The sequence below is a fragment of the Cygnus olor genome, chromosome 22 (assembly GCF_009769625.2).
Source record: "Cygnus olor isolate bCygOlo1 chromosome 22, bCygOlo1.pri.v2, whole genome shotgun sequence".
NCBI classification, from domain to species: Eukaryota; Metazoa; Chordata; class Aves; order Anseriformes; family Anatidae; genus Cygnus; species Cygnus olor.
In genome coordinates, this window is record NC_049190.1 from 6,688,805 (window position 1) to 6,828,976 (window position 140,172).

Here is a 140,172-nt window from a genome sequence, read left to right on the forward strand (position 1 = left end):
GGTTTTTGCTGTTTGTCGCTCCGTGCGTTTGAGCGACCCGGTTCTCCTGGGCTGGGAGGTGAAGAACAGGAGGGTCCTTCGCGCCTGCGAGCACGGCAGTTTTGCACATTTGGTTTCTCTGGGAAGCATTTGGCAGCGGTAGATGCCACAGAAGCCTTGTGCAGGCAGAAATTAAGAAATCATCCACGTGATAGTTTCTGCAAATACTGTTTCAATCTGTGCTCTGTAAATGTCCACTTAGCTGGGAGTAGCCAAAATACCAGGTTTGGGACTAGGAAAGGAGGTCCCTGGGAGTTATTTCTCTCCGCAGGCTCCGCAGTGCTTCAGGCTGGATTTCCAGTGATGGCACTTAGACACACATGCTGCTGCTTTTTTTTTTTTTTTTTTTTTAATGGTAAGGATGCTGCAAACTTCCTTGTAAGCTGACCTCTTCTGCAAGTTTTCTGGCATCAGTGCATTGAGGCAATAAGGGCTGAATCCCGTGGCTGTGTCCTCTCACTGTTATACTAATTTTTACTACCAGGATTTTTGGGAGAAATTAGAGCAGCTGTTCCCGGCCTCCCATTTCATCCATAAACAAAATGCCCCAGAACAGCACATTTTGGTGTTTGGGCTGCGAATGCTGAGGGGACAGCAAGAGCCTGGGGCTGCTGTAGGACAGGGGCAACCGGAGCAAAGCAGGAGCTGCGCAAAGCGGAGATGGGAGCAAACCAAGGGGGAAATCAGGTCCTTGTGGGTGATTTTGGGCTGCAGAGCTGAGGCTCGTGCCCAGATCCCAGAGCTGCCATGTGCTGGCTGGGCTGGGGGATGCGAGAGGGGCTGGGACCCGGTGCTTCACCCCGCTGCTGGGGCTGCTGGCTGGGGCTCAGCCGAGCAGGAGCTCAGGAAGGCAGCGTGGTGGGGACGTGTGCTGGAGCAGAGAGCATTTCCAGCCTGGAGCCCTCTCCTGGAGGAAAAGGCAGCTCTGCAGGACGGGTGCATCCTCCTGCATCCAGGGGCTGGGGGTGGCACTGGGAGCGTGGGGGTCCCAGCCGGGCTGAGAGTCTCGGGCAGGCCAGGAGGAAGGAGGCAGAGCTGTTCGGAGCAGAGTGGGTAATTTAACCCCAAGTTTTAGGAATGAGCCCACTGCAACCTGTGTTTCTGCCTCGTCCCTTTCTCTGCCCAGTCGGGAGAGCGCTCGCCTGCTCTCCGAGCCCTGGCAGCCCCCTGTCTGTGTACAGCATCCCCGGAGAGCCCCTGCCCTCTGGTAGTGCCTGGGTTAAAGCCGCCTGGGGGGTGATGCAGGATGGGACCATCCACCTCCAGCAGAGGAAGAGGCTGACCCAGGGGCTCCCAGTGCTGCCCGAGTGCTCTCCCCACTACGGGTCTGCGTATAAGTGGAGATTGCTCCAGCCTTTATGATTTTAAAAGGAAGCAGCCACTACCCTGGCTTCTTTTGGCATGCCTGGTACCAGGAGCACACGGTGAGGGTTTTGGGGCACAGCAGGCTCTGCCTGTGGCAGCAGGGGAGCCTGGTGGCTGGATCCTGCCCATGCTTGGGGGTGAGGCAGACACCCAAAAGCACGGCGGTGCCTTGGGGTGTGCGCGGGAGCAGGAAACCCAGAGGTGCCCAGGGGACCTTGGAGGAAATAGCAGTTTCTGGCATCAGGCACTGCCAGGCTGAGCTGAGGTTAGGGGCTCGGCGCCCGGGCTGTTGCTGGATAAACCTTGCCCAGATCGCGCCCTGAATGCCTTTTTTCTTAGCCCCTCTGCAAGAATAACGCCCACCTCACGGGGACTCGGTGGGGCCGGCTGAGCCCCGCATAGCACACCGAAACCCCGGGACAGCTTAGCAGAAGCCCCCAGCACAGCAGCAGCCGTGCAGACCCAGCAGCCACCGCCGAGGCCGGGCACCCCGTGGTGGGCTCGCGGCGTGACATCTGCCAGAGGTGGTGGCCCTTCCTGGCTGGCGGTGGCGGCCGGAGCGTGAGCGGCGTGGAGCTCGCCTTTCCCACCGCCCTGGATGCGGGGCTGACCACTCCCCCTCCCTTTGAATAGGCGGCCCTGCCGCAAACACTATGGTATTTCCATCCTCTCCAGCTCCAGCGCAGAGGATAGCACCAGGTAGCTGGGGAGAGATCGGAGACAAGTGTGGGAAGCCGTGGAGGACATAAGCTTTTTCCCTGGTCTTCCAGATAAGTAGTAAGTGGCGGTGGGGAGAGAGTCGCTTTAAACTCTGCTGTGGGCTGTAGGTACCTGTGTTCATTTTCAGGCTACATCTAAGATTCGTTTTGCCGGTGATTTACTTTTTCTCTCTCCATTCCCAGTTTCACCCAGTAACTGATTCATGTGTTTGCTAATGGTACCGCAGGGTCTTATAAGTGTCTGAGCTGATGCTTCCCTTAAAAAATCCTTTTTGTTTTTATAGAGAGAGTACATAAAGTTTATATGCATGTTTTGGAGAATGCTATTGTGTTCCTCATCTAGGCAGAAGGCTGCGCCTTGGCATTATTACAGTGGATTGCATTTGCAGTTCCTCCTATTTTTTGAGTTAGGTTTTTGTTTTCTGGGTGGTGGTTTGTTGGTTTTCGCTGCGAGGAGGGGGAGAAGCGAGGTGCCCGGGCTCAGATGCTCGCTCGGCTCACTGCAGCCAGTGCAGCCGGGGGCACAGACACACGGATGGAGAGCGGACAGGCTGACGTTCACCCCTCAGATGGGGCTCGTTTCTGTCTAGGGAGATGCTATAGGGGGTTCGCTGCTGCAGTTCTGCGTGTTTTCAATAGCAATGGCATCCCCCAAAGGGCAGAAAATGCCACAGGTGCCAGTGTTTGCGTTCGGTAGGAGCTGGAGTCAGGAGCCCTGAGTGTGGCAGCTGTGGGGATTTGCGGCTGCGCCGCTGCGGTTCCTGGGGAAGGGCACAATCCTGCACCCCTCGCCCAGCCACAAGGAGCCAGCAGGAGCCGCGAGTCCCTGAGACACGCACCCAAGGCCTTCCCCCTTCCCTTTAGCCTCTAAATCCTCGCTTTGCATGTGGCCACTCGCTCGGTACTGCAGTTACCATCAACTTCCCATCCTGTGCTGTCAACTGACACCTTTGGGGGCTGTGGGCTGGGTCCGGAGCTGTTTCCTGGTTGCAGCCTCATTCATGCTGCCTCTAATCCGGCTGTGTTTTGGAGCTCGCCCCTGCCTGTCCTGTAAACAATTTTCTGGCAAGCCAGATATTTGCACCTCGGGCAGCAGGGAATGACTGCTCTCATCCAGTGGTTGTGAGGTTTTTGGAAGATTGCAGAGCGTTTTGTGCACCCGGCATTAGGACCTGTGCGTGTCCCCAGCCCTCAGCTTCACCACTGGGCTTTCGGGGTACCACGCACGTCTCCAAACCAGAAAACGCCCCTGCGCTGTTGTCACTTTTTTACATCGGGCAATGTACAGAGAAACTGGTTTCTCTTTTCTAACTTTCTACAGCTGTTTGAATACTTAATGCTTAGCATTTTCAAAACACCAGCAGATTTGGGCAGTCTGGTCCCAAACAGGGAGTCTGGAGCAAAACACCAAAGAACAGCTGGGCCTTTGATCCCACAGGGCAGTTTGGGCTCTGTGACATGGGCAGTGCATGTTCCTTGTGGGGCCAGATCCTTTCCCAGGGTAGGGGAACCCCTTGCAGAACAGCGAGAAACATGTCCTGTTCTTTCCCCATTTGCTTTGCCCCACCTGGGGATCTGGCCCATGACGCTGTGCTGTAAGTCTGTTATTTCACAGAGGGAAATACATGAGTGAAATAACAGATGACCTAATTAACCCCTCCACCCACTCACATCTTCCTGCTGCTGCAGATAGCTGCTCTGATCCAGGAGCAGCAGTGTGATTATTGGCAACCGCCTCCCTGCTTTAGCATCCCACCCAAACCCCCTCCTCGGCACCACCTGCAGGTGTCACTTCGCTATAGATTTGGTGATGCTGTCGATGGTGGCATTACTCTAGCTAAATTACAATATAGAAGCTTAGTAGTAGATGAATGATCAGGGTAAAGGAGAAGTCTAAAGAAGAAAGCAGCTCACGCCCAAGCGCAGAGAACGAGGGGGTGTGTGTGTGCCTATGAGACTGATCTGAACCACAACCGTGCTGGCGCTGCCTTGTCAGCAGCCATCCTGCCCAGCTAGGGTTTGTCTGGCCAAGTAGGCAGGCTGCCGAGGCACCACCAAATCTCCTTCAGGTCTGGCACTTACCGAGAAAAGCAAAGGCACGGCGTTAGCACAGCGAGTGATGTGCAGACAGGCAGCCCCCCAGCCCACGAGCTGCACCAGACCCAGACCCAGACCCAGCACCGACAAACTTCTTAGGGCAGCGCCAACCCCGCTGCAGTCACTGCTACAAAGTTAAGGCAGAGGCTTAGGGGCACAGATACTCAGCCTCTCACCCTTACTTTCTCTGTATGAGCTTGGGCAAGTCCTTTAATCTCTGTATTTACTGAAGGTGCAGGAAAGCAATTAATATATTGCTCTATTTACTATAGCAACATTATTTCCCACCCTGCCTGGCTTGCCTTCAGTAAATGAAGTATTATCTTTGAGGACGCTGCAAAGTTTCTAAATTAGAATAAATGCAGGAGCCCCTGATATGAAGCAGAGACAGGAGGTGGCCGATCTGTTAAAAAGCATGTTTTGTAAATAGCTGGCAGCAAGAGAAACATGCTCATTTCTATTGCTTGTATCCCTGCACCAGGGATGCTCCTTTTATTTTAAGCTGGTGCCAGGGTTTGATGAATTGAACGAGCTTTTTAACATGCCAACAGATCAACAAACACTATTCCCCGAGGACTGAATTGGCAGGCCGCCTGGAAAGTGTTAGGGTTTCAAGGGTTAAAACCTTGCGGAAGAATGTCATTTCCATGAGCTATTTTCCCCACCCCCTCAAAGATGATAAATTATTACTTGATGAAAAAATAAAATGGCTATCACTAAGCAACTTTGGGGCAGTGAGCTGCCAGCGCAGCAGCCCGTGGAGGATGGGCAAGTCGGAGGTGCTCCTTTGCATTTTTAAAGTCTTCACTCCCGTTCTTGAAACTAGAAATATTTTGATGGGGTTACTAATGCTGCCCTTTCCTCCTGACTCCCCATCTAATCCCAAGGAAAGGGAATCTTGTTGGTTTACTGGGATGGAAAAAAGCACCCAAATACCGATTTGCAGCTGTCCCAGTCATGCTGCCCTTCAGTGAGACCTCTGCTGGGCTGCCAGCCTGGGGATGAAGGATGTGGCGTGGGCAGAAGTCTAGCATGGGCTGACAGCTCGGAAACTGGGGAGCACTCTGAGCCATGGGGTCTTACAGAACACAGGGAGACCAGTGCACAGGGTGCTAAACTGGGAAACAGAGATGGGAGTCTTGTCTCTGCCACAGGAAAGTCACCGTGGTCTCACTCGGCTTCCCTTTCCCCATCCTTCAAACAATGTAATACTTAGACACTACAAGGGAATCTTGTAAAGGGTCTTCAGGTATCCAACAGATACAGTTCACCTTTGCTTTATGTACCTTTTGAACTTTTCCCTAATTTCACAAGGGTGTGCATTTAACCAGGAGGACAAATCATTTTTCCCTTTTTTAAACTAAGCTTGGTAATTTGTTTTAAATACATCTCATGTAAAAGAGGAGGGAAGGATGTTGAAATGAAATTAAAACTTTAATTCGGTTTAGAAATGACCCAAGAGTCTAATAGCTTCGGCTGGTAGCTGATCAAGCCCCAGAATAAATGCTGCTTTTCCCACACATGTTTTCACAATAAGACAGGAATAATAAGAGCAAACAATAAGACTGAAGTCAAGCTGTTAAGTCATTAAGGATTTTACCAAATGGCTCTGATTCCCCTCTATTTATTACCAGTCTGCAGCGAGCTGTGGACCTTGATTATCTGATTATCTCAGTGTAAATCTGCAGTGATTTCCTTAATTTTGGCCAAGTTACCTGACACAAAGAACGTTATCATTTAATTCAGTTCAGCTGCAAGCTCCTGAGTGGTCATTAAAGCTATCTAATGGCATCCAAGGGGAGGAGAGGAACTATTTAGGCTCTTATTAGAGAAAGCTCAAGAGAAGAAAAATATGGCTTGAACATCAGGGAAACTTGCTGACAGTGAGAGATGTATTGGGCTGTGAAGTAGTTTCCTATGGGAAGTGGTGGAAGTTCTGTTAAAATTAGCCTGGACAAAGCACTCCTGAGCTCCCTTTCTGCTTTTGTCTTGCCTCCTGTTGCTGGCTTTGCCCACCTAATTTTCCAGAGCACAATTTGTCTGCTGCCTGCATGGACTCTGCTCACCTGCCTTTTCCTAGCAGGGCTTGTCTTCCAGCTCTCTTTCACTGTCTAAAAATCTGCATCAGGCTGGTGTGTGCGTGTGACTGAATTTAACTTGCGTTTGGACTGGAGCTGCCTTAAACTGCCAGGGGTGGAGGTGCGACCGACTGCTGAATTTGCACTGTATTTCTGCCCCCCCAAATTGTTCTTTCTAGCAGTAAACTTGCCTTGAGCACAGTGTGCAGGGGTAGAGAAACAGAAGAGTAAGCTCTCCTTGGAAATTTATTGGAGGCACCGGACTCTGTCTAGAGATGATAACTCCTTTTTTGCAGCGCGGGGCTCAGGAGGGAGCTGCTGGTACTGTATTGCAGTTCTGTAGCGATCTTATTAATATTCTTTATTGCATGAAGCCTTGTCCTGGGTGTCAGGAGGGGTTAGTGCTTCTCCAGTGACTGAAGCGTGTACTGCTCTGAGCATCGATGTGTGGTACTTTGCTGGAAGGTTCAACTGGCAATACTATCTTGAAAAAAAACACGAACAACATTCAGTGAGGCATGAAAACAGTTTATGAGAACCGGTGTGACTTAGGTGACTTGATCAAAGGAGAAAAACAAAGCCAAGCCCCAACTGCCTACTGCACAAGCTGCAAAGCAGGAAAAAGAGCTGCTCGTGGGTACTGCTGGTTCAGTGCCGTAACTCCTTGCTCTCAGGTGTGTGTGCTATTGAAGTAGGTTGATTGGGCTGAAGATTTCTCTGTCTCCCTTCGTTTGCCAGTGTCTGTCATGTTTTGATGCAAGCAGTTTGGTAGCACTAGTCCAAGCCACAGAGCATAAGGGAGATCAGTCATTTCTAGGTGAGATGGTTATGCTCATTTAAGGCTACGAGCAGGGGACAGGCATGTGACTGAATGGGACGAGGTGACTTTCCCTTCGTTAGCTGAGTCACAGAAACGGGCTCCATGCACCTTCTTTGTTTTCTCCAGCTGCAATGAGATTAAGCAAACATGTTTTAACGCCTAGTTAGAGCAGGCTGGGAGGGTGTGCTCAGATGCTAAGATTAGTTAAGGCTTCTCAGCCACAGTAACTTGCAATATGTGTGCTTTCAGGTTTGCTCGAAGTGCAAAGAGAAACGGGGCTGTTGTTCTTTCACCACATTGGTAGTTTTCAGCTTTGAGAATTAAAAAGAGAAGTAAAAAAAAAAACACAACTGGTGTTAGAGCAAAAGTTAGTAATAATAAGCAGGAAATGATGATGATAATTTAATACGCATACACATGCAGGTGTTTCACATTTGGCCATTAGTCACACCGCGTGGTGGGAGACTCTATCTGCAGTCCCTGTTTGCTGAAGCAGTGAGTGAGGCACAGTGGAGGCAGGCTCTGCCCTTGGCTTTGATGTTTGCTGGCCCGGGCAGCAGCGGAGCCGCCAGCCCTGTGAGCAGGGAAGATGCAGGGGGAGGCCGGCAGTGCGTCTGGGGGCTATTTGTGGGTGCAGCGTAGAGGTGGAGGCTGATGGTAATGTGGCTTTGGCTGGATGACGACTCGGCTGAGGGTTTGCACCTGCAGCAGTTACAGTTGGTAGCAGAGGAGGTCTGCAGAAATCCAAGGGCAGGTATTCTGGAGGAGCTGGAGTTGCTGTGCCCTCAGAGAGGTTAAAGCAGTGGCAGCGCCTCTGTTTCTTGGGCTATGCCCTGTATTAGTGTGATGAAAATAGCCATTCCCTTTGGCTCCAAGTCATACCCTGCTTGAGTGAGCCATTCTGAGCTCAGGCAACTCCCCTTTTACTCTTTCCTCCCAGCACCTTTATGTTACACCCTTCAAAGCACAGAAAGTTCACTGGCCCTTTGTATTCTGCTGTGCGTTTAAAGGAGAGGAGGTAAAATATCTACTTATTGGAAAACAGAGCTAGATTTCAGCTACTCAGCTCTGAAAATGGGCTAACCAGTGATTAAAAATTGCATCCAGCAAATAGCACCAGAGGGAGGACTTGCTCAGAGGAGTACATCCCATGGCAGGAATGATGTTAGTCAGGAATACGAACCTGGATCTCAGCAACACAGAGGAGAGCTTTAGCAAGGGGAACTGAAGCTAATTCAGGTTAACAGAAGATGTTTCTGGAAAACAGAGAAGTTTTTTGGTTTTGATGAAATTTTTACAGGAAAGGTGTTGATCTCAACAAATTGGAGGGGGAAAAAAAATTGGCAACAATTTTGCGCTGGTTCTCCAGCAAAGGAAATATGATCTCATCCACCCTCAGAGCAGCTCCATCAGCTTCCAGGTGATAATTCATTCAGCATTGTCCGGCTCCCATCAGTTTACACTAATGGATTTGTATTCGCGTTGTTGATATGTACACATCCAATCACAACACCAATTATTAATACAGATTTTTTTCCCTTTTACTTTTCCAGCTTAAAGTCATTAAGATGATAGCCTGGTCCCACCTTAATATGGCTGTGAGAAAACACAGGTTATGCAGTGGGTCTAGCTGCTGCTGTCAATTTTTATGCCATGCCAGACTCCTGCAGCAGAGCATCTAATGTCTGTCTCCATTTCTGCAGGCACCTCAGAGATGATGAGTTACTATATGGACACAGCCATTGGCAGTGCAGGCCCTTATCCTTTGGCTCGCCCTGGAGTGATGGTAAGAAGAGAGATTGGGTTATTTTTCTATCTCTAGAAGTTGGTTTTCTCTTTGGCTGCTGTGACGTTGCCAGACCATTCATTGACACGGCTCGGTGTTGACCGCTAAATCGTTCCAAGGTTTCATGCAGTTCAGAGCAGTGTCCAAATGCTGAGTGTTTACCCAGAGCTTATCTCAACCTCTTGAGCTTGCAAACCCAAGCTGGAAATAGGATCGCTGCATCGGATTTCCTGTGCTTGTCGTCAGAGGAGGATTGTTAGGGTAACCATTGTCCTGCAGCCTCCGCTCTCCACACTGACCTTCACCTGCTATGGATGAATGCAGCGGCATCAGCACAAAGCAGATCAAGCTTTGGAAAAGCTTCGGTTGGTTTGGCTGGAGTTTTTTTGGACAAATATGGGGCTTCCTCTCTCCAGGCAGTTCCTTTCTGTTTGTGGAGTTGACGGGTGGTTGTGTGTAATATATGTTACAGTGTGATGCTGGGCATGCCTGTGCCAACTGCCAGCAGCTGTGGGATGGGTTTGACAGTGCCTTGCGTTGCTCCTGAGCTGGGACTATGCTTTCTTTGTGCTGCCCGTCATCTTATGTTTATACATGACCTTTATTTAGAGAAATCACAGTAATGGACATTTGTCCAAAAAAAATATGGCTAGTGTTAAAGATCCTAGATGAGGTTGGATGTAAGCCATAACTGAGCTGACGCAGCAAGGGATACAGACAACTTGCTAGAAAGTAGAATTTTCACCAAATTAGGAAGAAAAGGCCACTATGATACATGAAAAATGTCTAATACAGCTCGATATCTTCCTTCTAAATGATTCCAAGAATGCATTTGGCATTTAAATATTGATTGGAAATGAAGCAAAACTATTTCTGTGTGGGGAAATAATAAATTAAATGACTGAAAACATCTTGAATTTATTTACAGGTTTCACTACATGTATGTATATGTTATTCTCTTATCAATGTATTCATATATATGTAAAATCCTATATGTGGTATACATGCACATATATCTAAGTATGTATATATGCCACGTATTTTTAGAGGGCATATGTATATATATATATTACAGCTGTATATATAAAAATTATATCCTGTGATTATTTCCACATATCTATGTATGCTTGTGTGTGTGTATATATATACACATCCTTATAAACAAGGATGTGGATTACATATAGTGACAATCACAACCTAGCACTATATAACATATGCCTACATAACACATGGTCCATACATGTATCTGTATGGTATAAGTAATGTATATAGGGCATAAGCATGTAACAGTCTATTATGTGAAGTATAGGCAATAATACATGTTTATGCACATATATACATTTATATGTGTACCTAACTATCAATAAGAAATAATTATCACAACAATAACAAACACAAACAATGCAAGCATCAATGTGGCCATGAATACAAACACAGTGCTGAGAACCAGCACTTCCCTCACTGTGGGTCCCCCACAATTTTGGGGAGACTGTGGGGTCTTCTGCCTCAAATTGTCCAAAAAAAAAAAAGTTTTTAGTTGGCAGGGATGAAATAACAGCCCTCTTTTGGGGTGTCCTTCCAGCGGCACCTCAGCTTGCCCTGGGACTATCTCTGAGGAGGGCAGTAGTACAGGTCCCTGCCTGCCGCCATTTTGATCACCACAGCACCCCCCCCTCCTCTTTTCCTCCATTTTGTTTTTAAAAGCAGCTTTTTGACCTTGTCACGACCTGCTGCTCCTCAGCTGGGTGAGTTTTGAGGTGAATTACACCAGATGACACTGTTTCTTCAGCTGCTTGACTCCTGGCTGCTCCTTGAGCCTGTTCAGCACAGGCAGTGTTTTACCTGGGAAACAACCAGGTTTAATAACAGGGAGCACAGCTATGAAAAATAGTATTTTCTCCAGAGGTGCAGATGGGTGGAAGAAACAGGTTATAGGGCTGGTGTGGTGGCTGCAATTGGCAAACCTGCCATCCTGGGGATGGGTCTTGCTGCTCCATTGACTGCTGCGGCTTTGCCTCGGTTGTTGGCAACAAAAATCATAGAACCATTTAGGTTTGAAAAGACCTCTAAGATCAAGATTGCTGCCAAGTCCACCATTAAAAATGCAAACTCTTCCTCCCTTTTGCTGTTATTTTGCACCTGAGTGGGTAGGAAAATGCTTTGTGACTTTCAGCTGAAAGGGGGTGGATGGTTCTGGGTTCGCTTTGCTTGCTGAGGTGACATTTTCCCTTCTCCCCTGGCCAGAAGCAAGGCGCTGTCGGCTCCTGCGAGGATCCCTGGATGACCTGTGGGTTCCAGTCTGCCTGCTACCAGCCCAGGGCCTGCTACCCGCTCTGGGATGAGTCTGCCATACAGGAGGTGCCCACCGGCCTGGAGCACTACAGCACGGGTAGGACCCCTCATCTGGGGGTGTGTGAGCAGGGGTGGCGCGTTCCTCCTTTGTTGGTGGGGTTTAGCAGTGTGCTCAAGTGGGAAGCTGAGGTTTAAAGTCCTGGTTTAATGTGCTTGAGGAGTGTATTCTCCTCTATCTTACGTATCCATAGAAGAGCTAACAGCAGCACTTCTGGAAAGCAGATCTGTATCTCCCTTGCTGGCCATCAAGGGTCTCCCTCAGAGGAGATGAAGCTAGAAAGTGGATAAAAGCCTTAAAACTGCTTTGCTTCACTAAAAGTTCTCCTCATGCTGGAAGTGATGTTAGTCCTCCCTGCTTTCAGGTGGGGACTTCTGCGAGGTGTGCAGGGACGTGCACGCACAGACCCTTATGTCCAGGGATTGCTGCCCTGTTTTTTACTCCCTGGGGTCTTGACAGATGCAGGGTTTACAAGACGATACTGTGTGCTGTAGCAAGGCAGAACTGCCCAGCTTCTGGTTGCATCGTCAGTGCTTCTAACGTGTCTAATGGCATTAGCACAGCCTTTAGCTGGTTTCTTTTGAATGATGACGGGGCCTCTGTGGAGCATGGAGTGGAGCCTGGGTCTCCTGAGTTTTAATTCTGCTATTACAATAATTTTGGCTCTCTTGCCCTTGTAGCTCAGCTCTGTTCCCTTGCTCCTGGGGATGGTGGTGGTATAGTGTTCAGGCGGTGCAAAATAACCACAACTGGAGCTGTGTGGCTGTGCTGTGCTGTCAGGGTTGGATGGTTGTGGTGTGCGGTACAGTTAAGCCATTTCACTGACTAGATGATACTATTCTCTAATGCATTCATACTTTCAAAGTCGTTACAAAATCGCCTGTGACTAATTCTTGCCATGCACATCGTTCAATCTGTGAATCTTGAAGCAGAGCTTTGCAGTTTGGGCTGCTGCTTGTATAACCAGCCAGCAGTGGGGATATCAGATGGGTGGTGAAGGACTCCCCAGAGACAAGGCATGAGCAAAGAGCTTTGGACCTTGGTGCAAGGCCTGTTTCCACTGCAGTGTGGTGTGTTCCCTGACCCTGTGTGCTGCTTTTCTTGGAGGTTTTGCTTGTCCGCAGCAGTGTGATTGGTTTTGGGAAGAGCTTCCACCAGATATCACTTCCCCATTTGTGCTGTGGCAAAGGAGAGGGCTTGGGTACACTGTGGCACAAGCCAACCACAAAACTGAGTGAAAGAGCTCAAGTTGCATGAATGTGACCTTTGCAAAGGGCCAATATGAAGTTTATGTTTCACTTAAGTCCCACATAAGCCTATCATGAAGCACATAAATCCCATGTAAGCTTTTGCATGGCATGTGCTGGTCTTCTGTGACTTGTTCCTGGCTCGTTAGTTATGCACATTGGTCCCTTGGGAGGGGAAAAGCCCTGATGTTTAGAGACTTTTTGCAGCTAAAGAGTTCAGCAGAACCAGTAACTGTTGCGGTCAAATGTACAGTTTGAAATCTCTCCTTGGCAAATATTCAGGCATTTTGATTTTTTTTTTTCCTTTGGTGAGCACTTGTGTGTTAGCTGGAGATGGACACAGAGAGCTGTGGCTGGAGAAAAACTCTGCTGTCTATTCCCAGCCGTTCTTATTTCAGCTATTTGCTCAACTCCTGTGGGTGACCTCTCTCAGCATGATGTCAACTCTGCTCTGATGAAATCTGCCCTTGCAGCATTTGGATTTACTCAAACATTTTGCAAATCTGTGCCTGGAAAGTTTTCTTTGTGTTTTTTTTTTTTTTTTCCCTACCCTCTCCCCTTTTCTGTGAAAGTGCTCTCTCCAGGGACCAACATATCTGCAACCCAGATCTTCATTACCCCATGCTGGGTCTGTGAAATTTCTTGCTGCAAAGTTTGGAGCCTGGTTCAAAGCTCAGTGAAGCCAGTAAAAAAAAAAAAGTCATTGTCTTCAACAGGTTTAGATCCAACTTTCATTACACCAGGACTGGTAGGACAGGCCTCTCAATCTCTTGCAATACCTAAGAATTATCTTTCAGTTCTTCCTGTTGCAGTGCAAGGTACTCTTTCTCTGATATTTTTTTTAATATACTAACGTTTCTTCAGAGTCTAGAGCAGTTTCTAATTTTAAATGAGAGGAAACTCTCATTTGTATACACTGCTAGGAACGGTCTTTCATTTCTCCTTTGTGTTTCGGGTGCACATTAAAACCATTTGTCATCTATTCTTCTGGTGTACCGGAGGCTATTTTGGTTTTCATGGTCCTGGTGTTGGTGAAAGAAACAAGTCAACAAGGAAAATGCAAGTGTGAATATGTCCTCTTGTAATAGAAACCCACAGTACTTCTAAAAGTTTTAGAGCTGCTTGCCTTTAGAGAAGGTATTTTGCCTCTGAAACTTGGGTGTTTATTTATGTTGCACTTAGTCTGCTAAGATTATTTGGTGATAAGCATAAAGGAAAGCTTGATGTGAATTTAGTTTGTCAATAGAGACAAGGAGAGAGGTGTGTTTTTTTATTATTATTATTATTATTTTTATTTATTTAGGCAAGAGTTTGGAAATGTATGTAGTCAGTTTTATTTGCTACTTTGCTATCACAATCTGCAATGCATAGGTGGGGACTGTTACTGCCCGGAGAACAAACTATGATTGGTTTCATAGCAAGTAAAAGGCACGTCCCCAAAGTGTTAGAAAATAATAGCAAGAACTGCTTGGTTATGAAAACTAGCTCCTATGGGAACAGGAGAGTAGAAGCCATTGGTTCTTAGTTGCATTATCTGGTGAGCCAAAATTAAGGGTGCTGCGTATCTACTTGATGCGCCAGGGCCACTGAAAGGATGCTGTCACACTTAGCACTCAGATGTTTAGTGCCTGGGGCAATAGTATCCTAATATTACCCTTTGGTAATATTTTTCAGCTGATACAAGGTTAGGCACAAAACTGGAGTGGAGGAGAAGATTTGATAGTGGTATCGGAATTTGAGAACTGACATCGTCCCGGCTGCGCTGCCTTTTTGAGCCAAGGTCACTTTGACAACCCCTTCCACTATGAACTGGTTTATTTTTCTTAGTGATAAGGGAGATAAAACTGTTGTTAATGGCAAGAGAAAGATGAAATGACTCTTGCGGAAGAAGTTTCTATGATTGTTGTTGTGCTGAGTTAGCATTCTTGGACTGAAGGTGTTTCCAGCATTTTGGACACTACAGGAGCCTTTGGGTGAGTGATTCTGTTTTCACTCAAGCAAATGGGCTTGAGTTTGAGGTTTGCAAGACAAGGAATGAAATTAAAGCTTCTAGAGGAGAAATTAGAGCTGCGGGTCTGACCCTTCTTCCCTAGTTTATGCTGCTGTGAAAACAATGCTGCTGATTTTGATCAGGCTCCAGGCACTGAGACGCTGTCAGAAATAAAAGGCACCACGTTGGGCTGATCCCCAGCACCCAGAGCAGTTCAGGCCAGTGCCGTGGGAGGGCACAGTGCAGAGAGGACAGACTGACCCAGCCTGTGGCCGTGCTGTCTGGCCACGTTGCCTCGGTGCCACCTCTCAACCCAGAACGTTTTGGGTTTGTTAGCTTGGGGGCAGTGTGTCCCTAAGGCAGCAAGCCTGCATCCAAGCGGACATCTTAGGTTGGGTCCCTGCAGCCTGGGCCATCGGGGTGTCACAATGGGCTTGACAGGAAAGGAAAGCCCTTGGAGCTGAAACAAAGCATCGCAGCTCGATGCGTTGCCCCATGCAGACAACGTAGGGATGCCCTTCCCTTTGCACCCACCCTGCTCTGGCTGTGATCTTCCTCGAAGCCCCGCTCTCAGCTCAGACCGGGCTGCAGGCAGAAATCCCCCAGGGACTGCCTGCATCCATCGCAGGCTGTCCCTGCTTTTCCCCACGTTGCCCTCCTTTGCAGCAAGACCTGCTCTTTCCCCCGCTGGGTCCCGTTGGATAGCCCCGGAGGAAAGCTCTTTCTGTGAGCATTTTCTGGGCTGTCTTCCAGGCCCACGCACGGAGGAAGGGAGCCTGGGGAGGGGGAGAGAGGGGGAAGGTGAAAGCCGACCAGGCTCAGCCCGATGGCTTCTCCAGCTGCAGCACATTTTCCAAGTGAAGCTTAAAAAAAAAAAAAAAATCTGCATTTTTTTTCATGTCCTTTTATCCTATTTTTAACTGCAGCCTCCTTCCTTTTCTCAGCCTCCTCCAACACTTCCCCCCTCCCCTGCGCCGCTGCCTCCCCCGCACGCTCTCCGCAGAGATGAATGGGCGTCTTTTCACAGGGCACGCACATCTGCTTGCGGCTGCGAGACCTAGCAGGACTTCTCAGGCAGCTCGCGATGGCTCTGCTGGACCGGCCCGCCTGTCCTCTCCCTCCGAAATAAATGAGGAGCGGGCAAGGGAGGACGTGGAGGAAGGTGAAGGGAAACAGCAGGTGGGGGGAAAAGGAGTGAGCCACCGCGGGGAGGGACCAGGGAGCGCCGTGGCGGTGGGTGCTAATTCATGTCAAGGCTCAACAAAAGCCAAGAACAAAATCCTCTGTGTAGCTGCCTCTGCCCAGCCCACGGCCGCTCGATTCCCCCGCACTCGCAGCTCACCCTGCCTCGTCCTTGGGATCCCATTGTGGCTCTGCCACGGGCATGAACGAGGCCTTTCTGTTGTCATCCTCTGGCCAGTGAGGCAGCGCAGCCTCTTGCAAGCCTTAGGGTCTGGAGCTGTTTATAGCTGGCTGGAATGGGTTTTCTTGACCCTTTTTCTTCCTGGCAGTCTTTGGGTTTTTCACTGGCTCTAGTTCAAGTCATGTCACACCTACCATAAATGAGTGCTCTGGGTTTGTCGAAGGGCATACACAATTTTCTCCATTAAGAGCACTTACTCGAATCTAGCGGTGAAGAGAAAAGATCCCCCTATGCCTTGTGAATGAATTGTAAAGCCACCGGCTGCCTGGGGTGTCTGCCTCTCTCCTGGCCCTTTTGCAAGGGCCCTCTGAAGGAAGCTGAGCAGTTCCTGGTTTGCTCTTCACGTTAGTGGGAGCTGAACTCAGTGTCTGAGTAGTGTGGATCCTCATTTTGCAGGTGAGGAGAACACATGCAGGTGACCCTATGATACCTAGTTACGCTCCCTCTGCACCCCTGCTGTAACCTGCTGCAAGTCAGAACGCGGAGAGGTTTATTTGCACTGAAGCAATAGAATGAGAAAAATCCAGGCTTTCACTTTTCTATTTGTTTCCTGCCTGACTCTGGAAAAATCCCTGTCTCGCCTCGCAGAGACAAAACCCCCGGGAGATCCCTGCGTGTTGGGTCATCACCAGAGAATGAGCACTGAGCACTTTTCCCGCTTGAGCTGCAGACTGGTGTCAGCTGGGGATCGGCTGCTGCGCAGGGAGGAATCGTGCTCTGAGCAGGGAGTCGGTGCTGGATGAGGCTGGGAGAAAACGGGAAGGCTGTTGCACGTTTTTGGGGGTGCTACCTACAGGTTTGCTGAGGGCCTCCAGCATAACAGGGGGGCTGGAGCTCAGCACGAGGCAAGGCGCAAGGCGCTGGTAGTGCACCGCACCAGGAACGTCACGAGAATGAGCAGCAGCACTGGCAGCTTCGGTGTGCTGTGGGGAAGGAGTAACTCGATGCAGAAGGGACTAAGCCACAGGCTGGTCCTTAGTGCCTTGAGGGTGGCTGCAGATGCCTCGTTTGGCATTGCTCTTGGAGGAGCATGGACCCCTCTGTAGGGATGGAGTGAATCTCCCTCTGGATATACTTGTCTCCATCCTGTGCCCCCAAACACTTGCTTCAGGACGACCACGCAAAGCGCAGATGCTTCTTTGAGCTTTCCCAACCCCCTTTGCCTACACAAGTGTGCTGAGACCCGGGAGCGTTTGCTTCAGGAGATACTGGGCAGCAGAGCACCCTCTCCAGGGAGCTGGGGATGCACGTGGCCAGCCCTTCCCGCGGCAGTGCCCTTGGAGGGCTTTGCTGTGCTGGTTGGAGCAGGGAGGGCAGCAGGAGTGAGACCAGCTCCTGTTTTCTCTCCGGATGGACAGGGCTGGCTGGGTGATGCTGGGTATGTGCAGGGCAGGCGGAGGGGGACGTGGAGAGCACGGGGGGCTGGGACCCTGAAAACAGCCTGTTTCTTTCAGCTCCTGGCAGCGTGAAGCACCTCTCTCTCCCTCCAGATGTTCACTGTGTTTATAGCTGCTGAAGCAAGAGGCTGAACTCTCTCATTAATACATTTCTCTCTCCCTCTCTCACATCGAAGCCAGAAGTCTCAGCTCAGAGGTTGCAGCTGGAAGGGAGCTGGGGGTGAGGGGTGGGAGAGAGAAGGGAGGCGTATGCGAGCCTCCCATCCCATTCAGCTCCCCCCTCCGCTTTCCTCCCCCCGAATCCTCCCAAAATACACATGCCCCGAAAAAAGAAAAACACTAGCAGATTTTTTATTTCAGAAAGTAAACACTTAGGCCATGGGGGTCTGGAGGTTATGGGAAAAGAGGAAACCATTGGGCTAATCAGGCCGGGACACACTTCCCTTGCTGAAATAAACCAGAAATCATTGCATTACAGGGCGCCGCCGCGGTTAACCCTGGTGCTGCCAACACAGCTGAGCGCCGGGGAGCTGCGGAGAGCTCGCAGCCTGCCCACGCGTTCCTTCCCTGCTCCCTGGTTCTGAAGCCAGAGCGAAGAGCTGCTGCGGAAGGGGAGCCAGCGCTCTGCAGCGGCCCTTTGGCATGCCAGCCCCTTGGGAATGAGTCGTTGGGAATTTTTAGTAGGAAATTAAACCTTTTTTTCTGTGGTTTATGAGTCGTCCTATAGAATTTCATAGCTATTCTTGCCTGAGAACTCTGCCTGACTGCTGCAGACATCTACAGAAAGGAAAGCTTTCTCTGCTTGGGTCAGCAAGATTTGGGGGTAAAGTCTGCAGACCCTTGAACAGTTCTCAGAAAGCTTTCCACCATTATTAGGATGGCATTAGGTGTATAAATTACGAGATTACTGATTGCTTGGTTGCAACCCTTGGGGAAGGAATCCTTCCTGCTTTCTTTTACGCCTGTGTTTGCAGAGCACACAGCATATGGGATCTGCCTGTGGGATGGGGGACCCTTGACGCTCCTGCAGGCCGAAGAAGAGCTGTAGTCCAGGTGTGAGCGAGCTAATTGGCCCTTTGTAGCTACTTTACAAAGAGAGCTCGATTTTCTCTCTCTAAGCCTGGTGTTGGGCTTCCCCTGGCTCCGTTCACAGTGCGAGTTGCGTGCTATAAATGGATACCCGCGACCAGGTCTCACGCATCTTACGACTGCTGCAGCTATCTGGGTTTCAGAAGGGCTGGATCTCTGAGCGTGAATGTTTATCACTGTAAGTGGGTATTAGAGATTGTCTGTTACCACAGGCCCGGGTCTGTTTCATCAGCGCTCCTTGCTGTGATTGCTGACGCCCTTCTCATCCTGCCAGGCTGAGATTTCAGGGGAGCCCCGTGGGCTCAGCACGATGCCCGTGCTGACGCAGCCCGTGGTGGGGCGCGTGGTGCTGCGCTTCGGCACCCTGAGGCTGCGCTCGCCCTGCAAGCGTCTGCTGGCAATCACCGGGAGGGAGCAGAGCCGAGAGGAAAACCCACCACGGAGCACTTTGTAGCCGGGGGAAAGCGTTCTTCCCAATGACACCGCTGCAGGAGGCTTTGCCTCATCTGTTTCAGTAAGCGCTGGCGGTGAAAGGTGCCGTCACCGGTTCCTTGAGCCGTCCACCAGGCCCTTGCAGCGTTCCCACCAGAAGGCAAAGCCCCCGATAGCGCGCGACCGGGCAGCGCTGCAGACCTGCGGGTCCCGCCCCGCTATCTCAAGAATGCATTTGAACAGGAGCTGTTACTGCAGCCTCTGGAGGTCGGAGCTTCGGATGGAAATCAGGCTGTATGGAGATAGTCCCACAGGGCAAATTTCAGAATTTTTGGAGTCGGTGTTCAGCTCAGATAAGCCCTCGAGAGCTCAGATACTTTATCTGAGCCTTATCTGAGCTATTTGCATCACTTCAGCCTGAGAAACCATGCTGTCAGACGTTTGCGGCGGGGGTGAGTTGTCTTAGGACGGTCTGTCTGTCTTTTTTTTATTATTTCTAACACACAGACACCTCCAGGACGGGGCTGTCCTGTGCCACACGCAGCTCAAAGGCTGGATAGATGGAGAGCAGGAAGGAGAAATGCCCTGCTCAGATCCATGCGGTTGTAAGGGCAGGGTTAGGACCGATGTTCCCTGAAAGCTCTCTGAGGGATGGCATCTCTCTGCTCCCTTGCTAAAATTGAATAGAAATAAGGTTGAGCTGCCCGTGTGGTCAGCTGTGGGTGATGTGATTCCTCCTTTTCAGAGCAGAGCCAGGTCTGAGATTTCTCAAATGTAGTGTGCTTTCCGTGCCCTGTTTCCTAGACCTTTGGGTTTGTGCAAAGCCCCTGCTTTGTGCACGTGAAGTTCCTTACCTTGCCTGGAGCTCCTGGGGGCTGCGCGGGGTCAGTGCTCTTTTGCTGCTCTTGTAGCATCTCCCCTCTTCGTTCCTGCTTTGCAGCCATGATCTGTTTGACCAAAAGCACCGCGGGGCCCCCGGTCTGTATAAAGCAGCATCCTCTTCCCTTCCCAGCCTGTGGGGCGGCTTCATTCACGCGAGCTCCCAGTCCTGGTGGCTCTTCCCCAACGGTGATCTTCTGGAGGAAGGGTTCTTAGGGAAAAGAAAAGTGGATTTAGGAGATCTGACCGAGTCTAAAAGCTGGAGTTTGGAAGACCTTGGCTACGTGACTTAACAGAAAGTCTTTAGGCATTTAAACCACGCTGATTTCTCTTGGAGTTAGATGCCTAAGTCATTCAGACGCCTGCCTGTGAGCAGTTTCTCACGTCGGAGATACAGATGATTAATTCATTGCACATTTTATTGCGATGCTTAATTCACTGAGGTCAGGCAAGTGGCTGGAAGTCTCCGGAGAATGGTGTTGTACGAGTGCTCAATACTGGGAAAAAAACCAGAACAGACATCTGAAGTGACACCCAGGCACTGGCGGGGCTGTCCCCTCGAAGCTATGTATAGCCGCTGGAACACGTGCTGAAGTTTACGCAGCCCACCGGATGGGCCTTCCCCGGTGGGGATTTGTATCAATAGGCTGTGAAAAAACCTGCAGCGGGTCAATTGTTGGCTGTTTCACAATGGATTAAACACCGCTTCTCTCCTGCAGCTGGCTCAGGGAGGGGACGCTGCCTGTGGCAGGCAGGGCCGTCGAGGCTGAGCGCGTCGGGAGGATGGTTTCTCTGCCAGCGAGCAGAGCGGCCGTGGAGGAGCCGCAGGGGGAGGCTCACCAGCCTCCAAGTGGCTCGTGTTAGGTGTGGGAAAGGCTTGGGGTGAAGCCTGGGGTGGGATTTGTACGTGGGCTTCTTCCTGGCACGAGGAGATTCCCAGCTGGCGTGAGTCGGTGCTGGTCCGTCCTTCGAGAGCTGCGTTTGGAGACCTCCGGTCCCCTCCCCTCTTGGAGGCAGGGCTCCCCCTCGGTGGTTTTCTTTCCCCTGCCGTGCTCCAAGGGCAGCTCAGGGGTTCAAGGCCAGGAACCGGTCTTGAAACCCCGAAGCCAGCTGCAGCCTGCCTGAAAAGCGGGCCGGCTTCACGCCGCTCAGTGGGAACGCTGCCATTGATTTCGCTGAAGGGGAGCGGGTGCGTGCACCGAAAAGCAATACAGTAAAGATCAACAGTTCATGGCAGGACTTCCCTTCCTGGAAAGGGAAACAAGGCCGCTGACATGGCATATGCTGCGTGAGCAGCACTACGTGGCAGAAACGCTTGTAGATATTTGCGCTTCCCGTAGAGCGGGTGGGACGGAGCAAAATAAATTGCTCCGCCAAAGTGGGATGTGATTTTAAGAAGCAATGGCCCAAGCTACTTCTCCCCAACTCATCAGCGATGACTTTTCAGGAGTCACAAATGCCTTTCTCCCCTGGTTTGCATGATTCACTCTCCACATGCAAAGTTCAAGGCGGGCAGAGGGCACTCGTTTTGGCCGGAGCGATGTCGGCATCGAGGTAGAATAGGAAAAAAGGAGGAGATGCCCCAGGGGAGCCTGCTCATGGAAAATTTCTAATTTGGCCAGCTCCAGGCATCTCACAGAGGAGCCTGCGCTTGGGAGATTTCAACCCAGTTTTGCAGGCTCGAGAGGCACGAATAATTATGGAAGGCTGGGATGGAAATAAAGCTGGCATCTCGGTCCTGCCCTGGACCAGCTCTTCACCGCGCTGCCAGCCCGGGGTGCCCATGTGTGCTGTGAGACGGCTCCGGGGGTGCTCAAACCTTCCCTGCCCCTGCCCTGCATCCAGTTACTGCCTCACCCTATGAGACCAGATGCTCCCTTTGTTGTGTTCCTATCCAGGCAAACAGCTACTAGGTGAAAGTAGGAGCAGTTTCCCTCGCTTCACAGTAATCAAAGTGACAGGATAACGAGGCAAGCCGGTAGCCTGCTTCGCCTTCCCCTTGTGCCAAGTTCCAGGCTGGGTGTCAGCTCCGTCCCTATCTAGATGAAATACTGCTTTTTGTCTTTTTTTTTTTTTTTTTTTTCTGTTGTTACTGCCAAAAGCGACGGATCGTTCTGCAGAAATCATCAATGTTTTGTCGAAACGAAATCCAAACATTTCCAGGCAAAACTCAGCGTTTTCTGGTGCTGGCTGTGGCGATGCAAAAACAAATCTCCGTGGGAAATGCCAACATGGAACAAAAATGGGGAAATACGTTGGAGTGCTCTGCAGAATGCTTCCCCCGGCTCTCACACTTAACCGTGTGCCCGAGGGGCGGCGAGGCCGAGGGTGGTCGAACCCAGGAGCTTACTGTGGATCGCTCGGGGTGCTTATTCAGACCAGAACGGTTCAAGCAGCCCCGCAGGCACTCGGGAAGAGCCCGGTCTGTGCCACGAGGCGTGCGCAGCGATGCTCGCTCCCTCCTTCCCAGCCGCCGGGATGCGGCCGCCTCATCTGAGCCACGGCTTCAAGCTACGAGAACCGACGTTTTCGGGTTTCACCAATCTGTCCCCGCATTGCTGCATATCGCCCTGTCTTCCTTTCCCCCACGCTCGCACCTAGTGAGTCTGTCGGTCTGGCTCCGTGTTCGGCGTAGCAGATGCTTTTTTTTTTTTACCATCCGTCTTCCGACGTCCCTCCCGGGCCCTCGCGGGGCTGCAGCGAGCGGCGGCGGCACCGGGCCGCGGCGGGGGCACTTTGTGCTCCGCACCCACCTGAGGCGAAATGGAAATGGGTTTGTCGGGGCTCTCCCACGCCTGCCAAGTGCATCCCGCCGCTCCCCTCCCCGCCGCTGCCGCTCCTCACTTCATTAGCGCTGGAGATGTTTATAAATGGAAGAGATAATATTTTTCGTTTCCAGTTTGGGTTTCCAGGGCAGCCACTTTCTGAAGCACTTAGGAAGTTTAGAGAAGACGAGGTTATATAAACGATTTTTCCCCCCTGGGCTCTTATTAATCAAGTGGCCTGTGGAGCCATTCCCATAGCTTCGGGATAAAGGGCACTAGCTGGGTGAGGGGAGGCAGGCAGTTAACACAAGGCATCTTTTTTTTTTTTTTTTCTTCCCCTTTTTTTGTACGTTTCCGATGAGTGGAGCAGTCAGACCTGGCTGCTTGGGTTTGAAAGTGGACGGAGAGCTGAGTGGCGTGCTGGGGCTGTGTTTTGGGCTTCGCTCCTGTACTAGCCCCTCGTAGGCCTTGAACCAGGTCGTGTAGCACCTTTTAATGACCATTTACCCGGCCCTGTTGATAAATCCTTGTAAAATTTGATTATCCGATGTAAAATGTTTGCATTGCCTGAGCACAGGGGAAATACGGTTTAGATAGCGATGAGCCGATCCTTGTGCTTTCTACAGTAACACCCTATGGACGTGCACACGCACACAAACACTAATTAATACGTTTCCTGGCAAGCTCTGATGCGTTTCCGAAGCTTCCCAGCACTTTCCCACCCAGGCTGCAGCAGCAGCTGCTGCCCAGCGTGGCTGCGAGCGGCGAGGGCAGCTCGTGGGCTGGGAAACCAGGAGCGAGCTTCACGTCAGCTCCCCCCGTTCCCATCAGAAGGAAACCAAGCTCTGCCTCCTCCTCCGGGCCCTTCCTCCCACTGCCTCCCCACCAGCAGAGCCGAGGGCTGGGGTCTTTTCTGTTTTCCTTGGGTGGAAAGAGCCCTGGCTGTTGCGCGGGTCCAGCTGTTCCAGTCCTGGAGCCGCAGGTCCACAGGAAATCAGCTCATTTGTCTGCTGACCCACGTTCCAGTTCTCCAGCCATGCTCTCTCGGTGTGAAAATAATGATTTAAATAGCCAAGGGTGGAAAATAACGATTTAAAGGAGGTAAAGGGAATATTTGCAGCTATTGCTGACTGTAGACTTGGCAGAGGGATGCTGTATTTCTTCCGGGTCTGGGGAGCATGTGGGAAGCGGTGGGTTGAGGTGTTGAACATCTGGAGTGATTTAGCAGTTTTGTGCTGTCGTGCGAGGCTGGGTGGTGCAGGAGTAACTCGTCCTGAAGAGTCGGGGAGGATCAACGGAGAGAAAAGGTGCTCGGCGCGTTCGGCTGGAGCAGGTGCAGGTCGGCTCGGCAGAAGAGCTGTGGTGGTGAGCCCCTCCAGGGACAGGGGACGGGTGGTGGTGGCCCCGGCGTCCAGCAGCACCGCTCAGGATGCTTCAGGCAGCTCCCGTGATGTTTGATGAGCTCTGAATGACTTGGCTCACCTGGCCAGAACTGATTTTCAGACCAGGAGGAAACTTCAGGTGCCGTGGTACAACGCAGAGCCACGTGTTTTGTTGCATCTCACTCTTGATGCTAAAACATGAATTGGGCTTCCTTGCTGAAAATGCATCTGAGGCCTATCCCTTCCACGGAAACTTTGGTGAAGTAACTAACAGGGTGCAAAGGGTCTTCTTGTTAATGGATTATTTTTAATTGACCTTCTTCATTTTGAAATTTCTTCCCATTTGAACAGTGCAAAAATGAAAACTTTGAGCTCAGATTGAATGACACATGACTTTCCTTATTTTCTTTTTGCTACTTTAGCCCAATGAAAAGCGTGTAAAAAAAAAAAAAAAAAGATTTGCGTTAACCCAGAACATATTTAGAAAAAATATTTGTGTCTACTTTTTTTCCCTCTGACTACCAGCAAAGCGAAAAAAAAAAAAAAAAAATCAGCTATTTGCACAACTTTGGCTGCAGGCGGTGGGCAAGCGGACAGGGAAGCAAAGCAGTTTGTGTGCCGAACCCCTTGTATCTCTAGATCTCCATTCAACAGCTTTCAGAAGATAATTAAAAAACTGAAATAACGGGTGATGATGATAGCTGTATAATGGGTGACGATGCTTGGAGTCGCAGGCCCCTACCGACCAGCTGTCTCTTGCCCATTTACACCACCGAGGATTTAGGGCTGAGGCGAGCTAATCAGGAGACCCTAATGGGGAGAGAGGCGTGTTATTTAATTAGCTGCACAATGGACTGACTGGGAGGCACGTGGTGGCTCTAATAGAAGGAGATAGATGTCCTTTTAGCTGGGCTAATTGTTAGGAAATAGCAGAGGCTTTGTTCAGCCCCAGCATGTGGCCTGTGATCTCGCAGAGCCTAGGGGCTGCCCGCTTATAATTTTAGACAGATCTATTCAAGCCTGCTCTGCAGCGCGGGGCCGAACAAGACGGGTATTGTTGGAGAGCCAGGACCGCTGTCCAAGAAAACCACCCCGAAAAACCCAAACACGTGTAGAGCGGAATAGTTTCTGTCGTTTATTCACTAGCGGGTCCGGCTGCCAAGTGGAGACAATTGGAAGCGAGGAGGTTTCCGACGCGGGGCGCGGGTTTTTCTCTTTGAAACACACACGCGGGCGAATCCTTCCTCCGAGGAGCGCCGCGGCATGCAGGGGGATGGCCCCGCCGGCACAGCGCGCCCTGGGCGGGCGGTTTTGGGTGCCGAGGGGCCCCGTCCTGCCACCCCCTCCCGACAAGCCTGGTCAGGATGTGACCCTGGTGTGCTGGGCCGACCGGGCCCATCTCCGTGGGTTTGCTGTAGGCACTGCCGTGGTCACGGTGAGACGGTTGGGATGGAGGGACCGTCTCCGTCCTGAGCTGCCCCCTCAAATCTCCCTGTGGCTTGACCCCATCGCTGTCCCCATCCCCTGAGCTTTTCCTTCGGGACCGCTGAGCCGATGCTCCCGACCCTTTGTGAAGTGAGCAAGCAGCCTTCCATTAAAGCAGAGGGATGGAGGCACAAAGGTTTGTAAGAGGTCATGTGGAAATATCGACCAGGAATTAAACTTCCATGTCTCGAGCCTCTCTGTCCTGGCCACAGAGTTAACCCGAGGGTCATCGCACGCCAGGGTTTGATCCTCCCACCGCCAACTGGCTGCGTGCAGGCGCCTTGTCCTCGTGCCTGCCCTTCCTCAGGCTCTCGGTTCCTATCCTAGAGGTTGGCACCGGACCGACCTTCCTGGGAAGGTGCTTGTGTGGCTCCTGGCACCTTGATAGAAATAAAATGTTGCTTAATATTTCCTGCAGCTTCATGTTCTGAAGCTTTTCTGGCTGCTGTTGCTTCTGAAAGATTGAAGGAGCAGAGGAATGTTAGTGACTGGTGTTTAGCTGTGCAGGAGATCTGCTTTATGGGGGTATTAGCGATGATCCCACTGCCTCTCCTTTGTGATCCCTCACCTCTTTCCGAGGGAGGTGGGTTCAGAGACCAGCAGGAGTCAGTTCAGCAGCCTCTGTTGCCAGAGATCAGCGAATGCCATGGGTGAAGCTGCGAACAGAGATGTGCTGCCTGAGTCTGATCTGACTGCATCTGTTTCTGTTGCGGAGGAGGCTGCCCGGGAGATCTGACCAAAGACGGGAGGCCCTACAAATGAGGTTTGATGTGTATGGGCTGTGCGTGCTCAGGGCAATCGTGAGCATCACGAGTTAAACAGCAAAAATCCTCAGGTTATGTTTACCAAAACCTCGGTGCTGTTACTCGAGGACGGGAAATGTAGGAGAACAAACAGCGCCGGAGAACAGCTTACGAGGATTTTCCAGCCAGCCAGTTCTTCCAGCGGGGTAACAAGTGAGTGACAGCACCCCCCGCCAACGAAATTTGAGGCAGAATTACATCGCTCCAGCCCAGATTAGCTAATCAGGTTAAGAAGCAGCGTGGGATCGCTGGGAAACCAATAGCAGGAGACACTCAAAGATGCTTAGGCCGCCTGCGGGAGTGCTGATTGAGGTACCCACGGCGTGCCGGCCGGGGCTGGGGCTCCGTGGCAGCCGCACGGGGCTCTGTGAGCTGGGCTCCTGACGCCGAGCTGGCCACAAAGATGCTTTTGTGAGCCATCTCCGCTGGGAAGCTAATGAGAGCAGGAGTCGCGGAGGCTCGGAGGCGGCTTCCTCTGCTCGCGCCCGGAGGGCAATCAGGGGACGTTATTGTGGCAGCGCTGTCTGGGCTGCTCGGGGCTGAAGTCTGCGTCTCCGCAGCGCGAACACAAACTGGCTTTTAGTGCAGGCGCTGCGGGGGACGGGGACCCGCCGTGGCTCCGGGCACAGGGCGGCCGGGGGACCCCAGAGGCTGCAGCCGTCTGGGTCGCGCAGCAGCCAGCGCTCTCGTGATGGCCACCATCTCCTGGCCACCAACGCTGGACGCGAGAGCTGCCTGCCTTCCCCGCGGGGAGCGCGGGGGCACCGGCGGCGCGTGCCGGCCGACGGGCTCTGCTTCCATGGCAGCCGCTGAGCCACCGAGGGGAGGCTGCAGCCACCAGGACTGCTAACCCAGCCTCCCTTTACCAGCGTAAAACAACTCCCTCAGACGCTTCCCAGCTCTTGCGGCGCTTGAAAGAATTTCTCATATAATTTTAAATTCCAGGAAAGGTATCTCCCCGGGGAATGGTCATGGCAGCTGCTTGCTCTTTCCTCTCATTGCAGCGGGCCACCTCCACACCCAGAGCCACCTCCCTGCTCCTTCCTTTCTTGGAGTGGTGGCTGCTGCTCTTTCCAACAATGACCCCCTTGCGATAAGTCCTTTCATGTCTCTGCTTCTCCCTGGGATTGCAGGACACTCTTGTGTTATTTTTTTCCTTCCCCTTTGCTCCTGATTTTTGCCTCCTGCCCTCTGGATATTGTTTACTTGACAAAACATCAAACCGAGGCCCTGACCGCTTGCAGTCATTAAAAATCCCATGGCAGTTTTGGGGAAGGCTCCAATTTGGCTAATTACATTCCGCCATAAATATCCCCCTGCAGTTTTAATTGGCTATGGTGTTCTTCATTTCCTGTCCATAACAGCTGGGCGGTGTTGCTCCGCGTTGTTACGTAGCCCTTGCATTTCGCCCCAAAGGCGGCCGCGCTTCGGTGCTAGGAAAGCGCCGTCTTCGCTCGGCCAGCAGCCGGGCGGGTGAATCCCAGGAGCCGTCACAGCCGCGCCACGTCTGGAGGAGGGCCAGCAGCTGCCAGTTTGCAGAAGGGCCGTGGCAGGAGGGAACTTGGCCCTGCCAAATGGAAAGGGCCAGCCCCAGGTTGGAGAGAGGTGGTGGGAGGGCAGTCCTGCCCGCCCTGAGCCCTCGGACATCGCGGCAAAGGCTCTGTAATACCTTTCCTCGGTGCTAAATGAATAATTATTATTATTCTTTTAGGCCAAGGTTAGTCAGCGTCCCTGGGAACAATGTGGCATTATTGCCTGGCCTTTCTTTGTTCCAAACTGTTGAAAAACAATAAGACTGCATTGTGGAGGGAGGGCAGATGGTTATCTCCGATCAACGGCAAGATCTTTTGGCTATATTAATGGCAGGAGGGCTGTTGTCCGCAACCCAGCACCCTCCCTCGACAGGAGAGAGCACAAACAGACATTAACGGTGAATAACGGCAGAATGGAAAGGGAGGGTGAGACTTGGATGTTGAAGGGGAAAGATTTTTCTGAAGCCTGTAAGCAGCAAATAGGAACCAGTTGCTGAGGCGAAGTCATGTTTGGCAGGTCTTGGACTCCAAATGGTCACATCCCAGCTGAAGAAACTAATCAATGGATTCCTTCCATGCCTTCTGCGAACACTGAGCCATTGAGCGGCTCAGCTGGAGTTCAGAGCCAGGGCTTTCATGTTGCAGGCTCTGAAGTGAACACAAATTAAGGCAGCCGCTAGGACGGAGCTGAGTTCGAAGGAGAGACTCAGCTGCCCTGGGAGGAAATTTCTGTCCGCAGCCTCTCCGTTCTTTTCCCTCTCCTCTCCTCCACTTTGACTTCTTTTGCCCCAGGGGTGCTTCTGGAAGCGCTTCTCCTGGTCCTGCAGGGAGGGGGGGGCTGTGCATCGCACGAGCAGAACAAAGCAGAAATTTGGGGAGCAGGGGTGGGGGTGAGGCGGAGGAGCTCAAAGCCTCGCCGCAGCCATGCTGCACCAAGCTGTGGCGTCGTGTCATCAGCTTTGCGGGATCAGCGCTGAGCCGGCATGCCAGGAGCGTGTGTATCTTCTCTAATAAAAAACACACAAGCTGCAAGAAAGGTCTTTATTAGAGCCTTTGTACTGGCCCAGAAGAGAAGGAGCCTCATTACAGGTGCATTGGACTTGAGCCAGTCCTGAGGACTGTAACGCTCAGAGGCGAGGCCGAGCCAAACGCATCAGCCCACGGGAGCAGGGCTGAAGCGCAGGCACCGGAGAGGCAGCTGATGCCCCTGGTGCCGATTTTTACTCTTTTTTTAACCTTAATTTTTAACTTTTATAATCGGCGGCTCCTCTGCTCCATGCGGGGGCCGTCTCTGCTGGGGGGAGCCTTCTCCCGCACCGTGTCAGCAGCTCGTCCCCGTCAGCTCGGGCGCGACACCACGGCCTCGCTGCGTGCCTCGCCTTCCGCGTGTGTCTGGGGACTGTGGTTTGCTGCAGGAGGCCGCGCTCGCTCTGAGCGGCGAGGATCACCGAGCACCACCGAGCCGGGGGAGCAGTCGGCTCATTTCAATACGGCTGGGACCGCAGGTGCTTTCTGATGGCTTCGCCGCCGCAGCCAGCTGCGTAACTGGGCCCCCCGCGCCCTCCCAGCCCGGCCCCGCTCCCCGCCGCGCACCGCAGCCTGAGCGGGGACCTGGCGCTCGCAGCGCTCCGAGCAGAGTGTGGGAAGGGGAGGGAAGGGAAAGGAAGGGAAAGGAAGGGAAAGGAAGGGAAAGGAAGGGAAAGGAAGGGAAAGGAAGGGCCGTCAGGCTGCGATCGCTGCCTCGGGTTTCTCTTCCCAAGCTGCTCTGGAAGGGCTGCTACAGAGAGGCAGCTGCTGCTTCTGAATCCCCTTCTGGTTTTGAGCTAGAAACTGCTCAGCCTCCTCTCTGCAGTCTCTTCCTTCAGTCACTGCTGTCCATCTCCTGTGGGGTAGAGGGGGAAAAACCAAACACAGGACGGGTGCAAGCCCGTTATCCTACATGGGGAGAGGCAGTGGGGACCACGCTTTACTCTTGCAGCCATCCTCTTTGCACTCGCGGATTCCTGTGGTGGGTTCCAAACAGGGATGCTCAGCCTCGTGCCCTGCCTGCTGCACCGAGCACAGCTCAGAGGTTCCCCAAAGCACGCAGGGATCCGTGGGGAGCGGTTGGGTGCTGGTCACACGGTGAATCACTGGTCCTACCCTGCCGCCGCTGGTTTTCGGTAAGAATGGGGAACTGAACTTGCAAGTGGATGGTGAATGGGAAACGGAGTTGCTTGTAAAATTGGAAATACAAGAGCTCGTCAGCAGGTGAGGCACCTGGAGCTAGCTGCCCCCCTGCCTTTGCCAGCGTTGGAGCATCCTGAGCGATCTGCGTAGGTAAAAGCGGCGGCTTGCATCGGGCTCTCGCTTTCTGGCCCCGCGCCTCACGGCTTCCTTTAGTTACACCGGCTTTTCTTCTATAAATACGCCTCAGGCGAATGAGAAAGGCAGCCCTGAAGCAGCTAGAAATAATTCTGAGCTGTAACATTTGCATCCGCAGCCGATCTTGATGTTTGAAGGTTTCTGTTGTACTTGCAAGTGGGACCCTGGCTCCTGCTGGGGGGCTGCAGGCGGCCCCGAAGCCCGGCCGCTGACGCGCTGGGCCCCGATCGCCCCGTTACGGCCGGGACGTTCCCCCGGGGCCAGCTTTGATCAGAGCTGGTCCCTGCCAGCGTCTCAGGGGCTGCCGAGACTTTCTGAGCGAGAGAACCACAAACGCTGGTTGCTAATGTCATTTTTTTTTTTTTTTTTACACTTGTACCGGTAAATTGCCGTCTGTGAGTCATAATCTCCTTTCTGCGCTGCCGTTTGTGGTCTGCAGTTTTTGCTACCTAAATATAATAAAAACATGGTTTTGTGTGAAAACCGATATTCTTCTGTTAAGCTCCCGGCCCGCCGGCACGATATCCATCGCGCATCTCTAAGAGCCTTTCTCTCCCCGCTCGCTTCCCAAACTTTGCTGTGCCTCCCCCGGCACCGTGTGCGCCCTGAAACCCCCCCCCCCCCCCCGCACCCCCCCAGCCCGGGGCGCGCCCGCCGGCAGCACCCACGGAGGGGGGCAGCACCCACGGGGGGGGGCAGCACCCACGGGGGGGGGCAGCACCCAGAAGCGGGGCAGCACCCACGGAGGGGCCAGGGGCAGGGATCGCCACCCGAGCCCTCGTTCCTGGTGGGGCTGTGGGGACTCGGGGGGTGGCCGCAGCCCCGCTTCTCGCCCCCCCCCCCCCCCCGCCCCCGCTCCGCTCCCCACCGAGCCGGGGCCGCCTCCGGGGCGGGAGCCGGGGCAGGACAAGGGGCAGAGGCAAGGCAGGGCAGGGCAGGGCAGGGCAGGGCAGGGCAGGGGAGGGGAGGGCAGGGGAGGGCCGGGCGGGTCCCTCCCCGCCGCTGTCACCGCTCGGGGCCGGCCCCCAGCGCCCTCCCCTCGGCGGCTCAGCCCGGGCCGGGGCGGCGGCGGTGGCGGCGGCGGGGGGGCGAGGCGGAGCGGAGCCGAGCGGCGAGGAGCGGAGCGGAGGAGAGGGGAGAGAGGGGAGCGAAGGCGCAAGGGGAAGGAGGAGGAAGAGGAGGAGGAGGAGGGCGAGGAGGAGGGAGGAGGAGGAAGCAGGCGCCCGGGCGCCCCGCTCCGCGCACGGCGGGGCGCAGCAGCCGCCCCCCGCTCCCGCTCCCGGTCCCGGTCCCAGCCCCGGCCCCAGCCATGAAGGCGGCGGTGGACCTGAAGCCCACCCTGACCATCATCAAGACGGAGAAGGTGGACATCGAGCTCTTCCCGTCCGCCGGTAAGCGCCCTCCTTCCCCCGGGGGGCTGCGGGAATCCCTTCTCGCCTCCCCGCTTCGGCTCCCGGGGGCGGCCGGGGGGGGGGGGATGGATATCTGCGGGTTTGGTGTTTTTTTTTTTTTTTGGGGGGGGTGGGCGAGCGGGGGGGTCCTTGCGAAGGGGACCCGCGAGCTGCAGGGGAGCGGCGCTGCCCGGCGGCACCGCTGGGGGAAGGCGAAGTTGCTTTCGGAGCGCTTTCAAGACTTCCCTCCCTCCTCCCAAAGAAGAAGCGCCGCACCCCAGCCGCCCTGGCTCACGCCTCTGGACCCCGAGCGGGGACGGGACGAGCCCCCCCGGGGGGGGGGGGGACGAGCCCCGCCGGGCTTTTAGGAGCCCCCCCGGAGTGTCCCCAAGGAGGGGGGCGCGGGGACCCCCGGCCCCCGCTGCAAACTCCCCGAGCGCAGCTCGGGCGGTGCTGAGGATGCCCCGCGTTTAAATCCGGAGAGCCCGCGGCTCTCATTTTTTTAAATACATTTTCCCCCCCCCCCCCCCCTTTCTGAAGAACTGGGTGGAGGAAGGGTGCTGGAGCTCTCGGGGATGATAGCAGCGTGTGACTGCGACGAGGCGTGTTTTTTTTTGTTGTTGTTGTCGTCCTAGCGATAAGTTTAGCTGCTGCTGGCTGTGGTTAATGCTGGTAGCTGAGTTTTTACCGTAATAAGGGCTCTTGGGCACATCCTGGTGCCGGCTGACCCCAGGCACTCAGCGGTGGCTTCTGCCTCGCTCCCGGGGCAGGGGACGGTGCTGGGAGCCTGCAGGGACGGAACTTGGCCTTGGGGACAAGACGCGGTCCCACTGCTTCCCCCCTCCCTGCCACAGCTCCCGCAGTGCTCGAGGGGAGGCTGCTGGGTTTTGCACAGGGCTGAAGGAAATGAAAACAGAGCTGTGCGTGTCTTTGGCAGTTAGCGAGTTTCTAGGAAATCCGGCAAGGGGGTCACGTCCCACCGGGCGATGTGATTTTGGGCTGCCGGGGGGACGTGGAGTGACAGCTGGCTGCTGGAGCGCGGGGGGCCGCGGCCGCGCAGTGGTTAGCGCTCAGGCTTAAAATAGAGCCTTGTGTGGGATCAGCTTGGCCGCAGAGAGCCCCAGTAAGTCAGCACACGTCTGTGGGATCCACACCGACGGGCTGCACGGGGTCTGATGTGGGGACAGCATCTTGTGCGTGACCCATCGCACGACAGTAGCGCGCAGCGGACCCGGCCGCCGGTCGCGGCTGTTGCAGTGCTCTGTGCCCCTGAGCAGGCTGAGCCTGGCTTTCAGGTGTGGGCTCCGAAGGGCCAGGCTTCAAAGTGCAGCGGGGATGCTGAGGATGATTTTCCAAAGCACCTTTGCAGGTTAAGCGAGAGGCTCTGGTGCAGCTGAGGGCCTGACTGTGTCTGTTTCCTAAAGCTTGGGTTAAAAGAATGTTTACTGGAGACTCACTCCCGTGCTCCAGGCCGTGACTGCAGGCTTCTCGCAGAGGAAGAAAACGGGAGAGGAAGAACACCTGGTTCATCGGGGCAGGGCCGGGAGGATGTGGGGTTTGTTTGTCGTTCAATTCAGACCAAATATCTGTTGAAATTCAAACATCTCCTGGCGTGGGTGACAGCGTGTTACTGAGGCGTCTTTGTTGTTTAGGTGTTGGAGCATGGGATCAAGGTAATTGCCTTTTCCCTCAAGTGAGGACGCAGCGTTTTGTGCTGCCTTAAGTTCATTTTCTTCTGTGAAAGCTCTTTTGCAGCTTATGTCAGCAAGCAATTTTTAGCGTTGACCCAAAGTTTAAACTTTGGCAGGAAGAGCGCTGAAAAACAAAAACCAAAAAGGTAAAAAAGAGCTGACTCCCTATCGACTTCAGCTGCAGTTGCTTCTGTTTTGGTGGCTGTGCTAACACTGAGCCAGAAAGGTCAGTGTTGTCAATTAGCTGGCTTAACCTCATTTCCCCTGTAACTTTTCAGAGAATGCTGCAGCTTTCTTGCACGGTCGGATTGATGCTGAGAGAGGGAGCATGGATGCGGGGAGCTTCTGTTTCAGGCATCCATCGATGCCCTAGATAGGAGATGTCAAGTTTTCTCTACTCCTGTCTGTTTGGCAGTGCTGCTGATGCTGAGGTCTTGCTCGCCCAGCCCTTGGTCTCTTTGAGGAATCTGCCACCAAATGTGCCCCTTGTCCTCCTTTTGAAATGGGCATCGGCCTCAAAATGAGTCTGGCCCCTCGTTCCTTTACGTGCCAGCAAGGCAGCAAATCTGCTCCACAGCATCCACAGGGTTAATGCTAGGCAGGGAGAATCGTTCCAGGCAGAGGTTTTCAATTGTGCGAGATGTTTCATGTGCCAGGTGCTCGATGCCCTGTAAAACTGCAGAGATGCGTTGGCTGCACTGCAACGTCCCCTCCTTGCCTTGAAATGAAAGCCCGCTCCAAGCACACGTGCAGGCAGCCCCTGCGTGTAGGAGCGAGCTTTGCAGCGTGTCCAAAGGGTTTAAAAATAACCTAAAGGGGATGTGAAGTTGTACAAAGCTCCCAAAGCCAAGTTCCCCTGCTGCTGCCAGCAAGAATGTGTGAGGGAGATGAGTAGGTCAGGAACCCAAACACCACGGTGGTGGGCTCCTGCTTTAATGTGCAGGCTGTGTGTGTGGGGGTTTTCGTCGTAATGGTACGATGGACCGTATGCTAACACGGTTTTGATTGCAAATATGTGGCTGATCCACCAGTGGGATGGTGGGATTTAGTTTACAGCCTTCTTTTTTTTTCTTCTTTTTTTTTTTTAATCACAGTTGAAAGTTCATCGTCTGAAGTCAGAACCCAAACCAGGTAAAAATCGACCCTGATGGGAACTTAACATTGCAACTGGTAAATGCTGCCTGCTGCAGATCAATTTGTTTCCTCCACTTCTGCAGAGCTCTGGTTGTTCTCTGCGGTCAGAGTTAAAAGCAGCTCCGCAGCCCTCGCTGGAAGCTGGCAGAGTGTAATTGGGACTCCCAAGTGCTGAGAGAGAACTGCGTTTCTTGCTAATGAGGCTGCTGACTTGCTGCCCCGGGGCTTCCCACAAGGTACTGCAGGAGGGCTGCAATGGCAGGCAGAGATGCTGGGCTCTGTCCTCCTGCATCCGCTCCCCTCTCGCTTCCTTCCCCTGTAGGTGCGGCTCGGTGCTGGGCCTGCTCCTGCCTGGCGTGAAACCAGGACTCAGTCTGCCTCCAAATCCCGGCTCCGGGAGGCGGCAGGACACCCCGTCCGTCCCTCCCGGCGCTTCCCATGCGGACCCCGAGGACAGCCGGGACGCAGGCGCGTTGTTTCCGTTCGCCTGTGTGTGGGTGGCATCCCAGGGGTGTGTTTTTATCTGGCGGGAGCCCTTCCCTCTCTTTGGGGTTTGGGACGTGGTCAGTTCAGGGCTGAAGCAAGATTCCTGCTGCTGCAGGGTGCAGGGAAGTGGACAGGCTCCGCGCAGCGTGTATTTGGGTGGAGGACCTGCTGCATCACACAGCCTCCCGTAGCCGGGTCAATCTCTTCTTCTTGGCCTTTGCTTTCACTTTTAGCGTACACAAAAGAGGGAGTTGGTATTTAATGCAAATGTTCTGTCAAGCGGCTGCCCCCCTGCGCTGCGCCTTGCTGCAGGGAACTGGCCAAGTGCTTTACACGCCCGAATGCGTCTTCATTACACGTCTTAGGATGGCGGCCTGGAGAACCCACGTCCCCAAACACACCTCTGCTCCCCAGTCCGTGTGCGCACAGAACAGGGTCAGCAGCCACCCGTCCAAGGGACTATTCCTATCTCTGCCTGACTCAGTTTCCCTGTTCCCTGGTCCTGGTGGCTTGCACGGCCACAGTCTTGCGTGCAGGGTGAAACCCAGCACCGAAAAAAAAACCAACCAGCAGTTGCCTCTCTCTCTGCTTCAAGTTCTTCCCTGACCTCTCCTCTGCGGTGCTGGTGCTGGAGAAGCGTTTGCCAGCGCTCACTGGGACGGGCTGCGTGCACGCAAACTGCACCAGGGTTTGCCTGGAAACCCAGCAAAGCCCGGGGAAAGGAAACGCTGAAGGGTGAAGAGATTTCAGGGCGGCACAGAATTTTATCCGGCGTCTTTCTGAATGTTTTTGCGTCTGCATTGACAGCAAAGGTGAGAGCTCCTCTTTGGCTGTGGATTGTTCAGTGTGGGCATGAATCCTCAGCTGGCAAGAGGGAGACTCTAATAAACTGAGGGCCTCTGGCTCCTGTGGCATTTTCGATGCTGATTGCCGGTGGAGGAGGTGAGAACTTGAGCTGAAAAAGAGCAATTATCTTCCTATGCACTTACAAAATGCCCATCACTGTGGTATCCAGCTAGGATGGGGGAACAGTTTCCCAGGAGGGAGGAGACTGTCTGCATCTGTCTTTCGCCAGCCTTTTTAGCGTCAACTTGCGTCTACTTAAGGAACAAAGCTGTGAAAAGAGCTGGAAAGGGGGCAGCTGATGATGCCCTGTGCACCCTTCCTTCACCCTTCGTCCTTCAGGGATCCACGGCCTGCAGTGCGTCCCCGACTGCGGCGCTCGTAGCTTCGGTACAGGGAGCAGGGATGTTTGCAAGAAAGAGGAGCAAAGCCCCACTCCTTCCTCTTTTTCATCGTGTACTCCCCAAAGCGCGTAACAACTGTGCAATTACAGTGTAGTTACACGAAGTGGCCTCTAATCTGCCGTGTAATTACGGCGTGCTATGCTTTGATAAGCCTTATAAAAAGAAGGGATAACACAGTCCCGTGCGGGAGCGAGCTCTCCAAAGGGAGCCGAGGAGCAAGCTGTCTGCCGTCCCGCTGCCCCAAATCCCGAAGGGGTTGCTGCAGTTAGGCCTGGAGGTGACAGCCTGATGCTGGAGGCGAAATGGAAGGCGGCTTCGTGTCCTCCTCCTGTGCTGTTGTGGTGAGAGCAGACGTGTCTCGGGCACTCAGATGCTTCTCAGGTGCTACCTCTCAGGGAAGAGGTAGGTGTGAGTCAGAGCAGACTCGTCTGACTCTGGTGTAGGGGTGTAAGCATGCAGGGCTGTCGCACTGAGTGACGGCCTTCAGTTGTAGTACTTCAGGCGGGATTCGGGGGAAGAAAGGAACAAATCCACGTGCATTTGTCCCAGACGATTAAAGAGAACCTTTTCCTCTCCGCGCCGTCAGCTGGTACTTGCGTGGGCACGTGAGCTGCCCGAAGGTGAGCAAACCTTATTTAGGAGAGATTTAGGAGAGCAAGTGGCCCTGCTGTCCCCGGGATGAACTGAAAGGATCGAGCTGCTGGCATCCTACAGGCTTATGCATTTTGCTCGGGGGAACACCCGAGCTTGGTAGGGCGGTGCCAGGGCCCCAACTGAAGCGAAGCCGGGAGGGACGATCGAAGCCGGGAGGGACGATCGGCTTTGCTTGAAGATGCAGATTCCCCTGGGGGCAGGGGCTGACCGTTCGTGGCACCGTGAAGCTGGGGACCCCGACACGAGCGGTGGGGACCGACCGAAATCCGTCTTCCCCAGATTCACTTGTCGGCCGTGAGTTACGGGCCAGTTTGCAGCTTGTCCAAATCAGCCTTGCTCCGCCGAAGCCAGGGATATATGCTCTGATCCAGCGTAAAGCCTCAGCGCTGCAGAAGCCAGTGGGACAAATCTGTAGCTGATACAAACTCTGCAGCTGTCTGGCAGCCAAAAATTGGGCCTGCGTCCCCTTTTTTTTTTTTTTTTTAACCCGCGACATAGTTATGCATCGCAGCTCTTTTGTTCCTCTTCCGTGACTAAGCTGCTCACTGCCTTGTTTCTTTTTTTTTTTTTTTTTTCCCCCTCGTTGTGTAGTTTATAATCTCCCAACTAGATACAGAAAAAAAATTTGTTTGCAGTGCCGGCCAAGAAGGCTCTGGTTTCACTGGCATCGGGCCATGCTTACATCCCCAGTCAAAATACTGCTGGTTAAACAATAAATATTTATTGATTCTCCTACAAGCTTCTACATTTTTCCCAGGTGCGGTGGAATTTGGGGGGGCGGGGGGGCCACTTGAGTCCTAAAGAGGCTTCGTTTGGGCTGCAGCGGCTGTGCCGGGTTTCTGTGGAATTTACTTTTGCTCTTCCTGATGACAAAATTGTGAGATGGCTCCGGAGATAGCAGCTCTCCCGCGGGCTGGGATGCGAAGGGGAGCCTCGCAGGCTGGCTTTGGTACCGCTCTGTGTCTCCGGGCATTCAGTCCCTGGTTCTGCTCCATTCAGCTGCCTGTCCAGACTGCCCCAGGTTGCAGGATTTGTGCCCGCGACTGCTGCAGGCTCTGGTGGTAATTAGGTGAAAATGTGCAAATCTGCAAGTCGCTTTATCTGCCTGAATATCTCCTTGAATAAGGGAGTGACTCCTGTCCAGAGGCGATCCGTAGTTCAACGTCTGGTCCAGAGAGATGGCAAAAAAATAAAAATGAAAAAACAAATACAAATCAGGGTGGTTTCAGTTAGTAATTTGGTTAAAGGGCTCAGCCTTCGTATCTAGACTGTAGAGAACTGCTGGGTCTGAAAGCCTGTAACATTAAGAGGCTGCAAAAGTTTGCACGCAAAACCTGAGCTTCTGCAAGGCCGCGAGCGTTCAGAGGGCAGCAAAACTCGCGGTGCTTGCGTTCAGAGGTGCTCAGAGTTGTTCTGTTCTCTTGTGGTGGGTGGCTCGGTAACTTCTGGCTTATTTAGCTGGGGAGCAAACCCAGGGCTGCTCACCGTTGCTCGCCTCTTTCTGAACTGTGAGGTGAAACTGCACATCTTTGGTGTTGTTTTTTTTTCTTTTTTTTTTTTTTTTTTTTTTTCTTTTTGCCACTCAGTCGGCAAATATGTGAGGTTTGGTTTGGTCTTGGTGACATGAATGGCATCAAGCCACTGCGACGACGTCTGCCCGTGCAGGGCCATGTTTGCACGGTACGTTTTTCCCCATCACCTCCCCGATCTCGCGGATCTTGCACAGCTTTGGGGCGCGTCTCGAATCACGGGCGATGCCCGGCACCCTCCGTTCAGCGCCCTGCTCCATGCACTGCACGCCAGCTTTGCTGTATATCTGCAAGAAGCCCGGGTGCTGTGCTGTGCAGTCCTGCATCTGGGTCCTCTGGAGCAATGTTCCTGGCCTGAAAAATACCCTCCTAGAGCTCAGTCGTTTGCAAACACAAGGAATAGATAGCAGCTTTCCTTCCTAGAAAGGAAAATCCCCTTGTTTCTGTGGTTCTCTCTGGGAGACCACTGTTGTGGGTCCTTAGAGGATTTTGGAGACCTCCTGTGCACGTGGAGCTGCATCGCGGGTTGTTGGAGTCTCCAGTTTTGACCCATGATCGCTGTGTGCTATGTTAGGAAGCCGCACTCACGGGACGTTAGGAGCTTCCACGATGCCCTCTGAAGCACCTCCAGCTTAATTATAGATTGAGAGGCCGCACCTTTTGCCTGAGGTGCTCGACGTAGCAGGGCAGCAGCTTCTCTGCAGGAACAAATCGGCTGCGCAGCCCAAACGAGACGGAGCAGCCATCCCCTGCCCCAGGTGTTCGACTTCTCCTGGCCTTACGGCAGAAGCAGAGCCCTCCATCCATCCCAGGCGGTCGGTGCACGCACACACGGCACAATTCAGGCCGCGACAAGTGTCTGCGGTGCGCCGAGCCCTGCGCCCTGGATGGGTTTGTAGCAGGGGACTGGTCCCCTGTAGGATGTGGCCCTGCCCCAGAGCGGTGCAGGAACGCCTCCCTCTTGCTGGGATGGCTGCGGAGCTGCAGGCCAGCTCCTCGCCCCAGCTAAGCATTCCGAGCTTGTTAATGAATGAAACGCGTTTTCTTACATGGAGGGGATTTTAAATTGGCTCCACATGGATTATGTATGTTGTCGCACTTTCCCGGAGGGTGATGGCATGATTAGGAATGTGGGTTTGATGAAAGAAGCCAGACACTGAGTCAAAAGCCGAGCGGCTCCCCGCTCCCTCCCCTCCCGGTGCCCCCTCTCCCCCCATCTCATTTAAAATATTTGACGTGGTTCCAGGGCATTCTTCAGATGGCTGCAAGAGGAACAAGCCAGTGGGGCTTTGCCGTGTGTTCATGTGCACCATGCCTGGGGTGCTCAGCCCCAAAACCCCAGGGGAACTGATTCTGTCGTCTGACACCAAAAGATGGCAAGGAGAAAGGCTCAGAGACCTATTTTTAGGGGAAACTGAGGCACAGAGCCACCATTACGCTGCAGCAAGGGCACGGGGACATCCCCTGCTGTGTGCTCCCGGTCTCCCCCTGCTTTCCATGAGCAGGTTTTCTGGTTCCCCCCGGGAAGCAAGAGTCCCGCGCTGCAGGATGGGGGCTGTGTGTCCTCTTGGTGGCAGCGGGCTGGGATTTGAGCTCCCGGAGGTGAGGATGCTGCCTCTGGAGGGAGGTCTCTGGATGAAAAGTGCTGACTAAGGGAAAGCTGCCCCAGAAACTGGAGCCGGACACTGGGAAGTGCTTTGGGGTTTGTTTTGTGTTGCTTTCTTTTCTTTTCCTGTTAGCACCATCTATCACAGTAATCAAAATGTGGCTTTTTGACCCACATGAAAGTTTTTTTTTCTTTTTTTTTTTTTCATAGGTGTCTGCATGTGTTTGTGCAAAACCGCTCTGTTTTGGTCAATGTTCTGGAAGCTGTAGAGCAGCAAGGCGTTTTTTTTTTTTTCTTTTACCTTTTAGTTTTGAGAAGTTGTTTACGGAAACCTGAACCATCATAAGAACCAACTTGCAAAAGCTGAGCACTCCTGGCTTTTTCCATTGAAAAAAATTAAAAAAAGCTGTAGTGGAACACGTGAAGCTCAGGCTTTTTTTACACATCATTGTTAGAAGCGGTTTTCCAGCGCAGTGCCAAGCGCTTTCTCTTTTAAACCGCTCAAGGCACGTTACCCAACCCCGCGTCCCTCCGAACAGCTCGGTGGGGTCGGTAAATGCGATTACCCCAGCTTTGGAGCCGGAGCGGGGGAAAAACTCGTCTGCTCCGTCCTCGTCGGGCAGATGCGGCGGCATTTCTCGGAGCCCTGCCCGTGAAGGGACGCGGTGAGATCCGGGCTCGCCGTCGCGGTCCCGTCCCCGGTTCTGGGAAGCGCGGTGCCGCCGCGAAGCCACGCGCGCCTCGTGCCGCCGTGCTGGGAAAGTTTCGATTTCCAACGTCAGCAGTGGGGTTTCGGGGCTGTCACGGTAGCCGTGGCCCAGCAGGGTACTTAGTCACTGGCGCTGTTTTCCATCCCTTTAAGCGGCTCCAGATTTGGAGCTGGCTCTAAAGCTCGCGACTTGAAAGGCCCCGGCCGTGCGTGTGTTTTGCCTTCGAGCTGGATGACTCTTGCATGTTCCTGCGTTCAAACGGCTGAACCCCGAGCAGCCGCTGCCATATGGATCCTATAGAGTGACCCGGCGCAACCAGCGGAGGAGCGGCTTACGTCAACGGGGCTCGGAGGGACGGGGCTGGCGGAGGCTGCTGGTGCCAGGGCTGCACCAGCACCGAGCCCGCGCCCCTTGGCATCTGCAGGCGTGCTTTGGGTGTGCTTGGGCTGCCGGTGCCAAGCGGTCATTGAAAGCCGGAGTTAGGCTTCTGGGTAGCCTAAAAAAAAAAAAAATAGAAGGGGAAATTGGAAAAAAAAAGAAGAAAAAGAAGAAAAGCAAAGGGGAGGGATAGTGTGCCTTTAAACAGCTGCGCGCCAGCGCCTGTAGCTGCGCTCGCTAACCCGGTGACTAATTCCCCGCGCAGCCTGCGGCCAAGCCCGGCCGTGTCCCCGCCGAATGCGTGCGCGGGGCCGAGGAGTCATCGCAGCCGTCCCCTCCCTCCTTTCATCCCGCTGCCGCCCCGCCGCTCCCCGTGGCAATTTATTTACTCATCTGGAGGGCACAGCCCGGCGGTCTCTTGACTCAGCAGTCCGGGGCCGATGGGAGCCGCGGGAGCGAATTCCAGGCAAAGAAACAATCTCATGACTTGTCTCGGAAAAGATTGCTCCGAAAAGATCCCCTTACGGTCACGGAGTGCTCCATGCCCGCGCCTTCGTCAGAGCCCTGACGAGGCTCGCGATTTCCCAACCTCGGGGAGCCGGGGCGGCGAGCCAGGGCAGCCCGGGGGACTTGGTGGGAGTTGCTCCTCAGAAAGGAGAGGGGGGCTCGGAGACAGCGGAGCCCTGCAGCCGGTGCCTGCCCCCCTCTGGGCACAGGGGTGCGGGGATGTGGAGCTGGCTTGCCAGGGCAGGGAGCCCAGAGCCGGGCTTTGGGTTGCTTTTTGGGTCATTCATCCTTTTACTTCCCCCACTTTCCAGGGATTTAAAAACCCTTCCTTCGCCTCCAGGCGATTTTGGTTCTTCCATCAGTGTTTGCTAGCTGCCTTCCAGGCACCAGCCTTCCCTTCCTAAGGCACCACGGGCAACTTATGAACCATATTTATGCTTCTTAGCCTTTTTTTTTTATTTTTTCTTTTGACACTACACGTCTCTCTCACCCTGGCCGTTTCCCCCCACCTCCTCCCCATCGAGAGTCCCCTGAGTCCCATCCCCTTCTGAAAGGCACTTTGGGAGGTCTGCTCGCCTGCCCAGTGCCCTCCCACTGCCTCTGGGGACGGGCTGGGATGAGACCAGGTCGGTAAGCGAGGACCTTTGCAAACCTGCATTTTGCTGGCCCCGTGGGTGGGCAGGGCTGCCGAGCTGACAGCTCTGGGTGCCTCGTCCTCCTCCTCACCCTGCCTCGAGGCTCAGGAGGCTGCGACCTCAGGGACTGTGCCGGCGTCCCGTGCTGCCTTTGGAGATGCCTGCAGGCAGGAACCAGCCCGTGGCTCCTGCTCCCCGTACCCTTACTGGTTTCGCCCCAGCCCCTGAGCAGGGCTGAGGGCAGCGGGGACGTTCGCTCCCACGAGCCACCCAGCCCGGTCCCTGCTGCAGCATCCCGGGGCTTGTTTCGAAGGATTCCCGGAGTTCCTGACACCAGCTCCCTGCTCCTGAGTAGCCGAATGACACCCCCACCCCCTTCTCCATTTGCGTCTCCTCCTAATAGCCTCTTGGCCCGAGCAGCCGAATTCAATCAGCCCTTTCACCATCTGCTCCCAGGCACTTCTGCCGGGGAAGGCTCGGGGCCAGCGAGGCTGTAATTCCTTAATAGCTTCCGGATGCTGCGCGCAGGGTGGATGCGAGGCTGCGAGCATCTCAGCCTCTCCCCCCTCTTCTCCGCAGCCCGTGCTGAGGTTTCCAAACTCGGGGCTTCCCCTGGGCAGGTCGGAGCACCTCCAGCCCCCCAGTTTGTCCCTGCCAGCCCTCGGTGATCCAGGCTGAGGCCAGTAGGTGACATAATCCCCGTCCTGGACAGCCCTTGGCGCCGGGACGGGGATGACTAAAGCCGATGGGGCAGCCCAGCCTGCCTTTGGCTGCCTTCCCCCGCTCACTCCCACCTCCCTCGTCTGGCCCAGTCGCTGCTCTGGTCCCTGTCCCGGTGGGAAGTTTCCTAGAAGTCGGAGTTGGAAGAGGAGGCCTTGCTGGGGTCATTTGGGAAGACCCCTGCTCTCCTTTGTGGGGCTGCTCGAGAGCCTGCAGGTTGCACGGGGCAGCCTGAATGGGGCAAAGCCCTGGTTTTGGGGAGGGCTGCGCTCCTGCCTACCTGGCGCCTGAAACACGGCTGGGGAGAGGGATGGAGCAGGTTTATTTCCGGGGCTCTTCAGCCGCCTTTGTGCTTGGGAAAATCCCCTTTGTCTGCTTCAAAACAATAAAACCAGAAGGAGAACTAGAACTGTTCCTGGGACGTTGTGAAATGAGGTCTGTCTGGCACCAGTGTTCCCGAGGACTGTCCAGCGTGGGCCGGAGAGCTCTGCGGCCCAGGTTTCTCCCAGGGCTGTTTCTGGCCTCCACCAGTGCAGGAGCTGAGCTCGGTTCAGTCTCCTCTTAACTTACATGGAAATACTGAAGTGTGGAGAAAAGAAAGTGGGGCCGGATTCATGCTTCCCGCCTTAAACCAAGGTGATTTCCTGCGCCCTTGGTCCCCTCTGTGGCTGACACCAACGCAGGGTCCCCTCCAGGGGATGCATCAGCTCTCCGAGGTGGGTGGGGAAGAGAATTCAGTCTCTTTCTGAGGACTTCAGGGAGCTCTGCACAGCTGGGGATGGGAGCGGGCTGTGTGCCGGCCGGCCTGGCGCTGCCCTTGGCCCCGCAGAGGCACCGTGTGCCCCAGCAGCGGGGACAGGGAGGTGAACCAGTGCCCGGCTGGCAGGCGGCGTCCCGGCATGGCCTCGTCCCTTGTCCCCTCGCTGCCCCAAGGCCAACCGCCGCCGGTCCCCGTGCACCTTCCTGCAGCAATACTTTCGCTTGCCCGGCTTTCAGCCCAGCCAGAAAAACCCTCCCCGTTTTTTGGCTGCTGGGCTGGTCTGTTGGAGCCTGCCCGTCTCCCGGCTGCTACATGGAAATGTTTTAGCTGCAGCGGGTGTAGAGCACATGCGATTCTTGTCCGTGGGACGGGACAGGACGGCGCGGAGCTGGCCGCTGCTGTGGTGCTCGTGGTACTCGTGGAGGTGTCCTCTGGGGCTCAGGACCTCTTGCAGCTGTGGGGTGGTGCCCTGGGGGGTGCCTGGTGCTCGTGGTGCTGGGGGAGCCCAGGAGATGAGTTTCTTTTCGTCCAGCCACCAAAGCAAAGAGAAGAGCTCCTTTGCTTTGAGGATCCCCAGCCCCTTCTGTTGGGTTGTTTTCTCCCCTCCTGTTAAATGATGCTGCTCTGAGGGATGCAGCTAGCGCAGGGGAGATGCGTGGGCTGTGCAATGAATATCGCAAGCTACTTCGGTTTTGATTTCAGCTGCAGGGGGCTGTTGTGTGTATTTGTGAGCCACTGAAAGAGAGGGAGGATACCTACAGAGTGGAGAGCTCAGGGTACTGGCAAGTGCAAGCCTTCATCGGCAGCAAACCCAGTGATGCAAAGAAGTAAATTCACGTACAGAGCAGGGGAGTTGGAGGTATACAGATCGTTACGCTACCTGCGATCTCTTGGCAGCAGCCAGCAGAGCTGACTGTTTGTTCTAAGGAGTTATAAATAATTTTGTAGATTAAAGTGATTGATTATCCTTGGTCTAATATTATTTAGTCAGAGCAAACAGTGCTGAGATTTGCCAGCCGCGCTCCGACCTCCCAACCCCGATCTGTTTGCCAAAGCCTGTGCAATTATTTGATTTCAAAGCTAAATACCCTAATCTCTCCTCGTCTCCTTTTGTAACTGCAAAGCCGGACGGCTCGGCCTGATACGGGAGGGCAGACCTGGAGCCCTCGTGCCCCGTGACAGGTCCCTGGGCAGAGAGGGCCGAGGTGACGCAGCGGGATGGGGACCCGGTGGTCGTGGTGTGACCGGGCTCCTCGTCCTCCTCCGCGGGTGCTGCCCGTGCTTCCTGGGCTGAGCCAAAACCCTGCTGCACGGGGAGAAAAAGATGCTATCCCAGGCCTAATAACTGAAGAAGGGCTTTCTCCGGGTGAGGCAGCGGCGGTCCCGGTGCAATCCACGGGGATGTGATACGCCGCAACTTGCGCTGCCCCGTTGAGCAATCGGCAGCGGTTTATCGCAGGCTTGGCTCTGCGTCTGCCTGGCGCTGCCCCGGAGCAAAGGGTTGGCCGGGGAGGCTGCGGAGGTGGGGTGGGCCGGGCGGCAGGAATCTGCAGCTGCAGAGCGATGTGGCAAGCTTCGCCCCCGTAGCCTGCTGCCCCGGGGCAGCGTGCGTGCTCGGGAGGTGACCCAGAGCTGCGGAGCCTTCCTTCCTCGCCGGCGGCTCGGTCGCTTCTGGCTGGCTGGCTTCGTGCTTCCTGCATCACGGGGACGTGTCCTGGGCACGAGGAATGCCGTAGGAGTATCTGTAGGCACCTCCCCCTCGAGGTCTGTCTGTGTTTTGCTCGCGCGCACACCAGCACCGTGCTGTCTGCGGCAGGTCCTGCCCTTCAGCTCGGACACGCCGCGGTGCACGGAGGAGAGCTGGCGAGTGGAGGAGAGCAGCTTTGATGTGGGGGGAGATATTCCGGGGCTCGAACCTCATCTTGGCCCGAGAGCGCTTCAGCCCGTGCCATGCCATGTGGGAGCCACGTGTCGGGCGTGACGTGGCACCGACGCAGCCCGGGGCAAGGGCTGATGCTGAGACACAGAGATCCGTTTATGCAGGACCTGGGCTGGAAATCAAGTGAAGGTTGGGGAATTCCTTGGGACGGATTGGAGGGGAAGGAAAAGCAGACGCTCGGCCAAGCCCCTCCTTTCATGTCTAATCCCGTTCTGAGGCCAGGAGAATTCGGGATCCCTTTCAGGACCAGTCTGGCAGTGGACTCCCAGTAGCAGGGACATCCGTGGAGTCCGTCAGCACCGGGAGCGTGTCGTGTCATGGTGCTGGACGGCAAAAACGACTGCTCCGTTTTTCATTCTGGGCACAGAGTCATTTCTTGTGACCACGGATATGCAGCGAAACCCTCTCGAGCTGTGAGGTTGTGTGTAGCTGCTAACAAAGCGTGTTGGCACGCACGTTGTCCAGGTGTGTCTGAGCAGACTTGGGGGTTGGGATCTGTTTGTGGGGTGGTGGAAGGCCGAAACGTGACCGAAAGTCCCTTGGCCCGCATCCCTGCTGCGAGGGGACGGCCCTGCCAAGAGATCTCAGCCTTCCCTTTTCACACTTCCTATCCTGACAGCATCTTCCTCACACAACGTCCTGCCGATTAACCTCAGCCCTGGCTTGCGACATCGCCGCTCTCCCTTTTCGGGAGGCTGTCACGTGCGGTTTGGCAGCGCGGTGCCTCCCCGGGGCAGAGCGGAGCGAGAGGCTGGAGGCGATGGAGCCGAATGCCCACTGCACGTCTGTCCTGCCCGCGTGTCCGGGAGGGCTTGGTACCTGGAGGAGAGACGCAGGGCTCGTTTGGGCAGGGAGGTGTGCGATCTGAACTGCTCGGGTGCGATTACAGCAGTGCCCCGATAGCACCTGGGCGTGCTCGTGCAGTCCCAACCAAATCTGCGCCACGGTGCTGGGGTGCCTCGTGCGCCAGGGATGAACCCTCCGGTCGTGTCGCTTCAGCAGAGGTGCCCGAGGTGGCATCGCCAGCCTGAGGCCCGAGGTGAGAACGGCACGAGGCCTGTTTTTCCCCTGGCTGGGAAGAAAGGAGGCTCTGGCGGACGGTGGGAAGTGCTGAGCACAGACCTGCACCGCTGTCTCCTCCTCGCAGCGCCGGAGCCCAGACGTGGGTTTGCCTTGGGACGGGCTCAGGCCGTGCTCCTGCGGCTGCGCAAACCTCAAGGGCCATTAAACCTCGCAGGGCTTCCAGCTGAACCAGCAGCGAGCAGGGAATTTCAAGAGGCTTCTGGGCCCAGGCGTGAGCCGGTTGAATACCTCGGGCACCGATCCAAGCAGCGAACGCGTATCTGGTTGTTTGCTCAGTCAGAATCACTCGGTTTGGGGAGTTGTTTTTTCGTTCCCCCCCCCCCCCCCCCCCATTCCTGTTGAGCAATTCGAGCTTTGCTGCAGGGACGTGGGGTGTGAGAAGCTGGGTTTTCGCTGCTGGTTTGTGGGGGAGCGTCTCCCGGAGCCAGGGCGCTGATGCGGGGCGGCTGACACAGGCGTGACCTGGGCTCGCTCTTCACACTTGACCTCCTTCCAGCCGGGGCTGGGTGTCCATTACAGGCTTTGCCGAGCCCACCCCGCGCTCCCATTAGTGTGTGTGTGCCTGTGCATGAGGATTAGAGCTATTTAGCAAAGCGGTTAGTGGGGATTAGAGTGAGTTAGCACAGGGGAAGCACGTCTCGTAGGAGAGCCGTAGCTCCGGGAGAGGCAGGGAGCGTCCTCCCAGCTCTGCTAAGGGGGGCTTGAAGGCAAAGCAGCCCGAAAACAAGATGCTAATCCCATAATCGGAGGGATGCCCTGGCTCATGTGATGTTTGCAAGGAAAATTAGGAGGGTATAGGGTGATAAGGGCCTGACCGCCAAAAGAAGAGGCTCGGACGCCTGGGCAGGAGTGGCTGGGGCACACGGAGAGGGTTTTTGCTGGCTCTGCTGGCTGCACCTCTTCGCAGCCTCCCGCCGTGGCCACCTGCAAGGTGCTGACCCGGGGGTTCAGCCTGCACACGCGTGGGCTTTGCACGGGTTGAATGAAACCCGGGCTCTGCGGTCAGGCCAGCCAGCGCGTTCGGGAAAGGCTTGCACGAGTTTTTAATCACGATGGTCTGAGATGTAAAGCCAGAGGAGCCGTTTCGAAGCTGCTTCACGAGTGTTTGTTTGCGGGGGGCTCTCGCTGGGTTGACAGCGATGCTGCAGCTAAACCGCTGCAACCAGCCTGCCTCGTAGCGTGGCCTAACCTCTGCCGTTGCTTCATCTCGGTGGAAAAATCTTTCTGCTGCCTTCGCCGACTGCTTTGCATAGTTTTGACGGGTGTCGTTAAACCATGGCCGCGTTCGCTAACCCCAGAGGTGGCTGCATCTCCTCGGTGCTTGCTCTTAGCCATCTGCGCTCCTTCCAGCAGCCGAGACAGGGAGGATGGAGCGACGCCCTGCTCCGAGGGAAGCCCGGCTCCCAGTTGCTGCGGGAAGACGAGCCGTAGGTCCTGTCCTGCCTGCTGGGGCGGGGGAAGCTTTCCCATAATTGCAGCGAGCGTTGACTCAAACCCTGTGGTTTTGCTTCGCTTCGATCCAGGGGTTTCTCTTGTGCTTCTCCCCCATGAAAGCCGGGGAGGAGCGAGCCCCTGTGACTGCAGGGGATGCCGCTTTCCCAGGATCTCTGTCCAACACCCACATTATAAAGCTGTGATTGAGGGAATGGAAAAAAAAACATTAACAAGGGCAGCAGGCAGGCTTGGAGGGCGAAGCAGGGTCTGCCGGTGAGCGTGATGGCACTCGGATGGCGGGTGAAGCATCCTTTCACCAGCTGGTGCCCTTGGCAGCTGCACAAAACCAGAGGCAGAACAAACCCCGACACCCTTTTTAGGTTGCTCCGTGTCCCATTCTCCTCGCTTTCCTTGCTTTCAAGCCAGTCCTGTTCAGAACAAGGGTCTTTGAGGTGAAACACCCTGGCGGTGAGATGGTCTGGGGCCATCACCCTGCGGGCGAGAGCATCTTTTATCCCAAGATGTGCGAGAGCACAATTTATCCCAAAGCCTGAGGCTGAACAGCGAGAGCATCCCGTCCGACAGCCAGTCCCACCCACCTCTTAACCTTTCCCATTCCCCGCTCGCTGTGATGCTCCAAGTGCAAACTTGGAAGAAATGCTTTCATCTGCCTTTAGGAAAGACGAGTTTCCAGGCCCTTTATTTAGTGGGAGAACTGGCCCCCATGACACACGGCATCTCCATAAGAAAGCTGCTGAATGCCGGAAGAAAGCTGGCTTTGTTGTTCTTTTTGCAGCGCTAAGCAGTGCGGGCTTTCGGTTTCCTCTCTTGTTTTTCTCTTCAAGCCCCGGCTTTCATCTCAGAGTATTTATTTTTCACTGCTTGAAGGGGGAAAAAAAATGACTTATTTTTCTTTTTTTTAAAAAAAAAATGTATTTATTTTAAATTAAAATAGCAACTGTCGGTCCCTTTTGTGCCATGCCTTGGAGAGAGAAAGAGGGCCGGTCTCTGGCAGGGTGCTGCAGAAAGGGGTACCGAGTCTCTCTCCCCTCCCTGCCCTCAGTCCCCAACGTCTCCCTGTGCATGTCCTTCCTCCCCAACCCCTCCTTGTTCCCTGGTTTTCCCTCTGTTCCCTTTTTTCCAGCTTTCTGTCCCGATTTTCCTTTCCTCCCCCTGAGTTTCACTGCCCTTTCGGTCCAAGGAGCCCTAATTGGAACAGGCCGGCCCCGCTCCTGCTTCCTGCGTGGGAGTGAGAGGCTACGCTTGTGAAAACAGTTCAAAAGTGCAGACAAATTTTTGCCTAATCCTGCCTAAATAACTGGGGCTCAGCTGGGGTTATTCGCCCAGGCGCTCCTGCCCCGGAGCCGGGTACCTGGGAAAGGCAAACCTTGCCCTGGGGGGGAAAACCTGAGATGGGAGGTGGTGGGAGGTGGTGGGAGGTGGTGGGAGGTGATGGGAGGTGGTGGGAGGTGATGGGAGGTGGTGCTGCTGTGCCCGAGCTGCCTCTGCTCCATCGGGGGGCGTGGGAAGGGTCTCAGCTCCCGGCCCCCCTCTCTCCAGCCTCCTCTCTTCCTGAGAAAGGTTTCTCAGCTGCTGAACCCTGCCAGCTGGGAGACTTTGGGAATCGTCCGTGTTTCAGCCTCCCCCATCACTACCTCTACCCTAGTTTTCCTCCTGGTGACTGGTAGAGGAGCTCCGGGGTGGTGGGTTGGGGTGAGCTGGAGATGGAGAGGGCTGGAGCTGGGTGCTCGCAGGCTCCCTGCAGGCACGCGGGAAGAAGGTAAGAGAGCAAATCCTCGTCCCTCCTTGCTGGGCCTCTGAGAAACTCATTTCACTCCATCGCAGGCGTCCAGAAGTGGGGACTTGTGCGGGACCGTGGGCACCTCGAGGTGGGACGACCCTGGCGTGGCAGAAGCCCTTAGCCCGGGTGGACGATGCCGTGAATGAGGCTTCTGGGGGACACGGCCTCCTCGCTGCCCCAGGGCCTTCGGTTGCCCTCCAGCAGAGCCAAACGGTGCTTGTAGGAGCGTCCCAGAGCTTTGGGTGCTCACAGGGGCATCTCGGCCTGCTCAGGAGACACGCCGGGGCTCAAGGACCGAGCTCTTACGAGGAATTCAGGAGTAAATCAGCAGCTGTTGGATGCACGGTCCTGGAGAGCTGGTTTTCTTGACTTCACCTGGTCCAACGCCATCACACACTTACCCCATGCCGCCTTCACGTCTCCAAGGTGCCCCCCAAATCCTGGCGGTGCCGGCAGGCTGTGGGACTTGCCTCCGTCCCAGGAGAGGAGGCAGGGCAGGGAGCGGGCTTTTACCTGCGACAGCGGCGTGCTGGGTTCCTGACCCGGGTGTCCATCCATCAGAGCAAGGGCAGGAGGGGGCTGCCGGGTCAGCTGCCCCCGCTCTGACCCGCCGGGCATCCATTTACACGCAGGCTACTGTGTAAAATCGCGGGGACTGGACGAGGCCACACTGGGGCTTTTGATGGGAAACAAAGTGAGTGGCTGCGGGGAGCTTAAAGGGGGCATTGACTCCGAGTGGAAATTCGGGAGAAAAATGACTTTGCTCCCATCCTCCCACTTTTTTTCTTTACCGCCATTTATTTTGCTTATGCAATCAGATGCTAATGTTTTGACGTGCAGCGGAGTCGCTTGTGTTTTAAGGTCAAAATCCCTAAAGTTTGTAAATTGTAGCCCTTTAAAAAGATCAGAAGTGTAGGAATAGTTTATACATGCGGAGCCTGGTGAGAGCAGGATAGGAATTTGGCTGGGAGATGAACTCGGTGATCTTGGCCTCTTTGTCCGTTTGCCGGCTGGTTTTCTCACAGGCTCCACGTCCGCCTGCCCAACAGCCAGCACGGCAGGGTGGTGGGTTTGGGGTAGGAACCCTTTAGCTTAAAAGCCACGTAGGGATGCGGTGCTCTTGGCCGTGGCAGGATTGTTAGCATCCTTTTGCCCTTCTGAAGTTTGGTCCCCAGGGATGTCAGGGAGCTGGAGGACGAGCGGGGAGCTGGTTTCGAGAAGCCTCCGTGGTCTTAAATTGAGCCCCCGGACCCCTCCTCGCTTTGCAAAGCTACAGCCACTTGCATAGATGTCCCTCCCTGCTTTCCCACCGTGTAAGGCAAATTACTTATCTCTGCTCTACACATGCTGGAGATGATGTGACATAATTTTCCAGAGCGCCTGCAACTCCTGTTAGTATTTAAAACTCAAACCAGAATACCCTGCCTGGTCTCCCAGGAGGAAAATCAAATGCAGTTCCCCGTCGGTACAACGGCAGCAGCGGGAGACGTGGCGTCGAGGCAGTGCGCTGCACGCGCGAGCCGTGTAGATGAGGCTTTAATGGGCATCGTAAAAACGAGGCAGCAACCCTAGCCCGGGATGCAAAGCTGGCCCCCGCTGCTGTGCTTGCTTTTTGGATTGAAACCCGACGTTTCCCAGCCAGGCTTGGGTGCAGCAGCTGGGCTCGGCGCTGGCCGACGCTCCGTGCCCGTGCGCATGCACGCGTGTGTGCGTGCGCGTGCTTTGTGTGCAGCGGGAGGTGCACGAAAGGGGACGTTTTATTTGTGTAAGATTTGATTAAAATCTTGGAAACGGGTTTCAGATGACAGTGAAAGCTGAAACCGGGGGAGCTAAGCCTGGCCTCGCTTTTGTTACTGAAGTTCTGCTTGGCTCTGACCTTTGCGCACCGCAGGCTGCAGGTGAGCGGCTCCTCTGTGGGCGCTGGAGGACAGCACCAGGGCTCGATCCTGCTGCCAGCTCCCCGCGCCCAGCGAAGTCACACCGGGCAGAGCAGAATAAAGCCCTTCGTTACCTTGGCACACACAGGAATCGGCAAAGAAAATGCCACCGAGGTAAATTCAGTATCTCAAAACCAGTGGAGGCAGAACTGAGATAAAAACTGTCCCGTCCCCGCCCCCCTGCCCCGATCACGCAGCCAGGACTTGTCCACAAACACGTATGCAGAGCTTTACAAACCCATTTAATTTTACACATGTGAGCTCTTCTATAGATGTGGGACACTGCTGACTAAAATTAGGCTTCTGCAAGCGTTTGCAGGCTTGGGGCTTTTCGGCTGTTTTGTGTTCTGAAGAAATTTCAACTGGCGGTCTAACAGGAAAAAATGCAGATGATGTTTCAACTCTGAATTTTCCCAACGCAACTTGTTTTGAAGGAGAAGCCTTGAAATGCACATTTTGGTTTGTTTTGGTGTTTAAATAGAAAACCTCCTTTGGCACTCAGCATTTTTTTTGAATTTGAAAATAGGGCGTTTGCTTCTCCGGGTGACCTCTCTCAGGGAATCGCTTTTAAGTATTCCCTGTTTTGACATTTTGTTTGTGCAGAGCTCAGCGTTCACCTTACTGAACCAAAACCCTATCCCCCGCTACCGAAAAATTGAGTCGCTGGCTCTGTGCAAACCCCAGCGCGTGGATCCTGCAGGAGAAGGCAGGAGCGATGAGCGGTCGGTGCTCTCGTGCTGCAGAGATAGGAGCAACACTTTTGCATGGCCGAAAGCCTCGTCACCCGCCTTGCCTTCGTGGTGTGCCTAAGGAGGTCATCTTTGCACAGGTCTTCGTGGGTGATTCAGTGTAAAATGGGGTTAGAAACGTTTTCGTAGCCTAACTCTGACTCATCTTCCCATAGCGCCTGCGAGCAGCGAACTGCCGTTTAACCAGCCGCGGAGGGGAGTGGATTCCTGGGTGGTCCCTGTAACCACAGAGCACAGAAAGCAAAGCATTAAAATGTAACATGAGGATGAAGGGAAAGGGGCACCGAACCACTTTCTCCCGGTGTTATCTCAAAGCAGCAGATGGAGAACAGAGATAGGGAGGGTGCCTGCTCATTTTTCCGTGCCCTCTCCAGCCAAATCCAGTAAATAATGAAGTGCAATTTGCCAAATAGCCTTTGAATGCATTATTTGCTTTTGAAGGTCCTGATACTTCCACCGTGGCAGGCGATGCTTGATTTATGTGGTGGGGTTGGGGGGAGGAATCGGGCCCCCAGAGGCTCGGTGTCGGGGATTTCACTGGCGCTACCTCAACAAAGAATCATTGGGTGAGGGGATGAGTAAGGTTACGGGCAGCTGGAAACAGGGGAGCTGATTTTGCAAATCTTTTACTTGGGGCCAGTAGGTGGAAGGTGCGGAGATGGAGGCAGGGAAGCGGCTCTGTAGGGCTGGGCAGCGGAATAGGGCCGGGTGGTGATTTAGGGTGGCTCTGCAGCGTGGTCAGCCCTGGGCTGCGGGGCCGAACGCGGGCGCTTATTGACACAGCCCCAGGTCCTCATTTGGGGAAAAAACCCAGCTGTGTGGAGTTTCGGTGATACCTGCAGGTCTGGCTGCCCGTGAGCACAGCAGGACCCCTCTGCTGGGCGGCTGCACCCCGATTCTCCCCGCATCGGGGCCGCCACCCGCAGCCAGCACTGCTCTGCGTGTGTACGGGGTCACTAAACCAGAGCTTCAATCGACGCGGGGCGATAGTGGCTAGGGTTTCCACAAACCAGAGAGTACTATGAGTTTTGATGTTTGTGTCCAGATGTTGATGAAAACGCCAAAAAAGCTTGTGCGTGTTGTCATTTTTCCGCTGAGAACAGTTTTCATTGAAAAATTTCCAGTAGGCTACGGAGTTAAACCAGCCTCAGGCGGAAGGTTTACAATGGGCCTGATAAAGTCCAGTTGTTTGAGACGGTGAATGTAAGAGGCTTTCCTTCTCCGCAAATGATGGTTTTCAGGAATGCTTAAAATATATGAAAAAGAGCCAAACCTTTTATTCAGAATGAGGAGATTTTTTTAAAAAAAACAACAGTTGCTTTTGTTTATGAAACTCTTTGGCTACGAACATCCACCTCCTTCCAAGTAAATTAGAGAAAGGAAAGAAAGAGAGGAAGACCTTTGCTTCTCATCAGGACTGACTCCAAGGCCCGGCTCTTGGCTTGGCCCCGCGTCTCTCATGGGGGCGGCTGCGCGCTGCTCGGTGACTCACTCCGAATCCGCCGTGCTACGGCCTCGCATGATGTAACTCTGTGCTAATGTGGGATTTTCCAGCTCTTTTGTTTTCCCTCCTTCCTTGGATGGGTTTTCTGCCGGTTCTTCATCATGCCTCATCCTGCTGTGAACTTACTTCTTCCAGGATCGCCTGTTGATTCTTTAAAATTACTTTTTTCCTCTTGCTTTCCTATGGGCCAGGATGCCCAGAAGTGGAGCGGTAATTCGGGGATGTTTTTCTCCATGCTGTCCTGTTCACTCTGGTGTGGGACCCTTTACCCTTGTTGGTGTCTGGCACTGCTCAGCCATCTCCCAGACTTCAGAAGCCACCTGGGGTGACGACGCTGGGTAAGCTGTTGTCTGTGCTGGTCTTTGATACCACCGTCAAATTTCCAGTAGCGCATTTGTGGTTGGCTCGCAGGGAGACCACATGCACCGTGTAACCCAGCTTACCAGACAGGGCTCGTCTGTGCCCTTCACGCACGCGATTCTTTTTTCTTCTGTGTGTAAGAAGCCTGCTTATGGACTCTCAGGGTTTAGATTTTGCGCTGGAGGGTGTGAAAAACTTCAAGAGCAAAAAATGAATGGATTGCTCACTTTTTGACAATCCAAAGGACAGAGTAATGTGAGGACTTCTGTTGTCTTTCCCAATCCTTATGACCATTTTTCTCTCCTGCTTTTTTCAGATATGGAATGTGCAGATGTGCCTTTGTTAACCCCCAGCAGCAAAGAAATGATGTCTCAGGCATTGAAAGCCACCTTCAGCGGCTTTGCGAAAGAGCAGCAGCGGCTGGGAATCCCCAAAGGTAAGACACGGCTTCCTGGTGAGCAGCTGTGGTAGACACAGAGATCGTGTCCTCCCCCCAGGATGCCCTTCCCCACATCTGCCATCCCTTTGACTGGTTCCCTCCGTGCAGCATTGCCTCGTTTATAGGTAGCATCAGCTGGAAAAATCCAGACACGGAGGCCAAACCTTTCAGTACCGCTTGCAAGCTGTACCCGTCTGACAGACTGTGCCTGTCTGTCCTGCTAACGGAGTGAGATAACCTCTGCTGCGAGACTGCTCCTGCCACTTTGTTGAGACTCGGAGATTTCTATTTACAAGTCGTGTCCACAGTATGGAAAAGCAGCTGGGACCCTTTACAAGAGGCTGATAACAGGGAAACCAAGCAAGATGTGGGTGGAAAAAGGAGTCAGAGAAGCGTCAGGATTATTAGAAGTCCCAAACAAATCCAAAGCTCATTCTTTGTATGAAATAAGTCTGCAAATAGGGCTGATCCAAACTGGCTGTAGGTGCAGCGTTCCCCCACCACATATTGACCTTTTGCCAATCGATTTTCGGTCTCTATAGGATGAGGCTGTGCAGGTGCTTATCCACCTGTAGCACTGTTAGTGTCCTGTTTTCCTGGAGAAATGGCTTGTGCTTGCTTGTTAGTGAACCTTTTCTACAACCCTTTGGTGCAGATCCCCAGCAGTGGACGGAGACGCACGTGCGGGACTGGGTGATGTGGGCAGTGAACGAGTTCAGCCTGAAGGGAGTGGATTTCCAGAAGTTTTGCATGAATGGTGCTGCCCTCTGTGCCCTGGGCAAGGAGTGCTTCCTGGAGCTAGCGCCTGACTTTGTGGGAGATATCCTTTGGGAACATCTGGAGATCTTGCAGAAAGGTGAGTCCTGGGGTCTCCAAGGTGAATAGCTCATGTGGTCCTGGCTACTCTGACTTTGGGCCTTTCCAAGGAGCTTGGTTTACAATCTGGCTGTGCAATGAGGTGTTCAGCTTGGGCTGCAATCCCAATAAAAGCGTCTTTGAAAGCCTAGCTTTCCAGTAGGGTTTCAAATGGGCATCCCAACCTGCAATGGGCAGTGCAAATCCTGGCACTTGTTGAAAGAGGAAGGGTGTTTACGCCGGCCGCTTGGCCGGGATCCACAGCAGGCAGGGACGCTCTGCCTGCCTGGAAACGATGGTGGGATTTTCCAAGGCATTCTTCCTCAGATCGTTCAGCTCCTGCTGTGAATTTTACTACTTCCTCCAGTGCAACTAAGTACAACAATATCACCAAAATCCCACCCTAATTTCCCAGTTGCAATTGGAAGCGGCTTTTCTTTGTTTTATGTCTCATGAGTGTAATGGCTTTGAGTTTGAGTGGCTGTGTCCCACACAGGAAGGAATGGCAGAAGCCACCTGCAAGCATTTGAGGGCATTAATTTATTTATTTTAGTTGGGTAGGGGAGGTATGCATTGTTTTAGGTGTTGATTTTGATGGCATGTGGCTGAAGGATGCAGAAGCAACACTTTTCCCACCTAGGATGGTTCCTAAAGAGCGGGTGAAGATCTTTAAGACCTTTAACCAAGTCATGAGCAGGAGCAGCAGCAGATCTGGGTCCTTCTCTAGCTCATTCCTGTGCAGAGCTAATTGCCTTCCTGGAATATCCCTTGTGCTGCCGTGCTGACCCTGCGTGCTTGTCAGTGGGCCCGTATTGGTGACAGGAAGGGGAGGGGAAACAAAGTTATGCCTTCCAGGAAACCATTGACAGATGGATGTTAATTGCTGATTACTAATTTTACTGCTACCTGTGGTTTGCAAAAGGTAAACATGGCTATTCCCAGGCTCTGTGCATGACAGGCTGTTTTTCTGCTCTTTGTTTGACTCCGTATCTGTTCAGTTCGTCTCGTTTTGCATGATTTTTAATGAGGGCTTATATCAACAGCAAGCAGTATAACCAAACAAAGCGAAGGGTTGTGGTCAGTCCGATTTCTACTTGCTGTAAGCCAGTGCTTGTAACACAGCTCTGCCTTCCTGCAACCCTCCTTCATTTGTCTGTGCTGTAACCCGCAGCAGCGCGATGTGCTGCAGGTACCGACTGATGGCTGGGTTTGCTCCCAGCCCTGCTCTTCCTGCAGATCCCCCAAGGCACGCAGATGAACTTGGTGATGCAGTTTTGCTAACTGTAAAGTAGGGATCATGTTTCCTGACAGCACTGACACATGCTGGTGCTTAGATGCTGCAGTTATGAGGATGCAAAAGGTGTGAGGTAGATAAGGGCTTTTACAAAGATGCTGGAAATATTTCTACCTATTGCGGCTTTTCCTCCAGAAGGATGAAAAAGAGTAAGACAATTTATTTGTCTCAACACTGTTGGCATAGCCCTGGGAACCAAGAAACCTCTGTTCTATGTTCTGTTTTACTGGTGACTTTGTCACTTCTTGCGTAAGTTATCTGAGCCTTAGCTTCTATGGTGGGTTCTTAACACATTTCCCAGAGGGGCAATATCTATGAAGTATTTGGAGAGTAACTGAGAAGGGCTTCCAGGAAATAACCAACTTCACCCCAAGGACTAATTCCTGTTGCCTGTAAGTCATGGGACTTGTCTTACTTGTTACATCTCCAAAGGCCAGACAAGGTCTGGGTTCTGTTGTGGTGGTGTTCCACAAACAAACTGTGCAAAATGGCCACTGCCACATCGCTCTCCTTGTGAGACGAGATGTTTCTTTCCGCTTTGCAGCTGGGGATGTGAAACATGAAGAGCTCAAGGTTTCCCGAGGCTCACCTATAGCGTCATGGTGTTGGTGAGCCCACGTCCAACTGGCCAGTTCCCATCTCTCCCGTCTTCCCCAGTTGCCCACTATCCTCGCTCAGGGATGTGGACGCTGAGAGTGGTGGTTAACCCCTCGATGTTTGGCATTACCTGTGGTGGTGTGACTGCTGGAGTGGGGTCATGCTGGGACAGGCTGTGACCTTGCTGTCCCTCCTGCTAACATGCGTCCCTTGTGAGCTCTTTCCGAGAGAGTGACTCATGTACCGCAGCCTGCTCAGGGTTTAAAAATGGCAGCAGATGGGCGACTTTTCCCTGCATGGATTTGGGTATTTTCAGGCATATTTTTCCAAATTTCTTCCTAAAATAACCTCCTCAGTTACCAGCAGTCAGCAGTGCCCTCCACTTGACTGTAAGCATAGCTGAAGGTTGCTCTCTTTCCCTGTGGTCACCCACCCTGCCCCTTGGCAGACTCCGTGGGGAGAGGAAAAGAGCATTTCTCATTAGGTCTCTCTGTTTGCACAAAACCTCCTTTTGTTAGAGAATATTTTCCACCCTGCAATCCCCAGGAGAGAGGGCCAAAATTAGGCTCCTTGCAAGCAAACGTGCGTTATCTTCGGTTCGCTTCTCTTTAGCTTCAGCAGAAATAAACATAACCCGGAGTTGTCCGTGTTTTTTTTTTTTATTTATTTTTGTTACCCTCTGCAAAGAAAATAAAATCTCCCATGCTGGTATCTCTGCCCGCATGCCGTGCTGGAATGAGTAAGGTGTTAATGGAAAAACTGGTCAGGGGAGGAACAGTGCGGCTTTTACATGGGAAAGCAAATTCAGCGCCAAGCCCAGGAGTACCAAAGTTCTTGGAAAAAGCAGTGGAAAGCAGAGAATCTGTGCTTTGATGTGATATTTGCTCATTCTGGGTGAATCACGCCTATAGAAAGGTTAAAATTTGCGGTGCTGCCCGTGTATTCCCTATGGAGTGTGCATCAGGAGCTGGTTAATGGACAGGGTGGCAAAGCTGCTCTGAGCATGGGATCCTCCGCTTTCATCAGGCGTAAGGTAGACGTGCCGTGTAGGCTGGGAATTAGCACTAATTTAGGGTTGTAGGAGCTGGTTTGGTATGCATTACCCACTCACTTGCTCACACCTACTGCTGGTCTAAAATAGGGACTTTTTCAGGAAAACAGTTGTCCTTGTATGGTGGTTTTTTTTTTCATGAGCTCATACATGTGACTGTAATAAACAATCCTTAAAAGAAAGACAGACAATAAATAATTTCCGTGCTTTCTTTAATTTTTAACTAGCTTTTCAAAACCACCTGGAGCCACTGATTGAGAAGGTTGTTGTTTCTGCTGTTTTGTTTAAATTTGTGCATGCCTCCAGCAAGAATTCCCAAAGGAGCCCAAATGCATCGAGTGCATGTTTCAGTGGGATTTCAGCACCTAACTGTGCACTTCTGTTCCTTTGAATGTCCCAGTTTAACCCTGGGAGGAGCATTTTAGGAAGTTTCGACCTCTCTGCATTACAGCACGTTTTGCAAGGCATGGTATGTCTATGGACATGTGACATTTGCTTCCTTTTCTTCTTTGCAGAAGAGATAAAACCGTATCCCGCAAACGGAGTGAATGCAGCATATCCAGAATCCCGCTATACTTCAGACTACTTCATTAGTAAGTCTCGCTTACTGTTATTGTTGTGGTGCTTCCAGGTGTAAAAGTGCCCCCTATTAGAGGTTTGTCTGCATCACATGAGGACTGCACCGTGCAGTTACTTCCCCTTCATGGCACAGCATGCAAAATGTGTAACTCAGTCTTCCTTGCTGTTTTGGGTTGACTTATTTAGAAGTTTATTTAACAAGAAAGGTGTGGGGTTAGGGGAGGAATGGGGCAAGAAGGCTTAATTCAGGATTGCTAGGTAGGAACCTGGCGAAGAAAGAGATGAGTTATCAGTCCAAACTCCTGCACTTCCCATTGCCATTGATTTGGAGATGTTCTTTAAGAGAAAAGTATTTGAGATTTGTAGTGTACTTCATGAACCAGCAAAAGAACCCCAACTAAACAAACAAACAAAATCACTTGAATTGGGATTCCAGGTTCTGGAAGGTGACTTTGGAAGTTACCATGTATTGCAGTCATCAGTGAAATTTCTCTTACCCATAGCTCTTTGCTGAGAGTATGCTCTTCATGGTTTTCCAGCTTCTCCCACTAGCAGCTTGCTTGAGAGGACTTCAGTGTAATTAATGATGTCTTATTTTTTTAAATCACCGCAATTATAAGGCACCATCTGTATATAGCTTTTAGAAACCTCACTCAAAAGTATTTCCCAATTGTGCCAGATATTTTATATCCAAAGACAGTCTTCTCTTGCGTCACAGACCCTGAATCTTACTGTGCTGTGGAAGACTGGAGGGGCAGTGAGCAGTGCTCTGGTTTCTTCAAGCTGACCGTGTTTGCGTTGCTTTCTGACACTCCCGTCCTGCCAACAGGTTATGGCATCGAGCATGCACAGTGCGTGCCTCCCTCCGAGTTCTCCGAGCCCAGCTTCATCACAGAGTCCTACCAGACCCTCCATCCCATCAGCTCGGAAGAGCTTCTGTCCCTCAAGTACGAGAACGATTACTCCTCAGTCATCCTGCGTGACCCCGTCCAGACGGACTCCCTGCAGACAGACTACTTCACGATCAAGCAAGAAGTGGTAACGCCAGATAACATGTGCATGGGGCGTGCCAGTCGAGGTACAGTTGGGCATCTCCCAGGGCTTGCCTGGGTTCTTGATCTCTCTACTTATATGAACCCACAAATGCTGCCTTCCCGTCTGTAGAGATAGTCCTTGACGGGGCCCAAATCCAACAGGGAGCCGTGCGATGCCAGTAGTGGAGCTGTTTCCCTACGTGTGTCTCTTATGGGGTTGAACTCCCAGATAATTCCCTGATGGCTTTGAGCCCTCCCTGCCTTGCACTCCAGGGGAAACAAGAAGGTCTTCCTTGTCTCTGCTCTGCTGCCTGTTTTTACATCTGCAAAAGTGTAGCATTTCTGGCTCTGTACTTTGATGTCAAACTTGAGTGAAGCTGAAATAGGCTTTAAGGTTATTAGGGAGGACAGACTGCTGTGTGGTTGTATAAATCTCATTTTCCTAGGAGACCAGGCAAAAACCCACAAATCCTTCACAAGTTCTCATCAGGAATTACTGTCCGAGGCTCTGAAAGGTTTTACACTTGATGATCCAGTCTTTATCCGTTATCTCCGTTCAGTTTGATGGCTGTTTGTTTGAACCGATAATCTGTTCCAGTGAACCCAAGCCTTATGCTTTGTTAGGAGACTCAGATGTCACGAGTTGGGTCAATGACAGAACTGAAGGACCCCCTGAATCCTTGTGCTACAACCCCACATCTCCAAAGAGTTATAAGTACATGATTCCTGTTTGAGTTGATGGGCTTTAAACACCTAAACACTTTTGAGGATCTGAGCCAAGTGCCTTTTCAATTAATATTAAATTCTGAACACATGGGGCCCAGATGCCCAACTATTTTGTAATTACATTGCTTAAAACGAGGCTGAGGATCTGGCTCACAGTATATATTCAAAGAAAGAGTTTAATCCGTAGAGCTCAAAGTCACTTACAAAGGGGTATCATTATCTCCTGATTCCAGGTAGGGAACCTGAGGCATGGGGTAGAGATCTGACCTGCCTGCGATCGCGCCCTGAATAGAATCCAGATGTCCCTATGCCTAAAATTCATTATACTAACGTGTTACTGTGAGCCGGGTTTGATGTTGAATATTTAAACCCATTCATTCATCCAGCACCGAGAGCTGAAGATGTGCTGGTTCCCTGTGAAAGCTGGAGCCCCTTTGCAGGCCTGCATCGCATATGCTTTGCACAGCGGCGCTCATTTTATGTTGCTCATTCTTTTTCAAGGCTGGGAGAGCTAATGACAGGAAAGTTATTATTTGTATTATTACCTCTGCTTCTGCTGGTTGAGTGTTAATATGAGAGAGGTGACTTGGATGATACAGTGAATCAAAGGGGTAGTGGTATAATTCTAGGTAAGCTTCTCTTTCCGGGATTGCTTTTCTGGCCATCTTTCATCTGTGCCTTTCCCTTTTCTTGAATTCTTCTTTAACATTTGTGATTTTTTAATAATACTCATTGAAATGCAAGGATTCAGGAATGCTTTTGCAGTTATGCCTTCAGCCTGTTCCTACTGGAAAGCCTAAAATGGTTCTAAGGGAAGGAAGAAAGAGACCTTAACCTGGCATTGGGGACCAAGTGCCCCTGGTTTTAGCAGACACTTTAACTTACTGATTGTGGTTGAAGAAATGCAACAGGCCCTGGCCATGCTTACACTAACACTACATTTTAGCCACCCAGAAGGGCCTTTGGGTGGCATAAATACTCCCAGAGTGGTATAAAGAAGCCTTAATATAAACCAGAGTCCGGCTTATTTATGTTTACATTCACATTTACCTTCCACTCTTTTATAAGGTTAATCAGTCGCAAAGTCAAACACTTAAGGAAGAGTCAGGGTGAAGGTTTTCCAGACAGTCGCCTTTCGCCTTTCTTTGTGTGGGCAGCAGGAGCTAATTTTGTGATTCCCTGGGAGTTTTTTCACTCTGCCTTATCAGTGAAGGCGTCTGGTTGGAAAGCATAGCTGCCAAACTCTTAACAAACTTCTCCTGAGTAGGTGCAAGGCGTGATTTGCAAAAGCTCACAGCTAGGTCAAATTTGGGTGAATTTTCAGTGAAATAGCACAAGTCACGTCCCCAGCACTGAAGCTGTTCATCTGGCAGATTTTTAATTCCTTTTCTAAAAGGGATCGCACCCCAAGACTTCTCAGGGAAGTGGTTATGCCAATGAACGTGCACAAAATGGTGTTATTTTCCCCTTACAGAATTCAGGAAGTGATTGAAGTACATTTTGTGAAATCCTTAAATAAATACATAAATAAATGTAGCGTGGATATTATCAGGAGAATCATTCTGAAGCACAGACCCGCTAGAAGTAACTACCAGGAAGGCCTTTAAGGGGAAATGTTGGGGGTTAGACTACGTTGAGTCTAATGAAATCATGCTAAGGGGAAGGTGAGCCTAAGCTGGAATCCCAGGCTTACAAGACTAATTGATTTGGTTGAAGAGAGAGCATCTTTTTAGGATGAAGGGGAAGATGCCTGTAGCCGAGGCCAGCAATCAGGGCAGAGCTGACTTCTTGGCACAGCTCTGCACCCACAGTAGTTAAGCCTTTTTGCAGCAAGTGCTCTTCGAACTACAGCACAACAAATATTCGGGGGAGCGTGCCAGCGTCCTTCCACGTTCCTGTTCCCCTGTGATTTAATATCTGGGCCCAAGCTGCGGGTAGCTCTGCCAATGGAAATTTCTCCAGGAGCTCTTGCACAATCCCAGCAGCTGTTTTTAGCCCAGTTTGGGAAATTAGTGAACTTGAATGATCCTGTTGCACTCTTAGTTTGTCAGTAAAGATGTTGAGCAATCGTCAGCGTAAGGGAGATCAGAGAGAGCAATTTCAATTTGTTCTTCGGATCCTTTTTTAGCTCTCTGTTTTAAGTACAGAGGGTATACTTGTGCTGTTTTCTAGAGGGTGTAAATCAGCATAGCACTGCTAAGGATCTGGCCTCTCATGTTCTGGTCTTTACTAAAAATACCCCGGAGAGTAGCCTTGATACAAGCCAGCTGTGCTCACCTTACCAGAACTGGAAACATAGCTGTTTGAGCTCTCAGCCTTTTGCTCTCCTCCTCCATCAAATCTGCTGCTGCTTGGGGATTTGAAGGTGGAAGTCGGTTGTAACATATGGCAATAAAAGGCTGCTGTAGAGTTTTGTAGAAAACGTGAAAAGTCAAGAAGCCGGGTGTCCGGTGCCCTTGAACGTGCCTGAGGAGCACTTGCACGGGGCTGGCAGTTCAGTATGGGACTTGCTGCAGAAAGGTACGGGTCTGCAATAAGAGCAAGAGGCCCTGCAGTTCCCATGTTCAGGCACCTGAACCAAGCCCCGAATATCTGTCTAAAGTGGATTGTTTCTCTGCCATTGCCTTTTGAAACGGAGGGCAATTTCCAGTTAGCCCCCGGCGTCTGTCTCAGATAGAGAGTCAGGACTCTGGGCTTTTCCCCAAATTCTGCCTGCCTTGCTCTGCTGCCTGACCTTTTCCAGGGCTCAGATAGCCCTGCTTTTGAATTCTGAAGATAACAAAGGTATCCCAGATACAGGGCTTACTTTTGAGTTTGGTTGGGTGTGAGGTGCAGTGTGACAGCAGCGTTTGCCTGGCTGCCTTCTGCCTGTGCTGCGGGCAAATGAAGCATCCCGCTCATAGCCACAGCCAGCTGGAGCATCCCGGTGTTGGCCAAGCACCTCTCACGTGCCCTTCCTTCTCCCCAGGTAAATTGGGTGGCCAGGACTCCTTTGAGAGCATAGAGAGCTACGACAGCTGCGACCGCCTGACGCAGTCCTGGAGCAGCCAGTCCTCCTTCCAGAGCCTGCAGCGCGTCCCCTCCTATGACAGCTTTGACTCGGAGGACTACCCCGCCGCCCTGCCCAACCACAAGCCCAAGGGCACCTTCAAGGACTATGTTCGAGATCGGGCCGATATGAACAAGGACAAGCCTGTCATTCCTGCTGCTGCCCTCGCTGGCTACACAGGTAGGGTCACGGTCCTTGGGAGACCACCTCTCTGCTGAGCACCTCGGGTAGAACCTCTCCGTTAGCAGAGGGCAGAGCTTCCAGGGTCTTTGGGTTGCCCAATTTTGCATTGTTGTGAGTGAGGGTTTTTGGGGTGTCCCAACCACATGCATGTGTGCACACCTGAGAGCACCCCCCAAAGCTGCTTGTCCTTTGGGCGTGGGCACTCCAGCCCTCGCAGAGGGTCGAGGACACAGCTGAGCACGGGGCAATTGATGCCTTGTGTTTTCGTTTACACCTGGATGCCTCCTGGTTGAGTTTGGTAGGAGCTGGTGTCTGGTGTCTATTGTTGAGAACACAAAATACTAGAGAGCCTTTGTTTCCTCATCCGCCACTTTTATGCAACGTGCTGGCCACGTGCTTGTGGTTTCCCACCTCAGGCAGGAGTGGCTGCGTTTCAGCACTGCTGTGCGTGATGCAAAATGATCTTATCCCCTTTCAGCAGCGAGGAGGGACTGTGCTCTGCTCTTTGTGTTGGTGAGAGGCAGGGATGGGACTGTGCCAAAGCAGACCCAAATATTTTCCATTCCCTGCGCTGGGAGAGATGAGAAGGTGATAGACCACAGAAACTCTGGCTTTTTATGTGACAGCCCTCCAGCAATCTGGCCATCTCTTCTCTCAACGGAGAGAAACCTAGTGGTATAGGGCTTCATGCTAATGTTGGGATAATCCTTTCCAGCCCTTCCGTGCCGTATCTCTTCCCTGAGTTGCAGGTAGAATTTGTAGGACAGACTCCTGGCTGTTCCTCTCCCCTGTTCATACTGATCCCTCCTGCCCCAGCTGGTAGCAGCTGTGGCGCAGAGGAGCCAAGCAGTGGAAATAGTTTGTGCAGATAAAGATCATCAAAAGGTTCAGAGCAGATCCTGAGGTGCGACTGTCCCTGAAATCTCCTCCCACGCACGGCTCGTCTTAGGGCTGATATCTAGTTTTTGTTGGGGGTAAATGCAGAGGGGAGGAGAGGTGGAGAGATAATTTTAGGAGCTATGTGTAAAAAAGGAAGTGGTTTGTTGCTATAGCTTTAGTTAGAAAGAACGCTTAGCCTGGCCTGCTGAATGAGCCAGTTTCGACCAGGTCTATGCAAAATAAAAGTGTGCTCTGCCATTCCTGAATGGTTTTTGGCTGGGGGATGTGGAAGGGAGAGGCACGAGCAGTAGGAGGGGCTACGCCCCCAGACACCGTCCTCTGCCCTGCCACAGAAGTTGATGTTCATAAGAAAAGAGACCGGTGAGCACTCCATGCACTTCTTTACTCCTCTTCTCTCCCGATAACGCCTTTCACCAGGGCTGTGGAAGTGTTTTGGGTACGCGGTGCCTGGGCAGGAGCACTGGTTGCTTTTCAACAGCTGGGGAAACTGAGGCACGGGAGCACTGGCGAAGGTAGGAGCTGTGCTGCCCAAGCTGGGTGCTTCCTTCCCTGTTTGGATCCTGGAAGAGAAGCGCTGCCCCCGCGGAGAGGCGGCATTCCCACCTCCCTCTGCCAGCAAGGAGCCGAAGCTGGAGCCGGTGTTTTGCCAGGGGGTATTAGCACCCCAAAGAGTGTCCTTGGACTCTTGCCGTCAGGAAAGTCAGACCTCAGTTAAGGCAGTGCCAGAGCACACTTCCAAATGCTCTGCGCCGCGTAACTTTTTCCCTTGCCTCATTTCAAACCCTGTTTTGAGCTGGGAAGATAATCCCTCGGCCCAAGCATTTTGACATGATCAATAAGTTTTTTTCATTGCTTCACTTGAGAAACTTTAAATGGGGGAAAGGAAAATTGGAGGTTTCCAGAAACATCGGTCACTTGCAAATCCTTGGGTTGCAGCACTTCTTGCTTGCCCCGGAGGCTGCTAAGCAGTAATTCAGTGCTGAAACCGCCACTGCCTGCATTCACCGTTGGGAAATATCTTTGGATAGATGAGTTTTGCAGACGTGTGACTCCAGGGAAGTCCTCTGTCCCTTTTTAAAGCCTACTGACCTGTCAGCACCTTATATTTTCTGTGCAGAGGGAGCCCAGCGTGGGTGCAAGGCAAAGCCAGGCTGCTGTGAAAGCAGGTCACAGCGAGAGCAAGTGAGAACATGTTGCCTTACAGACCATAGGAGGACCAGGCCCTCTTGAAAGTGCTTTGCAGTAGCATATTTCTGCAAAAAAAATAACATTGAGGCTGTCCATGGAGAAGTGCTGGACCTCTCCTGGGCCAGCTGAGCAAGGACAGTGGGGACTCTCAGGCAGAACTCCTGGCTTCTTCTTTTTATTTATTTTTTTTAATTTGCTTTACTTGCTTTTTACTCAGGGGAGGAAGTGCTGTCTGGTGGCTAGAGCAGAGGAACTTGAAGTCTGGGCTCTGTGCAGCTCGGTGAGGCCGTGGAGCCTCCAAACGAGCAGAGCAGGGGGTTACCAGCCCAGCGTCACCCCAAAGTGCCTGAGACCCCTGCTTCCCATTTCTGACTCAGGCGATGCCTTGAGCACGTGTCCAGTGCTGGGCATCCCGTCGCCAGCCTGTTGGAGCACCCAGCAGACACACCACATGTGAGACACACCACCGTGTCTCAGCGTGAGCCTTTTAGGACTCGCAGAGTGCAAATGGGAGGGCGAAGCCTGGCAGACGGCGTCCTTCGTCTCCAGGGCCTCTGGGTTCACTTTAGGAACCTGACAATATCGTTCGGGTTTTGTCACCGTGCCTGTTTTGCCCGCGGCCCTGGGAGGTGGCACAGTGCTTTATCGCAGCCGTGGCAGATCGCTGATGGTATCTGCCCTAGGAGGCGCATGCTTTGGTGAGAAGGTGCATTTTGGCGGAAGCGCCATTTGCGTTTGATGTGTTCTTCACCCTGCTCGCAAGCAGCTTTTCAAAGCTGTGTTATCTGCCCCCACATCTTGACCTAATTTAACAAGTTGCCATGGTTGCTCAGATAGAGGTTGATGCAATTTTCTTATCTTTTTTTGAAGGAGAAATGTAACTGCTCCGGAGTTGGTGAACTTCAGTTTCCATAGCCGCAGGGAGGGCCATCTCTGGACACCTCGGGTTTTGGGGCAGCCTCCCTTGGGCTTGGCCAACTTGAGTCTTACAATGAGCCAGATTTTTTTTATTTTTCATTTTTGAAATGACCTAGGAAACGGAGAGAGAATGCATCCGGGGTGCATCAGGACGCATCTGCTCTGCAGGCAGATGTGCTAGGTCTCACGTTGACTTATCTGAGCAGGTTCGTGCAGCCACACAGCGTTCGGCGTGGGCGGGTGGCTCGTGCTAGGTGCACGCTGGCACACAGATCCCTCCATACCCGAGCTCAGCTGGGCTAAAGCGAACTCAGCTTTGCCTCCCTGCCACCTGCACCCTGCCCGGGGCTGTGCTGTAGCCGGATCCTGCAAGCTGCTGGCTCCAACAAGCCACCCCGATCCTTTGTGAGACCTGATGGATGAACACCAACGGGGCGTAGCAGAGCGGAGCGCTGCCCGTGGTGTGGGTCTGACCGCACCGGTCTTCGGCCTTTCTGCCCTGTGTTTATTTTTCCACTCCTCTGACCTACTTGTGCTGCTGTCCTCCCGGTGGTGCAGGTCCAGCGGAGGTTCAGACCCTGCGCCCCTGTGGCCGTCGGCAATCGCCGCCCTGGGCTGAGTTGCTTTCAGCTTTTCTTGAGCACCTGCGTGGGTTTGGAGCCGAGATGCGCGTGTCGGCTTTGCGGCGTGCAGGGCCTCAGCACCGGCTGTGCAGGCTGGGGCTTTCCGTCTCGCAGCGCTGCCGCAGCGCCCGAGCCCTGCTGCCGAGCTGCGATGTGCTGCTCCAAATAGCCGAACCAGCGGAGCACAGCGATTCCCCTCGGGTTTGGGAGGGGAAGGGAGGAAAGAGGGACGAGCAGGGTGAGGTGACTGCAAAGCAGAGCTCGATCCCTTGTTTGCAAGGCCAGTGTTGCACGTGTAACGTGGTCCTTTCTTACGGGCCTGGCTAGGGAGTTGCTGAAGCCTTTACAGACAATCCCAGCACCTAGAGAGTTAACGCCTCCTTCCCAGCTAATATCACGCAGGACCTGACTGTCTCTCTTAGCGACAGATTGATGCTATCTCCGTTATCATGCTGCCCTTAGAGAAGACAGAAAGTAGTGCTGGGAATAGCCGACCCCTCTGAGATGCTATCTCGCCCGAGCGCCCAGGAGCGTGTCCGCACAGCTAACGGTTTTGCCTGGGCCGGGTCCAGCCCCGAGCCCCGCTATCGGTGCTCATGGCACCGTGTCGATACGGCCCGAATGTGCTGGGTAAACCCGTCTGCCCTGTCCCAAGTGTCTGTGGTGCGGAGCCCGAAGCCGTGCCTTCGACAGGCCTCCGTTTCTGAGCGATGCTTATCTGTGACACAGAAGTGAAAGCACGCAGCTGCTGTTCTGCAAGAAAGTCGAGCTGATGCCAAAGAAAGTGGGTCTCTTTCAAGAGAGCTTCTTCCCTTCTTGTTGCTTACGCTGCTGGCCTGCAGCTTCCAGCCAGCGAGCTCCCCAGATGTGCTGCGCTCGTGGGCATCCAAAAATCCACCGGCAGCTGCTTTCCTGGCCCCTCTCCTGCTGTGCTCCGGAGATCCGGGTGTCCTTGGCATCCAGAGTCTGTGCAGTTGCTTTCCTAGAAACATCAGCATCCTTCCTTCCTGCGCTCCGCACTGCTGAAGAGCGTGCCTCCGTGAGCATCCTAGGTGCCTGTAGCTCTGCTTAGGGCAACCCGGAGGTGCAGCCAGCTGGCCCTGGCAGTCACAAGAAACACAACAGCCCCTCCAGCCCGGGAGATGCAGGTGATGGTGCTAGCTCGCTCATTTTGTGTCCTGTGCTGTACCTGCCCTTGTAGTAGGGGGATTTGAAGCGTGGCCAGCAGCAGCTCCTGCTGGTTTTCTGCCTCCCCCACAGCGCCTGTCCGGGCCCCGCAGCCCTTCCCGAGCTGCAGGGTGGGACGCGGGGCTGGTTCAGTGGCTCCTGCCCCACCTGCCAGACATGTGCAAATGACAGTGAAATCAGCCCCACGCACCGCTGCCCGACCGTGACGGCAGCTCAGCTCTCCCCAGTGCTGCTGCAGCCCCCTCAGCAGCTTCACGGCAGCCCGGAGGCGAGAGCAAAGCAGCAGCTGCTGCTCAGTGCCCCCTTCGGGGCATCGCACGGCAGCTCACGCCGGCAGGACCACCGGCAGGAGGGAGACGTGAAGCTCACCGAGCCCCTCGTGCTTCGCCAGGCTGATCGTGGTTCTCCTCGAGACGGAGGAGACGGCTCAGGAAAGCTGCAATAGCACGGAGTGGCCCATCTGGCTGCTCCGTAAGCACGTGGAGGGAAGGAGCTTTTCGGGTCCTTCCCCACCTCGTTCACACCTGCTGCTCGGAGATGCTTTGATTTGCACCCGGGTGTCCCCTGACCTGCACAAAACCTGCCCTGGGCAGTGGTGTGGCCGGGCTGGGCGAGGGCTGGGGCCGACACGGCGATGATAGGGCCGAGCTCTGCAGTCCCCTGCCTGGCACGGCAAGGGGGGGCTCGGGACCCCGGCACTGCATCGGCACCACGGGGGGCTTGGGCAAGGTGGGCACGAGACGGAGGCGAAGGCTGTTTTGGAGATGTTGCTGTGCCCAATCGCTGTGTTTGGTTGGAACCACAAACCGCAGAGCGCAAAGCATAGGTGTGCTGTGTTTTTTTTTTTTTTGAAGTGTTTTTTTTTTGTTTTGTTTTGTTTTCCTTCTTTCAAACAGAGGCCGTTGAGAGGGGTGGGGGTGTGAAACCGGCTCGAGAGACGGTGAGGATGATGCGTTTTGGGCCCGGGCCCTCCCGTGCATGGCGCACAGCCTGTCTGCGCCGGCGGCGGGGAAAGTGGCCCACTTTCCGGCAGGGGTGTGCTGGGCTGGGACCAGGGCCTGAGGCATCGCCTGCCCCAGACTCGCTTGCTAGAGGCACAAATGCAAAACCAGCTCAGACCTGCCCAAATTTTGTCTCGGTTGTCCCCTCCCTCTCTGGCCCAGCCCTTGGAGACACCAGCGGTTGCACTTCACTGCAGAGGCTCCTAAAATCTGTATAAAAACCAGGCGCTGCCACAAAGGGCTGCCCAACGGGGCCAACACTTCCAGCTCTCGGAGGGTTTAGGAGTCACTTCTGACATGGGCAGGCTTCTCCAGGTCCGAATTTTAGGATTCAGAGTCACAACCACATTTATTTGACACCGTGGAGGGCTCTTAGGTCCCCAGCCCGTGGTTTGGGTTAAAGGCTGGAGCTAGCAAAGCACTTCTTGCAGAAGGGCTGGCAGGATTTTGGAGATGGCGCACTTTAGTTTTAACCCCTCTCCAGAGCCAGGGGTGAGAAGGCAGAAGGGGACCTCCAGCCCTGTCCGAGGATGCCGTGGGGACCTCGGAGGGCTGGTGCAGCTCCAGCCAAGGAGGCACCGCTCAGCCCGAGCAGAGGCCGGTTGTCATCCAGCAAGAGAGGCATATTTTCCCCCTGACGTGGGAGAATTCCTGTGGTGTGACACTCCCCAGCGGGCCCTGCTGAAGGACCCTCTTCAGTGCCACCGAGGCGAGACAGGGTCCCCATTGTGGCCCTGCTGGGCGGCGAGCCCCCCGGGCGGGCGCTATTCTTAGCAGCCTCCGCGGGTGCCAGGGGTCGCGGCGGGGCGGGCGGCTTGGTCTGGGAAGTCCCTGGGTGTGCGCGGCGGGGCCGGCACCATAAAGGGTGGCTTGTGTCCCTGCACCCCACGCTTGGGGCTGCATCCAAGAAAAGGCTGCAGGAGTGTTCCAGCGGGGGGGGTTGGTTTTGGGGATGAGCAAGGCAACAAGGTCTCCTGGTGGGGTGAAGTCGCCGAGCTGTGCTGGCATGGTGGTGTTGGCACAGCTCTGCAGCAGAGGGAGCTGGACCGGGCATCTGGGTGGGGATTTCCAGCCTCAGCTGGGGATGGGAGGACGAGTGTAAGCAGAAGGGATGGAAAATGGGCGCTGCTCCCAGCTGCGGGGGGTGGAGGTTCAGGGCGCGGAGGCGAGCCCGGCAGCGTCACGCTGGGGATGCGCTGTGGGTGGGTGGATGTCTCTGTGCAAGCTAAGTGCCACGGGGAAATCCTCTCCTAGGTGGTGGGAGAAACACTTCTCTGCACCTTGCTTTGCTGCAGAGCAGGCAAAAGAAACTAACCTCCGAAGATAGCCTTCTCAGCACTAATTGCAGCTATTCTGCCCAACCAGCCCATGCACGGACCGCCCAGCACCCCTGCCCTGATCATTTTTCCTTCCTCCGCTGACGCCACCGCTCCCGTGGTCTCCCCAGCGCTGTTTTCGGGCACGCAGGCTTGGGCATGTGCTGGGGCTTGGTTCCTGCCACCTCGTGTCAGCCCCGCTGACATCTCGGCGTCGTGCCCCAGCGGCAGCACGTCTGCAGGGCCTCCGCTGCCTTCCCCTCTGGCAGGGTGTGTGTTTATAGGAGCTGAGACATGCCTGCGAGCTGTGCAGTAAACACATTCTTGACATAATTGCCTGTCCAACACAGAGGAATTTGGGGTTTTACACTAGTCCCACAGGCGGCTAGGAATAGACCTTGGGAATCCCTCTTCCAAGGCACAAGCCGCTGCATTACACCGCTTCCTTCAAAATCCCAAAATACCCGCCGGAGCAGCGCCCGGCACGGCGGCAGGAGCCTACCTCGCTCGCTGGAGAGAGGGCGAGGAATTGCTGGGTTTCCCAACACCTCCCCACGCCAGCTGGCAGCCGAGCCTCCAGCACCGCGCGTGAACCGCACCGGCCGCTTGGCTCGGGCGTAGCAGCGCCTCTCGCATCGAGTCCCCGACACCTCGAAAGCCTCCAGGGTGGCCCAGGGGATTTTTCGAAGGGATTCGCTCACCAAGAAGCTGGTGCCCAAGCAGTGGGTTTCCATCTGTTATATGTTAGGGGAGGAGCGTTCGTTTTTCTGGGCAAGAGAGAAAGCAGGGTGACAAACCTGGTTGCGCTTCGGTCTTGCTCCCTAGGACTGTTTTTGTTGACCTGGTTTTGGCACTGGCTGCTCTCCTTACATGTGGAGGGGATTGGTGTAAAGTGAGATGGGGTGAGAAATTGTCCCTGCATGAATTCACCTGCAATTCCCCCTGGAGGGCCTCAGGAGGCCGAAATACCCTCTTGCCCAATAGTTTCCCTGTACGTAGGGCTTGGTGCTGTAAGTAGGCCAAGACTTTGAGATGCGATGACATTTCGGGCCAGGCTTTTGGCTCTTCCATTTGGGACGCGAGGCGAAGGCGTGAGCTGCGTTTCCTCCCTTGCTCTGCTGCGGGCGGTGCGACGCGGCTCTGCCTCCACCCCTACCGGAGGTCTCGGAGTCAGCCTCTGGGCAAGCTGCAGCTGAGGACAGCAGGCTGGAGCTTCTCCCTGCCAAGCGTCTCCTCATTTACAGCCAGAGATGCTGAGCCCTCTGCTTTGTCCTGCCCACAGCCCGGGCTGGGGTACCAGGGATGCGATGCTGCCGGCCAGCCGGGCTTTACTTGTGCTCCGTGGCTTGGCAGAGGACCCAGCGCCCTCAAAATCTGGAGGGATTTCTTAGGGGAAGCCAGAGCTACGCCCCTTGGGGAGGGCTGGACGGGGCGCAGTGATTCCCCGATCCCTGTGCGCCTGTCCTGGAGCCGGCTCTGTCATTTCCTGCTCTCTAGCAGCCTGTCTGCTTTTTGAGTCACTTGAAACATTGTGGAAAAGGGGGAACACCCCTCTCCTCCTTCGGCGGGTTATCCTGCAGCCACAGCACTGACGTCTCCATTGTCATCCATGGAAATAGGCTGTTCTCCATCCCTTTTTCTGAGTAAATAACTTTTTTCCCTGCTTGAAGCTTGTTCTCATTGCTGTCAGCAGGCGGCTTTACCCCATCCTGCCTGCCATCCTAATCCAGCGCTATTTTTTTGGTGATAAATCATTTCCTCTAACCTCTGGCTCTGTTTATTATTATTATTATTGTCATTATTATTACTGAGATTTTCTAAGCTCCATTTAAAACATTTCAGACTCTTTCCCAGAACACATTTCCTAGAGCTAAGCGCAATATTTCGGCTGTGGCCACAGTTGAAAGTTGCTCATCAAAGAGCTTTTGGCTTGAGGGCTTCTCCTCTACCTTTGATTGGGACACAAGTGCACAGAAGAGATAAGTTTTTTTGTTTAAATCACTCCACATAAACCATTAATCCAGCCAAAACCAGGCTGTGAAGCCTCAGTCTCTCAGTGTGGTGCACCGGCTACTGCACATTAGGTGTGTTGGGCCCGGGACCCTGAGACAAATTGCTGCTGGCCAAAATTAGCATCCATGCGGAATGGGGAGACCGTGGAGTTGTAAAGAGAGGCTGAACATCAGCGGCGAGGGATGCTCTTGCCTTGCTGGGTAAGGAGAACCAGCAGCCCCGGGGAGCGTGGGGCTGAGCTCTGCCTGCCAGCACCGCCAGCCCCTGCCCATCTCCGTGTGCCGGCGCAGTCCGTGCCTGCAGCAACACGCCCTGGAAAGGGGCCAAATAATTTTCATACCTGGGTCCCCTTTATCTCCGTAAACAGCCACGGAGCAAAGAGTCAAGGTCGGGAAGCAGGAGTCTGCCGGAGTTCATTCAATGGCCAGGAGGTTTTTGGCACGTAGGAAGCGGTGGTGCTCTTGTGCCAAGACAACGACTGCTCGCTGTTTGGGTGCCAGAAAAATAATCCTATTTATGTAACTCGAAGTGAAGCATTCCAGTGCATGAATATTCAGCTCTTGCTGCAAATAGGAAGCTCTTTTACCTGCAGGATTTAACTCTCAAGTTGTCATCCCAGCCCAGATCTTGCCCTGCAGCCACTGACTTTTCTTTTCTCATTGGTAGCTTTTATTTTTTTTCCAGTGAGCACCATTTGCATGCGATTTTTTCCCCCTTGGGCTATGATAGAAGGGGCTGTGCTTTCCTGGCATTGATGTCTCATGTTTCCTTTGTCTTTCTAGGCAGCGGACCCATCCAACTGTGGCAATTCCTGCTGGAACTGCTCACTGACAAGTCCTGTCAGTCCTTCATCAGCTGGACGGGCGATGGCTGGGAGTTCAAGCTTTCCGATCCAGATGAGGTAGAGTACCCAGGAATTCAGTGCTCAGCCCAAATGCCACTGAAATATTTGCTAGGATAATTCTTCTCTCCACCCTTCATGGCTGAGTTTGGGGCAGTTGTGTTGTTCTGGTCTTATGTAGGGGAAAACAATGAATTAGAGCCCAGCTGGAAACTTGTTAAAAACTGGGCTGCAATAATATATATGTAGGAAGCAGTAATGCACACCCCCGTTTGCTGGGAAGTAGCTGTAACACTAGAGAAAGGCATGGTGACAGAACTCTTCAAATAAGATGTGCAGGTGGGACTTGGGGCTTCCCATTGATTTTGGGAAATGGATGGGCTGTTCATTCCCTTCCTTGGCTTCTGTACCATTGTAGAGGCCTCCTCACTGCTCTGCTGTTCGATGGAGGGGGGGGGTCATAAATTTTAATGCTTGTGACCTGAGTCTGTCCTGAGGAAGAGGAGAGCCCTCTCCCTTCCCTCATGGCCAGCACGGCTGCTTGCCAAAGGATGCCCAAGGAAGCCAGAAAGACCCTCCCCGTCCATCCCATGCGGTCCTTCCCCTCTTTAACTCTCCCCACCCCTCTCCCAGGTGGCCAGGAGATGGGGCAAGAGGAAAAACAAGCCCAAGATGAACTACGAGAAGCTGAGCCGTGGCCTGCGCTACTACTACGACAAGAACATCATCCACAAGACGGCCGGGAAGCGCTACGTCTACCGCTTCGTCTGCGACCTGCAGAGCCTGCTGGGCTACACGCCGGAGGAGCTCCACACCATGCTGGACGTCAAGCCGGATGCCGACGAGTGAAGGCAGCCGGCTGGGGTGGCCGATGGCCTCGTGTCATTCTGGAGAGTTGATGGGACTTTATCTTTTTTTTTTTTTTCCTTTTTTTTTTCGTTATTTTTTTTTTAAGAGCAACTCAGATCTGATGCTTTGAGGATGTTGGGAGAGAGGGTGGCGGAAGAGTCAAACTTTCCGTCAAAACCTAAAAAGTTTGGTTCGGAGAAGGATGGGCCTTTTTTTTCTGAAAGCTCCAAGACAGGCTTTTTTGGGGTGAAATTCTGAGTTTTAAGAAAGCCAGAAAAATGTAGCTCACTTTAAAAAAAAAAGAAAAAAAAATCCTCCCCGTCCCTTGCTGTTTAGAAAACCTATTAACAAACGGATCCCTTCGGTTATTGTGCTGTTGGCACAACAAACTGACAGTTCAGGAAATGACAGTATTCCTAAGGATTTGAGGATTTTAAACTTTTTCGGGGGGGAGGGAAAACAAAAGTGGGTGAAACTTCCTGCTTTGGGGAGGGGCAATATAGGAAAAAAAACAAGAACTCGTTGTTGTTCTTGTTACATCGCCTTTCTGTCGATTGTCTTCTTTTATACAAAAGGCAGAATTTTTGCTAGGAGGGATCAAGACTTTTTTTTTTTTTTTAATCTGTTAAAGTTTTATTTTATTAAATTTTGTGCCAGTATTTTTTTTAAATAGTCTTAAGCTCTAAGATGGTCTCAGTATTGCAATATTGTGTGTGTTTGTTTCTGTTATGCCAGCAGAGAGTTTTATCACAGTGAGGAAAAAAAAAAAAAAAAAGAAGTTTATGTAGACCCCACTGGAGAAGTGTAGCGCTACGACTCGTGATCTCTGAATCGTATGTGAAGGAAAATGAACTCCAAACTGGCTCCTCGGGATGCTGGCTGGGTGTGCCGCTCTTGCTTTGAGTCCCACGCGCTTTGCTCCGCCATTTGCTGATAAAGCTGGTTGAAATTTCCGACAGCGCTTTGTTGTTGTTGCTGTTAAAAATAGGTCTTTTTTTCTTACAGCTGCATTTTGTGCACAAAGCGGCTTTCCAAAACGTACCGAGATGTGCAGCGAAAATGGCTTTCACGTTTTCCAGGGAGCGTTTTCGCTCAAGGAACACTCTGGTGCTTTCGAGAACTTTTTCATTTTTGGGGGGGTCACGGGGGAGAAATTCCCATATTTTGAATGTGGTAACTGAAAAACATACAAATCGATGAGGGGAAAAAATTCGTAAAACATTGAAAAACCAAAAGGAAGTGTTTGTTCCTTCCTGTTTTGACCAGCTCTACCTTTATGGCTATATGTCTTAACCAGCCGGGCACATGCAGAAAGGAAATTGGCCTTGCAAATGGGTTCTTTACCGCCCTTTGTAAGGCTGATCCCGAAAAGCGTGTCAGGGTGTGATTAACATGAAGCATATGACTGTTGTCTCTGGGGTAAACGAGACGCCTCGTGTGCCTGCCCGCGCACAAGACCGATGCAGGATCAGTCCCGGGGGGAGCTGCTCCTCCTGTCCTCTGAGCCTTCTGCAGCTGCTTTGCCTGCAGAGCAGCAACTCCTGCTTCATCGAGCAGTCCCTGGGATGCTCTGAGCAAACCGAGGCTGATGCCAGGGCTGGGCTCGAGGTGACAGAGGACAGGGCAGTGAAAGTTAAAATACCTAGATATGACCCCACAGCCGGACCCGTGTGGATCCGGCTGCAGAATCGGGGCTTTTGCCCTGGAGAGCTGTTGGGCATTTTGATTTTAAAGACAGTATTATGCATTTGAACCAAAAGTACCTTTTTTTGTGTGTTGTTTGTCTGTCCATCTGTGTGTTTTAGGTAGCTGCGTTAACACAGAGGCACTGTGAGACAGCGGCGCGGGGGCGAGGCAGGATGGTGCAGGGGGGAAGAAGCCGGGGGCTTAGGTAAGGGAGGCTGTGGGGCATGCTCACGGGGTTGGGGCTGCACACCGTCCCGCTGAGCGTACGAAAAAGTAGTGGGGTGGATGGAAAGGAAGGAAAAGGGGACGGGAGGAAGGTGAAAGGAGCACCAAAGGAGGGATGAGACGCTGCCTGCTGGGAGGTAAAACTTAGCTGGTCTCCTTGGGCAGATGGAAGGGAGCAGCTCGGAGCTGGAGAGAGGAAAAATGTAGATAGTGGGGAGCTGCAGCGAGGCGCCAGGGCTTTACCTGGCAGGGACCAGCTCACCAAGGAGCGGGCACGGTGCAATGGCACAGAAACATGCAGCAGGCAGGGAGCACAAGGGCACCCCAACGGGGCACACCGTCTGGGTGGGGTTTTCAGCAGCCAGCAGTTTCTGTAGGCTTTCGGTTGCTGTCTTGCATGCAGCTGCCAAGTGCCCTTAGCTCTCCCTTCAAGGGCCGCTTCCAGCATGGCTTTGAAAGTCGCTCCTTCTGCCCTTAGAAGTCCTGCCTGTGGCACCACGCCGTGCCCTGGGCAGTGCCTCCTGCCGTGCTTGGCCCGTCAGGTGCTCGGCTGCAGCTGAAGTGCCTTCTTCGAGCAGAAAGCAGGGATGACATTTCACTCAGATGGAAGGAAACGGGAGTTTCCCATCGTTCTGCCAGGTGAAATCCCTCGTCCGCTCTGCTGTGCTGATTTTTTGAAGGTTTCCAAAATGAACCTGTTTCACCGACCACAAGAGTCCATGCCCAGGGATCTCGGGAAGACTGATGAAAGGTTAGAAAGGGCAGATCATGGAGAATGGCTCTGTTTTCTGGAAGTAGACCCTAGCCAGAGCTTCCTCACTGTTTCTTATGGCCGTTTGCCACCCCAGATCGCAGCCTGTGCGCGAGTGCAGCAGCAAAGGGGCAGTGTCGTCCTAGGGACATCCTTTAGCCAGGTTCACAATTCACGATTTTCCTCTACTTTTTGTTCCCATTCTAGAGACCATCCCAGAGAGGGCTGTGTGCTGTTTTTATACACTGGAAATTTGCAGATTTGTTTGTTTTTGTTCTTGTTTCTTTTTATTTTCTCCCGCTTTTTAATTGCATGCTGACTGGTGGAGAGGGATGTGTGAACCAGATGTGCTGGAACCCAAACCCTCTCTGACCTCCTCTTCTTTGAGGCCACGAAAATTTGGTTAACCCATGCACATGCTGAACCAGAAGGATGGGTTTGAGAGGGACGAGAGGTCTGCCAGGGACGGGGCTCGCTCCTGTGCTGGTTTCTCTGCGTGGGGCTGAGCTTCGCCCTCGGCAGGTACCTGTGGCACTTGGCAGTCGGTAACTGTGTCCTGGTGTGGAACCTCTCCAGTGCATTGGTGGCTTTGGGTATTTCCTGTGTCCTGCTCGTGACCTGCTGTTCCCGGTGTCTGACCCCCGCAGGGCACGTCCCCCTCTGTCCCCCTCTGTCCCCTTTGTCCCCTGGCAGAGCCTGAGCCCAGCCCTGGGGGCGCAGCTCTTGCGAGCAGCCTCCCCGGGGCTCGGGAGGCAGTACCCGGCCCTGCTGGGACCCTCCTTTCCCAATTGGCTTTTTAAGGTGCGTTTCCCAGAGAACGGGTCATTTCCAACATCAGGGGAAAGGGACCTCAATAAAAGGTGGAAAAAAAGAAAGCAGATCAAAAAGCAAGCAGATCTATCTGCTGCTTGTCCCTCTCCATTCCATCCCCATGTACGATGGCCAGAACCCGGTGAGTGTGCACGTGTAGATCCATTTATTTACACACTACGACCACCCAGCTCCAGGGGCGATCATTCAGCGTGAGATCGCTCTGGAGAAATGCCCGACAGGGCAAGAATAAAGATATTTTAAGATTTAACCTCCACACCTATTCCCAAAGCGCCACCTACTCCAAAAAACGGTCCTGGTAAGCACCAAAAAATTCAGATGCCGCAGGAAGCGTCTCCACCTCCTGCCTATTTCTCTTCTGGAGGGGTTTTCTGTGAGGCTTTGGGGCTTGGTTGCTTTTTCGTCATAAATGTCGCAAATTTTGGATTCCTTGGCGTGCTCTGCTCTCTGGTAGGGTCTATATAACATCCGTGAGCTGTTGTCTACATTCCAAAGAGGTTTAAATAAATGATAAATCTATGTATACGTATATGTTATAATGGAATATCTCCAGGAATTAACTGCCTCAGTTAAAAAAAAAAAAAAGTTTTTTTTTGTTCTGTTTTGTTTTTACACATGGGATTTTTTTTAAGCTGATAAACATAGAAGAAGAAAAAAAGAGATTGTTATATTGTGCTGTTCGACTATTTTCCAACTTGTATTTTCATATAATTTATATTTTTTAAAAGTGGAAAAAAATTTTAAAAGCAAGATTAAAAAAAAAAAAAGGAAAAAGCAGGTGCTTTTTAAAAAAACTGAGCTGAGGTAGCTTAGAGATGTAGCGATGTGTGTGTGTGTCCGTGTGTTGTGTTGTTTTTTTTTTTTTTTTTTTAAAGGATACAAAAAAAGTCCCTCCTACATTGAATACTTAAAGAAGGAGGGGATTGGTTTTGTTTTAATTGCTGATGCTGGCACATCATTTTGCTGGAGAGTTTTTTATATACTGTAGCCTTATTTCATATCGTATTTTAAACCATGTGAAATTAAAAGAAGAATAATTCATAACGCTCGGTCTCCGTGTGCTTATTGAGCCTTTGTTCTCACGCTGGGTGCTGCCTCTGCCTTTCCCATGCAGGTGACAGTGGGGACAAGGCAGACCCAGACATAGCAGGAGGTTTTCCGGCCCCTCCTGCTGCAGCAGGGGGATGTGCAGGTTGTCCTCTCCAGCTCCTCGGAGACTGTCACTGCTCAGCACTGCTGGCCGTGGGGCAAATCTGGCAGTTCAGTACGTCCTTGCATCCTGAACCACCACGCAATCTGTAAAAAAATACATTTTTTTCATGCCTTATGTATTTTCCCAGTGAGATTTATGGTGGTTCAGGTATCGCCTTGTCCTCAAGCCAGGAGCAAATCTGTGCCGCGGCATGGGGCCGAGCGGAGCCCACTGGCGTGGAGGCCTGGAAGTGCTCGTTCACGGGGTCAGGGTCTTGCAGAGGTCCTTGCAGCCCAGGACACGATGCTTATTCATAGGGCTGGGGAGCTTGTGACGGGGAATTCCTCGTGGACAACGTCACTGACGCTCGTTCGCCTGAATCATTGCTGAATGCGGTCACTAATGCACGAATCAGACTTGTTGAATACCGAGAAGAGTGGACAAGTCACCAGTGTGCGTTGCATCAGGATGCAACAGATGAATCCAGGATAAGGAATATTTGTAACAACATTTACGGCAACGCCCAGCTTGCAGGCGTGCGGGAAGCAAGAAGTCCCGGGGAGGGAATGAAGGCTGAGATGTGGATGGGCAAGAACCACCCTGCTCCTTGCAGCAGCAGCATGGCCCCAGGCTGCTCCAAAAACTTGGATAACCCCTGGATTTAATTATAGCAGAGCCTGGATGTGAGGCCGCTCTGATAGGTGAGACCCCAGCACGGGGACGCACCCAAGGCAGGTGACCCCCTGATTGCTCCATCCATGGTGGGGGCAGTGAAAAGCAAAAGGGGTGAGGGTGCCCCAGCTCTCTGAGGGCGTTTTGCCCCCTTTGCAGACGGGTGTAGAAGGGGAGTGCCTGCGAAGCTCTGCGGGACGAGAGGGTGCTGCTGGTCTGCGATGCAGAGGGAAGGATGGGATTATAGGAATCGAAAAAGAATGGGAAGCTGAGCCCGCGGACACCCAGCCACCCCCTCAGAGCCACCTTGTCCCCCCCACGGCATGCAGAGCCCGGAGACAATTGCTTTAATGCTTGCACTAAAAATACACACGGGTGGCCTGCTGGGGGAAGCCCCCGTGCACCTGCGGCGCTCGCTATGGAAATCACAGCGAGCGGTTAACGTCCACGGCTCCCCCAGAGGAAGCACGGGGGGTGGTGAATGAAGCAAATGCTCTCCCCTCTTCTGGTGCTCTGCATCAGCATGGGGTGCTGCAAGACCTGCTCGGAAGGCTTGGGAGGGGGAAGCAGGGTTTGGGAAGCGGCTCACGCTGCAGGCGAAGCATCACCGCCAAAAGCCGTCCGGGCTCATTGCTCGTGGCAGCGACGCGCCCAGCTGGCTGCAAGCCAGGAGTTAATAAAAGAGCGCCCACATTCAGCTTTGTTTCCTCAGGAGGAGAAAGCAGCCTGCGTGGAGAATGGCACCTTTACGAGGATTTTGCACGGCTTATTGGCCCCCGGTGCCCAGACGTACGTGGCTGGAGCAGCATGCAGGTTTTCTTTTCCAGGTGACAGCATGGGGACATGCACAGCCAGCAGCGTGACCCTGGGGAGCCTTTTTTGCACTCTCAAAGGTGAACACAAAGCACCAAGAACGGCTGCTTTAAATAGAGGCCAGGGGCAAAGCGGCCTTTTTCAGGTTGGTGTCTTGAAATGAGACATCTAAACTGGCGCTTGAGGGAAATAAGAGAGATTGAAACAGGAACCGAAATTACTGAAGACTAAACTAAGGGAAGGGCTCTCTAGAAATCTCTGAGATAGAAAAAGAGAGGTCTAAGGAGGCTCTTAAAGGGGAGAAATGGGAATATAGAGAATGGCATGGAGAGGGATGGAGAGGGAGGGGTGCGAGGACTGGGCTGGATGTCATGGGGGAGCCTGCTAGGACAGGCACACCTTCGCTGCACCACGTTTGCTCAGCTGAACCCTGTGGCAATGAACTTTGCTCCATCCCTTGGGCCATGCACATGTATGCACACACTTGCATGTGAATGCACACGCCTGCACACCCCTCTGCACATGCTGTGCATGGCCAGGTGCTCGCTGGGGACGGCAAGGGCCTTCCACCAGAGTATCTGGGGATGTAGGGCTGGTGCGAGGCACTGGGGCCTCACTCGCACCCCCGGGGCTCGCCGTGCCCGGGCGCTGCTGCAGGTGGTGCTGGGGGTGCCAGGGCCACCTCTCGGCGTCAGCACTTTCCGCCCCTTGCACTGTTTGCTTTCCGCGGCCGGCTCCCTCCCGCTGTGCCGAGGCCTCTGAACGCCGTCCAACAGCAACTTTCCGGCTCCTCCAGCGGCCTTTCCCCCACGCTGCCATTCCCTGGCCCCGCTTGAAAGCCAGCCCCACAATGCGCTATTGTGCCAGGCTGCCTGGGGGGGAGGCAGCAGCCGGGGCCAAAACCCGGCTGCTGGGGGGGGCCGCACGCCCACCAGCACCCAGATGCCTTGCTGGGGTCCTGGGGCTTGTGAATGGTCCCTGAAATGCTGCATCCTGGGCTGGGGATGCTCCCTGAGATGCTGCATCGCCCTCTTGCCTGCAGCATCCTTTTGGGGACTGGGCCAGGAGCTGGGTGCTCGCGGCCCGGGTGTGCTCGTGGACACGCTGACGTGGGCTTATTTCTTCCTTGAGGCAGCACTGTCCTCGCACGGGTGATGCTGCGATGCCCTAATCCACCCCTGAATCACCCTCAGTGGGCACCCAGAACCCCCCCAGCCCTGTGCTGTTCCTCAGCTGCCTCCCTGCCTTCTCTCCTTCCCGTCCCCTTCCCCTCACCTCTCCTGTCCCCTCAGACCCCCCAAACCCCCCCCAACCCCCCCGTCCCCACTGGGCTGCCTGCTCAGGGCACAGCCTGGGGCAGCCCCCCCGGCCCCCTCCCTCACATCGCCTGCCGCTGCAGCTCCGGCACCATGGAAAAGGCGTCGTCGCAGGAATGGTGCCATGTATTTTCAGCTTCTATTCATGACATTTACCAGCTGGAAACCGCGAGGCGAAGCCAGCGCCATGCAAGCTGCCGGCTCAGCGCAGACCACCAGCGTGCCCACCGCAGACCACCGGCGAGCCCGCGGCCATGAGCCCAAAACCAAACAGCCCCGGGGGCGGCGGGGAGCTGGGTGCAGGGGGAGCAGCAGGGAGAGAGAAGTGCTCTGCAAACCCCATCGGTTCCCCGCAGACACAGAGGTGCAGAGGAGCGGGTTTCTCTGGGGGGACACACCGTGATTACGGGGGTAGGCGTGCCAAGAAAATATATAAGCCCCCACAATGAGCAATGTTTTTTTTTTTTCTTCTTCCTCTTTTCTTTGAGGTTTTTATGTTTTTCCCCATCTCAGCTGCTCCTGCAGAAACTTTTGTGCCAGTGATGGCAGCACGCGCCCTGCTCAAGCCGGGAGAGCTTTTCCTAAGTGAGCTCCAGGAGCCAGGCAGGGGATTTGGCAGCAGCAAGGGGGTTGCTGCTGGTCTGAAAGGGCAGGAGGGGCTGGCTGCTCTCCTGAGGCATCAGCATAGGGCTAATAGCATGGATTTAGCATGGATTTGGAGGCAGCAGCTGTGTCTTGCAGGGTTGTCACCAAGTTTGGCCTCTTCCACTTCCGTGCCTCAGTTTCCCCAGCTGCAACCCCATTTCCCCTGCCTGGTTTAAAAGCACCACACAAGCACTGCTCCCTGTTTGGGAGCCGGCTGGGTGCTGCTGCTCCTGCCAGCCCCGAGACTCCCACTTCATTTCACCAAAGCCTTTCCTCAGTTACCCATTGCATCCCACAAGAACAAAGCAGGTGCTGCCAAGGCACCGGTGCCCACAGCCTCTGGCACCTCAGCGATGTGCAAAAAGCAAACCCATCCCCGCAGAGCATCGCTCCATCCCACTTTGACCCATCTGCTATGGGGGGCTCGGACACACTCAAAATTTTATCAGTGGCTGTACCTCACCAGGAGCAAAGGCAGATGGAGGCCCTGTGGCCCCCTGCCAAGGTGGCCCTTCCTCGCCCAGGCGTTTTGCATCCCTTGGAGCGAGCACCACGAGCATCTGTTTCCAATCCGCCTGCCAGCCCGCGCGCCGCCCCCAGCCCCCCCAGAGCCCCTCTCCCCCGCGCCCCCCGTCTGGGCCAGCGGAAGGCCCTTGTCGGAGCAGAGCTCCCCGTAAATCACCGGCAGAGCTGCCGGGCTCTCTATCACCGCAAGCTCATTTTTCATCGTGAATGCAAAAGAAAAAAGCGAGTGGAGGGCAGCATGGGAAGGGAATGAAATGGCAAAGCTCAGCCCCAACTCCATGTCACCTTTCCCCTTTCCCTCTCCTTCTGAAACCCTGGTCCAGGAGGCTGGGGTGGGCAATATGGGTGTTATTTATTTATTTATTTATTTAATTATTTGTTGCTTTTCCCCCTTTTGGGGTCAAGGTGTTGCTTGCGTGAGATCCGACGCGGCCTCGTTCATGTCAGATCCAATCCCCACCGACAAAAATCGTCACTGAGCTCTTCGTGCCAGCTGAGGGGAGAGGAGAAGGACAAGGGGATGCAACATAAACCCAGAAAGGGAAGCGAGTGGCCTCACACTCACTGGGCTGCCATGGCTATTAATTTGGGGGAAGGTCTCAAATCCTGGGATTTTTTTTTCCTGTCCTTGGGTGGAGAGGGGGAAAGAGCCCTTTGCTGGTGAAGAACAGTTGGGCTGTTTGGGGCAAAAAGTGAATTATTTTTTTTTGCCCCTAGATGTAAACCCTACAGCCCACTACAGTCTGGAAGCCTCTGCCACTGCTGGCCTAGCCAGAGGCAGCGCCGAGCTCTTGGCTGGGGCAGAACCCTTGTCCGTTCAACTTGTTCCGATAAAACCATGGAAGGGGTTGGGTGGGAAGGACCTCAAAGCCCACCTGGTGCCACCCCCTGCCATGGGCAGGGACCCCTCCCACCAGGCCAGGCTGCCCAAATCCCATCCATGGCCTTGGGCACGGCCGGGGATGGGGCACCCACAGCTCCTCTGGGTGCCTTGGTCAGGGCCTTGCCGCCCTCTGAGTGAAGAATTTCCCCTGATGTCCAACCCAAATCCACCCCCTCTTAGTTTGAAGCCATTACCCTGCGACTCGCAGCAGAGACACAGGTGCTGGCACGGCTCTGCCCCGACGCTCCCACCGGCTCTGCCCTGGCTGCTCCCCATTGGCCCCGCTGCAGGTGCCTGCCCTGTGCCGGGGTCCCACGGCGAAGCTGGCAGAGCCTCGGGGGCTCTCCAGGGGCAGTTCTGCCAGGAGAGTATCGATCTTTTTACGACAGAAATATTTACCCCAGAAATGGCTGGGTAAATCATCGAAGCGTTGGGAAGGGACAGCAGATCTGCAGTGATTTTTGCTTTTCCTTTTTTCTTTCTAAAGAGCTCTCGAGTTGCTTATCAGAGCAAGCTGCCACCAAACCAAGACCCTTTCCAGGTTTCCAGACGATTTATTGTGATCCTGGGCCAGCACACGCTGGTTGCTGCTGCGTGTCACCCCGGTGCCAGGCTCCGAACCAAGCACATCCTTTGGGCGTTACAAGTGTCACCCGCCTCTGGCTTTGCATGGTATAGACGTAAGGGAGAGCCAACGCTCTCATTTTGAGTCCAGATCACAACACTGACATCAAGAAGTATTTTTTTTTTTAATATACCTACCTATACATGGATGTGTTTCTGGGTCAGCGTGGGTTTCTGTTACCACTGTCATGCAAGGGTATGAAAGCAATTTGCAAGTCTTAAGGCACCTTGTGATGTCCACAAGCACTTCCTACACCGATAACCACATGTTATTTCTTCCTAATTCTGGCTTTTCAATAGAAGTGGCATATTTTGACCTATGTAAACATTTTCCCCAAAATATTGGCATTACTGCTAAAGGGTGGTTTTCAAATAGCTACAAAATAGGCTGCAAATTTATGAAAAATTTGGGCTGAAACTCCAGCTTCATTAAATGTTGCTTTTATGTAAATGTTGCCCCGTGCATATGTCAGTAGCAGACAGAATTTGTCTTAAATGGTAAAGCTTTATCATATTGGTAAACTCCAGGGAAAAATACCCATAGCATGGCATGAACTTGTCTGGAGACTGAATTAAACCCCCAGACAAGGCAATATGGCTGGTCAAGGGATTGACCCCTATTTCAGGAGAATCCTAAACCTGAAAATTGAGCAAATGGGTTAAAGCCCAGCAGATACGTCTCAGAGTTTCTAGAAATTCAGAGTTTTGGAGTTCTGCAGATGAGTTATCCAGTTCTGCAAGATTTTGCTTGTGGCTTTGCCATACGGTGTTTTGCTCTGTGCTGCCGTGGGGTTTGCTGTGTTTTGGTGGACAGGTGAGATCTGTCCTCAGTTCTGGCGTCCTTGTGTCCAACGGCCATCCAGGCTTGCTGCTCTGCCATGCGTGAGCCTGGTGTTGTGGTGAGAAATTGGGAATATTAGCGAGGAGCAGCCCCGCACATCCCCGCGCTGCCTGGCCACGGCACAACAGCTTTTGGGCTCCCGCAGCACTGCTATTTGCAGCTGGAGCAGGGGAGCGGGGAAAATTGGCCATGATTCAGGGCTGTGCAAGGAAAAGGATTGGAATGAGGTGGCAGGAGCTCCATCCAGCTCCTCAGGGGCAGAGAGGGGCTCATCCAGCGCCCAGGCTCCCTCCCTCCATGGGGATGAGACATTTGGCAGAGGAGAGATGATGGATGCAGCAGCAAAGCTGCATGGCGAGGGCATTGCAAGTGGAAGCAAGGAGCACATGTGTACCAGTGAGGTCCATCAGTCACTGGAGGGGCTTGTTGGGGGTTTTCATGGCTTGAACAGAGCCTGTGTGGCTTTTAGTTTGCTTTTCTATCCCTCTAGTTCAACCAAATGAGGTCATGCATCATAGCAGCGGGCATAGCAGCATGTGTAGCAGTTCCTTGTGGTGGCATCGCCAGGCTGTAAAGGCAGAGGTGCTGACAATAAAAAAAGAAACAAAACAAAACAGAACAAAACAAAACAAAACAGGGCTTTTCTCACGAGTTTTGTGAGCTTTTTTTTGCAGCTGAATCTTATTCTGGGCTGGAAACTTATCTCAGTGCCAATGGGAAGCCCATTCCTTGCAAACACCAATATTGCAGTGTTGCAGCAGTAACAAGAGGTGATTTTGCACTTTTTCTTTCCTCACTGCCCTGGATTGCACAAACCCAGCACCAAGCTGGTCCCAGTCCCCAAAACCTCTCAGCCCAAACCTCAAATGGCGGTGGCAGCCAGACATGCACGGAAAAGCCGGAGTGATGAGGTCGTCATTGCCTGTTGGTGGTGAATCATCAGCAACAAGACCGGTGAGGCCATGCCAACTGCTCGCTCACCCACCAGCAAAGGAAAAAAACCCAAGGAGAGCCCAAAAAGTTAACAAAAAGCCATTTGCATGCCTTCTCCAGAGGCCAGATGAGAAGAGTCACCCGGTGGACACAGCATGCTGGCAGGGACCGCGATGCAATTTCCATAGGAGCATTCCTGGCTGCAGCCTGGGGATCTGTGCAGTCCTTCTCCGTTAAAATTAGCAACAAGGAATGTGCAATCCCTACCGGGATTGCTTATGGAAATGATAAACAGAAACAGAACAAATAAAGTTTTATGGCTGGATTTAGAAATCTCAGCAGCTGGAGCATTCGATTCCCCCACCGTGAGCATTGGGCTTGTAGGAGAGAGGAAAAAAATCGAGTGCAGGCTGCTTCCAGAAGTTGCACATTTTAGCTAAATTAGTTTAATAAACAATTTGGTTTATGATTCAAGCTCGCTTAACCACACAAGCAAAACTGATACAAATCAGTCGTAAGCTGGTATGCGTGCACCGGATGGGTTTGCACGAATCTGCAAGCCGGTGCTCACCCCTTCTGTGCATGCATGGACACAGCCTGCCAGCAGATAAGATAAGATAAGATGAGATCGGGAAAGTGGGTAGAAGCAGGATTTGAAGGATTTAGGCACAAATATTGCCTTGACAATGACCAAAAGGAGGTGGTGCAGGAGGAGGAGCAGCAGAGGGTGGGTGATGGTCCTCCAGCCCTGCGCTGCGTGAGGACTCGGATCCTTTTTGCTGAGCGCAGCCCTCCTTTACCCTGCTGGTCTTTCAGACTTGTTGACGATTTTCTCAAACAGTCATTTTAAGACATCTTCGTTTTGGGTTGCTGTAACTACAGAAATAAACACAGGAGTTTCTGGTAGTGGATAAATGACTTGTGGTTTTTGACCAACCAACTTCCGTGCACCCGACTTCCAGAAGAGGATGGCTTTTGGGAGAGCGCTGCCGATGTCTTCTGGGAAAGGCAAGGCTGTTATAGCCATTCAAAGTGGGGTCCTAAAACTGAGGAGGTGCTGATGAAGCTATGCAGAGGGCTCTAAGCTTAGTGATATGCATGAAGATGCAACCCCAAAACATGCTGGTGACTTTCCATGTGTAATTCTTACGAACCATGAAGTTGGTCTGCAAGGGTTGGTTTGTTTGGAAAACACCTAGTAGATGTGGTTTGCATCCTAGTAGGTATAAGAAGTGCTGACAGGTCTTTAGGTCTTGCCTTCCCTGTTTTCACCCCAAATTCTGAGACTCATTGCAGTACCCAGACTCAGATTTCCATTTGCTTTTCTTGTCATGCTCAGGTGGCACAGAGGTCCAAACCATGCATGTCCCCATTTCTGCTGGACAAACCCACTCTGTGAGGTTCATCTCACCCAACTGCAGCCACCATAGTGTCTCACATGGTCCCTGACTTGTCCTCGAAGCCCCAACACAGGGCCTAGATGGATGCTATGAGTGAAGTTGGAGGCTTGGGGTCTCTAGCCCTGTATCTCCAGGTGGAGGGTGATGTTCTCCAGTAGATGAGATCCACCAGCAGCTGTGGTTTTGGGAGCATCCCTTGGAAAACCATCCAGGAAGGAGGCCAACAGATTTCCTTTGGGAAAAGCAAAGCCCATTGCAGAAAAGCCAGTGGTAAGTGCATGAAAGTCCAGTAGAGGAACTTGGAGCTGTGAAGATCTCAGCCCGTTAGCAGGGCTGCCTAACCCAAACCAGATTTCTGTAGGAAATAACTCTAGGACATTTCCACCACAAACTATGCACTGCTGCTGCTTGGATAAGTCCGTACACCATCATCCCAGTCTATTTTTTCCCCATCTTCCCTTCCAAGCATTGTTCCAAGCCTGAAGACGCTGCTGCAGCCAGCTGGGTGCCCTGGGAAATAACTTTCCCACCACTTTCTCTCTCCCCATGAAGGACACGGGGAAGCAGACAAGAGGTCTCGCCGAAGTCAGCGGGAAGTGCTTGCTTGTGTGTGCGTGTGTTATTATTTAGGAGCACGGCTGGCAGGAGGCAGTGCTGGCACTTTGTCCCTAAAAGAAGCGGGATCGAGTTGGTTGCTCAGACCTGCAGGAGTGCGTGGGGCAGGCCGGAAAGCGAGAATCCTGGCTTGAAAATCAGGGTGGAGAAGACAATATCCAACTGCTTTCCAGGGACGGAGGGTGATGAGGACCATGACCTCAGGCAGAGGGAAGCAGTTCAGTGCATGTGCGCTCTCTTCTCCCGCACAGGATGCTCGGAGGCACGGGACACCCTGCAGCCCACTGCTCTGCCAACTCCTTGGTCTTTGCGACTGCTGAATGAAAGAAAAACCTGAAAGGAGCAGTATCTGCATTCCTGAAAAAGGCAACAATCACTCAAGAAAAATTTCTAGGTGAAGTATAGGATTTGTGTTAAATTAGTAGGTTTTTTTTTTTTTTTTTTTTTTTTTTTTTATGTCTGCTTTCCATAGAAATTATAGGATTGACATTACAAAAGAGTGGAAGGAATCAACACAGACTTACACAGAAATACTCACTGTGTGGGAGTAAACTGGGTAGAGTTTGACTTTTAGCTGAAAAATAACAATTTTCTGGGGGTGGAGAGGAACCAAATTAAAATCAAAACATGTTTTGACCAGCTCTCCAAAAAATTCCGGCATCTTTCTTTCCCAAGGACTTCCCAGTATCAGAGGCCATACCCTCAGCAGCTCTCGCCGAATGGCAGAGGGGCTCTCTCATCCACCCTTCCCACATTTTGTAGCCCTTTCTGCTTGCAAAAAGCAAGCTTGGGCCTTGCTTTGAGAATAGCAAACCTGCAACAAGATGACTTTGAAAGCTCAGAAAAAGCTGACCGCAAGTGGGTACAAAGAGCTGTGTCTTCTGAGATGGAGCTGATAAAACAATGCAGATAAGATTGAAGTGAGAGAGAAGTTGTCCATCACTGGTAGGCAGAGGGAAAAGCAGGTCAGTTAAGTGTTAGCTGTGAAAGTCAGATATAATTTGGTCACTGGTGTTTCCCCTGTGCCCATAAGCAATGCTGTGCTGATGTCCTGGGCAGCAGAAATCTCTGAGTCCAAAGATGGTCCAGCTCCGAAGGAAGGAAGGTGCTTTCAGAAAGAACAGGGGATGGAAACGGAGAGGGAAAATGTTAAGGAAAAATCAGTTGCTGGGATTTCTGAAGTGTTTGCGACCCAGTGCAATTGCTGGGAGAGGTCGACACCAATGGCTGGATTATGTTGGTGGATCTGTGGCTTTAGGGGCAACTGAGAGGGAAGGACACCTCTGTCTGTCTTTCTGGAGGAGGTGGCCCAACAAATGCTGAGGTCTTGCTGGTGCACAGCAGTGCTGCTGATGCACCCCACATAACTCGCGCACCACTGTGGCCAGCTTGCTTTTCTCTCGTGGGCAGGGAGGTTTGCTTCGAGCCCCGGAGATGGGGAACCCCCTGGGATTTCCCTCACAGGTCCACGTTGGCTGGTGGGAGAGCAGCAGAAATTAAATCTGCGAGCAGCTATCAGCCCCTTGATGGCAGCTGCCTTGGCCAGAAGTCCGGGGAAGGATTTATAATGTCAAGAGCAAGAGCGCTGGGCCCATGGGTGCCTTTGGGTGAGGGGAAACCAGGGCTGGTGCAGGGGTTCCCAACCCCACAAGCGGTGTGCGTGGGCTGGGTGGGGCTGCTTCCATCCCACGGCCCTGGAGATCTGCCCAGCTTTCCCCATTTCTCCTAAAATCCCCTCATCAGCTAGGATATGGGAGCAGTCAGCTCCGGTCTTTGTAATTTGAATACAGAAACACAAGATTTTAAGGACTAAAGAAAGATTGAACATAATGATCCTTTCGGTAGGGAAGTGTGCAAGCAGGGGTTAAGTTAGCTGCAGGGTGCTGGGGCCAGGGCATGAGGAGAGGAAGGCCTCTGCCCTAAGGTATTGCTGCTGGACAGGGAGGTTTTACCAGAGCTGGGACCCAAACTCTCTGAGCCCCTGACCGGCGCGAAGTCCTGGGAGTCTAAACATGTTCCCTGGCATTAATCACTGGTAATGGAAACCAGAGCTGGCTCTCGTCCCCGCTGAGTCAATGCAACCCTTGCAAACGCGTTGGGAAATACACATGCAGGCTGAGAACGGGGCATGAAAGAAATTCCAGGCAGGGCTTTTTTTTTTTTTTTTTTTTTTTTTTTTAATGGAATTTCGAAATTGGAAAAACATAAAGGGAATAAAAATAGAAACAACAACAGCAGAAACCTCAGTCCTCCAACGGTCTGCTGGACTCGAACCTTCTTTCTCCACTTCCATCCTCTTCCTCCCTCCTCCACCTCCATCCTCTGCCTCCCCGGCTGCCCCTTCCCACTCCCTACGAGTGGCACCAAGGTTTAGCCGTGCCGGGGGGGCCAGGAGGGACCTTGGGCTGGGCAATGCCTCCCATGACCTGGCTGATAAGCAGTATCTGTAGGCCCAGCTGGACCCCACAGCACCCTGGAGTAAAGGGTACTGAGATGAGGTCATGGGCACAGCACCCTAAGGGACCTCCATGAGTCCCACAGCTGCTCCAGGTGCCACCGCTCAACACCAGCACACGGCACCCCAGCCGCTTTGCCATGAGAAGCAGAGGTGACCCCTGGGGTTTGGGTCCAACTCCCTGCTCCCCAGGCACGTCGCATCGCCCCGTGGTAGGAAGGGGAAGATTTCCCCCTCCTGCAGCTCTGTTATGTGGGATGAGCTCAGCAAAAGATTGCTGTGGGACTAATTGCAGTCTCAGGGACCGTACAGGCACTTAGGAGAGATGGACTCTCTAAACACTTAACAAGGTTTCACTGAAATGGCAGCTAAATGAGCTCCTCTCCCCACTATTTAGGAAGTGATCGATACAGGGTCATGATGGGGAGATAAATCTCTCCCCAACTTCATCAGATAGTGCCAAAAAGCAAAAGATGTTTTAAGCATCTGGAATTGCTGGGGCATTTTTGAGCATCAAGGCTTGACATCCGCACAAAGAAAATTGCAACGAGGCAAAAATCCCACTGCAAGACCCTACACAACCGTTGTCCCTTGCAGCAGATTTTCCCACCAGAAGAAATCTTGGCCATTTTATAGAAACATTGAAAACGTGATGACAATCCCAACCCCTGCGCAGCCTAAGGACATTCCCTGGAGGGATGTTGAGCTCCAAAAGCCTTGAAAGAGCCTCAGCTCCTGCTCTCGCAGGAATTATCCCTTCAGCAGTGGTTTCAGTGTGTAGCAGGAGCAGTTTCCCTTTCTCTTTAAATTCCTGCTGGCTCGAGGCTGGTCTGACAGAGGAAATGTCACTCCTGGGGACGGCACGCAGAAATGATACTTAAAACATTGTTTTTGGGCAAAGATTGCAGCATCTCCCCAAGATAAGAAGGGAAATCAAGGCACAGGAATGGGCAGCAGGATTTCCCCCTGCACTGATCCTATAGGGAGAGTGCAGCTGAGATTGCCCCCTCCTCTTTGTCTTCAGCATCTTCCCCCCTTTCCCCCAAAATGTGAAGAAAGAGAATGAAAAGCAGCTATTTTATAAAAACTTCATTTTTAAAGGCTCAGCTGAAAGAGCCCGAATAATAATACAGCCTATTTGCATTAGCGTGGCATCTAAGAGCCTCTCAGAGGGAAGAGGTCATGTTTATATGCGATCTGTGAGAAAAATGGGGCAAAAACCAATGGTTCCTGCCCACGCACTGCGGCGCTGAAAGAGATACTCTGTCCCAGATGGATGCAATTAGGGGGAGGCAGCAAGAAAAAATATTACGCAGGTGCTGTGGGATGTTTCTGGAAACTTCAGATGTTGCTTTTCCCAATGCCTGAGATCCTGCTCCTTATATTTACTGAGTGATTGCAGTTTCCCTGTGTGCCCAGCCCATGCGATCGCTGGTACTGGAGGCTCGAGAAATGCTTGGTTAGTGCTGGGGTATTTGTTACTGGTTTTCTTCCTTTCGCTGCTTTTTCCCTTTTAAGCACAACCCTGTCCCAAAAGCGCGGTTCTTGCAGTTCGGTGGGATCCAGGTACGCGTGGAAGGGGCAGCCAGGCACCAGCCCTGCCGGCGGCACTCATTCAGCTCATTTCTCAGCCAAGAAGATTGCCTTTTCCTGCCAAAACGCAGCGGACAGCTGCCAGCCCCTTTGGGGCACAGGGCCGACCCCAAACGCTATGGGATGTCCTCGCCCGGGGTGGACAAAGGGTCTTATCTGTGGGGGGAGCGCTGGAAAAAAACAGGCATCGGTGCAGCCTCCCTTCCTCCATCGCCCCTGGATCGTTATGGGGGCAGCGAGATGTTTGGATAATGTAAATCCATCCGGCTTTTGCTTTTATGGCGCCCGGGGGATGCATACATCACCGCGGGGCTTGCAGCGCGCCCTCCCTTCGGGGAGCTGCGAGCCTCCCCGTGGCTCTGCGCTACCTAAAATCACGCTGGAGGGGCTGGCGGTCAGCACAGGTTTCTCCTCCCCATGGGACTTGTGGCTTTGAAATATGCCCTTTCTTGCTTTTATTGCACTGCCCAAATAAAACCCCACGTTTTTTTTTCCAGGGACAGCCCCGCGGGGGAGCTGCGTGTGGAGGCTCCTCACTGCCGGCCGGTCACTGCCGGCCGTGAGAACTTGGGCTTTTAGGAGGGAATTTGGCCACTTGGTTTGTTTGATTTGATTTTCTTATTTTTTATTTTATTTTTTTTCCATAGGGTTGCAAGGGGCAGCACAGCGCTGGGTGGCATCGCTCTGGGTGGACACATTGCACGTGTCCACAGGCAGCCAGGCTGCGGTATTTATTTTGGCCAGAATTAGACAGGGCAGCCCAGCTTGCACAAAATGCCTCATCTCTTCTCCAGGAGACAAAGGGGAGAGTGAACACCCTGCCTCAGTTTCCCCATTTTCAAAATTATATTGAAATGCATTTATGTGTGTTTTTTTTGTTTGGTTGGTTGGTTGGTATTTTTTTTGGCAGAAGGCATCCCTGAGGCTCTGCACTTTAAGCCAAGGGCACGGACATGAAGAGCATCATTGCAAAAGATGGAAAAAATAATAATACTGCGGAAAAATCCTATTTCCATTGCTATGCACACTGCACAGGGAGTCCCTGATGGCACCGTTTTTGCAGGGACAGGAGGAGCCAGCTTTTCTGCCTCCTGGTATTTTTAGCAGCTGCCGGCCCTGGCCAGTTCATCCTAATCGGTTAGCTGCCATCCCATGTTAAGAAATTTCAGTGACAATGCATCTTACGTGGGGTCATTTCCTCTGGGGCAGGCTCCTGCTGGCCACAGCAACACTGTGGGCTTCTGTTTAACATCTGGTCCTGCTTCTGCCATGGCCTTTGGGTCACGGGCTCGGCCCAGCACATCTCCCCTTTCACCCTGGCTTGCTTGGTGGGGACCGGGAGCATGAACATCGCTCCTACCCCAACCCCTGCCATTGCTGCCTCTAACGCCCTGCAATGAGTTTTGGCATCTTGATGTGCTCCTTGCCCCCACACGAGGTCATCCGTGTGGGTCACATTCGGTGGCACTGGCCTTTGACCCATCGCTCCCAGCCGTGGCACAAAGAAAACCGCTTTCCCCGTCAGATGACTCTGTCCAAATTAGCAAATTAGGTGCACTGCATCTCTGAGCCTGGTGCGACACGAGCCTGCCTGGCATCCACCTTCACACTCCGCACTTTGGATCCAGCAGCCAAATTTGTCATGAACATAGAGGTGTCGGGCTGCAGTGCAAGCTGAACCGCTTATCAGACATCAGAGAATCTCCACAGCAAAGCACACAAGCCTGTCGGAAACTTTGTGGTTCCTGCTGTTCCTGCCTGGTAAAACTCAGGGTTTGGCTCCCTACCAAAAGTGATCAGCTTTCTGCTTCCCAATAAAGTGTCTTTGTTAGTAACACAAGAAAATATGGCCCTCAAAGGAGCCGCGAGAAGGAGCTTCAGCAGCAAAGTTCATGGCCCTGGAGCTCTGGATTTTCATGAAAACCCACCAAAACATTCAAAAAATTTCTTCTCCAGGAGTTTGATACGGAAGTGTCTCACCTGGCCGAAACGCCACCACCGTCACCACGTGGGCTGGAGGATGGGGCATCCCCGGGAAAGGGAGCACGTGGTTTTAATTTTCCTCTTGATCCGCAGAGAAAAGAAAAGCAGGAAGATTTATGGCCTGCCTTCTCCTCCTCCAGGTTTATAAATAGCATTTATCAGGTGCTGGGCACATGGTGGCTTTTGGGGAAGACCGGAGAGGGATCAAAAGCTGCGTTTGGTGCCTCCTCCTCTCCCCTTTCAACATATCTAATCTCCTGATCCGATCTATAAGCGGCCACGTTAACCTCTATGGCTCAAAATGGAGATTTGCTGGGGGGTTTTGCTGTCTGTAGCCCCTGAAGCCAGCCCCCAGCCCTGTGTGCCAGGCTCCTGCAGCTTTGTTCTGGTTTTCCACAGGTCCCTGCATTGCTGCAGGGAGGGGGCTCCAGCTTTCCAGCTGAGGGGACCCCGCTCCCATGGGCGCTTGGTTAAAAGGATGCTCAGGGTGAAGGAAGGCAGCTCAGGGAAGAAAAAGATCCCCAAAAATAAAACCCAGGGGGATATTTGCACTTTTCCCCTGGTTATAGCACAGGAGGGAGTTCTTTTCATAACTTTGTTTTGCACCGTTACTTTTCACTTTGCACAGTGATTTCTTTTTACCCTGCCATTTTCCTGGAACTGGTTTTTCACGACTGAAAACTTTTCTTCTAACAGAAACGTTCGATTTGAAAATGAGAAGGTGAAGCGAGTGCACAAGCAACCACGCTGCGAAAGGAAAGGCAGCAGAACAAAAAGGCAGCGGTGCCAGGGAGGGAAAAGATTTTTTTTTTAAAAAAGAGAGGAAAATAGTTTCTGTGCTTTTTGCTCTTTGGTCTGAATTTCTGCACATGTGCTTTAATGACAGTAGGCAGCCTGCTTGGGATGGTGGAAAGGTAACGCCTGGCATATTCAGAGTTGGTAGTCTGAATTACCAGGAGAGGGAAAAGCAGATTTTAAATACCAAGAAGCAAGAGCCTCTGAGGACACTTTCTAGAGAGAAAATGACAGCAGCTTGAAAAGCCGCAGAGCTCAGGTCCTAAACCACCCTGCTAGCAGTAGCTAGTGGGAGCTCCAGGGTTTGCACTGCACCTTGTTTCCTCGGTCACCCCCTGGCCTTTGTGCCGGAGGCAGCCCAAAACCTCTCCTGGAGAAGCCAGCGCTGATTTTCTTGCCATATTTTCATGCATTTTTAGACAAAAGGGAGGTTTTTCCCAAAGCGGCATCAGTGCAAGGCTGGAGAACTTTCTGCTGTGAGCTGCACAAGCATTTGCAGCGAGTCAAGAGCATTTATCTGTTCTTGCTCTGAGGCAATTGTCGCATGATCTTTATCTTCCACTGCTAAAAAATCATGATGCAAGCAGGGCTCAGGGGCTAATACTCCCCATTGCCTCGTTGGGGTGGCTGGCAGCCCTCTGATCCTGGCCCCGATGAGTACGTTTTGCAGTGGGACTACTGCTTCCAGAAGGGCTGATGGTGAAGGCTGGGATTAACCTTTTCAGTCCCTTCTCTGAGTTTGGAAAAGTGGCATGGTTGTGAGTTTTCTTTTTTTTTAATTTTTTTTTTTTTTTGATGTCAAGCCCAGGAACAAATAGATGAGAGAAGTTTTCCAGCAGCCGATGATTCAAATCTCCTTCCCCTTCCACTTACAAAGTTTTTTTGTTTTATTTTGTTCAGACGCCTTTTCTGATTTCAGTGTAGATATGCACATGAGAAGTTGTAAATGGAGGAATCAAAAATCTCCAGTAAACAATGCTGCTCAAAACACATTTGGAGCAGATTTCCAGGTGATATAACTCCATTAACGTCAGCAGGAATGGACACGAGGTTGGAAAATCATAGTCAACAGAATTGCAAAACGACCAGCTGCTGGCTCTTTGTTTCTTAAAGCAAAATGATGAAATGGTGGCATTTTAACTCACGTTATTGAGTTTTTCATATGTGCATTTGCCTGACTGCTTGGATCCCATGTTAAGCCGTGTGGGTAGCCCCCCCTCATGTGCCCAGCCTCTCATTTAACATGTGGCAATGATTTGGTGGGAACAAGGTGTCTTTGGGGCTCACAATCAGATGAATCACCCACTTTCCACCACTGCCCAGGGCACTGCAGGCACTGCTTGCCCCACTGCGGGTTTCCAGCCCCTCTCTGAGCGCCGACCTCCTGGCCAGCTGGATTGAAGGGAAACGAGCCCACTTGCACGACTGTCCCCAAGCCTTGTGTGCTTTGCATCTCTTGTTTTGCACAGTGTTGTCCACGTTCATTTTTGACATTTTCTGGGCTGACGCTGTCTCTTGGGGCTGCCCAACCCTACCACTTTGGGTGCCCTGGGGCAGTAGCTGAATCCTGCTATCAAACCCATCCATGCAGAGCACGAGGGAAAAGCTTGGGTGTGTGTTCGGCATCACCTCAGTGGTCACGAAGAGCCCGTAGATGTCAAATAAAACCTCCAGTGAGTGATTTCAGTCCCTCCATCTGTCCAAAGCATCCTCAGCAGCAGCTCTGGGCTGTGCAATCTCAGGCCATCGCCCCCAACAAGCTCCTTTGAACTCCAACCTGCTGGGCCACAGCGGCCGCGAGCCAGCCTTGTTTGAACATGGTTTTAATCTGGTTGGATGTATTTAATGCACCGACATGTCTTAAACTGAAGGAGATCTAAGCCCTGCCTGGCAGGTGTGATGGAAAGCAGACGCCGTCTTCATTGGCTCTCTGGCTTTGGAGGTCCTGGTGGGAAAAGCAGGATCAGAAGCACTTGCCCAGACGTTTTGTCATGCGCAAACGTCCGCTGAAACTGAGCGAGGTGAAGGGAGAAGGCAGAAAGCCAAAAAGAGGGGAAAAAAATACAACACACACTGGAAAAGGGAAAGGAAGCAAAGGGGAAAAGGAAGGTAAACAGAGAAGGTCGCAAAGAGACGAGATGATGGGGATGAGTTGCTGCTGCATTGGAGAACCCAGCAGAAGGCACCAGCTCCTCGACAAAAGCCATCACTTTCATGATGATGTGCATTTGGGAACAAACATTTGCAAGGGAAATTAGTATTTTCTATCTCTTTCTTGTTTATGTTCAATAAATGTCTTGTTTCCGGCAAAACCCAAAGCCAAACTCCTTTCCTGTGTAAGATGTATTGCAAATAGTGAAATTTTTTAGGGAAATTCCTATTTAATGTGAATATCCTCATTTTTCAAGTAGAAGAGAAAAGATAATCCCAGGAAAAGGGGCAGGCAGAAGTTTTGCCTTAAACCCCAAAATGCTTTCAATATAGTTGTACAAAACCATGGTTTTGATAAATGGGAAACAAAGTGGAAAGGTGTTTTTATTCTGTATAATTCACTGCGGTGCCAGTTTTTGTGGCCTTCGAGGACAAACTATTGAGCTGTGGGGGCTACTGCCCGTTTCTGCCCCCTGCTTCTCTCTGGCCCCAAGAATTAGTGTGGATTTACCCAGCTGGGAAAAGGGCAAGGAACAGGTCTGGCCCCTGCAAGGTGAGCAAGGCAAATCTCAGCTCCCTTTTCTGGCACTCCCACAGCTGCAGTTGTCTCTGCACAAAGTCTGTGCGATCTATTAAAGATCTCAAATAAGGATTTAATTTAGTTTTAATAAGATGGTTTGGGAGATGTTAATTAAATTGAGTTATTAAAAACACATGGGCTGGACTTGGCTAATACATTTCCTTTTTGATTAAGTCCATTAAAAAATAAGGGAAGATGGAAGGAAAATAAAAGCCGTCTTTAGATGCAGAAACTCATTCAGAAGACTTCTTTTCCTTTGCTGAATTAAAAATGTCTGAAGTGTACCAGGAGATGAACCAAAAAACAAAACAAAACAAAACAAAAAAAAACAGCAAGGTGAACTTGAATCCTCCCAGGCTCGGCAAGACACGAGCACAAATCATGCCAAATCAGCTTTGGGATGAAGCCAAAATGTTGAATCCTCTTGAACCCAAGCGTCTGATGGGTCTCTGCAAGCTCAAACCCAGGATTTCCTTGCACCTCCATCTCTGCTGCTGCATGCTGATGCACTATTGATGGGAGCGATGCTGGGAGCGATGCAGGAGTCGCTGCCATACACCACGTTATGCTCCAGCTGGGAAAACTGCCCGACCGCTCCTTTTCATCATCTCGCATAATCTGATTTTCCCAACCTCTGGCAAAAATGCTGCTGGGAATCTCTTTAGTTCAAGGAATTGTCAGGGTGATTTGGTTAAGCTGAAGAAAAACTCCCATGTGCCTTAAGCATGACAAATATTTTATTAGCTGGAAGTGTAACCAGCCATAATTAGCTTAGCAGTCCGGAGTTAATAGATTTATAAGCTTTAGAGGATACAAGGCACTAGTGAGATGATTTGTACTGAACTGCGTAGGAAATGTATCCTGTACCTCCTGAATTAACCTGCTGTCCTGGCCAGGCTGCACAGACACCCAGAAAGGCTGTGCTCCTGCTGCAGCAGCTCAGAGGATGGGAACCCACCGAGGGTTTATTGCAGCACCATCAAACCTACGGGGCCATTCAGGGCACTGCACTATCACTTTGCTCCTTAACTTCTCCATTACTTCTTCTTTTTCAAAGCACCTTTTTCTGCTATTGATCCGCTTTGGCAGCTCATGTCTCCCAGCTGGCTTGGCAGATAAATGGCACTGCTGCAGCCTCTCCTGTTGCTGGATGGAGAGGGATGAGCACCACCAGGAAGAATCTCAGGGACCTGTTTATATCCAGCCAAGCTTTGAAATGCACTGGATAGCAAAAGAAAACACTGGAAAACAAACCAGGACAACCTCTCCTCCCCATGGGGACTGTCTGACAGCATAACTTTTTTGTCCATCTTCTGCCCCAAGAGCCCTACAATGGGTTTCTAATGGCTTGTGGTGCAGAGGTGCCCATCTGCTGGCTCCTTTTTTTTGAATATTAAGATGTTAAATGACAAAGTGGCATTAAAAAGTGTATTTTTGTATTGATATATTGTGCTATACGTGCATTCACTGGGTCGGGGTGGAAAACATCATTAGTCCTGGCTTACTGGCTGGGGAAACTGAGGCAGGAGTGGGGCAAACTCTCTGTGGGTTGCTTGTCCATGCCTGGTAGCATTACAATGATGCTGACATGAATACGATGATGAATATTTTTGGAAGAATCCCCCAGGGATACTGGAGGGGCAGGTTTGTGTCTGGGTGCATACAGCATGGGGACAGCAGATGCTGCTTGCTAGGCTGACACCACTGTACCAAGCACATCTCCTCCTCGCAGCATTGTTTATCCTTCTGTCTAAACAATCTTCTCCTTTTCCTGGTTCCTCGCAGCCTGGACTACCCTGGAGGATACACAGGGGAAGGGATCAGAGCTCTGGAAGGTTTCTGAAGGGGTTGGTGGGGAAGGGCTGGCTACTTTCCTGGTGTGGGGAGAGGGATGCTTCCATGCAAATAGCTGTAAGAGGTTTTGGTGAATCTGAGGCGGTGCAGAGATCTGGTTTTCATCGAAATCTCATAAATTGCCAGGGGGCTAATTTCCTTCCCTACCAAAAGTTATGGTTAATTAGGAAGAAAATAAAATGAAGGGTTTTCTTTTTGGCCAAAATATGTGAATTTCTTTTAAAAAGTGCCCAGGCTTTGGGCAGAGGCATGCAAGGAACCATCAAAAAGCCTCCACATCCCGTGCTGGTGGAGGCAGTCCTCCATTTTCCACCCTCCGGGCTCTTCCTTCGCCCTCACTGGGCACAGGAAGCTGCAGCCACCTCCACTTCTGCATGTAACGAAGAATTTATGGAAAACTTCCAAAATGCAGTGCTGCCTTCAGTCTGGAGCAGCTTCCAGCTGAGAAAGGCAAAAGAGGAGTTTATGGGGAAAAAAAATAGGGTGGGAGTTTGTGGGATTTGGCAAATCCACTGATTTTCCAGCTTCTAGATGTCAACAAACATTCCCGCAAATCCATGTAGTTGGCTGCTTCCCATCCTCGCCTCTCACATCTCCTCACTGGGTTTTGCCCAACGTGCCTGGAGTTCTCCTCCTCCCCCAGGTCCCTTTTCCCACCGAATCCCCATGATGTCCACGTTTACCCAGGAGCTTCACCACAGGCTTCACCAGGAGCAGAGCAGCTCTCAGGCTGTTTATAGGAAGGAAAACCCATCCCATAAATGACAAGGCTTCCCTTGTCACCGGTGAAATAAATCACCCCCGAACAACTCTGGATTGCCCTGGGGGAGTGGATCCTGGAAATACTCCATGGATGCAGCAGCTTGCAGAAACCAGCAGAACCATCCCGGAGCATCCACCGTGGGCTCCCCATGGTCTGGCATTTCCTCCCCTGCTTCATGCTGTAGCTGCCTCTTCCCCACCTTTGCAAGTGCTGCAGTAGTACCCCGAGCACTTCCAATGTCACATTAAAAATAAAGCTGTGGCATCCTCTTGCTGGGGCACAAAACAGGAGACAAGCAAAAAAACAACCGGATCATCTCTGGTCAGAGCCACCTGGCCTGGAGCAGATACACAGAATTCAAGTGGCTTTCTAAAATGCATTTTGAAGATAAATGTCTTTTTCAGGCCATGTGTTCTCATTATTTCCCCTGCACTCTCCCTCGTCTCAGCTTTTTCATCTGTAAAATGGGTGCCGGTGGGTTTAGTTAGGTGGTGATATTGTCTGGACTCAGCAGATCCAGGCTTGGCTCGGGGACAGTTTTCAGGTCTTATGCAACCTCCTTTCATGGGTCCTGGGCTCAGACGAAGCTGCTGAGTTTGCCAGCCATGCTGCTGGCAGCCCTGCTGGTGATGGCCACGTGCGAGGCTGAGGCGCAGCTCCGTGCAGGTGCTGGCTTGGGATGCATGGTGAGACAGACCTGGGAGACCCTGGGTAGAAGGGAGACTGAGAGGAACTGAGCTCCATGGGCATTGTCGTAGAGCTGAGATTTATTTCATCTTTGTCCCAGGAAAGGCTGGAGGCCGAGGGAAGACCCTGTGTGTCCCAGAAGTTTTCTCCCTGTTTGAGGAACGTGGTGAGGACGTGGTGCAGGGGAACACCTCCGAGCCCATCTCCACCCAACAGCCGCTTCTACAGCCTCAGCGGTTGTAAAGCCCTCTGAAGCTGCTCAAATCGTTTCAGGAAGCTGATTTTGGGGCTATGTGTCCATGTCCTCATGGACTCCAAGGTATTAGTCCTCCAGAGACGGCTCAGTGCAAGATGACCTGCAGCAAGCAAGGTGGATCTCATGCTTTGCAAGCAAGCACGAGTGTGAGCTTCATGGTGTGCTTGTCTTACTCTGTCCACCCTTTCATCTAGATGCCCGGGAGATAAGGAAACCCACAACTCGGAGTGTTTCTTTCTAATGACCTGAATATAAATAAAGGGAAATTCCATTTCTTGTAGCTACAGCCTTGCTGCCTCCACTAACCAGGCAAAGAACTTTTCCTCTCCAACCACTTTGTTTCACATCTTGCGCAGATGTTCAACACAAACCCATGTCCCATAGTGCACAAAGGCTTTGGGAAATCTCCTCTGGACATGGAAGAATTGTGGTTTTCTTCAATTATATCATAAATGAGTAACCTGTTCTCTCTCTCTCTACTTCTCCTTATTAATTAGAGGTGAACTTTCTCTCCCCTGACTGTATGTTCCAGATTTCGGTAGGAACAATATTTTTCCTCTGAAGGAGGGACAAATAGAAAGTGATGGGGCATCTTCAGAGACCAGATCAATAATGCTGGGAACATCGGTATCACCAGGGTCTTGTGTAAGGACTCAGACAGGAGAGCCCAAAGGGAGAAAAAACGCCAGGAGAAAACACTTGGCATAAACCCTTGCAGGATCTTGTGTCTCTTCCAGAAGCACCTGGCACGGTAGCAGAGGAAGGTGAAGCCTCCTCAGCTGCATCAGCCTTGCAGTAACTTCCTAGCTCATCTCAGGTGGGTCACCAGCATCTTGCTTGCTTTTTGTCCAGAAAAAGCATATTCCCTTCCACTCCTGTATCACAGAACCCCCCGTATTCCTCGATGCACAATTTCTTTCAGCATAAAGTGCCACCCAGCTAAGAAATGGCTCTCCTTCCCAGCTGCTGCCAGTCTGCAGGAGGAGTTTCATGGGGATGAAAGCAACCCAGGGCAGGATTTACACCAGCAGACCGGTGCACAGTGCCAAGGGAAAGCTCGCTTTGCAGGGATTGATCAGGTCACGTGGGTGAGCAAATAGCCACAGCACTGAGCAACCGGCAGCAGGGCATGGGTGGGATGCTGGTTCTCCATCTCCAGCCCGGAGGTGCTGGTGTTGAGACATGGGCCTTTCATGGAAAAGACATACACTATTTGGCTTATTTAATTCAATGAAATAAAATAAAAGGAAGCAAATTTAGGAGCAAAAACCTAAAGTATTTTTGAAGGCAAAGAGGAGTGTTTGGACATTGTTAAAGGTCTGTTTTTTATTAATTTTTCTCCCTAAAACCAGTTTTGCCAAAACCCGCACATCCAAAATCATACCAGAACTTGCTTCTGTCTCTAGCCATGAACCAGATGACGTGCAAGCACAATCCCATAGTTGGTTTGCCGTCTCATTACTAACCCCTGCAAAGGAAATTTTGTTTTCTTGCCAAGGCTAGCCCTGGTGAACACCGTCATGACATGGGGACAATTCTATCAACTCCCTTATGGGGCATAATTCCTCTTCTCCACCCCTTTTCCCTGCCTCAGCCCCACAAATCACGACAGCCACCACCTGACAGAGAAGATTTTATTTTACTATTAAATATTAATTAATAGGAGTTGTATGGATTTTTCTTTAGCATTTCTCCTAACCTTTTGTGAAGACCTGATGTGTGCAGGCAGCTGCTCCCTCCCCACAGACAAGCCCATCGCCAGCCCAGCTGAACGGGCAGCCCAGCGCCGAAAAGCCCAAACCCTCAGTCCCAGCTCTGGGTAGGAAACATCTGGAAATACACTCGCCTCGCCTGTCACAGCCAGATAAAGAACAAGTGTTAAGTGACAGCCCGTGGGGCCACGAGCCTCGCACATCTGATGGCTCCAGGTGGGATTTCGGAGGGAATTCTCCACCGGTGGCTGGGGGACAGGGAAAAAACAAACCTTGCAACATCGCGAGCTGCAGCACGGCCAGGGCTGCCCCAGCTGCTGTCGGCTGACGCCAGGCTATTGTTTGCACGCTGCTGTTTGCACGTCGGAGGGGAAAAAACTCCCGGTGTTCCTCCAGTGATGACTGGACACAGGGAGTGACGTCCCCACCTGGACCCCAAGGTTGCGGGCTGGGGAAGTGGAGTCCAGCAGCAAAGATAATTATTTATACAGCGCTTGACTAATGAATGGCTTTGAATGGGGGCTTCCTGGAGCGCTCGCTCCACCCAGCTTTTGCAAGGGCGAGATTAACGCTGGGAGGTTTCTTGTTTTGCTTTGTTTGATTCCCGCTGCTGGGGCTGCGCGGCGGGAGCAGACCTTGCTGACGGTTATGGCTGTACGGGGCACAGGGCGGGTAAACTTTCCTAATGATGGGGCTACCATTTAGGCCAAAAACGGGGGGAAAATGGGGATGAATCATAGGATGGTGGTGGGGACGGGACAGCTTGTGCACTGAATTCAGAGCCCTGTCCTGCTCAGGACTGGCTCCATCGCAGGGGTCACCGCGGGGAAACGCCTGCGCCTTTCTTGGCAAGTGCAAGCCCTTTGCCAGCACTGCTGATTTGCCTCCCTGAACAATAAAAGGTATTCGGGCAAAAGTTCCCTCCTGCTGTAATAAACTGTTTCTCTGATGATATCAGAGCAAAGCGTGTAGAGGTTTTTTCCTTCCTAGCAAATCGTGTGGACAAACCTGGCCTGAGTTGAAGCATGACCATGCATTTGGTACCAATGGGGTTCCACCTTCTGCTTGTTCTTGGAGAGAACCAAAAGCCAATTTGGGGACCAAATCTGAGTCTGGATGTTGTTTTGGGGTTAAACAGCATTGCACGGAGGTGGCTCAAACCCTACAGCTTCATGTAAAGAATATGTGTCCTGCAAGAAACACAGCAGCAGCACATTTGATTCAAGAGGTGGATAAGCAATGTGGGAGATGCTCTGCTGCTAGCAGCACTCATTTTTCCTCTGCTTTGGGCCACTGGTCTCAGGACAAACCCATCAGTGTTTGCAAGCCAACAGCATGCGTGCCCCATTTGCAGCTGGGCAATAGCATCCCCCTCTCCACCCAACCCTTCCCAAATTTTGGAGGCCTGAGGGACCATCGAGACCCATCTCTCACCACGAGAAGGACAAAGAGGAATTTCACAGAGGCAGCCGAGGAGTGGCTGGGTCTGGCTCCTCCCAAGCCCCGTAAACAGGAAGGCGAGGAAGCACGGCGTCGAGCCCCGGCTCATCCAGGACGCAGGGTGCACACAATGCGGCGCCGGAAAGGGGGGTTATAAATACACAGGGTCAGGGCCGGGCTCCACAAACAATAGGGACAGGGAGGGGGGAAGAGGCCAGCAGGGACTAGCCAAGGCCACCGAGACGTCTGCTAACGCAGCTACAGGGGGCTGTGGGGGCACGGTGCTGCATGCTCTTGGGTCTTCCCAAATCTGCAGGGTGAACCCCGGCAGCAGAGCTGGGCTGCTTTCTTTGCAGCATTGCGTAGGTTGAAGAGGTGTCACTTTGGCAGTTGGATCCCATCCGCTGCCTGCTCTGGCGTTCCCACTCCGGTTCCCTAAATAGGGTGGGATGCCGATTTGTCATGGTGGGGTGGGGTGGGACAAAGCGGTCGGTTAGGGCTGGCAGGGGTGGTCTAAGATCCTCGTGGCTGGAGGAGATGGACACAAGCCCTCCGTGGCATTTTGGGCACCCTGTGTTCAACTGAGGTACAAAACCCTGCATTTGGTCCTGATGGACTTGCTGGTCCCTCGCCATCCCCTCCTGAGAAAGGCTTTTGGTGGAGGGGCGGCTTCACGCTGAGCATCCCCAGGGTGTGCAAGGAGATCCCAAATGAGCCAGGACCTCACATCGGTGACATTTCAAGGAGAGGCAGCTGTCCGCGAGCAGCGGCTCATGATCACTGTGGGTATCTTAGGTCACTCTCCCTGAGCGTGGCGATGCTGTCTGGAGGCAGGCAGGTTTCCCACCCTGACCCAGCGTTTCCTTGGGTTATCTCTGCACATTGCCATGATTCCTGAGGACGCAGGAGGCTGCAGCACCGTCTGACCCATCCCATGAAGCCACCTCTGCTCTGCACTCAGACGTCAAAGGAAGCGAGCGTCGTGGGCAGATAAAGTGGGACAGGGAGGCTGCTGGCTGGCCAGTGCACGGGGAAGGTCAGCGATAGCCGGCCCCTTGCTCGATAACGAAAGCCAGGTCAGGGCATGGCCGTCACGGCAAGAATCACAGGAAACATCTTTGCTGCTCATGACCGCTGGCGAGAGCATCGTGTGGGGCTGCAGGGAGCCCGGCCCCTTCCTGCGGGGGGGATGGAGCCACGTATGCTGGCGCAGGCATCTTCCCTGCCGAGCTGGGATGCTTGGGGAGCTGCTTCAGGGACAGCAGTGGTTCAGTGCCCTCCGACATGTTGCTGGCCCTTTGGGAGGTGCACCGGGCATCAAAATGTCCCCCTGGACTTGTTCTTCAGCCTGAAAGGGATCTTCAGCCACTTGTATGTGGAGGTGCCCAAGCAGTGCTGCTGGCAGCACTCAGAGTGCAGTTTGGCCTCGGGATCCCCTAATTTCAGCAAGATGCTGGGGTCATTGCCTGGGCTTTGCTCTGAGCCTGTGTGCCAGAGCACCCTGGTGCTGAGAGCAGGCTCATGTAGAAATGGTGTCCTGCATGGGGCTGGCACCACGTACCGTCTGCTCTGCTTCCCCCCGACTGCAGACTCAGACTTTTCATGGCTCAAAACTCCTCGGGAGAGGGGCCATGCTTGCTTGCCCATGCCCACATCTCCTGGGGCTGAGCAGCAGTGGTGTGGTGAGGTCGCCTTCTCCAGGATGGGTAAATTCATCCTCGCCCCCTCCCCGCTCTCCTCCAGCTCTCCCCTCATTACTGCCCCTATTAGTGATTGCATTTCCCAGCTCTCTGCCTTAATGGCGTCCCCAAGGAGATGTCGCTCGCTGATAATGCCTCTGCCCCCCTGGGAATTAGCCAAATGATGGGGTTAATTTGGAAAGGGGCAAAGGGGGCTGGAGGTGCAGCTCCAGGAGACAGCAATTAGCGGTGACAGCTCGTGAAGGGCTCAGCTCCCACAGCCCTGCCTCGGAGGCATCACTTCAGGACCTCATTGCAGGGGCCAAACCGCAGACATCCTGGGATCCCTGCTTCTGTGGGGTCAAGGAGGGGTTTAAGGCGATTGTCCAGAGCCCAGAAATCTGGGTGTGGTTTGGGGCAAAACCATGTTCTGTGCCCACTTTCCACCAATTGCACAGCCCTCTGCATGGGTATTTACCCATTTTGGTGCTGCAGAAATATGGGAACACACGGAGATGGGGTCATGTCTCAGAGCCTCCCCACCTCAAGAGACACAGGGATTTAAATTGAGATTCTGCTCAGGGCCCGCAGCGTGCTGCAATCAATACAGCAGAGACAGAAGGCGATTTAATTGCAGCCAAAGCAAACAGAGAGTACCAACCCTGCACCCTGAGGAGATGCTTGTGAATGGAAGTGGAGGAATTTCCTTAGGTCTGTGCAGGGGTGGGCAGTCGGATGAGTCCCAGCTCAGAGGCTTTTTCCCTTCTTTGGAAGAAAAAAGTCTCTTCACCTCTATTTTTTCCCCTTAACTTGAAAATCGCCATCTATTCTTCAAAACAGAACGGGCAGCCAAATATTGCAAACGGCATAATTCCAGGAAAAGCTGTTCCCTTCCTCACTGCGGAGAGGAATTTGGAAAAGCAATTCAAAAAGCCCATGAGAAATAATTATCAATTTTTGGCCACAGCAGCCTGGAGCTGGGGAGGCATTTGTGGGGTCAGCGTGGGGCTGGCAGAGCTGAACCCCCCTCCGAGAGGGGCAGCACCACTGCTGTGAGCAGTGCTCCTGCAGAGCAACTCCAGACAGGTGTGAATACAGCTGAAATGCAGGTTGTAAATAGATATAAATGTCCTGGCAACTTCCAAAGAGGTCTGAAGTGCGGGAGTTGGGTGTTACAAGGTTACAAACTTCTCTGATTCTTATAATGAAATCCTTCTGAATAATCACCGGTGCCTTTCTCATTTCAGGTCTCTTTTGACTGTTTCTTCTGACTGTCTTTTTAACTGCAGTTTTTTCTGGAGGGAGTGGCTGATGCCATCTTTATGATGACGGTTATCAGAAGCATGTAGAGGAAGGCACCGGCATCACCCAAAACACTTTTTGGGCCCTCTAGTGGTGCTCGTAGTGCTAAGGGCCAGATCTGCCTCAAAAACCATGTCTTTGTTCCACGAAAAAAAAAATCAGTATTTTCCCTATTATTTTTCTCCAAATGAGGACAAAAAGCCACTTCCCACCCCCCTTTCGTTTTTTCTTTTTCTTAAAACAAACCTATGAAAAGAGCAGTGCATCAGCCTGGTTAAAACCCTTCTCTGCCCCTTTTGAACCAACGAATGTGTGCGAACATTCATTTCAAAACTGAAAATCCCTTTTGAAAAGACAAAGGTGGGCTGATGTGCTGTGGGTACGAACAGGGCAAAAAGGGGACCAGTCTCTTTTTCTAATATCTATTCGTCTTTCCTGTGGTTTCCAAAGGAACTGATGTTACAGGGATCTTATCTGGGAGTTAAGAGGGATGAAGTTATTAGGTAAGAGCCAACATGCTTCTTTCCAAGCCATGTTTCTAAAATAAATAGCTGTTTATTTTGGTTGCAAGGAAAAAATATCGGAGTTTGATTTCCTGTCCACGCTGCAAGCAGCAAACATTTTAACAAAAGGGAGAATGGGAAAAGGTGACTTGAAAAGCACCCTCCTTGTATATTTGGGCTTTGCTTATTAGATAAACCACGTGTAACAGCATAACCCCCCCCAGTCGCCCTGCCTGCCATACCCAGGCTCATTTTTCATGGGGAACATGTGGCTTTATCATCTGACCATGCCCTAACTACCCCACATGGTTATTTGTGCTGCTGCAGCTTTGTCAGTTATGGGTGTGAGTTTTGACCAAAATAGCTGTTTCTGGTACTTGTAGCAGGCGTAGGCAGTGCCACCACTTTTAGCGTGGGTTGCTGAAGGTTTCAGAGTGGATTTCTGCCCTCTGGGCATCCATCCTTACATTTGATTTTTGGCATCTCCACAGGCAGACAGGCTTGTCCAGGAGGTAAAGACACGGGGCATGGGGCATTAGGATGGGTAGCCGGGGAGAAAAGCTCTCATGGAGACCCTTAGCCCACGCCCAGAGGGATTTCAGAGCAGATTTAAGAGAAATCTCCCATGCCATATTGAGTTACCAGCCCAAGCAGTGCTCTGCCACCCCTTGGGGTGCTGGGGCAGCAGGACCCAGTGCCAGCCAGTGCATGACATGAGCTGGGTCAGTCCTCAGCAGCTCCTGTGGGCGTTCAGTCAATGCCGAGAGCTGCAGAGCCCGGGCAGAGCCTGACAGCCTTGCCTGAGGTGTCATCTCACCTGCTTGCGTTCAGCGCTGTATTTTTCCACTGCAATTCAGTGTGCACACCCCAGGGGAATGTCCTGAAGGGCTCAGCTTAAGGGACCCCATATCCAATATCCTTCACCTCATCATTCTGAGCCCCAGCCTGCTGTCTTGACTGATTTGCAAATGCAAACCAGCGCGGCCATGCTGCTCTGGGAGCTTCACACCAGCATCCTGATCGCGTTCACGAGGTTTGGGTGCCGGAGCCCTGGGAACTGCTTTGAGCAACTCACATTGAAAACAACAGGGCAAGACCCGTGAGGATGAAGGGATGCTCTCCTCTCCTTAATTATGATAATGGGCGATGCTAAGAGTAACACCGACTGGAATGATAACTGTAGGTGAATGCAGAAGTGGCTGGGTGGTGCTGAGCATCACACCGACCCACAGAGCAATGGTGCCCGACCACGGCGCCACACCGAGTGATGAATGAGCGAAATGGAAAGAGCAGATAAGGGAGATGGGAAGCCAAAAAAGGTGTGCTTGGGGCAGGGGGGGTGCGTTTGCCTGCACACCCACTTCTTCTGGAGGCTGGCATCTCAGGCTGAGTCAGGACTCCTGAGATGAGTGAGCTGGCGGGCCTGGTAGCCCGCGGCTCCCCTGGGCATTTACCTCCCTCTCTGCTCTCTGCAGCGCACGGGTGGCTGTCGCACGCACACACATGCCCCTTTCCTTCGAGAAAAAGGAAAGCTGAGGTTAACACATGTATTTTTTCACAACGCCTCGTTGTGAAAGGGCTGGAAAAACTGCTGAGCTGCAGTGCCTGATCAGCTCTCCTTTGTAGGAGCATCGGCTGAGATCTGCCTCGGCATCAGCACTTAGAGACCATCCTGTCCCTTGGTGCGTTCCTTGGACAGGTTTTCTGTGGAAACTTCCCGGATTTGTCTGTCTAGTGGTCTGCAGCTTCTCCACGAGAAGACAAATACCTGTGCATACCCTCACACGAGCCTCTAATGCTGATCAGCTGCTGACCATTTGCATGCACGGGGGAGGTGGGAGAAAGAGCCTCACTAATGCCACCAGCCCCTTGCTATAAAGACAAGGGCAGAATTTTTCTTAGAAATGGAAGAAAACTAGGAGAATAGGTTCTAACAGCCCCCCTCGCACTGGGGTGTTTCACTGAATTCACCATTACCAGGTGAATTGTCACCATCTGCCCCCACATCTGGACATGGCTCAGGCTGGATGGGGAGTGAAACAAAAGGTAGCAAGAGCTTTCCCCCACTTTTTTTATAAAGAAAATACTCCACAGCTCCATTTTCTTTTCACTGGGGTGAATCCATAGGGGCGTGCATCTGGCCCAGCACCTGCACTGAAGTGCAGATTTTCAGGGGGAAGAGCCCAGAGCCAGATGTTGCAACCATCTCTTTGGGGGCAAAGCCACTTTATGATGCTCCCACCCTCACATGCTTCATTTTGCTATAACTGGGGGGTTCTTTACATATGTAACACACAGGAACAGTGGCTTTGGGACAAATATACATATAGGTATAGATACACATATAGATACAGATAAATCTTCCTCTTGATCATGTCTGATGTTGGTCCTGCACCATGGGGCGGGTGTTTCGGGTCCTCCCCTGTGCGCGGGGCACGGGGAGACCCGCTGTGCTGTTATTTTGGGATTGCATTACACATCTCCCCAGATGGAAAGCCTCGCTCCCTGGCGGGCTATAAAACCGAAAAAAAGAAAGGTCCTGACCCCATCAGTAAAACAGTAACTGCATTTCTCGGGGACAAATCCTTTTACGAGGCAGAGAGGAGGAAGTTTGGGGCTGGGGGATGGAGCCGGAGGCAAAATGGGGATCAAAAGCTCTGAGCCCGTTCGTTTTGGGACTGGTGACGGTTACGGTAGCGTGAGGCGGGGATAAAATTACAGCAGGGCTTCATTAACAAACTGCAGCTCCAAACACAAAGATGGGAGGAAGGTGAAATCCCCAGCCTGCAGGATGCTCTGGCCGCTCAGTGCTGGCAAAATGGACAGAGAAACATGGAGGAGCTTTGCTTTTTTACTGGTATTTGCATCAAATTGAGTACATCTTGCTCCTTTCTTTTGAGGCCTTTAAAATATTTTCTCACAGAGGGAAAAGCCTCGTGGCTGATCAAAAACCAAAAACGTAGTGGGTGAAATTGGGAATGTTACTGAATGTGAATTGTCGCTGGAGTTGATTGCTTTCCTTCAAAATTTCCCTTAAAAAAGAAAACCTTTGGCTTCAACAAATCTGATCCTGGAGGCTTCTGGTTTCTAAAGAAAAGCCTGATTTGGGGAGAAAAAAAAGAAAAAGGAGGGGAAGGGGAGAGGGGGACTCATGACACCAGTGTTCACCCCTTCCAGCTGGTTCGCAGTTGAAAACCTTTGCTTATCTTTGAGTTTTAATGTGATTCTGTATTTTGTTTGTCTGTTTTGGTCTATATGGGGTTTGGGAGGATTTCTTTCTGCTTGATCTCCTTTATAGGATATTTTTGAGGATACTTGAACAGTTTTCACTGAGGTGACTTCTTTTTATTGGGTGAAATACCACCGTACAGAGGAAAATATCAGCTTCCTTCAAAAAACGGTGACTTTGTCAAAATACAGAACAGTTTGCATTTTTGGAGATGATTTTGACCTTTTCACCACAGTTTCCTCCCCTGACTCACTTGCACTCAAAATTTCCCTGGACACAAAAAATTTTTCTTGCTGGCTTGCTTACCAACCCCTCATCTACTCTACCAAAGACATAACAACGAGCTCCAAAATCCTTCAGTAATGTGAAATGTCAAAGCTGCTATCACTTGTCCTGTGCGCACAAGCAGGGCATGTCCCTTTGCCAGTTTCCCTCTTTATATAAATAGGGAATATACAAATATAAATTTCGCCATTGCAAAGCATCCCTTGATTTTAAAGCTGCTGAGGACCAAATGTGACAGTTTTGTGTTTGTGTTTAGAGCCATCTGTACCACTACAGCAGGATGCAACCCAGCCCCATTGCACACGCAGCGCGGATGCTGCAGGGTTTCCTTTGGGAAGTGAAGGCAAAGTTTCTGCTAAAAGCAAAAAAAAGGTTTGCAGCAGGGAATATGGGCAGACAGATGCGGGGAGGAGGGAGACTGTTTATTTAAGAGCGTGTGGATTAATTGCATCAGGTCTTGGTTTTAAACCAATATTTAGTCTCGGACACTTCACTCTCCCCGTTCCCATGCCTGCTGCTGCCCGTTCGTTGCTCTGATGGTAGGATGATGTGGAGGCTCGGCGGGCAAGGTGGTGAAATCACCGAGGGTGAAACGTCTGAGATTTCCCCCATTTTGTCTTCTGACACCTGCAAGTGATTTTTTTCCCTTCCCATTAGCTATTACCTCCTGAGAAAAACGATGCAATTAAAGGCTTTGATCTGCAAAAGGATTAAAATCTGCCTACAGAAAGCGTAGCTCATCTCTGACCTCAGCTCCTCTCCACCGATTTGCATCGATCTGCGAGTCATCACAGAGAAGATGCTCCATCCCTATTGCTAAATATCATCCAGAGGGAGAAAGGACTTCGAGCCCATAAAGCCATTTTCTGCCCTGGGCCCTTGCAGCTGAGTCGTCCCCAGATTTTCCCCCCATGCAACTGCTCGAGAGCCAATGCAGGAGCCTCAGCCACCTCCACCCTACGTTCGCTCTTGCCACCGACAGCTGCGGTTCCTAGCTCTCTGCACCTATTTATTTTGTTTTTCCTATTGCAGGGTCTCTGGTGCTATTCAGCCTTTATCTTGATTGCGAGCGCTGCTCGGCTTCTGGGTGAAGCGCCTGCAAAACAGAACAAAACAAAGCCAAGCAAGGTGAAGAAAAGCACTGCTGCCTTTACAACGGGCTGCTCCCGACCCACCCTGCGCGCACAAGTGAGACGGGGAGCTCTTCTCACGTGTACTTGAAACCGATATCACACATAACTCTGAGTCACCGCACTGTTTGCCTTGGTTTTGCGGGTGTTCATGGCAACACTCAGGATCCCAGCCCGGGCAGACTCAGAGAAATCTCTTTGCTGCTTGTATTTGATTTTCAGAGAGGTGCAGCACAGGAGAGAGCTTTGAAGCAGTGACACGCCCAAAGGCCTCCTCTGCTCAAGTGCTGAGCGCCACCAAGAAGTCTTTTAAGAAATGTTGGTCCCTTCTTGACTCCTGTAGATGCAGATCTGTGAGCCACGCATCAGGTGCACCAGTCTGAAAAGCTCCAGGCTGCAGCAAAAGCTTGCAGTCGCAGGAGCTTTGGTCTTAACCAGCCATGTGTTTGCTCTGGTGCTGGACCTCCCCTCGGTCCCAGGTGGTGGGACAACGGAAGCTTGAGCTGAGCGCCTCTTTGCTCTCTCTTTCTCCATTTTTTTTTCTCTTTTTTTTTTTTTTTTTCTGTTAACACATTACCTGCAGGGTGGTTTTGGGGCAGCCACATGTGTGTGTGACTCAGGAATGCCTTTCAGTCCGTGGGCTTGCAGCAAGCTGCTCCTTGGGCGTGGGGTTTGCAGAGCCGCGATCAAAGCCTTTAGGACCTGGGCAGCTAAGTGTCACTGCCACCCCGAAACCCTCCCACAGCAGCCACAGGTGGGAGGTTTTGCAACCCCCCCCTTTTTTTTTTTTCTTTTTTTTTTTTTTTTTTTGCCTTTGGAGCACAAGTACGACTTTGAGGGGGGTTCAATGCCTAAATCATCCAGAAACCTCAGTGCTTTGTACTATATGGTCTTCACAGTATTACTGTGGGGTGTTACTACTGTTCCCCAAGTGACGCACTGATTTACCTGCTGGTGTTGACATGAGCAATATCCTCATGAATTCCTGCATAAACCTCTCTTTTTGGTAAAATCGTCTTCTCAGCTGGCTAAATTCAATGGAGAGAAAAAAATGCTGACCTACCCCAGTATTTTGGTGGCCACACCATGATGAGGGAGGGAGGAACCGAGATTAGTTTCAGAGATGCCATTGCCACCCACAATGCCCTCGATGGCTTTTTGGTGGGCCTGGCTCAGGCAAGGGACAGTTATTTGTTTTCAAAAGGCCTTCATCTCATTAGGGAAAAAAAAAAAAAAAAAAAAAAAGCAACATTTCAGCCCTAAGAATTTTTTGCGTGGCAATTTGCTGCTGATGGTAAACATCATCCTCTTTCTTTTTTAAAATTTTTATTTTATTTATTTATTTATTTATTTTAAAGAAAAAGAGCCATGGGAGTTTGTTTTGTTGAGCTATCCCTTCTCACAAACTACCTGCACAGGGCAGTTGGGATTCCTGACCAGCTCCAAGTCCTTGGGAGAAGCACAGCGCTTAAAAACTGCACGCCTCCCTGAGCTCGAGCATGGTTATTTCGACTGTGCCTTCTCATACCATCATTTTTTTTTCCTCTCTTCCTCCTACGCTTACATTTTTGTCCCCAAGCAGCCTAATGCTGCTTGACATCCCTGCAGTGGATCAGCCCCTTTTAAGCCCCACTTTTTTCCTTTATCCTCCCCCGTTCTGCAAATATATCTACCCAGGGCTGCGATCCCAAACCACGGGAGGGCTGAAGATGCTGGAGAAGACTGTGGGAAAGCGGGATGAAAGGCAGCAGAGCTGGAGTTGTAGCCCTCACTTGGGTGATTTTTGCTTCTCCAGCCTTTTCCCACCCTGTGCAGCAAACTAAAGCCGTACGTTAATAAGAAACATCCTCAGCAGTGCTGGGGAGGAGGGTGAGAGGAGGCTTTTGCAGAATACAAAGCTCCTGATATTTGCCCCATCAGCTGCTATGCACCTTCCTCATGGGATCAGAGGGGATCTTGTCCCATTGGATCCCTGGGAAATCTCTCTGTTAACCTTTTCCTGGCTGCTGCTCAGGATCACAACTGCTTTGTGGAGCCCGGCTCCCGGCGGGATGCTCAGCACCCCACACGCCAGCAGGAGAGCAAACCCACCCCACGGTGTGCATGAGGGACCAGCCCAGAGCATCAGCCCAGAGTTTCCATCCACACCTGATTTTATTTTCAGATATCTCTGCACCCCCGAAAGCGCTGCACGCCTACAACTGGCCGCTGAGCCGTGCACCAAATATGCACTGGAAAACAATACTTGGCTGAATCTGCCACTAGGCAACGACATCGGCCAAACACATAAACGAACGCGGAGGGAAACAACAATTCCTGCTTGCGCCTATTTTTAAAAGCTGCGGCTCCGCAAGGTGGTTAATTATAGCCGGAGCTGCAAGCAGCTGGAAGCTGTGCCAGCCACCCCGCACTGCTGTGTTTTCAGGGGGTTTCTGTGCCCTGGCTGCGAGGGAAGGATGCTGCTCGGCCGGGAGCCAGCACCCGGAGGACGTGGGCTGCGAGCGGCCGGGGTGCCGCTGGCAAATGCCGGCTGCGGCGCTGGGGGGAGGCCGTCGTGGGGCTGGGGTCCTGTTTATTGGCAGGGTCCTGACCTCCCCTGTTTATGACCCCCCCGGGACCTCAGCATGGAAACGGGATTTGTAATGTAACACTAACAATAACACAGCACAGACAGCCGTGACAGGGGCATTTTCTCCTACACGCCGCAGCTGGCTCCCAAGGATGGAGAGGCGCGGGCGCAGGGGCGAGGAGGAGGATGCTTGGCACGCTCCGAGGGTCGGGCATCCCGGCAGCGACGGGTAGGAAAAGAGCTCATTAATGGAGTCTTTGAGCTCCTGTTTGACTTGGTTTTAAAGAGAGAAAAACCGCGGAGTGCTTCGCTGCTGCTTGCTGAGCCCTGGCCGGGTGACCGGGCAGCGACAAAAAAAGAGCTTCCCCCGAGGGCTCTGCCTCGGCCTGGTGAGCACGTTCAAGTGGTTCCTTCTCTGGAAATGCACTGCTCTTCCACCCCATTGCTGCTGGGCTGATTGCAAGATAAGGGAGGGAAAAAAAAAAAAAAAGTGAGAAGAAATTGTCAAATCCAGCCCAATGCTGCTTTTGCCTTGATTTTCCAGCCCAGGAGAAGAAAGCAAACCCCAGGACTGACAAAGAGAAAAGGAGAAAGAGGTGCCCATGCTGCAGGCAAACTTTTCTCCCCTATTAGGTGGAAAGTACATGGGTAAAGAGTGCTCTGCCCCTTTAATATTACCCAAGAGCTGTGCCACCATACAGCCCAATCCCTCCGTGCCTCAGTTTCCCCAGGAGAGCATGACGTGCATCCCATCCCTTCATCCCCATGTGCACCCTGCATTACTCATTGATCTCTGTTATTGCATGGGAGGGGATGAACCACTGGAAATCCAATGCTTCTGCTTTTTTTTTTTTTTTAGTTTATTTATTTTTATTTTTTTTTTCCCTGCACTTTTGGACTCTTTCCATAATCCAGATGGAAATTGAAGCCTGTACATTTGAATGCATGGCTCGAGGTGCTGAGTCTGACCTGACCAAGCCACAGGATCCCTCCCAAGGCAAATGGTGAAAGGCAAATGAGAACCCCATTGTGAGCCCTCCCGTCTTCCCCCAGCATGGAGGGGACCTCAAAGCTCCTGAGCCCATTTAATGCAACCTCTGGGAACGGCCACAACTTTCTGAGCCTCTAAGGTGTCTCGAGCTCAGGTTTTTGAGATGGAGCCAGCTCTGACTGTTCTAGAAGTTTCCTGAATAAAGAAATAAAGAAAAGAAAGCTGAGGCTCTTCTGTAAGCATGGGATTCCGGGAATCAAGTCTTTTAGGAGAACCAGAATGAAGTGCGAGACACAAAGTCATGCAACCTGGCACAGATGGGCAAATTCAACAGGCTGACAGATACAGAGAAATTTCACTTGGCTTTTGCATTTTCAGACTTCTAGCTTTCATTGAAATGAAGCCAAATGAGGTTTTCTTTTGATCTTGCACTACAACTGAAAGATGTGGCCCTAATCCTTGCAGGCTCCGGAAGGCAGGGGAGGCATTGCACCCAGAAATTGCAAGGAGGCTGTCATCTCTGCAGCTCCACCCAGCTCACCCATGTCCCCCACCCCAGCCCTATTTCCAGCTGTGCTTTCTCCCACAGGGAGCCTGCAAGGGCCCTGCTGAGAGCAATCTCCAGGTCCCATCCTAGCATAGGCACAGGTTTCCTTCATGAGGGCAGAGAAATCTCCATCTTCCCATGCACCGCATCTTTGCTTGTTGCAGAAACCAGGGACATCTGATGGGGACAGCACAGGAGGAGCTGGGACAACACTCCTGGTGTGAGCCCAACCACACTGGGCGATACCAGCTGGCAAACCCAGCACAAAACCAGCCGAGGACTTCCCAGCCACAACCTCATCGCCGTTAGGTTCCAAACACTCCCCAGCCAGGACGATGCCTCCCCACGGACATGGGCTGGGAGATCTTCAGCTGCAAACTGTCCATACCTGGGGTTTGTCCCTCACCCCACGGCCAGGCTTTCGGGTGGCAGGGGACAGCTGGAGGCGCGGGTGCCCTCCTCTTCCTCACCCTGTTCCTCCCACGCTCTTTCTCTTGGCACCATCTAGTGGCTGCAGGGATGGCGATGCCTCTTCTTGCTAATGGGTTGGGGTGCCCTTGAAAAACAGGCTGAAGTAGGGAAAAAGAGATCTGGAGGAAGCCGATCTGATTGCGAGGAGAGTTGTGAGCATGTCAAAAGGCAGCCCAGGACTCCTCTCCCCTTGCTCTGTGCTCGTTTAGCTGCAGTGGGGGATTTTGTGCACATCCATGCTGAGAGCAAAGCCCTCCAGGAGGGATTTTAGGGGCCAGAGCATCGCAGAGGCAATGGGTTGCTTCGAAACCTGCCAGCCCCATTCCTGCTTCCAGACTTGAGACCCAAACCCTACAAATATGTAAGGAAAGTCCAACCCTGCCGGCTCATAGGGTCTTTGGAGCTATTTCCAGGTTAAATTTTGATGCATGCTTAAGCTTGTATTATTCTTTGGGAAACATCTCTCCTCCCCTCCACCATCCATCCCTTAATTCTTACAGATTTCTACAGAAATAAAGATTCCACTTGGATAACCATTTAAAACTGGTGGGCAGCTGAATTTTCTCGCCTAGGTTTTTGTGTCCCCTCATTTCCAGACCCAGGCGTGCTCCCCTCAGTGCACACCAGTCCCACCCTTTGGGGACCATGGGTCCATTCAAGCCTTCATTGACCAGTTTTAGGGCATCTTCAAAAGGAAGAAAGCTGGTTAACTCCGCACAACATACCACTTTCCTTGGTGGTTTTCTCTTAAAGTAAGGGGAAAAAAGGCCTACAAGTTTCTATAAAGATGTATTCTTTAGATTCAGTGTTTGTGAATGATGCATATTTGGGAGTCTTAGGAATAAGTTTGCAGTTCTCAGAAGACTTTACAGGACTTAGTTGCCAGAAATGGAAAAATGCTTGTTGCTGTCCATTTGAGATTTATTTATTTTTTAATGAGTTTTTTGAAAAATCCAGCTAAACAGATTTTCCTTCAAAATACAGAACTGAGGAGATCAATTATAATTTTTCAAACCATGACTATGGGTTTCTGTGCTCCTCTCAGGAAATTCCAGATGAAGGAACATATTTCATTTCAGGAAGAAAAGCCAAATGTGAAAGGAGAAAGCTGCTAAAAAATTTTCACTTAGCTCAAGGGCTTTGAACCCCTCTGTCTCTGTGCCTCATAATCCTCGCAAAGGACTTCCACTTATCCCCAAACCATAAGCACTGCAGAAAAGGGCCAGAGATGCATTTCCATTTGACATGACATCCTCCAGACGCAGAGCAACTTTGCCTTGCTGCTTATGTTCAGCATGGCCGGTAGCTCCACAGCACCCCAAATCCCCAGCTGAACATAAAATATCAATGGGTGGTGGGAATGTTTGCAAGGAAAACATTTTTTTTTTTATTTTTTTTAATGGCAAATGCAGTTTCTGCTGAATCTAGGGACACGGGGGGAGGAGAGGGGTTAGCCGTGTGTCTGCAAGGCATCAGGAGGATGCTGTGGGCAGAGAGGACTCCTGCAAGTGATGGATCGCATACAGGGGCTGGGCCCAGGGTGATGGATGGATGTGGCCAAGGGTGTCTGCAGGCAGTCTGTGAAAGCTTCACGATCCTCTCCTGCTTTCACCCCAAGCCTGCACTCTGCATAACTCAACAGTGAGCTCCCGTTGCCTTGCCAGACAGGCAGATGCAGGCAGGAGGGAAGGGGAGAAGGCAGAGTTGAGAAAACCCTTCTTTTAGCCCCAAAACAGGGCAAAGCCATGGTCGTCACCTTGCCGGACCTTCATCCCATCTCATCCAGGCTGTTTCAACTGGTCACTGAAGTGTGGCAGAAAACCGTATTCCGTCACTTCCTCTTAGTCAGAAATAAAAAGCAAATGTTGGGTTGTGCAGCCCAGAGTTCAGATCAGGGGAAAATCCACAAATCTCTCGGCCGTCTGGGATCTTTTGTTTATCACTGCAGCTAATCCCATTCTTTGGGTCTCCGAGGCTCAGCCTCGAAAGAAAGATAAATGAGGTGCGTCAGAAGCTCACCTGATTAACTTGGCTAATTCAATGATTTTGTTCTTTTCCAAGGCCGGTTTGGAAAGGGAGCGGGAGGAATGTGTGCATGCACAGAGCGGAGTCCCAGCCTTGTGCAGGCAAAAGAAAAGCGCTTTTTTTTTCTTTTTTTTTTTTCTTTTTCTCCCATTAAAAAAGGGGTTAAGACTGGATTCCTGTTACATTTCCAGATTTGGGTTAGAAAGACCGAGAACAAAGTTTCCAGCAAAGCCAGCACATTGCGCTGCTGTCCCTGTGCCATGCCACGCTGCAAATGTAGCAGCTTTTCCCACAGAAAGACAGATGCCCACGAAATGTGCAGTGGAGATAGAGATCAGCTACTGCGATGACGTAGTTAAGCACACCATTTCCTCTACTTTTTTTTTTTTTTCTTTTTCTGAACAAAAAGGTAAAAAGAGGAAATTACGCCATCTTTTTGAGGGGCTTTTTCTGTAATAGCATCCTGCATGGCAATATGTCACTTCTGCCAGCCCAAAAATCCTCCCTTGGATGTACGAACAGAAGCATGGAGTACACAGAGGTGTTGTCTCTCATTCCAGACCCCCTCAAATTTTTTTTTCTCCAAAGGCGAGGGCACCAGGACTTTTCCTTGCTATTTTTCCCGTGTGAAATCACAGCCCTGCAGCGGGCCAGGAGGTGGCTGCTGCATTCATGCCTCGCTCCTGCTGCAGGAGGTTTTCTCCCCGGATGAGCGATGGGGAGCAAAGGCAAAGGCAGACCTGTGTACTGTCAAACCCGTGATAAGTCAGGGCTGGGAAACGAGAGAGGATTAGCTCTGGTTCTCAGGCTGGAAAAAGCTCTGCAGTTCTTGCCGTCCAGACAGGCGCCTGGAGCAGCCCCGTTGCTGGGCGTGCTCCAGCTGCAGACAAAAATCCTCTTGCAAAGTCTTGCAACAGCTCAACCTGCTTGGTTTAGCTGGATGCCAGCACCCTGCGAGCCAGCTCATGTTTTTCAGCACTGCATGTCCACCCCTGCGATAGCATCCCTGCAAGGGAGATGCTGCAAAAGCCCCATCACCAGGGGCTCTGCCCCCAGTTTCATCCCCCTCCCTGGGCCATCTCGCTCTCCTTTGGCAGATGATCCCTTTTCATTGCCCAAGCCCCAAACCAAGTTGTGCTCTCCCATCTGGTTTGGGTTAGAAGCTGGGGGGCTGCGGGCTCGGCCCCTCCTGGAGCAATGGTGCAGGGGCTCGGCCCCCGCTGCTCGCGCCCCTCACCGTGCCCTGGGCACCAAGCTGCCGCCACCAACATCTGCTTCCAATTGCCTGCTCCTCTGGCCAGCGCTGGGAACAGCCGGGCTTTTGCTGCCTTTTGGGGTCTTAAAGGCACCGTGTGCAGCCAAAACCCATCCCTGTGCCTGCTCCAAAGCTGCCAGGGCTCAAATAAACCCATTCCAGCAAATTTTTCCCTTCATTTCATAACAAATCGAGGTGTTTTCATTCTGGGTAAGCAATGCAGAGTTGCTAAGATTGTTTCCAAAATACATTTTTTTTTCCAGGCTGTGTGCATGTCACAGTCGTTGGGCATCGCAGTGGATAGGTGATGCTTGTGCCCACGTGTTTGCAGGAGCTGTGTTTTTGCAATTCCTTCTGCACAGCCCTGCAGAGGCACCAAGAAGGCAGCTCTCTGTGCTGCTTTTAGCACTTGCAAAGGAAGAAGCAGCAGCAATTTCACAATAGCCCCAAAATGTGATCTGAGGCCCAATGTGCTGAAAGCGACATCCCAATGCCTCGCAGCGAGCTGGCTGGAAAAGCTTTCCAGGCTGATCACAAGAGGGAGACAAAAAGCTAACAGCAGTGGGAGATTTGGGCTGGAGGCATGGTTTTGGAGCAAAAATGTTGTATTTCCATGACGAGAGTGCAGCATTGCAATTCTTCTTGTATTTAGGGCCGAGTGGGAGAGTGGCATGAACTGAAAGAGCCCCTGGAGTTCCGAGTTCATTTTCCACTAGAGGATTGAACCAGAATTTCTTTTTCTGGTGAATTAAATCTCTTATCTGAACAACCCTTGAGCCTTACCCAACTGTAAGGAGAAAGACAGAGGCCTTTTTCCATGCCCAAAACACACTTGTATCCTAAGACCTCTGTAAGGGTGAATTTAGACAGAAAGCACAGGGTCCTGCCGGGGCTGCGCTCCCATTGCTCCTCTCCTGCACCCGGTGATGCTCAGCAGCACCAATCCCCTCCCACGCCACCCCAACCCCTCACATTTAAGGAGCTGAGCCCACAGCTACATTCGTGCATTAAAAGCTGGAGGGAGCATGGAAGAGCTGTCTTTAAAACACTCAAGATGTACTCAAAGCCAGTCTGCAATGATCTGTGAAATCTCAGGGTAGAGCCAGGGCTGGGAAAGAGTGAGGGGAAAATCTGTTCCAGAGGTTCAGAGGGTCTAAAACTTGCATTTTCACGGGAAACAAAACCAGGGAATTGGACTTTTCAGCAGGAAAACTCTTTCTCCTTCTGCTGTGTGTGGTTTTAAGCCTTAAGCCTCAGCCGCACAAGGTGCATGGTCCAAGACCTGCTACAGCCCCTGTCCCCTCCATCAGCACCCCTGGCTTTGTAAATTTTGCTTTATTCACCCCCAAACGGAAATGCCTGAAGATGGCCCATCATACCCACTGCCTGCTTGCTGGTACAGAGGGGAGAATTACCTTCAATATTAATAGCTGCCCTTTATTTCAACTTGCTGACACCATGAAGATGGTTTTAATTAAAACTTGTTAGCAGCAACCTGTTCCTGAAAATGAGCACAGCTAACCTGATTATGGAGCTGCTTCCCTAACAATCCTGCTCTTCCCAGAACCCTGCCCTGGGCACATGTGTAAATCCTCACCCCACCCCTCAGCGAGCCTCTTCCCAAAGCTAAGAGAGTGGAAATCCTGGGCAAGCAAAAGCTTTGGGGTGCTGCAGGGTTGGGATGCTGGATGCAGGTAGAGATGATGTGGGATGCAGGAAGGGAGGATATGAGATGCAGGAGGAGAGGATGTGGGATGCAGGCAGAAGCAACGTGGGGTGCAGGCAGAGGTGTTGTGGGATGCAGGCAGAGATGATGCAGGATGCAGGCGGAGGTGATGCTGTTGCATCCAGCAGTCAGCCCTGCATGGGGGTGAGTGGATGCTCAATCCCCCTGGAGAGCAATGCAGAGCAGTGATTTGAGCTCTGCAGGCAGTTCTGGGTGTGGAAAGCCTATTTTGGAGCAGAGGAAAACTTCAAGCCTATCTCCTGGGCATGACCTTGAGCTGGGGCTGGGAAGCTCCACACTAGGTGGAAACCTCCAAGCAGCCGAGCAGGTGGGCGAGCAGTGAGAGGCGGCCCGGGGGGGCTGAGCATCCCCAGCATCCCCACCTCGTCACCTCCTCCCCACCTCTGCCTCATGCCGGAGCCCCGTGCAAGGAGCAAAAATTATGAATGGCTCCTTCCCTCTACCAGCCCCACCCCCCCGCCCCCCCCGCTTTCACTTGCGCCTCGCCATCCCCCACGAGCAGCTGTTTCCTATTACCATAAAAGCTGACAAGGTGCAGGTCTGGAGCGGAGCCTCCTCTGGCAGGTAATTTTGACGAGACGCAGAGGGCCGGGGCCGGGTGTCTCTGATGGGTTTCCGGCGCTGTTATCAGCCCCGTGCGGCCCCCTCCCGTCTGCGCGTCCCACCCGCTGCTGGGGGGGCTTGGCAGCACCGGCCCTTGCCTTGGGGCTGCTTTGTTTACTTCTGCTCACACTGCAGTTGGGAAAGGGGATGGATGCTCGTGGTGGGGAGGGGAGAAGAAATATTCCCCAGGGTGCTTTTCCCTGTCTGGGACCATGGAATGGCTTGGAGATACCAAGAAGGACTGCTGCAAGGTGCAAGCGGGCAGGCAGCATCTTCCCCTCTGGATGTCATCCATCCAGTGAGTTGCAATGAGCAGCCCATGGTGCATTTCCAAACACAGCCTCAGGGCTCGTTGGTTCAGTCCCCCCCGGTGAGCATTTCACCTGTCTCCAGGAAATACATCTCCAGTGTACCTGGCTTGGACACATTCACAGCTTTTTATCTCCCTGCAGCAGAAATAACCTAGCTGCACGCCGGGGATGGATAACCCAGCTCAGGCCTTCAGCCCTGCCTGTATTTCTTCCTGTGCCCTGAAAAAGGCCCCCAGCCCTCTCCCCTTGCACAGCCCTCACCCCACTGCAGGATGCAAGTGAGCAGGAGCTGCCGTGCTACCTCGCTGCCTGCTCCCAAACAGGGCATCTATTCATGCCAGAGGTCAGCATAGGCTGTGAGGCCAGCCAACACTTAAGGATTAAATATATTTATTATATAAATCAAATAAATAAATGTTCTTTCTTCTGGGGACATGTTGATTCGCTTCCACAGCTGGAAGGAGCAGCACCGGGTTGCAAAGCAAACTGCACCCCTGTGCCCCCAGACAAATTAATCACCTGCTCCCATGTCAGACACTTTAAACATCATCTCATGGCTCTGTGAAGGACTCGGAGCACTAGGAGTCAGGGCTGAGGTTGCCCTGGCTGGAGAATGCACCGTGGGAGAAGGTGGGATGTGGGGGAGCGGATGCAATTTGTCTCCACCCTTTTTGGTGCAGGCTCTGAGAAGTTGTTGCCTTGCGTTAATGGGGTTAGGGGCATGAGAGCACCTGTGTGCACATGCAGGGACTGTGCTTCACCTGGCGGGGGGTAAACTGTCAGGTTGTCCTGTATTTGTGCCTCCGATGCCTGGAGCTCCCCAAATGCCTGGTTTTAAGCACAACCAGGAACAACTCGCAGAGCATCACAAGGATGGGAAGGGCCGGAAAGGCAGGCCAAACATCTCCGAGGTAGTTCAGGGCTGGGGGCCTGAGTCCAAACAGGCATTGTGCCCTTTTGGGCTGGCACGGCAGGGGTCTGCAGCCTCCCTTTCTCCTCCGTGGTGGCTGCTTCAGATGAGGTCATGATTTGGTCTCCCTAGAAACTCCATGGTCAGCCTCGTTTGGCTTTCCAAGCATTATCCATTACAATTGCCCTTTATTAGCTGGTAATTATATAATTACTTTCCCTTCAACTTCAGCCCAGGCTGTGCAGGCAGCTCGCGGACACGTTGCATCTCTCCCATCCCCAGCCCCATTAGCAGGGGGATGCCATCCTTCTCCAACAAAATTTCCAGCACTGACAACCCTGCCTGGATGCTGTTCCCTCTTCTACCACCCAAACAATGGGAGCTTGGATGGAGCAAGGCAAAATTTGGGGCAAATTTGAGGTAGCAGAGGAATTGAACCAGTCAGTGGTGGAGGGGTTAATGTGCTTACTTTCTTCTCCCCAGCCTCCCTCAAGCCTGTCCCCTGCGTCTCCTGCTCCCCCACCACACACGCTCCGATCTCAGTTGCAGTCCCGCGTGCATTTTGCTAATAAAACCCTTTGGTCCTGCTTAATGTCAGCCAGACCCCATTTCTACATGCCTGACAGCTTCCAGGGCCGGGTGATACCTGGGTGTCCGGAGGAGGAGGAGAGCTCCCGCAGAGAGCCCCGGGCTCCAGCTTTTCCAGATTTGCCTATTTTTTTTGCTGGCAATCCTGCTTCAATTTGCTGATGTGCTTCTCAGGATGCTGCCTGGACACATGATGCTCCACAGCATCCTCCTTAATCTCCAGCACAAACTCCTGCTGGACCCAAAGGCATCTCCTCCCACCTTAACCACCCTGTGCGATATCTCTGCAGCCCAGCATGGAGAGGGTGGGCACTTCGGGGCCAATCACCTCTTCGTGGCAATTTTAAGGAAAACAGCAGATTAAAATCTTGCTGAGTTGGAAGAATTGAATCCAAGTGCAACATCTGAATGAGGCTTTTCACACTGAACCCTCTTTGTGCAACTGCTGGCGTGCTGGAAGGCTTTCATCCCAGTGTTGGTTGAACGTGGGGTTTAATTACCAGGACAAGGTCATTTTTGTTTTTTCATCATCCGTTTCCAAGGCATTATCTGCTTCTCCACAAAGCATAATTGCCCTTGCCCTGTCCTCGTGACCCTCTCCTGGAGCAGGATGATGACCTGGGAGCTCTTCCAGCCCTAGAACTGCTCCTGAAGCCCAGAAAGTATCACCCTGTCCAGACCCCAAGTGGCTCTGAAGGTAGAGGTATGTAGGAACCAACTCCAGGGTGGTGGTAGACCTGTTTTAGGTATTAAAACCATTAAAACCCTACCAGACTATACTGCAGCAGAATATTGCAGAGCCAAATTCAATATCCTATATATTTTGTACATGTATGTTTTGGCATATTTTTCTTTTCCCAAAGCCACTGTTCTCCCGGAGAAAGCAGCCGAAGAACTGAGACACACCAAACTTGCCACGTTTTGCATACAAAGGCAGCCACCATCAGCCAAAACCCAACCCGAGCCCTCTCAGACCACAGTCCCTGGCCCTAAATCCTCACAAAGCTTGCTCCAAAGCAGCACCACTTCCTGGTGCTCCCCAGCCTCTCTGCAGAAGCACCACCCTCGCTGTGTCCTCATGGAAGTGCAACGTCTCATTGATTTTAGGACGTTGAGGTGCTCAGCACAGTGCATGGGTGTACCAGGACAGTGTAGGATTTGGCCCATAGGGAAAAACTCCACTATCCCACCAGAGGTTTGACTCCAGTGGTGGTCTTGGGCTTGAGAAGCACTTTAGGATGAAAGGAGTGTTAGAAGTGTCAAATATTATACTAAGTAGCTCTGTGAGAACTCCTGGATGTTTTAGGAGCGCTGCCAGGCAGGGAGCTGAATAAAGCCAAACTCTCCCAGTGTATTTATTTTTTGAAGGCTTAAAGTTGTTTAAACAGTAAGGTCAGAGCAGATAACAAGGCTGGGAGCACAGGTGCCCAATTCTCTTCCTCTGCACATTGATGCTCTGCATGGAGGAGTTCAAAACAGGTACCCCAAACACCAAGATGGCAGAAGAAAATTCGGGGTGCATCCAACACAATATTTGGGACACCCTTCCCCACCTGTGATGCACAGCCCTGGGATGCTCCAGTGTGCCCTGCCTGGCCCAGGAGCCCCCAAGCACCTCCTGGTACCTGGGGCCACTTCATGCCCTGGTTGGGGTGCAGGGACATAGCTGAGGGACCCAGAGGACACGGAAGCAGGCGATCAAACCGCTGATCCGGGCCGAGGTTGTGCTTGCACAGCTCCCTCCTGTCATTTACTGATCCTAATCAGGCTGCAATAAAACCTGTGATTGCACATCTCATAAGCGAGATCACAGGGAGAACAGGAAATGAGCTAAGTTAATCAAATTAGATGAAAGACAAGGAAAAAGGAGTCTGAAAATCCCATATGGGGAACAATTTTATTAGTGCTTTGCACTCCCGTAGAACATTTTTGATGGGGAACACTTGAGCATTAATTCAGCCAGCCAGTGCCTCTCGGTAATCGCATGGAGCGAGGCGAAGGAACGGAGGTGGGCGTTGCCTCCAGCATCGCCAGTGTCCTGCTGCCTCGAGGGGGAACAAGGATGTGCCTCCTCCTGTTAGGGGACAAAGGAGAAGAAATGGAAAAGGCTGGGCTGGAAAAACTTCATATTTGGCTTCATATTTAGAAAGCCTTTCCCAAAAGCAAAAGAGATGCGAAATACCAAGCTGATTTTGTTGGTGCTGGGCTCAGAAGGCAGCTCCTGCTCAATGATGGGAGGCACCGGGCAGGCGGTGAGATGGGGCTGCCAGAGCGGGCAGCAGGACTTAGGGGGAAAATCAGTAGACAGGCTTCTTGCCTGCTTCTGTGCCCTCATATGTGAGAGACAATAAAGACGTATTTCTTGTCACAATGTTCTCCCTTTGCTGAAATTCAGATAAACCCACATTTTTCTCCCTTGCAGGTTCAGGAGGAGTTTCTTGTCTCTTCATGCTCTTTGGGACTTTCCTTCTGCTGCTGTCCTCAGCCTGATGGTGAGGAGCCAGAGCTCTCCTCTCCCTGCTCTGGGCTACAGAAATGCAAATGAAATGAGCAGGACACATCTTCCTGTCTTGATCTCACATTTGGTTCCTTCTTCCTGCCTTTCTCTGAATTTCCTTAACAGAAGGAATGAATATTTCATTACATTCCTTCTGACATTGACTTCTCTTGCAAGTCACCACAAAAGCCTGGCAGAAATATAGAAGATGAATGCAAAGTATTGTGTATGCATCATATTAAACCCATAACTTTCAGACCACCCAACAACACAGAAGACAGGCTTGACGCTTGATGGTGATTTTACCTTGCCCACTGCTATTGGTTTGGGGGTCTTGCTGTCATGCAGAGGCTCACTTGTGGTTGGTAGGTGACACTGAGGGTTCACAGAGCTGGGCTCTCGTGGTGTCCTCCCATCGCTGTGCAGATGTAATGCCCAGGCCATCTTTAGCAGTGATACCCCCTGTGGAAGGAATATCTCAGAGTAACAACCAGTCTTCCTCAGCTAAAGCTTTTGGGAAGCTGTGTGTTCATCCTTTCCAGGACCAGATGCAAACCAAGCAAGGTGGCAATGGTTTGAAGCCAGGCCAGGATGTGTTGGTCCCATCTATAAGTAAATAAAAGAGTAATGTCTTGGAAGACATGTGCCCATGCATAAAACAAGTTATCTTTTTTTCTGTCCCCATATTGCAAGGAAGTCAAGGGTCAGACAGCTGTGCCTGAAGAGCTGGGTATATAAATTGTCACTGTGGTTGCTGACACCAGGCCACTCGTTGCACTGGGGCAAGCGTGGGTAGCCTTCACCCAGTGCAGAAAACCGAAATACAAATCCTCTGCACCCATGCCTTGTGCACTCACCTTCTGCACATTGCTGCATTGTACCTGCTCGATACAAGCCCTAGGAGAGCTCTCTGCAATATTCTGCAATATTACCAACCTGGAAATGCTCTGACTCCACTCGCTGCTCCTGGGACCCGGGCTGAGGAAGGAGGAGAGCTCTTTGGAAAGGCTCCCCATCTGCAGCTGCGTTAATGCGTCCCACATGTGGCCCAGCTGAGGGTTATGCATGGGGATGTGAAAGGGCCGCAATGGATCCTGCACGAGCACAGCATCCTCCAGCCTCGCTGCGAGGCTGGCTGGTGCTCCAACAGCTGGGCAGGATGGCATCTCCTCCAGCCCCGAGGCAGGAGATGCCCAGGGTGAACTGTGCAAGTTCTGGTGGCAGATTCAGGGAGACCTCTTAAGGAAATGTTCCAAGGCCCCTGAGCATCCCCCTGAGCATCCCCCAGGCTCTCCAGACAGTTTGAAAATCATGCAGGAGGGGACTGGACAAGAAGCCATGCAAGGACAAGACTTATTTCAACATCGGAATGATTTAGGAGTAAAATAAGTAATAAGATCCAGGGCTCCAGAGTCCCAGCTTTGGACTCCCAAAAGCTCTTGGCAAAACCCAAAACTCTTTAGCTCCCACTGCTTTGGCATCATTTTTGGTAGTGACATGGGTTGGATTTCATCCAGTTAATGAAGTGTTGACCACCTCCCTGCCTCGCACAAACAGTCCTAGGTGTAGCCCACCAGAAGCCCCCCACCAGTCTTTTAACCCCCCTTGACCTGCCCTAGCCATATTTCCCCCTGTGTGCAAAGAGGGGAAAGCGTTTGACTTGCAAATATTGTTTCGGTTCCTCGTCGAGAGTCGAGCATTTTGAGTAGCACCGTGCTGCACCAGGGCTCCTCCACCATCCACCACCACCTCCTTTTCCCTCCTGCATCACGCTTGCACCCTGTGAGGTGCTGCCTGCTCAGTTTTGGGGATGCAGGGGAGATGTCTGGATTGCAATCTGTCATGGGAACATTCACTTGACTTACTTGTCATGGTCTTCGTCTCCATATATCCACTTCAGCCATCCCCTTCCCCACCTCCTGGCTGCCACACTGCTTCAATCTGTATATCTGTATGCATTACCCATTTATGGGCTTTTTTTAGGGGCAGAAATGCACACCCACCTTCAGTACTGAGCTTCCTAGCAGAGAATTTTTAATATTTTGGGGGTGGCATCTTTTTTTTTTTTTTTTTTTTTTAAACACAACTGTGTCAGAAAGTGCTAGTTTTGTCACAACTGAAACTGTTTGCAGGAAAGAACTTTCAAACGAGCTTCCTGTTTCAAAAAGAAAAAAAAAATCTTTTAGAATGTCCTGAAATTGTCAAAAACATCCTGTTTTGACATTCAAAGAAAATTTGTCTTTTTGTTGGTGGCAAGTTTGTTAAAAACTGATAATTTTCTGAAAGACTGGAGAAAAAAACCCACCCCAAACCAAAGTATACTTCAAAGATCTCCGTGAGCTCATTTAAATACTTGGGCTTTTTGATTGATGGAAGTTGAAAGGGAGCCTGCCCAGTTTATGAAGTGACAAGGTGTTCACTGTCTCAAGATATGGAAAAAAAAAATCCCATCTCACTCCCATCACATGCGTGGCTGACTCATCTGATACTGGTTTATGGAAGAAAAACCCAGTAATAAGAGCATCTGTTACCTGCAGGTCCTGGTTTGCAATCAGACACTTCTTCATCCTTGGAAAGCATCATAACTCTGCTTTTTAGGAAATGCAGGAGAGTTGGGAAAAGAAAGTTTTGGGAGCTTGAATATGGTCTGTTGCACCTAATGCTGCCAGAGCTTTTAGTCCTGGAAGCTGCTTTTTGCCCTGAAAGCATCTCTGGGGTGTTGAAGACCAAGAGTGTCTGCGCGTCGGCATGAATCTGCCAAGTTTTCACACTCACCTCAAAACTGGGTGCTGGCAGCGCCCATTTCAGAGCCCAGCCAATGGAGATGTGGTCCCAGGGCTGCCAAAACAAGGTCCTTGCATCCACTCGTGAGATTTGAACCAAAGCAGGAGGGGATGCGTCAGCGAGGAATGCTGCAACGAGAGGGAAAAGGAGCCAAGCAAAGTTCAGGTCAGGTCAAACCAAAGAGAACCGGTACGATGTGCCAAATTCATTTATTTTCGGAAGTTAGCAAATGGTTCTTTTGACCTGAAGGGGGATCTATTTATTTATTTATTTATTTATTTATTTTTTCGTGAAGGAGTAAACCCTGCTGTTCTGGCTTCATTTTTAAGACCAAAATATCCTTGTAAGTTGAAAAAAGAAAACATACAACAAAACAAAACAAAAAGAAACAACAAACCAACACCCAAACATCCCTTTGGAAAATGACAAAACAGGGATTGGATTGTCTGGACTCGTTTTTCGCCAAATTTTGTCAAAATTGTAAGTTCAGTCTGTGAATGCAAAGTTTTCTTCCCGTGCCCCACCAGCCTCCACAAAATCTGCCATGTCTTAGCAAATCTGGACACCCTACAAACACAGCAAACCTTAAGATGAGAGATTGTTCCCTATATCACCATCCCTGGTAGGTTATAAGCGTGTCTGTGGTACTTTGAGATTTTGGGGGGTAAAATGAGATGTGAACAGTTAATGAATTTAGTGATTTATAAGCCCTGACGTACTAAATTAATTAAGAAATAGTGGAGAAAATGCAAATATGGGACTAGTGAATGAGATCGTGTTACTAACCGGATTTCAGATGATGAATATCTAAGTTCATATGTGATGAAAAAACAAAGCTATGAAAGGTGTCTGCAGTCAGAAGGCAAGGTCTATTAAGAGCACTTGTTCTGGATAGTATTGAACAAAGCTCAGGAGAAAAATTGGATAAAATAAATGCTTTTGATTTTCTGATGTGTTTTGAGCTAAGGCCAAGGACTCAGATGGTTTTCCTAAGAATTACGCTCGGTTGTTTGCAGGGAAATAGCTCTTTACACCAGAACAATCTCTGGAGCTGGTGAAATGCTTCCCAGCTGTGGGCTGTTGAATTCAGATGTCACTTCAGTCTTAGCAAAGCCTTCCTCCTTCGCAGATGCAAATGGTCGTAGTTTGCCGAGTGCTTAATATTAAGCAACAGCCCTAAAAAGCCTGGGTTATGTGGTATTTAAAGCCCAAAGTGAGTTCTCTCCATCTTAGGGATGCTGCTAGGACTTGCTAGGGCTGTGCGGCCTGTGAACATCTCCCTGTGCTGTATCAGCAACAGGAGGGGTCCGGGAGGATGCTGTGAAGCAGCCCTGCAGCAGAAGTGCATAGCTGCTCTTGGAAAATGGAGCAAAACCAGCTGGTTTTTGGTGTCCTGGGGGTGTGAGCACAGATATGTGTGCCCTTTAGGGTGCCAGCTTTGATGCTGCATGCTCAGTGATAATTCACCCCCAGGCCACCCCAACACTCATCCCTTCCACATTCTCCTTTTGAAGCTTTGCTCCTCTGTCTCATTTAAATTTTTTTTTTTTTTTCTGCTCTGGCCAGACCCTTTTGCCAACACATTTCCTGCTTGCAAATGAGAGCAAAAAGGAGGTTTGGGGGAAAGGAGCGATCATATGGACATTTCTGGGCCCCTGATAAAGGGATGGGGGTGCTGGCAGCTCTGTCAAACCATGTCTGATGGTTTTGTGATGTGGGCTGTGTAATGTCCCATCTGGGAGAGAGACGAGTCCAAACTCACCCACTCACATATTTTCCAGAGATGTGTTACCGCACATATGTTTGGAGGACAGGAGAAACCTGTTAAAGAGATAACCTCGTCGCATCCCAACGCCTCCCTCCCCTGGGGTCTGCTCTGCTTGCAGGATCCTTATGCTGCTCCCAGCCTCGTGGCCTGGGGGATGGATGCATCTCGCCAAAAAAAAAAAAAAAAAAAGAAAGTGCCTGCCAGCTTCTGGCCCTGTTAACACAGTGTTATGGACCTGAAGCTTCTTGAGATCGGCTGTGCTGGCAGCACAGTGGGGTGAAAGGAGGGCTCTTCTATGGCATTTGTAGTCTTTATATCCATGCACTTGAGAAAATCATAGGAACAAGGGAAAAAAGAAAAGGGTAAGGTAGTGAAGGGCTCGCAGCAATGCAGCACCTCCAGTTTGCAGAGGGGAAGTGCACTGTCAGTGGGCTCAGCTCAGTGCAATTAGGCTGAATAATGAATGGGCTACTTATTATCAGCTGGAGCAGCACCTCTTAGGTTCAGGTTAAAATCCCCACACTGTAAATGCTGTCCAAGCAGAACAAGAGACAACATATATTCGCCCAAATCCTCCATTTTCTGCATGATAAATCTCAATTTCCCGTGGCTTTTCACCCCAAGACCTCCAAGAACCAGGAGCAGGAGCCTCCTGAAGAACCGTAACCCTGTTCTCAGCCCTGCTGACAAGAGCTGCATCCCTCTAGTTCGGCGACACAGCGACTACCCCAGGACATGAAAACAGCCCAAAAATATTTGAGGGATGTAAACAAGAGGAGGGAATGCATCAGGGCACTGCTGAGAGCCAGCTCTGCTGAATGCAGAGGGAATCAGAGGAGCCCCACAGGGGGAGCGGGCATGCTGGAGCTGACACAGCTGGGATTATCATGCTATCACAGTGACGGATATTTTCCTCCTTGCACTCGAAGACCTCAGTGTGCATGGCTTTGTATGCTCTTCTGCAACCCCTTGGTGACCTGGCTGGTCTCATCTGTCAAACAATTTGTAAGCTTTATGAGTTGTTTTAGGAGTTTTAGACTCAGAGCTAAAGCTTTCAGTAGACCCAGTATTTTACTTTTAGAAACAGCTGAGTGTTCAGCAAGGAAGGAGAGACACAGCGGATGCTTCAGCTTGCATATCACACGTGGTGGCACCTGCCTTGGCCCAGCTGAAGAAGTGCCACCCAGCTTGTCCCAGTGCTGCATGTGGGATTGGCTTGGAAATGGCCCTTGCATGGCCCTGGGGGGGATGCAAGTACTTGCTGCTGGATGGTCCAGCTGGAGCTGGGAAACAGGGCCTTGGCAAGCACTTTTATCACCTCTACTCATCACAGGAGCCAGCTGCCAGACTGCTCAAAGGTCAAGGAATTAAGGATGGATGTTTGAGGAGTATCGCTTGCATCTCTCACTCTGTTATTATGGAAAAATGTTCTTGTTCATCCATTTCATTTTACACAAGGGTATAGCCTGGCTAGCCTGAAGTTGGCAGTGACCCCTTCGTGAAGCGCCAAGACTCTTTTACACACATGTAATAAAATAAATCACTTGAGCAAGCTGCATTGCAATTTACGCTCTCTCCCACCTCAGCACTGGGAGGCTGGAGCCAAAAAGCCATCGCAGTGGTGTGAGCAACCTGCGAGCCGATGGCTGTGTGCAGGGTGATGGGCACGTGGATGAAGGTAGGGTTTTGTGCCCCCAAGGCCAGCAGTTTTAAAGCCTCTTCAGTACAATCCATTAGAAGCCCCCCTGCCCCGTGCTCTTTCTTTGCTCTTAATCTACATTAAAACATTCTGAGCTGATCTTTCCATGCAGAGGACCTGTGCAAGTTGCAGGTAATGTAAAAAGAGAAAGGTTGCTTAGGTAAGAGGCTCGGATAACACAGATAGGACTAAGCTCCAAGCCACCACCTTTCTGGATGCATTTGCACTTCAGGCCAAGCTTCAAGAAGATAATGTCAGTATGTACTGAGCCCTGGCTGCTGCCTCCTGCTTTGGGCACACATCGGAGAGACATCTCACAGCAAATAGCTGTACTTGATCCAAATTTGCAAGTGGGAATCAAAACATGAGCCTCTGTGGGGTTCCATAAAGCCAGGGGTTGTTGGTGGAGATGGGTGGAGAGGTTTGTCAAGTGGCCCTGGCTCTAGGTGGGTTGTGGAGGCTCTTGGTGGAATTATGTGAGGATGGCTGGTTCCTCTCCAGAGTTATTTTGGATTCTGTAGGTGTATGTGCTCACGTTTATTATGCACTAGGTTGGAAAGCAACAGTGGCAGTGGTTTTACTGTTTGCTTGTTCTGCTGTTGTCTGCTGACTCTGACCTCACAGCCTTTCTAGCCAGCATGGCAGAAATGCTCCAAGCTGCTCAGGGAAGGACAAGGGGCTCCAAAACGCCAGCTCTGGCCAGCAGCAGACAATTAATTGAGTTAAAGAGTGCTCGTCATTGGTAGCAGATCATATCTATCCTCAGGAAATGTTGTTAATGACTTATATCAATAAGCAGAGGAACAAGTTCCTGGTGTGTGCTGGCATTGCAGCCGGGACCCACCAGAGCTCACAGGCACGTGGATATCCCTAGGTAAAATGCTGGCTTGGGTAGGATGCTGGCAATAGGTGGCTTCAACCACAAATAACACCTAGTTTTCCTAAAATCATTCGTTTTGATCACAGTAGCTTCAAGGGCACAACAATACTGGGCAGAAGGTGATGTGCTGGGGCACTGAATCCCATCCCTGCTACTGTTGGCAAGCACAGCACATAACCAATTTATCATGCTCCACACTGGGCTTTTCCATACAGCCAGTAATGAAAGCTCCTGATTTCCCATATCAGGGCGAGGTACTTACCCAATTTTTCCATGCTAACACGTCTGAGCTGCTGTGGGAATAGCTTTCGCTTCACATACCACTCATGAGCTCTCTTACCACCCCGGCATTAGCCCAGTTCAGCAGGAGCTTAACACCACCCCAGCCACCTTCGTGCTAGCATCCAAATACCCAAATCTCAAATTACTCTTTGGCTTGCTTTGAAAATTCATCAGTCTTTACTTTCTGGAGCACTGCTCCAAACCTCCAGCCTCAGATATTTCTCTGGCTTGCTGGAAGAGGAGCAAGAGCATCCATTAATAAAATGGTTTCAATGCTTTTATGACAGCATCAGTCCGAGTTAGCAGAACATTTTCACATCTTGTGCTGTAGCAAGCAGTGGCTTTCAGCATCGGAAGGCAGTGCCCTTGGACATGCAGATGTTTTGGAGCTTTCAGCTATGCTAATAGTGCATGAAAGCAGCTTATTAGCATGCAGCGGGTATCTGCAAATCTGGGATTTGTTCACTTAGCTGCCTCTTAATACACAGATATCTGGTCTGTGCATTCGCATTAGGCATTCCTTGCATGCATATTGAATATGTGCAGAAATGTGCTCATGCAGGCTTTGATGTCTGCAGTATTTAACATCATCTGTTTTCCGATAATCTTGTCTTCTGAGCTCAGGATTGCAGTCAAGGATACTTCTGCCTGATGCCTACATTTCTTCCGACTTTGTGCAACATCTGTGGAGTTTAACACGTGCTCAGGAGGGCAGCACGCTATTAATTGGACATTAAGTGGTGGGCCATGTCTGAGGCCATTGCACATTGTATTAATTACTGAGTGGCTAATAACAACCTTCTGCCCCTGGTATTTATAGAATAATAAAATCTGTCCATGACACTGGCCTCACATCTGGTGAAACTGGCAAACACATTTTCATTTACCTCCCTTTCTCAAGCGTGCTAATGGCTTTCAGATTTCCAGGGGGACAACTGGAGATCTTAGAGCATTACGGACACATTGCTAATGGCTCCCGAGTGAAGGTTGAGCTGAGATTTGCACTTCAAACAGGACTGGACCCCCCTATTCCCTCCTCTTGCCCAACATGGCATGGTGGATATAGGATAAAAAGCTTGGCTTTGGGCATGCTTTGCTGAATGAGCTGTTTACAAATGCTGCAGCTCTGCTTTGGAAACTTTTCCCCATGTTTCATAAAATAAAGGCAAGAATCCCTGTAACCACCAGTATTTCTTACACTTGTACATCGCCTTTGTAGGGATGCTGGTGCCGTGGGGGGTAGCTCCTATTGCAGCACCCTGACCTGCTGGGTGCATGGGCAAGAGGAAAGGGCTAATAGCTTTAGCTATTTAGCTATATAGCAAATATAGCTATTTAGCTATATTTGGCTCAGCCCCACCACCCATCTCCACAGGTGCTGGGAATGGGTGGGCCTGGGTCTGCATAAGGCAGATATCACTCTTTTCCTGTGCAAGGAAGTGTTGGGAAGGAAAAATGCTTTCAGGAAAAGCTAGAAGAGATGCTATGCTATTTAAGAGAGAGAGTCTTGCTTTAGGTAAGGCTCTGTCTTGTAAGGGGCTTGTGGTCTAACGTGCAGAAGCTGAGAGGTAAGGGTGGATGCAGGCAACTGGGAGGCTGATGTTGCTCTGTGATCCGCAGGGCAAGCCCTCAGGCTGGGGCTGAAGGATGGGGTGCAGGGCTAGGGCAGGATGCTGTGCTTCTTGTCTGCTCCAGAAGAGAGAATGGAGAAGGACCTGCAGTGGGGAAACTCAATCTACCCCCTCCTGTTCCTGAAATTAGTTCTTGCAGATGTGGGTGGTCTCCTACCACATATTCCTGACTTGAGCAACTTTGAACCCTCGGGGAAAAAAAAAAAAAATAGCCATTCATCTTTAAATATTACCGTGTCTCACTGTAGCTGCTGAGGAGCAAGGGTGGGATGCAGCAATGACAAAGAAAGGACCAGAGGAAGGCAAAGCAGTGCTGTCCCATTGAAGGAGAAAATGTTGCTGTCGGAGGAATGCAGTGGGGAGTGCACCCCCAGAGCATCTGCAGAGACACTTCTCCCCTGGCCAGCACACTGCTTTGCTCCTGTTTTGGGCTTTAAAGGCTCTGGCTGGCTGTCAGCATGTCTCAGAGAAGTGAGCATCTCTGTGCTGGCAACAGACTGGGAAAAATTGCTCCAGGGATGCGCAGGTGATGTCTCTAAAATAAATGAATGGGGAGCACTCATGGGAAGTAGACACAGGGAATAAAATATTATCAGCCCCTACTTTCAAATGTTGCACGCTGTCTTGACCAGTTTTGTCCTGAGGTTGATGTCATCATGCAGAAACCTCACAGATCCTGGGAGAGAGCACTATTAGCTGCAACCTCTGTTATAGTTGCATTGCTCCAGAGCAGCCTAGCTGCTTCTGGGAGCCTGAACTGCCACCCTCCAGCCCCAGACTCTCAAATAACCTGAAAGCAACTGGGCTGGAGGAGGAGTGCTGTAGCTGCAGGGTATTTGCCTATGTAAGGACACCTAGTTGGCCAAATGGATATGCTTCTTCAAAGCTCTTGGGGAAAACATGCCATGTGATTTGTGTTTGTAATCATAGGGGCAGAGGGGAATAGGTTAAGGGTGGGGAGTCTGTCAATGAGCAGCAAAATGCCTCGTTTCCCAGGAGATTGCTAAATAATATCTGATCTGTCTGGGTTGCTCCACACACATAACCGGGAGGATGTGTCCAGCATCTTCCCCCTCTCCTCCCTCAAAAAAAAAATGCCGTTCTCTAAGATAGAGACCCAGCTTGTCTCTGGCTCAGCCCCACACGAGCCTCTCTTGCTGGAGGAAGTTATATCACCCTCGAGGAATTGCTTGGCGAATACGATGCAATGAAGGTATGTGCTGCTTGCAATCATCTTTGGAGGCAAGCCAATGTCCCCCCGCACTATCAAAGGCTCTCTGTCAGGCTCCTCTGCCTTTCGCCTTATCGCGGGTCAGGAGGGCATGATGTAATTCAGGCAGCAGAGCAGGAGCCATGGAAAAATCCAGCAATTCAATAATCCCTTCGTCTCTTTGCCAACAGACGGTGGTTCCAGGCGAAGAGCTTCCCATGGCCATGTGGATGGTTTGGTTATTGGACAAGCGGCCAAAAATAGCTGTCCCCTTGCTGCTTGTAAGTGTGAAGGTCACTGAAATGGGGTGAGCCCCCATGCCAGGACTGGGGAGGGAAATGCAGCCCTGGGTTTCCCCAGGTCGGTGTGTGCTGTCATCCGTCTTGGGTTTGGCTTGAGATGTTGTTATCACCTGGAAGGATGGGCATGCATCAAGTACCCTCTCAGCTGCAGTGTGATTTGTTGCATCCATGGGAACCTGCCTGCTTTCCACTCTTCTGCAGGTGTTTGAAGGCCCATAATAAACAAGGCTTTCCATAGCAAAGGGAAATGGTGAAATTAATTAAAGAAAGACCTGAAAATGTGGCAAAGACATTGTCCATGGTGCCAGAAGGCTGCACTCTGACTCCCCTCCCTTGTGCCTTGGCCTAATAAAAGCGTTATTTTGGCTTGCAAGAATCTTACAGACTTGAGGCACACCAGTGAATGCCACGGTACACCATAAAAGATGGCCAATGCCTTGACCACTGGGAGGATGGCTTTTTGGGGCGAAACCTGACACAGTTTCTGGCTACCTCTGAGCATCTCCTACTCTTGTGAGTACTGGGCTGACATTCCCAGGGAACTCTGCACCAGTGCTGGTCCTCTGAGGCTTCCTGCCTCAAATCCCCTTTCATCTGATCCCCTCCTTGATGCCTTTCCCCCCCACACACACACTTGTCACCACTTCTTCTCCCAGCTCTGGGGACATCTGCTTTGCCCATGTCCTGTAGAAATGCTGAGGGGAGGGAGAGCTTGTTGGGTGAAATGTCATAGTTCTTGCTGCCTTTAAACAATAAGTTCTGGAAACATCTGAAACAGACATAATTCTCCTTTTCAAGAGCCCTATCTGAGCAGCTCCCCAAATGCTTGGCTCTAGCTTCAAAGTTGGCGTTTAGCTATAAATAAATAGCATTTCATTAAAAAGAAAAAGGAGAGAAATTAGCCAAAAAAACTTATACAAGCAGAAGCTTAACCAATGCCAGATAATGGGGCAATATGGATTTTTATTTTTATCCACATGGATCCATGTGCTCTTTATCTCCCACTGTAATTTATCCTTATAAATTAGGTTCATGATATTAAAATAACATTATAGCCTTTACCTACCACAGAGAAAGGCAGTGGAGTTTCATCAAGTGCTTTGAGATCCTTTAGATGAAAGGGACAATGACCTTGACCAAACAGCCTATTGCTAATAGCTAAATGCATGCAAGCGCTTTGCTGAGTAGGGAGGACGTGTTTAAAGATGAACCTTAATCAGCACTTAATTGGCAGATTTGTACCCATTAGGCTGATGCTGGGTAAGGAGAGCTCACAGTTACTGCTAATGTCTGTCCTGAAGCTGAGTTTCATTCTCCCCTCCAGTGTAACCATAATGTCATCACAGCATCTAATGGTGTGATCTCTTCTTCACCCCACACCTATGAGCGTGGCACCTTTGCCTGCACACCAATGTGCCCCAAAGCCTGTTCCTATCCCAGGCACAAGGGTTGCATGTGGTTTTAATGCCCATCCAGGGTCTTAATATTCATCCAGGATCTTAAAATACTACAGTGTTATGGAAAACATTATATTAAGCCCCATGCTGTCCTCAAAAGATTGTCCAGTCTCCATGGCTGAGAATTGTCCTTGCCACCCACCTGAGGCACAGTCCTAGGGGACAAGGTGTCCCTCCTGCCCAAACTGGTCTGGATGTCCAGTGGGAACTTCAGGACTTGTAAGCAGAAAACTCGGAGTTGGGCCAGGATACAGAGAAACCAGTGTTGCAGGGTCAGAAAAAAGCACAGGGGTTATAAAGTCAGGCCCTCAATTCTTTGAATGGCCACCTCCAAGACCAACTCTGCCGTTCAAAA

At 51.9% G+C, this 140,172-nt stretch overlaps 1 protein-coding gene and 2 long non-coding RNA genes across 8 annotated transcripts; 2 read left to right on the plus strand and 1 right to left on the minus strand.

The window, feature by feature from the left end:
• Window positions 1-2,063: 2,063 nt before the first annotated feature.
• ETS1 (ETS proto-oncogene 1, transcription factor) lies at window positions 2,064-79,478 on the plus strand. Of its 5 annotated transcripts, none has more exons than XM_040534178.1 (10): window positions 2,064-2,181; window positions 8,822-8,904; window positions 11,149-11,293; window positions 54,614-54,733; window positions 55,392-55,592; window positions 59,049-59,126; window positions 59,942-60,190; window positions 63,841-64,101; window positions 74,034-74,152; window positions 74,726-79,478. In XM_040534178.1, the coding sequence occupies exons 2-10, from the start codon at window positions 8,833-8,835 to the stop codon at window positions 74,939-74,941; spliced, it is 1,461 nt and encodes a 486-aa protein (XP_040390112.1). In that variant the 5' UTR covers window positions 2,064-2,181; window positions 8,822-8,832; the 3' UTR covers window positions 74,942-79,478. The 5 variants fall into 5 exon arrangements, with proteins under 5 accessions (XP_040390112.1, XP_040390113.1, XP_040390114.1 ...); XM_040534179.1 differs by lacking the exon at window positions 2,064-2,181 and adding an exon at window positions 6,084-6,419; XM_040534180.1 differs by lacking the exons at window positions 2,064-2,181; window positions 8,822-8,904; window positions 11,149-11,293 and adding an exon at window positions 31,149-31,433.
• Window positions 79,479-79,759: 281 nt separating this feature from the next.
• LOC121058534 lies at window positions 79,760-86,009 on the plus strand. 2 transcript variants are annotated; one of them, XR_005814226.1, is made up of 3 exons: window positions 79,760-80,327; window positions 81,011-81,256; window positions 84,968-86,009. It is a non-coding gene; the product is annotated as an uncharacterized LOC121058534 (long non-coding RNA). The 2 variants fall into 2 exon arrangements; XR_005814225.1 differs by lacking the exon at window positions 84,968-86,009 and adding an exon at window positions 82,587-82,873.
• A 41,171-nt stretch (window positions 86,010-127,180) lies between these two features.
• Window positions 127,181-129,822, minus strand: LOC121058609. The gene is made up of 4 exons (XR_005814265.1): window positions 129,670-129,822; window positions 128,111-128,266; window positions 127,490-127,994; window positions 127,181-127,381 (listed from the first exon to the last, which is right to left on the minus strand). It is a non-coding gene; the product is annotated as an uncharacterized LOC121058609 (long non-coding RNA).
• Between the last annotated feature and the right edge of the window lie 10,350 nt (window positions 129,823-140,172).

What these genes read in the sequence shown, in the direction of transcription:
- ETS1 (XM_040534178.1), top strand. Translation starts at nt 8,833, where the DNA reads ATGATGAGTTACTATATGGACACAGCCATTGGCAGTGCAGGCCCTTAT. An exon ending in TCTGGAGATCTTGCAGAAAG is followed by an intron (nt 55,593 to 59,048) that starts GTGAGTCCTGGG and finishes TCTTCTTTGCAG; the next exon opens with AAGAGATAAAACCGTATCCC. An exon ending in TGCCCTCGCTGGCTACACAG is followed by an intron (nt 64,102 to 74,033) that starts GTAGGGTCACGG and finishes TTGTCTTTCTAG; the next exon opens with GCAGCGGACCCATCCAACTG.